At 37.5% G+C, this 144,179-nt stretch overlaps 2 long non-coding RNA genes across 2 annotated transcripts; both read right to left on the bottom strand.

Annotated features, from left to right (window-relative positions):
* Positions 1–35,792: 35,792 nt before the first annotated feature.
* On the bottom strand, positions 35,793–97,131 carry LOC123575105 (uncharacterized). Its single transcript, XR_006700234.2, has 4 exons — positions 95,377–97,131; positions 71,904–72,032; positions 71,564–71,759; positions 35,793–36,083 (listed from the first exon to the last, which is right to left on the bottom strand). It is a non-coding gene; the product is annotated as an uncharacterized lncRNA (long non-coding RNA).
* An 18,531-nt stretch (positions 97,132–115,662) lies between these two features.
* LOC141407500 (uncharacterized) lies at positions 115,663–143,156 on the bottom strand. The gene is made up of 3 exons (XR_012416878.1): positions 142,920–143,156; positions 128,535–128,727; positions 115,663–116,237 (listed from the first exon to the last, which is right to left on the bottom strand). It is a non-coding gene; the product is annotated as an uncharacterized lncRNA (long non-coding RNA).
* Between the last annotated feature and the right edge of the window lie 1,023 nt (positions 143,157–144,179).

Below are 144,179 nucleotides of genomic sequence, written 5' to 3'. Positions count from 1 at the left end.
TGTATTTATCCTATTTTCTTTTCTTTTTTTTTTTTCTTTAGATGAAGTCTCATTCTGTTGCTCAGGCTGGAGTACAGTGGCATGATGTCAGCTCACTGCAACCTCTGCCTCCCAGGTTCAAGCAATTCTCTGCCTCAGCCTCCCAAGTAGCTGGGATTATGGGTGCCTGCCACCATGCCTTTTCTTTCCCCTCCCCCGCCGACCTTTTTTTTTTTTTTAAGAGACCGGGTTTCATCATCTTGGTCAGGCTGGTCTTGAACTCCTGACCTCATGATCCATCCTCCTTGGCCTCCCAAAGTGCTGGGATTACACGTGTGAGCCACCACGCCTGGCCTATCCTATTTTCTAATAACAATGTTGATAAGACGAGATTCAGGGGTGTTTTCAGAGATCAGTTTTCAACATGACCCCCATTTATTAATTAAAAGGCTAAGTGTTAATAGAAAGATCATTTGTAAATTATGAATTCATTAGAATCCAGTGTTTCTAAATTGCAATAATTTGTGATAAGTTATAATTTGTAGCTATTAAGGAAAGTCCAAATATTTGCTGAGCACCTACCATGTGCCAACTCCTTTTTACATGTTGGGGATATACAGTTAACTGAATACGCTAAAATACCTGCTCTGAAGGAGCTTTTTATTTAATGTGGGTGAGGGGACAGTCCATAAATAAATGAATTACAGTTTTAGCCTGTCAGATTGTGCTACGTATGGAAATAATAAAGCAAGAGAGGAGAAGAGGTGTCAGGGTGTAGTGAATGATTACAATTTAAAAAAAGAATGGATAGTAAAATCCTCCGTGAGAAGAAAGGAAAGATCTGAAGGAAATAAAGAGATATGAGGACAGAATGTTCCAGACATAGGGAACAGCAAGGCAGAGAGAAGAGTGCAGTGACCAGAAAGGAGGGAAGAATAACAGAAAAGGAGGAGGTCTGGGACAGTGAAATACATGGGTGGGAAGCAATCCTGTTGAGCTATTGCAATAGGGCCCGTTTTAATGATTTTGACTTTTATCTTAATGGAGATAAGAAATGTTGGAGAACATTAACGATAAAATCATTCAAATTATGTTTTTAAAGATTTGTTTTTGGTTACTGTGTTTGACAATAAGTTGTAGGAAGATGAAGGCAGAAACTGAAAATCACCTTGAAGACCACTGTGACAATGATCATCACTTGAAACAGAATGGTGACAGTGTACGCGTTTATAGGAGATCAGATTCTGGATACATTTTGGAGGTAGCAATCAGGATTCTCTAGCAGATTCTATGTGCATATTAAAAAAAGAAAAATGAGCCAAGAAGCCAAGGTGATTTTTCTTTTCTTTTCTTTTCTTTCTTTTCTTTTCTTTTCTCTTTTGCCTGTGAACCTAGAATGATTGAGATGCTATATGACAAAATGGGAAAGACCACAGGAAATTTAGGTTTAGAAGGAAAAGCAAAAGTGTAATTTTAGGTACATGAAGTTTGAGGTTACTATTAAACTTTTCAATACTGGTATCTATAAGTAATAGAACATGAGAATACACAAGTCCACAATTCAGAGGTGAGAACCATAAAGATACAAACTTGAGTCATCAGAGTAGGATTAATAAGATCACCAAGTGTAGGTAAAAAGTAGTCACCCAAAATCTGAAAATTCGAATAAGTCTAATATTAGAAGTTAAGGAAATGAAGAGGAATCAGCTTAGGAGGCTGAGAAATAAGAGTCAATGGGAAGGGAAACACTGGGAGAGAGTCGTGTGCAGGAAGCCACGTGAAGAAAGGTTTCCCAGGGGAAGGGAGTAATTAAGTTGGTCAAATACCACTAAGTCAGATTGAGGACTGGAGCTCTTGTTAAGAGTAGATGGGGTGAGATATTGGGGATGGAAGTCTGACTGATGTATATGCAGGAAGAAGAATGAAAGTGAAAGAATTGTAGAAAATTTAGCCAACTCTTCTGGGCAGTTTCAGTTTATGGGAAAAGGGTGGTAGCTGAAGGGGTTGAAAAGAGAAGAATTGTTATGAAGATAGGAGAAAAATAATATGCTTATATATTAATAAAAAGTATGCAGAGAAGAGGGAGTAAATGATGATCATGAGAGAGGGGAGAATTTAGTCACAGCACCGATGCCCTCTAGTTAAAAAGAGGGGATGACATTCAGTGCACACTTGTTCAAAATGTGAGAAGCTAGCACATCAGCCATTTGGAGATGCCACAGTGGGATTAGACACAGTAGCAGGTAAGTATCTTGTGTTCAACACATATAGGCCCTTCACAGATGAATCAATGGTGGTCAGATATTATAATATATTTTATCCCCTTCAAAAGTTACTTTTGGATGAAAGCTGCACTAACTATTATGTACTTGCACATGATTATATTGCATTATACACTCATAAAAATAATTTTAGATTGTGTTAAAATTACTTTTTATTATTGATTTAAGGATGATATAATTAAAAAGACCTAAGCAATACTAGGTCCATTGAAAGAGAGTGTCAAGACTGAAGCTTAGTGGGGACTTCTGAGACATATGGGTGGATTAAAGGAGTTAAGGTTTGTGGGAGCCTCAGACAATTTATTAGTTTTCTATTGATGCATAACCAAGCGTAGAGGTTTAAAATCACACAGATATATTATTTTATAGTTTCCAGGGTTAGGAGTCCAAACACTTGTTAGCTGAGTCTTCTGCTCATGTTTTCACTAGACTGAAATCAAGGTTCTGACCAAGGCTGGAATTCTCATGTGAGGCTCAGGATCTTTTTCCAAGCAGCTGTTAGCAGAATTCACTTCCTTGAAGCCCTGTGACTGATATCATTGTTTTCTTGCTCGTTCTTAGCCAGAGGCTTCTCTCAGCTCCTGAGGCCACCCACTACATCATGCCACATGGACCTCACAGGTAGTTAAAGCATGGCTATTTGTTTTCTTCCAGGCCAACAGGAACACGTTATCCTGACATACCACCTTCTTTAAAAAAAAACTGTATTCTTTAAATTTTGTGGGTACACAGTAGGTGTATATATTTATGAGGTACATGAGATGTTTTGATACAGGCGTGCAATGTGAAATAATCACATCATGGAGAACAGGCTATCCATCCCCTCAAGCATCTATCCTTTGTGTTACGAACAATCCAATTACACTCTTTTAGTTACTTAAAAATGTACAATTAAGTTGTTATTGACTATAGTCTCCCTGTTGTGCCATCAAACAGTATGTATTATTCATTCTTTCTATGTTTTGAATGCATTAACCATCCCCACCTCACCTCACCCCCGACCAAGTCCTCCACCACCCTTTGCAGCCTCTGGTAACCATCCTTCTACTCCACATCACCTTCTTTTAACGGGCCTTCTGATCAGGTCAGTCTCACCCAGAATAATCTCTTTGAATTAACTCAGGTCACCTGATTAGCAGCAAATCACAGGAATAATATCCTCTCATAGTCATCGGTTCCTCACTCACTCAAGGGGAGAGGATTCCACAAGGTGTGTACAAAAGGGATGAGAATGTTAGGGCTATCTTAGAATCCTGCCCACTGCAGGCAGTACATTTCTAAACAGAAACAGACGTAAGCTCCCCTCACCACTCTTGGCTTTTGGATATTTCTGAAAGGAAAGGGAATTGAAGATAGAGCTTCAGGACCCGTATTATGTGGTGGGCAAGTCTTTAGTTATAGAAAGAGACTTATTGTCTGAGGATGGCCTATAGGTCTGTGAAAGGAGAAACTGCTGTTCTTTGTAATTATTGTTCTATTCTCAGTCATCCACAGACCTCAACTTCATTATGTAATCAAAATGCTGCGATTAGATGCAACTGATGCAATATTTCACGTTAGTATTTATTGGTTTTGTTTGTGATTTTGCATAGCAATAGGAGTAGAGATTAATAAGCTTTCATTTATACATGTACTGTGCCAGGGTCTTGGACAGGTGGGAAGGACTGGTGCTGAGAATGGTATTAGGTAGAAAGTCAGAAAGCCATTCTTCAGATGCCTAGAGTGAACCAGGAAAGAGGAAGCTAGCTAAGCTGGGAAGTCTATCTATATGGTAGGAGGAGAGGATCCTAGGTCAGAATGATGGCAGAATGGGGAAGCAAATGCAATTATTTTCAATTGTGTGCTCATAGAACCTCAATCAGAGAGTTCAACATTTCCAAATTTGCACGTATTATCTGGCTGCACATCAATGATAACCACAAACAGAGAAATATCATATGAAATATCAATCAGCTTATGATTAAATATACCTCAGAATGGGCAAAGAAATTTCCATCTGAACTCTGTAATACCTAGGGCTGTAAAAGCATTGGATTACTTGGGAAGTGAAAAATGTCCAAGTATCTATGGCTCTCTTTGTAAAAAATAATTATTAACTTTTCAGAAATGTTGCAAACTCAAACTGGTTTTTAAACACAGTCATTTTTAAAACTTAAGATGTATAAGCTTAAAATAAAATAATTTACATTAAAGTCAAAGGTAATAAATGTTTGAAACTCATTACTTCCTAATTATTTCATTACATTTTATTATTACCTATGGTGTTGAGTTTATTTATGTCAGTTGTATCTCTAGAATGGAAATACTATGTAACAGTGCATTACTGTGCATCTCATCCCAACTCTGAGTACAGTAATGTCACATTGGTGGCTTGATCTTGGCCATGGAGTATTTCCAACACCAAAATCAACAAACACAACAAATAGGAAGTTGACTTCCTATTGGAAGCTTCCTAGTGGAAACTGAAAAAGGTTTCAGTTTAACTAAAATAATTATATAAGGGTTAGAAATTGTTTAACAGTACAGCACATCAAATGTAATGACCATACATTTGTTGGGAAATTTCTAGTAGATTGGGAAGAAACTCTATTTGTCAAATCATAGTTGAACTGCAACCATAGCTTGGCTTCAAATACAAAATTCTAATGAGATCAATAAAGGTATTCTTTGGGAATCAATGGCTATATGACATATAGCTTAAAAATTGTTACATAATTTTATTATTATTTGTAAATGTGTTATACATCCTTCATATCAGTAAAACCAATAATAAATGTGTATGCATATATGTATACATACAACTCTATGTATACAGATGCGTATTCATTTCCAAACTCCTTTGGGAATCAGATTGTTTAACATTTCCCAGGACACCAGTAGCTCTAGGTCAAAGATACAACTCAGTGTGTTTCATGGTGGTGCCCACTAGACAACAGCCGGGCATAAAACACATGGGTTTGGGTCCTGGCTTAGCCACTGATGTATGAGATTTGGAAAGTCACTTCGCTTCCTAATTTCAGGTTTCCCTTCTGCAAAATAAAGATAGCAGTTTCTGATACACCTGCCTGATAGGATTGCTGTGGGAAACAGGTAAAGTAATGGATGTAAATTTCCTTTGAAAAATTGTGTTGGACAGGATTACCAAAGTCTTTGTGCTTGTGGAATTTATATCTCTGTGCATTCAGTGAAGATTCCTGGGGCATGTCAACTTGACACAATCTCATAGGTCGCCTGGCCCAAGTCCTTTGCTTTACAAGTAATGAGAGAAGACCACAGAATTGAACTACTGAGTTTTTGTGAGTATTGTCATGAGGTGTTGATATGGTTTGGCTGTGTCCCGCCCAAATCTCATTTTGAACTGTACCTCCCATAATTCCCACATGCGGTGGGAGGGACCTGGTGGGAGATAATTGAATCATGGGGGCAGTTTCCCACATGCTGTTCTCATGGTAGTGAATAAGTCTCAGGAGATCTGATGGTTTTATAAGGGGAAACCCATTTCACTTGATTCTCATTCTCTCTTGCCTGCCGCTGTGTAACATGTGCCTTTCACCTTCTGCGTAATTGTAAGGCCTCCCCAGCCACGTGGAACTGTGAATTAAACTTTCCTTTATAAATTACCCAGTCTTGGTTATATCTTTATTAGCAACATGAGAACAGACTAATACTGGTGTGTATATATCTAATATGACATTTTTCCATTCTTAGCCTCAGTAATTTCCAGGGCCAATTCAATAATATAGGAAAAATAGGAGAAAACAACATATTTCATCATATTATTCAACATATATACCAAGCAACTGTAGCCCGATGCATCGCAGGCTGGGTGATCTGTTTAGCCAGGAGAACATTTAAGGAATAATTCCACTAACACATCTTCTTGAAAGTTAGGGAATAGGGTTGCTCTTTCAGGATCCTTGACATAGAAAGATTTACTATTCAGATTATAAGAAATAATGTGTGGAAGAGTTATTTGATTCAAAGTAAATATCTCTTCCCAACTTCAGTCTGAATATTAAAATCCCTTTCAATATTATGATCCAGAACTCATAGTGATTTATCTTGTCTTATTTGAAAGATTTCTTCTTTCTTTGCCTTTGCCTTGTAAAAGTCTATACTCATTTATAGTTTCGCAAGTAGACATCAGTTCTTAGGTATACAATAATTCAGTGCATTCCTGATAGGGAAGAAGTCTCCATCGACCAGCTGATGTACATTGTATGGTCTTGTACCACATATGTCCTGAATTTTCCTGCAATCTCTTTAAACATCCAGACTATAAGCCTAATCGATCTAAATGAAAAATAGACACATGAATCTATACCTCAAAAGCCTGCATTATCTACTGGTGAGCACTGACTGATGGAGTGAATTACATATGTGCAAATATGTATCAGATAACTGATGATGTTGAAGAACTCACTGCTTTTTCACGATCCCTTTCAGCTATTAGGCAAAAACTGAATTCCTACTGGGGACTTCCTTCTCCACAAAGCAATGAGCTCTTCTGATGCTTATTCTAGTAGGTGAAACTGTCTATCTGTCTGTCTGTCTGTCTTGTCATAAATTCTGTTAGGTATTATTAAAAGGTGATTTTCATAAGATGTCCATGTTTTAAAGAAGGATTGCTGCACAATCTTCCTGAAATAAAAACCAGATACAGTGTGTAATTTCCCACTTACTTTCTTTAGCTTGTTTGGAGCTAAGAGTCTAGTCATTGCATTAACATGCTGGTAGCTGATTGCACTTCAGGCTTTCTCCTCTAATGATTTCAGGTAATATAGAGGTAGAAGAGAATATGATTAATGACACAGAATCATTTCAGCACTTCAGAGTTTATTAATCAAGTGTGTGATACACTAGGGCTCTAACTGGAATGCCAAATTGCAGGTGCCCATGTGCCATTTCCAAATGAATCTTAACACATGTAAATCTGCTGTATGTGAAGATGTAATTATAAAATGACTATGGAATGGCTCAGGGCCAATTTGAGGCCTGCCCATTGGCTGTCAGAGTTTATTCCTGATTCACTTTGATTTTACTCACCACTGGAGAACAGGGAAAGAGCTATTCCACGTTCAAGTTCCTATAAAGCCTCTCATTTTGTTTTTCCTCTATAACCTAGGTCATGAGGGATGGCTGGTGTTCAAACCAAACCAAATGCAAAAAAAAAGCAGTGAAGCCAATTGAAAATCAGACAAGAGGATATGAATATGATTAAGTAGTTTGCCTTCTTTCTGATAGAACTAGCCTGGCCATGCTCATTTCAGTAACAAAGAGTCATAAATCAATGACAGTGCCATCATTCATGACCAAAAGATTCCCATATAAAAAGAGACCTTCTCAGGGGATTTCCCTATCAGTCTCCTACCCAAGCTATTTTTAATTTATTTAATTCTGTGGTAATCAAGGTAGATAAACTCAGATCCTTTGTTATCTTATGGCCCAGAGAAGCAATTTCACATTTCTGTTGATTTTCCCAGTTGTAGGGAGTGAAAATGTCATCCCTTGGGAAAGCTCAAGTCTTCATGAATCTGGTGTCATCCAACCTAGAGTCATTGCCCATTTTATTTGAGGGGAAACCAAGTTAAAGAATGCTCAGACTTACAAGTAAAAATCAAGTTTCACCCTATCTTTAAACAACATATTTGCCAGGTTTCTGAAATCAATAGAATTTTATTTTCTTCTTTTTGTTTCCGCTGGTAGGGATGTAGCAAATTTCTATGCTGATATTTAGGTTCAAAAAAATAAAGTAAACCTAAAGTTCTGACCTAAGCCTAAACCTGACATTCATAATAAAACTGTGCCATCAATTCACATCATTTGCAGAACTACATTATTAATGACAACAGACTTTGATGCCTCAGCCATGAATAGTTTTAAAACTAAAACATTAGTTGTCACCACATCATGCTCTGCCTGTAGATACACTTAGTTTCTTTGGTGAGAACTGGTTATTAGGAAAACACTTGCCTCTGTAGTTGACCGTGACGTGTCTGATCTTCCATCACATACGGCATTAGAAGAGTTCCTGCGGAGCCTCGGAATATGGGTTGATGCTCAGGGTTTCAACTCCGTATGTAGGTTGAGAGTGTCCAAATAGGTGACAACTTAACAAAGCAAAGGTAAAAATCATGAAAATCACCCATTTATTTACAATGTAAAAAGAACTTGCTTTTTTAAAGACGTTAGCATCCTTCCTTTGTAGCAGTCCCATTTCCTAAGAACCCCAGGAAACCATTTTCTTCTCAAGCTGTTACAAAAGGACATTTAGTGATCTCTATCTGTACAAGTCCTTAAGCAAGAAAAAAATCTAGGCCAGTTCTAAAGGGTTTGCCATCTAGTTTCCATTGAACTTTCAGATACAGCCAAATGGTGAGATTGAGCTTTTTCGCCAGAGTGTTTTCAATCTCATTTGTAAACAGATCCCTGATGACTCCATAAATCCTTTAAAATAGTGGTATTCCAAATTATTTTTATTATAAATTTCTTATTGCAAAAAAAAGTGCACAGGTGTGTATATATCTACACACGTTTATTTGTAAGTGATATAAATGCACTGTTGAATATGTATATTAAATAAGCTATAAAAGAAAAGTAATAGAATGAGATCAAAGGTATATATAAATAGATATTTTAGAGTTTCTCTCCGGTAACATGGTATTACAGATGCCATCAAGCATAGACCTTGGGTGATGGTGCTGCACACGGAGACCACGGAACAGACTCCAATGTAGCTGCTAATTTTAGGCAGATAGCGCTTCTACACTGCGAGTAAGCCAAGGCCACTGAAAGAGACACATTCCTTTCCGGTCCTGTTGGGTTTGTTAATTTAAGATTCTGACTGTCATTCTCTGTATGTACTTAATTTCCTGAATATACTTTTCTTTCACAGTAACTCTCTTTCCTCACTGTTCTTCCTCCCTCTGTTAATATTCAAATGCAGACATTGAGAGACCCTTTGCTTGAAAAACCAAGTTATGCTTAGCCTCTGTAGCTCTGTACCAGGAGGCTTGGGGACAGCGTTTCATTTGTGATGGGTTTAACAATATAAATGTTCTTTTAATTCATATTGCACTCCTGTAGGAGGTGAGAAAAAGGACCGTATGCAACATCTGCCTGAGTTTCCCTGCTGAACAGCACAAGCAGCTGTTGCAGCAGGTCTGGAAGAACTGCTTCTGAAAGAAAGTGCTGTGAACAGTATTTCCACAGCTCCTCAGAGACAATGGAGGTGGTATGCTGGAATCAGTGATTTTATAGCTGAATTATACAGTTTTTCTCTTCTGTTGCTTGCTAGCGTGTAACTTACATTTGACGCTTTCACCAACATGTGGCCCGAGGCCAGAAAATAAAATGCAAATCAGCCAATGTGATTGCTTTACATTACCTGAACATGTTTATTTTTAGGACACTCTCGATAGGTACAAAGCTCCATGCTAAATTATACACTTAATTTGACTGATAAAAATATTAAATAGAAGTAACCCCCCAAATGTGTGATGGCACTTAACCTATATTAATAAAATTTGTGCCTAATAAAACAGGCACAAATTTTCTCATAAATAAGAAGTGGAAAAACTACTTTAGCAGAAATATAACTTGATGGGTTCTTTCAAATAAAAATTTCAAAACTTTAACAGAGGCATCACATGAGTTTGAGGATAAGAAATAAAGAGAACAAAATTGCTCTAAAGAAGAAAATGAAGGCTATATGGCTTTGCTGCTGAAAGAGAAATGGCAAAGACGGAGGAGGAAAAGAGGTCCGAAGATGAGGTCCAAAGGCTGAAGGTCTCTTAGAAATGGCCAGGGAGCCTGTTGTTTAACTTTAAAAAAAGTTTTTTTTAAGGAATTGACATTGTTTAAAGCAGACCCCTCCATCTGCTAAAATCATAAACAAAGTCTGATACAAACAAAACATTTTATGTGAATGTGTTCTGATGTAAAAGTGTGATGAAAGGATAGAAAACGTGGTAAGTTCACATCAGGGATAATAAGATATTAGAAGGAAAGCACAGGCAACAAAGGACATTAGGACAATCATCATGCAACTAAAATTTAGAGTTAATAGATGCTCAGGGCTACTGGTGACCATGAAAGCAGAGGCACTGAATTTTTTTTTTCAGAACTGGATATTAATCCTTCCAAAAATGGACTGGAATTTGAGACAATGGGGGTGGTAAATCATAGAACATCATAAAAAGAGATTGATCCCAATAGATTTCTGGGTTTCAAATATTTGCCAATGTCCACCCAAATCAAGGCAGTCAATATTCTAGTTTGCTTCATTTTAGATAGGCGATACCAATCAATTTGTTTTAAAACAAGTGCACTGCACAGGCATCTACACGAACTGAGGAACTTTTATATTAGAGAAAGCAGAGCACTGGGGAGACTCAAAACAATGTCATCTGAAAAGTGGTTACTGGAATCCTAGCATTAAGAAGAAATGCAGAAAAGCAAGTTAACTGACTTTAAATAGTTGAAAACCTATCATGGACAAGAGGGAGTAGATGATTTCTGTAGGTGTGAGATGGTTAGATTTTGTGTCCCCCCCCAAATCTCATCTCGAATTGTAATCCCCATGATCCCCATGTGTCAAGGGAGAGGCCAGGTGTAGGTCACTGAATGGTGGGGAGAGTTTTCCCCATGCTGTTCTCATGATAGTGAGTGAGTTCTCAGGAGATCTGATGGTTTTATAAAGGATGCTTTCCCTCTTCATTTGGCACTTCTTCCTGCCACCCTGTGAAGAAGGTGTCTGGCTTCCCCTTCACCTTCCACCATGACTGTAAGCTTCCTGAGGCCTCCCCAGCCATGCTGAACTGTCAGTCAATTAAATGTCTTTCCTTTATAAATTACCCAGTTTTGGGCAGTTCTTTATAGCAGTATGAAAACAGACTAATACAAGTGTCATGCCTGAATGATAGAAATAAGATAATATGTAAACAAAAAGTGATGTCATTTCAATATAATGAAAATTCCCTAATAGCCAAATAGCTTTGGCTGTTCCCTAGATATAAGAAATTTTCCCAAGAGGCAGTGATATAGTTGTCAATGGTGTCATTTAGGCAGACGTTGAAGAATAGAGAGCTTTGCTTTGGGGATTGTTTACCATTTTTTTCCAAACAAAACTGGAAGTTTAATATGTAAAATTGATAAGTAGAGCTACACACCGGAGGATCTCAGGGCTCTGCTGGTTTATCCTCCATATCTCTGCACCCTTTCTTTCTGCCATATGTTTACATGTCATGGAGGTTTCTAAGAAGGGTCAGTCAAGGGCAGTTCAAATACCACTAGTGTAGCTTTTGGTTAATCTTCTGATCTTTTCCATGGATCAACAAGTGGCAATGTCATCTTCCTCTCCACCCTGTTTTGCTTCACCCATAACCCAAGTGCTGCCAGTTTCCTGCTTCTGTGGATAACACTGATAAGATCTGGATCTGCTCATTGAGAATCCATTAATTTTATTCAACTTCATTCACATACTCCTCTCCTCTGGCCCCTTTCCCAGTTCGAAGTGAGAAAAGTGGATGCATGGGTGATTATATTTAAATCTCTGGTGTCTTGCTGAAATGTGTTTCAAAATGATACCACCACAGGTTTCCCATGTTTAAATGTGTGTTTACTTAACTGTTTAAATTTTAGACTTTTCCAAGTGGGTTCAGAACAGCTTAATCACATAAGGTATACTATAATCCTGTGAGGTAGAAACTATTTTCTTTCCCAGTTCACTGAGAAAACAGTAGATGTAGATGTTCAAGAAACTTAAGCTATCTAAAATATTATGGAATTAATAAGTAATTATGCCTGGTCATGAGCCTAGAATTCCTGATTTTATCTGTCAATATTTTACTGTCCTGGCAAAACACAACGCGGTCTCTAAAACATCTTCTTCCTTGGCCTACCTCATTTTCATTTAAACAGCCATCCTCGCTTTTGGAAAGAAAGAAGAATAAATCTTCAAGTCAGGTGTAAGTTGAGCCCTGTAATAAACAACTCAAAGCTACACAAACCATAAAGTCTGCCTTTTGGGGGCTGATTGGACCAATCTTGACATGGGAAAGACAAAGACCAATAAAGATTCAGCCTGAGGTTTATTCTTCAAGCCATTTCTCTGCTTCAGAATTGGAGGCTGGTAGAATAAGTTTTGAAGAGTCAACTGCAGAGCCCACAAAAGAGGACATGTGTTCATGTGGAGAAATAATTGTCAGAATGAGACAGAGCAGATCAAAGCCCATTGTTGCTCCACAAGCATGAAGTCATGCCATCTTCTCATTGTACTTCTCCAATCTTACGCCAACTTCACAGGGGAGGCCGACATGTATAGGGGTGTTCTTCCAGACACCCAGAATTGATAGCAACCACTACAGGCATTTTTTTTTTTTGAGACGGAGTCTGGCTCTGTCACCAGGCTGGAGTACAGTGGCGCAATCTCGGCTCACTGCAACCTCTGACTCCCACAACAGGCATCTTTTTAGAGAGGTGTCTGAATTCTCTGGGGGAAGTCAGCACAGTTGAAGAGTATACAGAAGCAACTGTGAAAAATGAAGAAAATAACATTTGTGAGAATGCAGAAATTCTTCAATTTTCTCTCTTTTTGAGCCAGAGCGACAAATTTGAACAGATTGAAGCACAAATAAATGTTTTTTGCTGTTAATTCACACCCAGGCTTTATGTTAAGATGTGTATAGTGGGGAAGTAGGTGAGTCTAAATTCATTTCTGCTCTTTTTGATGGTCTCATCTACCAAAGAAGATCTCTACTGACCTCATCCTCACTTCCATTTTCAGGTGCTAAGAAGATTCATGTTTGTAAAAGCAGGATGAGCCCCTGCTGGGAAAATAACCTTTTAAAAAGAATGGATCATATTAACTCTTGGCTGACACTTCCTTATGTTTTTTTAGAGCTAGGGAAGCCACTTTTAAAATTCGAGTTGTATTATCCTAAGATTCTGAAGCCTCTTATAAGCTATTCCTCTGATTGACTTGAATCCTCTACTTGGCCTCAGTTATCGAGGTAGCAGTGAGCTTCATGATCCAATCTCAAATATTACAGTGGATAGAGTATAGGTTGTGCGTGTGCTGACAACACATTGATTTTTGAAAGAAATGCCTTTTAATAGAAGGAAAAGTTAATGCAATATTTTACCAAATGAATGTTAAACTCTCCTAAAAAGTGGTTAGAAAATGAAAGTCGATTCAAGATGCTTTGGTTCAATGGTTTTCAAACTGTTTTTCTCATGGTCCTGAGTTTCCTTGAAAATGCCTTTGGGACATCTTCAGATGTAAAGAAAGGGGTTAAGAGGTCAGGAATTCTTATCCTATTTCAAAACAAATAAATTCATTTTTACCCGTCTATAGATGTGAGTCTTTTTGAAATATTTCAATGGGCAAGAAAGTTTCAAAGTTTAAAAAAGTTAGAAAAGCACCAATATGCCTAAATTCCTCAATGATAACTTCATAAAGGACTAAAGGGAATGTAACACATTTTCTTTGTCATCATTGCCTCTCTGGTGCAAAACCTTTAATAGCTCTGTAGTGCCTAATTAATTAGGTTCAAGTTCCCAATTAAAGTATTAAAGCTCTGCATTAATTTGTTGACTTTATCTAACATATTCTCTTATCCTATATTCCAACCAGTTGGACTCTTGTTCCAAGACAACTCTCTCTCTCACCCACATTCCTGTCTTTACTAATACTATTTCCTCAGCTTGTAAGAGCTCCCAGGTAACCTGTCTCTTACCTGTCAATGTCTTGCTCTTCATTTACTCCCAGTCTGTATGCCAGCGTTTCTTTATCACACCTGTCTGCATCTTTCAGCAAGCTACATTCCATCCTTCCACCGAACCTCTCAGCACTTTTGACATCTTCGATGATACCTCATATTCTGTCTTATTAATGTTTTCTCTTACTTGTTCTATTTTTGGGGGTACTCATTTATAAAGAAAGAACGTTAGTTTCTGCTTCACTGTGTGTCTTCCAGAGCCTCACACACAGTTGGTGCTCAGCCAATTTAGGTTGAAATTAAAAGATAATATTGGCCTCCGTAGTCATGTGGGTTTGAATTTGTCTTTTATCATTGAGAAAATTTAATATTTCCAGATTATGCAGCCACTTATCAGTCTTCTTAATAGGATAAACGTTCTCTTTCTGCATTCAGTGGAATTGCAATTCTACTCATAGAGGAAGCAGAAATAATCATTATCTATAAATATGCACTTATCTCCTACTATTCTGAGCAACCCTCACTGTTCTGAACACACTGGCCTCATTGCTAATTTGTGAACACAAACATACAGAATTTATTTTTTCCTCAGAGTCTTTGCAATTTTCCTCTCTGTGTGGCTTGTTGTTTACCCTCAGTTCAGCCAAAGCACTGCTCTCACAAGGCAGCCTCAAAGAGGCCTTTTCTAATCCCTTATCTTAAAGGGCGCTTCATTATACTCTATCCCCACTACCCTGGTTTATTTTACTTAACATCATGTGATATCATACGTTATATTGATTCATCTATCTGGCTAGAACTTACGTTCCATGAAGGCAGGAACTCAGTCTTGTTCACTGACATAACTCCAGCTCTGAAATAATATCTGGCATAAAAGAAGGACTCGGTATATATTTATTAAGTAAATGAAGATCTAAAGAAATTAGTACATGAAGGCCATCCGAGGGACAGTGTGTGATTTCTCAGAAAGAACACTGGATTGCAAAGTAGATTTCTGAAATCCACTGCCTGCTCTACTCTTAACTAAAAAGTGGACTGAGTTTATCACCTAATGCTCTAATTTCAATATTTTTTCGTTCTTTACTAATTGATACTTGACTAAGAAGGCAAAATTTTTTAAATTAAACTTTCTATGATTTTGTTTGTTTGTTTGTTTTGAGATGGAGTCTTGCTCTGTCACCCAGGCTGGAATGCAGTGACATGATCTCGGCTTACTACAACCTCCGCCTCCTGGGTTCAAGCGATTCTCCTGCCTCAGCCTCCCAAGTAGCTGGGACTACAGGCATGCGCCACCACACCCAGCTCATTTTTGTATTTTTAGTAGAGACAGGGTTTCACCATGTTGTCCAGGTTGGTCTCGAACTCCTGACCTCAGGTGATCTGCCTCCCCTGGCCTTTCTATGATTTTTAAACCAGTTGCTTCTTCTTCTGTTAGATTCATGGAATCTCCTTATACATTGAAGACTTGTAGGCTGCCGGCACACACTGGGGGAAGTCAGCTTTCAGAAAGAATTGTGACATAGACAAGAAGTGACCAGAATTCACCCTGGAGCTGTTGATATGTGTAAGGCAGCTTAATGAAATGACAGCTCTTGTTTTGTAAAGCAGCTAATGGACTTGACAAGAATCACAGTTTTCATGCAAGGGCAGTAGCAACCCAAATAATGAGTCTTTAACTCACTCACTAGGACTGTCATATCCTCAAAATGCGTTTCTTAGGAGCTGTATTGGGCCAAATGCTTGATAAATTCAATAATCTTTTTACCAAGTGCCAGCTTACTTAGTGAGGCACTAAGTACTTCATGGGCACTAAGCAGTGCCCGGTTTATGATCTCGCTGGATTATATTAGTTGTACTTAAGCAATTAGACATCGGGAAATTGTTCTAAAAAAGTGAGACAGAATGGGGAAATAGAACTAATTGACTGCTCTTCTAGACTTAAATGGGGCAACAAACCTGAGATGCAAAGCTAATTACAAAATTCATTTAAGTGTAACAAATGAAGGCCTGAAAGACTAAACTATTAATTAAGGGCAAGAACATTAAAATGAAAAAGATGACCATTTAGCCTTAATCCAATGATGCATGTCTCTTGCCAAGTAAATTGGCAATAGGATTTGGGGATGGAGACCTTGCTAGAACTCTCAGGTACTAACACAAGACTAGAGCAGGAGGCGTGAAGCCAAGAGTCCAACTTTCAGTGGCTTCTTGACTTCCTGGCTGGTTCTCAGCATCAGGAATTTCTGGCTATGCAAGTTAGTACTGGCCCATAGGTCAAGGACTTATAAAAAAGCAGACATCAAGCAAGGCAGAATTAAATACAAACTGGAATCAAGACTCAGAGCTGAAACTCTCCATTATTAGGCTTCCCGAGCATCATTCCTAGTCAGGACCACTTCAAAGTATGGTTTCTAAATAAGGCAACCCGTACTGCCCACCTCTCTTTCCTATGCGTGGAGACTGTCACTCAGGCACATATTGTTCTGCTGCTTTGTATTTCATCTTCTTGACACCCACAGATATCATACATCCTCTAAGAAGGGCAGAGTTGCCTACTATGGTGTCTTAACTACTCTCCTACAACTACTGACTGCTCTTTCACTCTTTTTCTACAGTATAAGCTCACCGTGATTATGTACCCCTCTACCATTTGCTTAAGGGATTGCTCTTTGTTAGGTGATGGTAAGAAATTAATATGCAGATATTAGTCCTTGTAATCTGTGGTTAATATGTCATCTTTCCAAAAGGACACAAAATATTAATACAAATAACATCAAACACATATGGAACTTTTTAACGAGGGAAATTTGAAGACTATTCATTCTAGAAACTTTCTTTTATCAATGAGCAGCCTGAAGCCCAAGAATCTGGCTATTCTGACCTTTGCGAGACAGTGCTATTTCCAGTAATCCATACTGATACCTTGCTAAGACATCATGTTAGAATGTTAGACTTTTAAAGTGTTAGATTTTTAGACTTACTGGTAGGTTTGAGGGAAGAACAAGCATTTTAGTGACCCATGGGTCACACCTGTATGGCTCTGTTTACCTGTGGGTAAGAACAACCCTGTTGGTAGCAGGAGGATAAGATATTGGCATTTATAAATGATTGCAAGCATAGTCTTCTTAATGATATAATATGCCTCAAGCTACACCAGATATACAACAGGGAAGCAACCTGCTGGAAAAAAAAGAAGCATGGTTTGGGGGATCAGCCAGCCCTGAGTTTTTGAATAGCAATTTACCCTCCTTTCACCTCAGTTTCTTTATTTACAGAGATAATAATACTAACATTTTAGTGATAGTGTAAGAATTAAATTAATTATTACATATACACACACATCCAGACACATATGGATATTTGACAAAGATTCTGGCATGTAATAAGAAGTCAAAAAAGAAGTTAATAATTTTTAAATTTTTATGAAAATACAAAGGGAGTGCTTTCTTACTTACTGTAAAGACCAAATTGCCTGAATTGTGACCAAGCTATAAGTAGTGGTCTTTTCCTAATCACACATATCCACCATGAGAAAATAATAATACTCTGCAAAAAGGGATCCAATTTGGACCTGCCAGAAAACATAACACTTGGAACGATGCCTACCCCAAATTAGGTGCCCTTTCCACTACACACACACACACACACACACACACACACACACACACACACACGTCGAAAGTTTATTTTTAAGTCCTGAAATAATGTAACCTGGAGAGAAGCATAGCATCCCACTTCTCCCCAACTACCTGCAAGGGTGACCAGACTCCAGCAGACCCTCCAGAATGATTCTGCAAGAAGCTGCCCTCCTGCCTCTCTCAGCTGCGTGGCTAGCTGATCTCTCTTCTGCCAGTTAGCATCTGGGAGGTTCTCTGGAAACAGGCCCTCAACAGGATGACATGTTTTCATGAGGGCCAGACCTCAGGTTTTAGGACAGGCCATAGTTTCCTTTACTGTTACTATAATTTGATTCCCCACAACACAATTCTACAAGGATATGTGGGTATTAATGATTTCACCCAAGGACTGGGATAATTTGGGTGAACTGCAACCAAGGAGAAAAATTCAAACTGTGTGCCTGCTATTCTTTATCCATAATTCTGGAAAAGCAACTAAGAAGCTGATCCCTTGATGGGATGTTCTTCTGTGGACACTCATTTTCTTAACCTCATTCCCTCACCTTAGGGTTTGAACTATTCCATTTTCACACTGCTGATAAAGACATATGCAAGACTAGGCAATTTACAAAAGAAAGAGGTTTAATATACTTACAGTTCCACATGGCTGGGGAAATTACAATCATGGCAGAAGGCAAGGAGGAGCAAGTCACATCTTACATGGATGGCAGCAGGCAAAGAGAGAGAGCTTGTGCAGGGAAATTCCCGTTTTTAAAACCATCAGATCTCGTGAGACTTATTCACTATCATGAGAATAGCAGGGGAAATACCTGCCCCCCATGATTCCGTTATCTCCCACTGGGTCCCTTCCACAACATATGGGAACTATAGGAACTACAAGATGAGATTTGGGTGGGTACACGGAGCCAAACCATATTATCAGGGTTCCTTTCTCTTTCTGAGATCATTTCATTCTTCTAATCTGTACTGTGTAAATTGATGCCTGTCTTCTGGGAACACTATCCACTATCTGGAGGGTAGCAGTGGGTTCCATAGGCCTGGGCCAGTAAGTCAAGGTAGCGAACAGGCGGAAATAAGGCTGTGTCAGCTTTGTCACAGCTGGTCATTGATACCTCAAGCCTCAAGCATAGCTCAGAGGAGGACTTTGCCCTCTTAAACAGCACAGCTATTCTAGGCATGACCCAGAAATGCTGAGTGTGAGCCTTCTTTGAGATCTCTCTCTCTGTGTGAGTTTCAGTCACACAAATTCATACTCTTAATTTTCTAGTGACTAACTGTTAAATCAAATGCAAATACACACAAATACAAACATGCACAATTTCCTGTAATAAATAGTAATTATCAGTGAGAGTGAAGCACAAACCAATAAAAGTGAAAAGAATATATGTCTTTCTGTCTCATATGTTTTAAGACGTCTCTCTACAGAATGGTTTGAATATTTCACATACTCTTGCACAAATATTTGTCTTCTGCTTTCAAATTTTGCCCTATGGGGTCTTTGTGGCTTATTTCTCTTCATGGACACTACCATGGATATAAAAGTCCTGATAGAAGATTTTGAATTATTCCTCAATAGGATTCTATGAAGTTATTTACCAAAGACACCTATGTCTCTCAATTGCTATTTTGGATGGGGGTAGGAGAATTTGTTCTTTTCCATTAAGGCCATATATTTTTATTTTTATTTTTATTTTTATTTTTATTTTTATTTTTTTTTTTTTGAGACGGAGTCTCGCTCTGCCGCCCAGGCTGGAGTGCAGTGGCCGGATCTCAGCTCACTGCAAGCTCCGCCTCCCGGGTTCACGCCATTCTCCTGCCTCAGCCTCCCGAGTAGCTGGGACTACAGGCGCCCGCCACCGTGCCCGGCTAGTTTTTTGTATTTTTTTAGTAGAGACGGGGTTTCACCGTGTTAGCCAGGATGGTCTCGATCTCCTGACCTCGTGATCCGCCCGTCTCGGCCTCCCAAAGTGCTGGGATTACAGGCTTGAGCCACCGCGCCCGGCCTGGCCATATATTTTTAAAAAGTCGGTTTCCTATTAGAAAACCACCATTATATGGTCTTTATTTAAAATTGACAAACAAAAGTTGTATATATTTATGTTGTAAAACATGATGTTTTTATTTATGTAATACAGCATGAAATGGCTAAATTGAGATAATTAACATATGCATTCCCTTACATACTTATTTTTCTGTGGTGACAACACTTAAAATCTACTTTCTTAGCAATCTCCCTGGGTTGACTTTTTCTTATAGGCTCTTCCCTAGAAAATTGCCTTTTCCAGATTTAGTTTAAACTCACTCAGATCCCTATATGAAAATCTCTCTCTTTCTTTTAAATGTTATTGATGTACACATTGGAATAAGCTGACATAGAAAATAAAACAAATAGCCTTTGTTGCATAATGGGCCAAGCTTTTAGGCAAAGACTGAAAGGAATAAAGGGATTTTCTGGGTTCTTTAAAATTGGTCCCACAATATGTAGCCTGGTGCTCAAATGCCTTCCAAATCCCTTTTGAGTGCTTTTTAATCCCTGCTAAAATGGAGCAACAAATCAAGGCATTGTACATCTTCTTCCATGCACACATCTGTCTGGCACATAACACCAGACATCCTAGGTACTGAGTCAGAGGTATGATAGGACAGACGTCTGAACAGGCAGTAAGGACAGTGGGGAAAAAAAAAGTGTAGCCTGACACTTACGTTTTAGACTTAAAACACCGATGTCTGCGGTTAACAAGATGCATGGTTGTGTAGATCAAGGGCGAGAATGCTTTCCAATTCACTTAAACATCTATTTCCACAACATACATAATTGAATTACATATCTGATTAAATCAGAAAATGGAAAAATCTTTGGATAAACAGCACCCTGTGCTGACTACGTTAATGTGAGAGCACTTGCTACCTCACTGCCAGCTTTAATATGGCAATTAGTGCCGGCAAAACTCTATTTGCTTATAGACCTAATTAGAGATCAAGAGAGTGTCTCACTTTTGATAATTGCATGGCTGTGGCCCATCTATCAGCCATTGTTAAATTGTTGTTATATTAATGTGAAGCTTATAATCACTGCTGTTCCAAATTGAATAAAATGTTCTTGCCAATTCTCCAATGCAATTAATTTACATAAAAGCCTCTGGAACCAAAATTAAAATGATATACATCTTTGCAAAGGCTTCAGTTAAAACAAAGCTAAGTAATAAGGAGCTCATACATCTTTTTCTCGTGCATTTTTATGTTTACTGAAGTTAATGGCCAAACAATCATTAAAATGTGCCTAAAACTAATTAAAATTGTTGTGCTCATACCTCATTTACTATGTACTCTAATTTATTATTCAAGGCATTAATATTTTAAACTCCCTATTCCAGAGTCCAGGGAGATTCCATTGAGTGGAACAGGAGGTCAGCATTTCCCCCGTCCTTTTAGGAATCTGCATATGAATCACATAAATCTTGCTGAGGCATTTGATTTTGGCTCAGAAAAACTGATGGCATAGGTAGACTTGTCTTCTTTGTTCCTTCTGCCTAAACTAAACAAATAAAATAAAACACAGTCATGCATCCTCAGAAGAGCCTTACAAGGTTGCAAGCAAGGAATATTACATGATAGATGCCACATATATTTCAACTTAAAGATAGGGAAACAAAAATGTGGTCTATGCTATGTGCTAGCATCTGCTCATTAAGACTGGCAGAGGCAGATATACCAGTGTGGGAAGTCTCAGGGCCATTAGAGTTTCATCATAAAGATACAACTGATGCAACCATGTATAGCAGAGCCAGGTAAGATTATTTGGTCTGTGTGTCTGACATTAGAAGTCATATTAATAATGGAATATGTTCTCTGTTAATGTTATATTATTAGTCTAGTTGTGTTACTCAATTACCAATATGTACCATTTATTAAGAGAGTACTCTGAAGTAGTGTCCCTTACATAATTTATCTAATTTAATCTATACAACTATCTTTGTTGCCATTTTAATGTTTCATGAGAAACCAAAGCTGAGAATTATTAAGTAGCTTGTCCAAGGTCACATACTGTACATGACAGAGAAGGAAGTTAAGTCACATGGATGTTTCTAAAGTCCATGATCTTTCTTTCAAACCCTACTGACCATTCTAAATCATTTTAATTCTCCTGGGCTTGATAGGTAACTAATTTTCTCTCACACATCTCCTATACAATTCACCCTCACAGACTTTGTTTTCCATTGCTTTCTTATTATCTCTTTACCACTATATCACTGTAATACAGACTTTAAAACCAGTATCTTGGCTAAATCAAACACAAATAGAAATCTTCTGCTATGAAACTAGCTGCTAGGAACCTTAACCTGTTAAAAGCAGCATATTGGTAAATCCTTCATTGAAACTGAGGCAAGTTCTACTTCTCAATGGACTGAGGAATATATATTTCAGACTAAAACTTTAGGTAAAAGAGAATACTGACAAGTTTGGCAAAATGGAGTACAGAATGTGCATTTTTCTTGAAACTTATACATGATTTTTGATTTTTTGAATTTTCTGCTGTGTGAATGTGAACAAATCAGTCCTTCTTAGGACCTATTTTTATCATCTGTGAAAAGATGATGCTGGACAGGAAATTCAAAAAGCATCTTTGCAGCTCTGTTACCTATAATTTTATTTGGAAGAACTGAAACCTAGACAATGATTATAACTTGGAACTCATCAAGTTGAAAAAAGAATCATAGATGGGCTCTGGAATTTAGTTCAAAAGAAAACTGGAAACTGAAAATTTGGGAACTAATTTAAGTCATGTATTCAGTTTTTTAAAATGTCTTTAGGAACAATAATTTTGCCAAAGAAAAGTTGTCTATCTGTATGTGTGTGCATGCATACACATGTGCGTAATCCAAGTATATTAGATAGCTGTGGTAGAAATCGAGGTGGGGTGGGGCCGTGGATGTGAAAAGGCTATGGGAATGTCATGGCCTTAACTACCCCCTTTATCTCTTTAGGCCACACAACTTAAGTAGTTTAATTTCATAATGAGGTGTGGGGCAACTAAAGTAATGGAAATACACAAATCTTCTTGAGGAGTTCTCTGTAGGTTTAGGTTGCCAAAAAATGAAAGAAATGAAAGAAATGAAAATAATAATGAAAAAATTAGGGAGAAATACATACAAGTTATATAATACTATAAAAGAGCCAAACCTAACATGCATCAGGACTAAAAATATCATCCACTTTACATGCAGTACTCAGGGTGGGATAATAAGAGAGGACTCATTGCTGGTGGAGAATGGGCACTTTGCTGGAATGCAGAGTGTTCAGAGAGGAGAGAGATGACTTCCAGCTGTGGTGAATCTCTGACAGGAATCAGAATAAAGCCAAGAACACCTGTGGTTGAAAAGGCATTGGAAAACTACAACAGAAAATGTAACTTTTTTTGAAGAGATGGGAAGGGTGCAAGAGCTTTGGCTTTGCAGAGATTTAGGAAAAAGATGAAAGATGTTCCTGGCAAAGAAAAAAGCTGCCAAACTAAGGAAGGGAAAGAAAAAGGTGCAATGTGTATCTGGGAACAGCATGTCTATCTTTTTCTGGAGCAAAGGGTAAAGAGTAGAAAGTACATTTATTTTTTATTTCTTTTTTTTTTTTTTTTTTTTTTTTTTTTTTTTTTGAGACGGAGTCTCGCTCTGTCTCCCAGGCTGGAGTGCAGTGGCCGGATCTCAGCTCACTGCAAGCTCCGCCTCCCGGGTTTAGGCCAGGATGGTCTCGATCTCCTGACCTAGTGATCCGCCCGTCTCGGCCTCCCAAAGTGCTGGGATTACAGGCTTGAGCCACCGCGCCCGGCCTTTTTTTTTTTTTGAGAGAGAGTCTTGCTCTGTTACCCACGCTGGAGGGCAGTGACAGGATCTCAGCTCACTGCCATCTCTGCCTCCGAGCTCAAGCAATTCTCATGCATCAGCCTCCCAGTAGTTAGGATTACAGGCAACCACCACCACACGCTGCTAACTTTTGTATTTTTAGTAGATAAGGGGTTTTGCCAAGTTTGAGACCAGGTTGGTCTCAAACTCCTGCCCTCAAGTGATCCACCCACCTGGGCCTCCCAAAGTGCTGGGATTACAGGCATGAGCCACCATGCCTGGTAGAAAGTATATTTATTTATTTGACAGTTAGTTATTGAATATTCACAATGTGCTAGACTCTATTCTAGGTTCTAGGGTATAGAAGTGGACACCACAGACAAAAACTCTTGTCCTGAGTCTACTGAGTTGCCAGACACTACACAAGATCTACAGTTTGAAATACATATTATAGGAGAAGATTATAAAAAAAAAAAAAATAGAAACAACAACAAAAAAAAACAGAAACAAAATGTTGGGAGAAAAGTTGACTAGGAAGGTGACTTTCGAATCAAAACCTGAGCTATTCATATATTAATAGATGTGTGAGTGAAAATCATCCTAATCTGAATAAAAAAAAGGAAAAAAAAAAAAGCCAATGCAGAAGCCCAAAAGTGGAAGCAAGCCTGGAATAGGAGGGTAATAAGACCGGACAGTAAATGAGTGCAGCAAGGTAACCAGAGGCCAGTTCATGGAGGACCTTGTGGAAGAGAGGGACTTTTACTCTGAGACCATTAGGAAGCCATTGGAGGGGCTGGGTGCGGTGGCTCATGCCTGTAATCCCAGCACTCTGGGAGGCTGAGATGGACCAACCACTTGAGGTCAGGAGTTCAAGACCAGCCTGGTCAACACGGCAAAACCCTGTCACTACAAAAAATACAAAATTAGCTGGATGTGGTAGTGTATGTCTGTAGTCTCAGCTACTCAGGAGGCTGAGGCATGAGGATTGCTTGAACCTGGGAGGCAGAGGTTGCATTGAGCCGAGATTGCGCCATTGCACTCCATCCTGTGCAACAGAGCAAGACTTCATCTCAAAAAAAAAAAAAAAAAAAAAAAAAAAGAAAAGAAAAAAGAAGGAAGCCATTGGAGGGGTGGGACAAGAAGAGGAGACTGATTAGATTTGTATTTTTAAATGATCAGCCTATCTACTCTGTTGAGAACAGGTAGAAAGAGACAAGCATAGAGGTAGAGAGATCAGCTGATCCACACACGATTTTCCTCTTTTGCAGGGTTTTTTTTTTTGTAAGATGAAAAATAAAAGCATTTTTCTATTGTGATAAGAATCCTCTAGTCAAAGTAAGATTGGAATGAGAAGATAAAATCAATCATGAAGATATTAAGCATTAGGCTGATAAGTTCGAGTCTTGTCTCATAGGCAAAAAGGAGACACTGAAGTTGCAATAATACGTTTAAAATTGAACTCCAGAAAGATTAATATAACAGTTGACTGAAGAAAAAGCAACACATAAAACTAGTATTGTTAAAAATGCAGACAAGAGGGAATCATGCCCTAAGTTAGAGTCAAAGTGGATGTGCTGAGAGGGAAGGTAATTTTAATAATGGTACAAAATAACGGAATCAAGCACACACAGCAACAAATATTGCAGGTCAGGTGTGAAGGGGTGTGAAGAGTCCAAGTGAAGCATAAACTTTTACCTATGACTGACTAACAGAATAGGAATAGTATTTATTGAAATGGGGAAATGAGGAAGGAGTGCTGAGTAGACTGGTTTAACTGATTGAGACAGTCAGATGTTACTGTGTTCACTTGATAACCACATGGAACATTCCAAAGGCAGTGGAAAATAATCACTGTTTGAAGAGAATTAACTTAAGAAGACTCTCAGGCTGCTCAGAATTTTTGTAAATTATAAAAGGTTACTAAACTCAATTAAAATAAAAATACAGCCAACGTTTTGGGGCTCATTTCCTTTTAATGTGATTTTGAAGGCAGTGAGTGATGAGTATGAACAAACATTTATGCAAAAACTCCTTTATAATTTCTTCACAAGCAAATTTCTCATTCAAAACATAAAATAATATTTTCTTAAGGTATATTTCATTCAAGAAGTAAAAAGTATTATGCACTAATTGGACACATAGGAGAATGTATATTTTGATGTTTCCATTCCAATCGATACAGTTTGTTTCATGGTATCTATGATACCAAAAAGTCACTGCCAAAAATGAGAGAGTAATAATCAACAATATCTGAAACCTGGAGCATTCAAAAATAACAGGTGCAAATAATTACAAACAATCACTATTCTTGTATGACACTCCCAACTGTTTTCACTGCAGCCCTAGTGTCCACACCTGCTCTATGATTCTTGTCTGCCTTTAATACTATCTTGCCTGGACTTTGGTGTCGGTTCTGTTTTCTAGATAGCTGACTTTCCAAAATGTCCCACGCCCTCACCCCAGCTTTACACTTAGCTCTTCAGTCCTATCCTCAGCACTGAGCATTTCTCACCCTCTACCCCAAATGAGTTTTCTCTTAGTCATTCCTAGCCTAGGACTGAAAGCTTGTTTCATTGTTTAACTGAATAGCGACCTAGATAGGACATATTTTCTAATTTATTTTTTAGGTTTATTTTTTCTTTGTATAAATTTAGGGGTTACAAGTGCTGTTTTGTCCCATGGATGTATTGTGCAGCGGTGAAGTTTGAGCTGTTAGTGTAAGCATCTCCTGAATAATGTATATTGCACCAACTAGGTAATTTCTCATCCCTCATCCCCACCACCGTCCCATTCTTCAGAGTCTCCAACGTCTATTTTTCCACACTCTGTGTCCATGTATACACATTATTTAGCTCCCACTTATAAGTGAGAACACGTGGCTTTTGACTTTCTGTTTCTAAGTTATTTCGCTGAAAATACCTGAACTCACCTGATCTCGTCTAGATAGCACATATTTTAACAACTCAGGAAAAGCTTCTAATATAGCTGTCAGCAACCTTGACGTGAGAACACATGAATTGTGTCTCTTGGATCCCAAGTCATGGGAGACACAAAGGAGGAAAAATGGAAGAAGAGGAGCAGAGAGAATGAAATTAAAAAATGAAACATAGAAAGAAGCAGAGAAGAGAGAGGGTAAATTTACTCTGGTCCAAGTACTTGTGCCACAGGTCATAATATCACAAATGCCAACCAAGGATTGATGCCAATCCATAATTAATTTTTCAAATGTGTGTGGCATGAGAAAACGAGGTCAATTTAATGAATTTTTCATAATTAAAATTTGTTCAATAGATAGCTGCCATTTATTCTGAGAGTATATCCTTCCTCTTTTGTATTAAAATGTTCTATAAAAATTATAAAACTAGTAACACTGCTTGCTATTTTAAAATCATAGTGAAAATAAAAGTGGATAACTATATGTATGTCTGTATGTATACGTATGTGCAGTTTATATTCTTGTGCTCTGAGAAAAAAAAAATTAGCGACAACTGTTGTAAATTAATTTACTTTGTACCAACATATCTCAACTGATAAGTGTGGGTAGGGGCTTCCTGGAGTAACTAAAAGAAGTCATCAACATAGCCTTGGTGTATGTATACGTCAGTGAGTTCTTAGCAACCACTGTTGTGTTTACTTTAGCCAAAGAAAACAGAAATAAAGCAAGCTAAATATCTTCAAAAGGTAAACAATAAAGATTGGCAAGCATCATAAAAGAGCTATCATCACCTCAGCTACTCCAACATCTATAAATCTGTGCATCAGCCTAGCCACTAATCCTTAACCCCATAGAGAAATGGCTTCATATGAGTTCAGTATATTTTCCTTTACACATTTCTACTAACGCGCCTGTTCAACTGTGTAGCTGACTTTGTCTTGTTCGAACTGATCCCGAATGTTTCCTATGGCCGAAACAGTTCTTACTGGGCTGCCTCCTGTGTATAACTCTCATTTTTTCTTCTCTTTCTATTTACCTCTCTAGGCAGGAGCTTTTAGGGAGCTGAATTTTGTTTGCCTAAGTGTGACTGACCAGTTAATGTACCACTGGACCTCCTAATGTTCACTCATTTTCTTCTACTGCCTCTAAATCATTATTCTGAAAAAGATTTGCTGTCTCTTCCCTCTCTTGTAATAGTCTTATCCAAGAAGACAGCAGCTTCAGTGCTCAAAGTGTCAGCCCCACAGTTCAATAACATGGATCAACTTCTATTCTAGCTCAATCTTCCTTAGCTATATAAATACAAATGAAAAAGAAATGCATCCACTTCTCCTTAACATGCTCACTTCTGACCTTTCATGTTTTCACAAGAAATCAACATTTGCAGAGGCAACAGTACAAAAGGAAAATATACGGAGGAAAGAGAGAAAGTACAGTCTAGTATTTTCACCCTGCCAGAGAAGTATATTTACTCATAGCAACAGCTGACCTTTCTCAGGAAGGACAACTTTGGGCAGGTGGCGTTCCTGTTAATCATGAATTATCATTCTGCTCCTTGCTTCTGGGCTTGCTCTCCTCACAAACACCCTGTCTATGTAAGAAATCAAGAGACTCAGAGATAACAGAGGAACACAAGGGCATGCCAAATTCTCTTAGAATCATTGAACACTAGCTCTGGAAAAGCATTTAGAGGCCACTCAGTGTATACCCCATGTTTTATAACTGTATTCATTTCATAACAAGCATTAATTGAGAACCATTCCTTGTGTGTATTGGGGTTGGGGACCTACCACTAAATGTAAAGATGGGAATGGGAATGATTAGACAAAAAAGAAAATTATTCTTTTGTAGGAATACCAGCTAGAGAGGTCAAGAGATTTAGCTCAAGTGATACTGTGTTTAGTGGTTGTAATATATGAGGTGTCCTGACCTCTAGTATTATACATCTCTCATCCTTCTTTCTAAAAGACATATTTGTGGCTGGGCGCAGTGGATCATGCCTGTAATCCCAGCACTTTGGGAGGCCAAGGTGACTGGATCACACGAAGTCCAGAGTTCAAGATCAGCCTGGCCAACATGGTGAAACCCGTCTCTACTAAAAATACAAAAATTAGCCAGGCATGGTGGCAGGCACCTCTAATCCCAGCTACTTGGGAGGCTGAGGCAGGAGAATTGCTTGAACGTGGGAGGCTGAGGTTGCAGTGAGCCGAGATTGCGCCACTGCACTCCAGCCTGGGTGACAAGAGTAAAACTCCATCAAAAAAAAAAAGGCATATTTGTTTATCTGTGCCAATTCCAAGGTTATTGATAGAGTTTAGATCTGTGTCACCACCCAAATCTCATGTCAAATTGTAATCCCCAGTGTTGGAGAAGAGGCCTGGTGGGAGGTGATTGGATCATTGGGGCAGATTTACCCCTTGGTCATATTTTAGTGATAGTGAGTGAGTGCTCATGAGATCTGGTTGTTTAAAAGTGTGCAGCACCTCCCCTCCACTCCAACTCCTGCTCCAGCTGTGTAAGGCATGCCTGCTTCCCCTTCACCTTCCACCATGATTGAGTTTCCTGACGCCTCCCCAGAAGCCAGGCAGATGCCAGCAACATGCTCCCTGTAGAGCCTATGGAACAATGAGCCAATTATAAGTTATCCAGTCTCAGATATTTCTTTATAGCAATGTGATAATGGACTCACACAGAAAATTGATACTGAGGAGTCAAGTATTGCTATAAAGATACCTGAAAATGTGGAAGCAGCTTTGGAACAGGCAGAAGTTGGAAGAGTTTGGAGGGCTTAGAAGAAAATGGGAAGATGAAGGAAAGTTTGGTACTTCCTAGAGACTGGTGAAATGTTTGTGAACAAACTTCTGATAATGATATGCACAGTGTAGTTCAGGATGATAAAATCTCAGGTGGAGATGAGGAACTTATTGGGAACTGGAACAAAGGTCATTTTTGTTACACCCTCGCAAAGAGCTTGGTTGTACTGTACCCCTGCCCTAGGGATCTGTGGAACTTTGAACTTGAGAGAGATGATTTAGGGTATCTGGCAGAGGAAACATTTAAGCAGCAGAACATTCAAGATTTGTCCTGGCTGCTTGTAACAACCTGTGCTCATATGTGTGAGCAAAGAAATGACCTGCAACTGAAACTTACATTTAACAGGAAAGCAGAGAATAAAAGCTTGGAAAATTTGCAGCCTGGCCATGTGCTGGAAAAGAAAAGCCCATTTTCAGGGGAAAATTCAAGCTGCCTGCAAAAATGTGTATAACTAAAAGGAAGGCAAGTGCTGATACCCAAGACAATGGGGAAAAACCTCAAAGGCATTTTCAGAGACTCTCCCAGTAGCCCTTCTCATCACAGGCCCAGAGGCTTAGGAGGACAGCATGGTTTCCTGGGCAAGACCCAGGGTCTCACTGCCCTGCACAACCTCAGGACACTGCCTCCTGCATCCTAGCTGTTCTAGCTCTAGCTGTGGCTAGAAGAGGTCTAGGTACAGCTTGGGTCACTGCTTCAGAGGGTGCAAGCTGTAAGCATTGGCAGCTTCCACGTTGCGTTAAGCTTGCAGGTGCACAAAATGCAAGAGTTGAGCTTGGGAGCCTCTGTCTAGATTTCAGAAGATGTACGAAAAAACCTGGATGTCCACGCAGAAGCCTGCTGTAGAGGTACAGCCCACAAGGAGAACCTCTACTAGGGCAGTGTGGAGGGGAAATGTGGCATTGGAGCACCCAAACAAAGTCCCCACTGGGGTACTGCCTAATGGAGCTGTGAGAAGAGGGCTACCATTCTCCAGATCCTAGAATGGTAGATACACTGACAGCTTGCACTAAGCACCTGGAAAAGCCACAGGCACTCATTGTCAGCTCTTGAGAGCAGTCATGGGATCTAGGCCCCGCAGAGCCACAGAGGCAGAGCTTCCCAAGTCCTTGGAGCCCACCCTATGTACCAATGTGCCCTGGATGTGAAACAGGTCAAAGGAGATTATTTTTGAGCCTTAAGATTTAGTGACTGCCTTGCTAAATTTCAGATTTTCACAGAGTCTGTAGCTCCTTGCTTTTGGCTGATTTCTCCCTTCTGGAATGGGAATATTTACCCAATGCCTATACTCCCATTGTATCCTGGAAGTAACTAACTTGTTTTTGATATTACAGGTTTACAGGCAAGGGACTAGCCTTATCTCAGGAGATGCTGGACTGTGGACTTTTGAGTTAAACCTGGAGTGAGTTAAGACTTGGAGAACTGTTGGCAAGACATGACTATTTTAGAATGTGAGAAGGACATGAGATTTGGGAGGGGCCAAGGGCAAAATAATATGGGTTGGATCTTTGTCCCCACCCAAATCTCATGTGGAATTGTAATCTCCAATGTCAGAGGAGGGACCTGGTGGGAAGTGATTGGATTATGGGGGTGGATTTCCCCTTTGGTCCTGTTCTCCTGATAGTGAGTGGGTGTTCATGAGATCTGGTTGTGTAAAAGTGTGTATGCCTCCCCCACCCTACTTTTTCCTGCTCTTGCCGTGTAAGACATGCCTAATTCCGCTTTGCCTTCCACCATGATTGAATGTTTCCTGAGGCATCCCCAGAGGCCAAGCAGATCTCAGCATCATGCTTCCTGTACAGCCTGTGTAACCGTGAGACAATTGTATTTTCTTTATAAATTGCCCACTCTCAGATATTTCTTTATAGCAATGCAAGAACAGACTAATACTGATACTCCTCTTATCTTCCTACTGAATTCTCACTACTTTACCCTTAGTTTGCTAATTATAATAAAAGGAAAATGATGTCCATGTGCCTGAGCCTTGAAACATAATGTATGCTTCATAAGAGCAGAAACCATGTGGCTTTCATCCTTGAGCCCACCCCTGGTTAGTGGACTGCCTTGAATACCACACATAAGTATAATAGTCCCACTTTATCCATAATTTTGCAGTCCAAAAACATTAAGATATTTTAAGACTGCAGTCCAAAAACATTAAGATCTTTTGAGAGAAAGAGGGAACACATTCGCATAACTTTTATTACAGTATATGGTTAAGAATGTTCTATTTTATTATTAGTTATTGTTGTTAGTCTCTTACTGTGCCTAATTTAGAAATTAAACTTTATCATAGATATGTATGTATAGGAAAAACATAGTGTGCATAGGGTGGGTTCATACTATCTGAGGTTTCAGGCATCCACTGGGGGTCTTGAAACATATCCTGTAGATAAGAAAAAACTATTGTATATTTCTTGTTAAATTTGCATATGTTTCCCCTGGGTATAGATACAGCTATAACCTATGCTGATGAAAGAGTATGTGTGGAAGAAGTAGGCATCAGGAAAATGTGTAATGATCAAAAATTGGTCTACCATTCTCAGTGATTTCATGGCTCAGTGATTTGTAAGTCTTTGAAAAGGTTACAGTCGAGTCATTACACAACAATAAAAGATGGTCTTTTTCAAACTTGCTTGATTCTTGTCTGACTTGTAACTTTTAACCAACTAGGAATGAAACTAATGATTTGCATAGTTTCTCAAGCCCTGTTAGAAAGTAAACAGTGCTTAGGAATCACTGTCATTTCAGTTTCACAGATTATAGGACTTTTTCCATACCATTTGCCATTCATTGTTGCAGGCCGAAAGAGTGAGGGTGTGATCAACTCAGTATATCACTGGAGGCCATATGAGTAAACAGCAAACTATTCTCATAAATGCAGGATGTTAGCAAGCTGACAACTGCATCTGCCACCCAGAAGGAATGCTGAGGGCAGTCACACCCCAACTATAGTGTTTCTGGTACTTACGCACATCTGAAGCCTGTTAGCAATAATGTGAACCTGTGATCAATCAAGCAGCTGACCAATCGTTACCTCCTCCTCCCTGCTGTTTCTACCCAATAAGTATGAAGGGTTATGGAAGCTCAGGGCTGCCCTTGCTCACTAGAAGCAGGGAGCGCTCTTCTTCCCCATGTTACCCTTCCTTTAAAACAGTTACTTTTAAGTTTTCATTTCTGCATTCATCCTCCTTCGTTCAGTCCCATGGTAACCATGGCAAACCATGGCAATTTATGACACCGACAGATAAAAAGATAATTTTAGGTCCCTTATTATAAACATACTACAAACATATTTTATATCATGTGCTTAAGGTATGTTAAAATATAGCAAAGACAACTGACTGGAGATAATCAGAAATATTTGAGAACATGAATATGGTTGTCTTCATATACAAAAATTATATTTAATTTTAAGATGGTTTTGCATCATAAAGAGTTTTGTGAACGCCTAATAAATCATTTCATTGTCTATAAATGAGAAAATTACAGTTTAGAGAATTTGCTAGGGTCTTTACCACAAATCAAACTAGTTTTCAGAAAGCACAAATTGGCAATAAAAAACAGAATAACATACTAAAATTTTTAAAAATACAAAATTTAGAGGTTTGTTTTTTGTACAGAAAGCAAAGAACAGATTATAAATAAAACCCTGAGGATGAGATTTTGATATTCAAAACTTAAACCAACACTATCTGCTTATTGTGGCAGGTAAATAGGAACTAGGTATAGCAGAATTTTGCTGTTTTAAGCCACATCAAATGGATTCGTCTCTTTTTCCTTTGTAATAGCATCCAACTTTTAATTTAAATACCCATATTCCCTATGAAATCTATGTACCTCAGGACTAAATAACTTTGGTATTTCTACATTCCTAGTTCATAGATGTTCATACAACCTAAGTTGGTTCAATGAAATAGAAATCCAAGTCTTCTGTGGAAATGTTTTCTCTTCCCTTTGGGCTACAACAAGGGAGCAAGTTCTCCCAAGATCCCCTGTAGCCATTTTCAGATCACTATAGGGGAAGGCTGATGAGAATGTTATCAACTCCTGGGAACAGAATTAAACTTGTAGAAAGAAAAAATAAGTTCTGGTCAAGTTTGTGGGGAAGCCACATGAAGCTCTGACTAAAGCAAGACTTAATTCTTCAGTTTTGAGGTATGTGAATCCATAAAACTTTGATTATATTCAACTGAGACTTATTTCCTAATTCTTGCCAAAGTATCACTCTCAATACTTGGGTCATCAAAATCTGGCCCTTGGTATATATAGAATTCAGTTTTGTCCAAATGTACCCAGAAATGATCAAATTCCTGGAGAATATCTCATCCTAACTAAATCAACGAAAAACAGAATAAATGTACTAGAGTAATAAATGTGAGCTAGAATCACAATTAATTATTTTTCAATAATAAATTGCTGAAAAAAGTGAGTTTTCATTCATTCAGTAATCACATTTTCTCCCTGTCTGAAATCTAGATGAGAAGCCGACTTTTATCCAGGAATGTACATGATGATCTTGAATTTTAAATAATGGCAATAATTTGTATTATTTTAGTGATGCATGTTCTGAAGTATATGTAGAATATGAATTCTGGTGTATATTAACCACTATTACATGAAGAAAGGTATTTCCAAGGTGAAACTGACTTGATAAATTTTAGGTTAAATAATTTAAAGTGCTTTTACTACAGGACTTCTAAGATCCTTTACTAAGTTAACATGCTTTTTAAATATCAAGAGAAACATACATTATAGATTATGCAGATTCCACTTTCCTTCTCCTGTGGAAAAATTATAGCTATAACTATGTATGGTTTTTCTTATCATTTTAACTCTTATTTTCAACTATGTTCTGAGTCCAATAACTCTAACCAGTTCTACTACTTATACCATGGGTCACATCAACACCATTTCTCACTTGGATTATTGCAATAGCCTGGGTTTACTCTCTTACCCTTGACCTCAAATTATTTATTCGCCATTAAAAATCAGTGTGATCCTTTCTAAACTGAAGTCAGATTATGTCGCCTACATAAAATTACCCAATGGTGTTTCATAATACAGTAAAATTTAGAATTGTACCATGATCTAAAAAAACCCTTCCCCTGATCAGCCCTCTGGCCCTGTGTCTTCATCTCTTGACTTTCTCTCTTACTCATTTTGTTCCAGCATGCACCTCCTTGCTGTTCCTCACACAGGCACATGCCATCCTTGAAGCCTTCACGTTTACCTTTGTCAAATGCCCTCTGCCTACCTAGGTAGACTCCTGACCTGTGCTCTCAATTTATTCTCATCTCTCCTCAGAGAGATCCTGCCCAATCCAACCCATCAAAAACAACATCACCACATCACTTGCTGTCTCCTGACCCTGTTTTGTCTCCAAAGCACTTTTCTCTACCTGATATTATACACTTATTGGTGTATTTATTTTGTGTTACCTCCACTAAAATGCAAATTCCATCAGGGCAGGGACTTGGTTTGATTTGACCAAATCCCTGCTACAACAGTACCTTTTTACAGAATAAGCACAAGATAAATGTTTTTTGAATGAATGGAAAGGCAGAAAGTGTGCTCCTCAGAATATGAGAAAAAAGTAACAAATTCTTCTTCTCTCTAGGTACCATGCTGACCACTCTTTATCAACAAAATTTAACAGAGTATTTCTTGAGAGTTTCTTCTTGCTGATTACAACTATATTCCAATCATGTTTTTCTTGATTAAACATTTTCTTTTCCCTAAGGCATCTTTACTTTTACAGGTTAATTTTAGAATGGGTTATTTTGCAGAAATATAATCTCACTCACTGCATAATAATTTTTAAAAATAATTTTATTTTTTAGCTTTTCTTTCTTTTTTTTTTTTTTTTGTGAGACAGAGTCTTGCTCTGTTGCACAGATTGGAGTGCAGTGGCATGATCTCGGCTCATTGCAACCTCTGCCTCTCAGGTTCAAGAGATTCTCAGGCCTCAGCCTCCTGAGTAGCTGGGATTACAGGCATGCACCACCACACCCGACTAATTTTTGTATTTTCAGTAGAGATGGGGTTTCACTATGTTGGTCAGGCTGGTCTCAATCTCCTGACCTCGTGATCTGCCTGGATCAGCCTCCCAAAGTGCTGGGATTACAGGCGTGAGCCACTGTGCCTGGACTGTTTACCATAATTTTAAGTAATGTTAGGGCTACTTTGCCGATAATTTCATTATAGATCATGCCTATCTACTAGAAACTTTTTTTTTTCACTAGAAACATTTTTTAAATCTTTTATATACTCTTAGCTTAGCTAGTTCATAGGCAGTAGTTACCTTCTGTGACATAGAGCTTTGTAATGAAAACCGGTATTTTACTGGGTGGAATTGGAGTCATGCTCTACCTTACATGTGCTATTTAAACTCTTTACATCTAGGATTTTTCATCGGTAATTTAGCGATAATAAAAATAATTTATCTTACAGTTCTATTAGAAGGACTAAATGAAGTAGACCACTCAAAGTGCTTAGTATAGCCCTCAATATGTGATAAACACTCAAATGTTAACAGTTTCACTATTAGTACCACTATCGAGCCTGAGTATTATGCACCAATTAGTCTCTGAGGCAAAGCATGGATCCTAACATAAATGAACTAAACATACACCAATAGTAAAAACCCACAGATAAAAACTGGTGTAAAAAAGTAATGATAAAAATATTGAAAGTGATGGTATTTTCCACATATATAAGATGTTCTATTTTACAAAAGGCCATCTTCCAAAGACAGCACTGGGGCATAGGGATTAAGCATGAAGACGGAGATCACTCACCCAAGTTCAAATCTGAGTCCTAGGGCTTTTCATCTATGTGACCTTAGACAGTTTCTTCACCTCTTTGTGTTCTAGTTCTTTCCTCTACAAAATGAAAAAGAAAGCGTCTGTATCATCAGATTGTTGTGAAACTTAAATGAGTTACTCCTCATAAGGCATTTACTATAGGGCCAACAATATATTAAATACTCAAAAGTTAGCTCTTACTGACTTTCACAACAGTTCTTTTAAATACCTAAGAAAAATACTATAATCCTTATTTTACAGAAAAAGGAACTAATAGTTAGGTGCTTTAACCAAAATCCTAGGACTTATTTTGTGATGGTGCTGTAACTAGGATATAAACTTTCAAACTCTTCAACTAGTAATATTAACACAGTAAGATTGTCTTCTCCATTTATGTGAAAAGAAAAACTTATAGAACATAGATAATACATGCAGACAACGTATTTAAGAGACATTATGAAGGGAGGTATCTTAATCTATTTGAGTTGCTGTAACAAAATACCTTAGGCTGGGTAATTGAAGATAATAGAAATTTATTTCTTACAATTCTGGAAGCCAGGAAATCCAAGACCAAGCTCCTACTGTCTGCTTTCAAGATGACACCTCTTGCTGTATCCTCATGAGGAAGGCAGAAGGGGCAAAAAAGGCCAGATTCCCTCAAGCCCTTTTATAAGGGCACTAATCCCAGTCAGGAGGGTGGAGCCTCACGACCTAATCACCTCCTAAAATCCCCATGTCTTAACACTATTGCATTGGGGATTAAATTTCAACATGAATTTGGAGGGACACGAACATTCAGACCATAGGAGTAGGTTTTCACCAACATGGACCAGTGTTTCATACTTTTTTTTTATATGCTGAGTCTCGCTCTGTCACCCAGGCTGGAGTGCAGTGGTGCTATCTTGACTTACTGCAACCTCTGCTTCCTGAGTTCAAGTGATTCTTCTGTCTCCACCCCACTAATAGCTGGGATTACAGGTGCATGCCACCACGCCCAACTAATTTTTGTATTTTTAGTAGAAATGGAGTTTCACCATGTTGGCTGGGCTGGTTTCAAATTCTTGACCTCAAGTGATCCACTAGCCTCGGCCTCCCAAAGTGCTGGGATTACAGGCACGAGTCACCACTCCTGGCCCATACCTTTTATTAAGATAATAAAATACTTCTACACTTGTTAATAAATAGCCACCACCCCTAGCCCTTTGGGTCTCATCTTTCAAGTCCCCCCACCACCCACCCAACATCAATGCCTGTGCTGATCTGCTCCTCGGCTTAGCAGCCCCTGAACCCCCTACATTTAGCATATGAAGAATGAATGTCTACTATAGTGGCCTAAGGTTGCTGTTTGCTGACCTTCCTCTTCCGATTATTTGATGCAAGTATAACTCCTGTGTTTAATATTGTTAAAATTTCTTCTGGAGGCTAAAAACCTCACAGAAATATGATGAGGATCAAAGGAAGTTGTGTTTATGATAGTGACATTAAGCTAGAATTTGCTGCATATGAAATCATCTTTCTTGATCTATGCAAAGCACAGGGCCACATGCCTATGACACAAATCTGAACATCCCCAAAGGGTATCCTAGGATGAACTCTCCTTGTCTTTATATTACAATACCAATTGGATATTTTTAGAAATTAGAATAAAATCCCAGTCAACAATTCTTGTCAATATCATCTATCTGTCTATCATCTATTTATCCATTTAGTCAGTTTCATTTTCTGCCAAAGTTTTCAGTAAGAAAGCAGCTTTGCGATGTTGCAGGAAACAAATGCCTCCGTGAAAGAGAAGGTGAGGGGAGGGTGGTTTCAAGTTACAAATAATGAGTTAAAGCCAGGGGTGGTGGGCCCCTATAGTCCCAGCTACTCTGGATGGTGAAGCAGGAGGATTGCTTGACCCCAGAAGTTCAAGACCAGCCTGGGCAAAATAGGAACACCCCCATCTCAAAAAAAAAAAAAAAAGAGTGGAGAAAATAAATAATGAGTTTAATGAGTTAACGCCAGGTGTTTCCAAGAGCCGGAATGCAAGTTCCATCAGATATAGTTTAATTCAATAGACTTGGTTTTGAGAAGAGTTTCCTTACCTCAGGAATCATAATGTGAAATTGCCTAAGTTACATTTCTAGGCATTGTTTTTTCAATAGATGAAAACAAACACTTTTTTTTAGGAAAAAAAGAGTGTCCTTTAAAAATATAAAAAGCATTCCATAGATACTCGAATTATTTTTTGCTGAAGCTCCAAATTTTGTGCTTATTTATATTTCTAATTTTATCTCCCATTTTTACATATTTAACCACATGCCATCTTTGCCTGTCTAAGGAATAGAGTAAAAATTCGGAAAAAAATTATAGTAATGTGGGAAAACATATATTTCTTGTAACTAAGAAAATAGGTCACTTAAAATGTAATTCCATATGCAATGTACTAGGGGCATTTTGGATTTTAGTTGTAATGTGTGTACTTGCACTTCATCTATACCCATTAAAGTTTATTTACATTTAACCATTACTGCTTTAAAAATAATTGTTACTCTACTTTAAAAGGAAAACAACATAAACAGTTTGGAAACTGTCTTTTGTCATAATTGTAAAGGTATTAGTGTGAGTAGCTGTGCTTCAAAAAGGAATAAGAAAATAGAAAAGAGATCAAAATGATAGTGAGGAATGGATAAGAAAATTTGTATTTGCATAAAGGTACCCACCTAAATATAGCTTTTGACAGCCTTCTGTATTACATCTCTTCATTCATACAGAATAAAATGCATTTGTTTTAGGTCATGCTGATATAATACTACCATCACTAGCTCAACAGGAGACATTATTAGGAAATTTCCATATACATATAACTGGTTTTATTCCATTTATCGAATTAACTACAGTCATGCATCACTTAAAGACAGTAATACATTCCAAAAAATGCATCATTAGGCCATTTTGTCCTTGTGCAAATGTCCTAGAATGTACTCACACAAACCTAGATGGTACAGCTTACTACGTACCTAGGCCGTATGCGATAGCCTATTGCTCCTAGGCTACAAACTTATGTAGTATGTTACTGTACGGAATGCTGTAGGCAATGGTAACACGATGGTATCTCTGTATCTAAACACAGAAAAGGTACAACGAAAATACGGTGTACAAGATCTTTTAAAATGCATATAGGTGAGTCGATTAGTGAGTGCTGAGTGAATGTGAAGGCCTAGGACATGACTGTACACTGCTGTAGACTGTATAAACACTGTCCACCTTGGCTACACAACATTTATTTAAAAATAAAGAAAGTGTGCTACAATGTTATGACAGTTACTATGTCACTAGATGGTAAGAATTTTTCAGCTCCATTATAATTTTATGGGGCCACTGCCATCTATGTGGCACATGGCTGTGGTTGCTTTAGCATTATGTAGCCAAAAGCTTCATGGCACAGAAATATAGACATAATTTGTATGTTGCGTTAGTGGTGCTTGATGTTAAGTAGCAAAGAGAAAATGTAAAAACTTGCAATCCTATACATACCTAATTATCAGTCCATCAATTGCAGAATCTGTTTCTTCCAGCTTAAAAAGGAATGAAGGCACTATTATCAGGAACCAGCAGGCATCTATTTACACTATCCAGAGAGACTACACTGAAGTCCATGCATGCTGTATGCTGTTTACAGTCCTTTGGGGAAATGATTAGTGGAGCAAATAGCTCTACTGACCTGCTGAAAGCATTATCCATTATCACCTAAGGCTGTCTTACAATGACAAAATATGAAAACATCAGAACAACCTCTTTAGAAAACAAACAGGTATCACAGCATAATGTGGTCAACAGGTAAATAGCACAATAAACTCTAATCATACAGTCTCATCTCTTCCCTTCTTAGAGTCATTTGAAAGAGAAACAAGAGAAAAGCCACCCCTGGTGTTTGTAGATGACACCCCAATATTTGCAAATATCATGCTGCTAAATGCATGCTAAGCGTCTTTAGAGGCCAGTGTGTTTGCAAACTCACTTTCTTCCTGGACTATGACTTCACGGTAGGGTGTGCAATTTTCATACACAATACAGGATTCATTGGAACCATAATTTAGACGATTTTCAATATGGGGCCTAGTGTTACCTGTCTTGGATAATTTCTTTTTAAATCCCACTCTTTGAGTAATTCATCCATGTTTCCCTTTCTTCTTGAGTAAATGTAAAAGTTAGAATAAAGCATATTATCTCCCCATCCACCTCAATCCTATCAATCTTGCCACCCGCTACAATCACTTTTCACACTACCCTGCATGAACCAGAGAAACAGCCATTAAACCACTACCAAATACTAGAAGCAAAGGCTGCTCCAGCCCACAGCTGAACTTAATAAAACCGTTAATGTCAGAGCCTGCCGGCTAGCTTCCCAGGAACACCACTTGCTCAAAATCCGTCCATTCCAGCCATGCATGTGGCATTTCATCCCTCTCCCCATGCAGAACCATGCCATCTGCTGTGAGGCACAGATATTCCACATGCCAGGTGACATTTTCCTTTAAATTACCTTTTTTTAAAATTTACTAGGAAGTATACTCAACAGGCAAAGAGCAAGAAGAGATTTGAGTTCTACGTAGGCTTGTTTTCTCCAATTTCTTGATATCTATCATATTCTGGCTCTGCATTTGGATGGTTGGTGAGTTATTTATGGGCAGCCTTCCTTGGAAATAAGTTTGTTTATATGTAGTAAAAACCTTGAGCTCTGGCAATCCAATAAACCATGGGTTAACTGTGGAGTTGAATTAAAAAAAAAAAAAAAAGGAAGAGGAAAGAGTCATTAAATCAATAATACTGAGGTCTGATGCAACTGCGCGAAGTCAATAACATCATAAACTTTTATACTGACTTCAGCATGAGAACATGCTATTATCTGTGGCAAGTGATGGCAGAAGCATTTAGATCTGATACATTTGATGTAACAAAAAAAGAGATGGGGAGGCTATGAAGATGTTTTATACTTTTGCCCATTTTGGATAAGGTTAAAATCTACACACATAGACAGCAATGCATTTAAAGTAATCAGAGACTGTGGTGGGGTTAAAGGAAAATTTTGAAAGAGTCCATTGGAGAAAATTCCTTACCTTCACATCCAATCAAATTACAGATATAAATATATGTTTCTCTTTAGGAATACATGTATATATCTTAAGCTGTAGGTTTGGAGTGTCAGTCTATAAAAGAGATGTAAACTACAAGATTCACATGTGTGGTCACAGTGGCCCTTTTGCAAGATTTTCCCCATAAGAGGAAGCATATTCCATTTAGGAACTAGGACCTGTGTTAAAAGCCAGATCAGTTATTAGTATGATTCACTGTATTCACTGTATTTGGTGATAACCTAAGACTACTTTAGTGACTATTATTTGGGCTATTTATGAATACTGGTAGTGGGGATACCTTGACAAATTTAGTTTGAAGTATGTGCAATGAGCAAAACATTCAAGCCTAAACACAATCAGAATTAATTTTCCCCATTTATAATTACTCAGTCAATTGTTTACACATACACAAATTATTTCACAGTTTACTACCCCTGGAATTGACTAATAAATAATAGATTTATATTTAATAGGTTCTTAATTACCTTCCTCCATTTGCTGTGTCCTTTTATTCACTATTAATTTCCTCCTTGACTTCATGCATTCAAATATCTATCCCCATCATGTCACTGAAACTCACCCTAAAGCTATTGATGACCTCCCCCTGACTGAACTCTCTAATGTTCACTTTGGCAAACAGATTGATTCCTTGAAAACATCAATCTGTTTGTGTCAATTCTTACTGACTCCTACTATCTTCTGTCCTGCTTCTCCCAGCCTTGACAAAACACTTAACCAGTGATGTTTTATGATCCTCGCCTCTGGTCTCTCCAAACACCTTCTTCTGCCCTCACCCCAGAATCTCTCCCACTCAGCAATCCAGATCTCTGACTTTCCCTGTTTTCTCATATTTGTCATGGCCCATATGTCCATATTATTTCTTTTCTGGATGTTCCTTTTTTTCCTTCAGAAAACGTACTCTCATGATACCTGTTACTTCTCATTTGTAGCATTTATTACAATTCCCATTTTATACTAATTATTTGATTATTGAGGAAACCTGTTCTTTTGGACTAGCATGTAAGCTTCCTGGAGACATGAGAAATGGTGTTTCTTGTACTTTGACTCTTTAGCCTCTGGCCCTCTGCTTGGCACATACTGGGCACATAACAGAAATCTGCTCCATGAATGGATGATGACATATCATTTCAGCTACGATCCTGCTGGACGCTTATACTACTGACCCGTAAGTACAAGGAAGGTTAGAACATAGGCTTGAACACAGGATCCACAAAATTAACGATGAATTCCCTCATAAACTATATATTGTGCTTTTTCTTAAAAAGAGGTTAACAAGACAGTTATGATCATTGTCTTCAAGGAATTTACATTATAATGTAATAATGGGTGAAAAAAAGCAAGTAAAGAAAAACTGAACAAAATTACAGACTGTGATAAGTGCTAAAAAGGAATATACATAAGGATTGGCATAAGGGAAAACAAAAAAAGGAAGGTCCCTCAGGTGGTCAGCAAAAGCATCTCTGAAAAGAGAAAGCTGAGACACCTAGAAGAAAAAGAAATGAGCTGTACAGAGAATGAAGTATAAGAACCTATCAGGCAGAGATGGAAGCATGTTCAAAGGCTCTAATGCCAGCATTGGCATGGTATTTTCCAGAAATAGAAGTTTAGTGAACCAAGCATAGAGTGCCACAGTATGAGAGAGAAGGGAGTTAAGGTTCTGCAGATCAACATAAGGTGTTTTGAATTTATTTTAAATGCAGTGATGGTCATTGAACAGTTTTAAACGCGAGTACCATACTCTGGTTGACATGTGAACAAGATCACTGTTGGTTCTGTATAAAGAATGGATCAGACTGGGCGAGAGTGGAAGGAAACAAGCCCACTAGGAGGATTAGGGACTTGTAGAAATAACATGGCATGGAAGAGGACGTGGCAGTGCAGATGGACTGATACGGGCAGATTTGAAATATATTTTGGGCCGGTGCGGTGGCTTACACCTGTAATCCCAGCACTCTGGGAGGCCGAGGCGGGTGTATCACGAGGTTGGGAGATCAAGAACATCCTGGCCAACAAGGTGAAACCCCATCTCTACTAAAGTACAAAAAATTAGCCAGGCGTGGTGGCATGCGCCTGTAGTCCCAGCTACTCAGGAGGCTGAGGCAGGGGAATCACCTGAGACTGGGAGGCAGAGGTTACAGTGAACTGAGATTGCACCACTGCACTCCAGCCTAGGTGAAAGAATGAGACTCCATCTAAAAATAAATAAATAAATATATATATATATATATATATAGAGAGAGAGAGAGAGAGAGAGAGAGAGAGAGAGAGGGAGAGAGAAAGAAGGTAGAAATTTAAAAGACTTGCTAAAAACTATGGATGTTGAAGGAGACAAAACAATCCAGGATGACTCCAGGTTTGGAGCTTAAACACCTGGGAAGATGATGGGATTTACTAAGATGGAAGGCCTGGTGGAGGGAAGAGGGAGAATGAGAGGACAAACCAGCTGGGCATTTGGGGCTCAGTCTTTTTTGATCAAAGCATTCTGCCTTTCTTTTCATGTATATTTCTACAAAACCATCTAGTTAGAATTACAGATATCTGTTTTTCTTGTATTTGTTATTGAAAAATAGGATTTTGCCTTTCTCAATAATGTCTAATATGTCAATAGAGCCTAAATCTAATGTAAACCCTCGATTAGGTAAATACTTTCAACTTACAAGACCAGTGTCTGCCCTAAGTCTGCAGATACCCACAGAAAACAACATCATGGTAGCAGATTCACCGGAGTAAAGAATCAGTAGGAAAACTGGTGGAGTAAAGGACTGGAGGTGTCCTCCACTCATTAAAAACAATAAAGTCCGTTTAGCAATGAAGCAGAGAAGCGAGCTCCAACTGATCAAAGCTTGTAGCATTAGAAGAGAGTCCAAAATGCTCTATAGGATAAACAGAGGCTGTGATAGCACCTAGTCAATATAATTCAATTAAGGAAAATGGGCTCCAACAGTGAAACAGCACATGAACATCGTCGGTGCAAATTTTTAAAAAGATAAAATCAATGACAAAATGAGAAGTCTAGAAATGCAGTGCCCCATGTAATAATGTCAGGAAAACCCCCGTCTGAAAAGTGCAAAATAAAGCCATCACCACCTCCACAGCTTTTGCTTGCAACACAACAGGGCAGACACAGGAGACAACAGACAGGACGAGGAGGGAAACTGCCCTTTTTCTAATGCCTTCTCACGCTCTCCAGCCAAAATAAGCACCTGTGGGTAATTAACTAAATACCAACCATGGCATATACATTTGAAACCATTGGTCCTTTAAGACCAATAGTTCTCAATTTTTATAAGACACAACCCTTTTTAAAGGTGATGACATTAGAAATTCTCTCTTTAGGAAAAACGTACTTAGAATGACAAACATTTACTTACATACCATTTCAGAGTGTTCACAGCACTCTCTCTCCCCCCAGTCTTAGAGTCTCAGGATTTTAGGGGTTACAGATTAAGAACATCTCTTGTTTTGGTGTAAATGAAAGTGGTCTCATAATAAAAGCCTGTTTTGTGGAACAGTCCAGTAACAATCTGTAGGTCTCTTTGCTGCCTGGTCAGCAGCTGAAACAGGCATTCCTATCCCCACCCTTTTGGGCTGTAAATGTCAAGTTGTTTTCTCAGCTCCCTTTCCGCCTCTGGGGCTCCCAATATTTCAAGAGCTTTTGATGTTACTGCAAATGGAGTTTGGTCTCAAAAACCATAGTGCCACCTGTTCCAAGTACAATAATAATAAACATTTATCACACACTTCCTACAGTCAGAAATTTTCACAACAACCTGTGAGATAAGGCCCACTATTAGCTCCATCTTAACATTTGAAGAAACTTCAATAAAGAAACTTTCCTGGTATTAACCATTTAATTTTCACCTCGGAACACGGAAGACTATAATTTTCAGTATCCTTGTATCCAGATCAGGCCATATTTCTGGTTATACCCAACAAAATGTGAATGGAAATAACATTCACCTCTTTTCCCCTTACACCCCAAATGTTCTGAGAGATCATCTATGGTTTGCTACACACTGATGCCCAGATAAATGTAGGGATTCAGGAGAACATCCAGGGGATAGCAGACATCATTACACAGAAGGGGCATGGATCTCTTAGTCACCTTCTGGAGTAAGGCCCCCAGGATAGCTGAGGAACATCTGAACTGAATTTCATGATAGCTAGAAATACATGCACTGTGTTGTGTTAAGCCACTAAAATTGTAAGGTAGTTTGTTACAGTGTGCATTAGCAGCCCTGATTAAGGTAACTGTTCTTGATTATTTGAGAGAGTGGGTTTGAAACCCAGGCCTTCTCACTCCAAAACACTCAAGTTTAAATGCCACACTACACAGCTCCCATCCAGCTGCTTGGCATGTATGTTTTCAATAAAGATACAATAATTGGTTAGTTGCTTGAAAACCATAGTTTTTATGGGGAGCAAAAAAGGGCCAGAGCCAGGGAATTTGTTAGTACAGAAAAAGTAGCAGCATATCTGGGGAAAGTGACTTAGGAAAGAATAAAGAAGGTTTTGAGAGTGTTTGCCCAGCCCTTGTCTTGTGATGCTCTGGCTATAACATCCCTCTCATCGTCACCCAGAAAACAGCAAACAAAACAACTTGAAAGCTTGAAAAAAAAAAATCACAATCATTTTTATAGAATGGGTCTCTGAACCTTTAGGATAAAAAGAGCTTTCTGTGGGAATTAAGATAATTACTGAAGGAAGATTGACAGAAATCGTTTCACCAGCATGAGTGAAATCTGGAGCCGTGTTAATGAGAACTGGGACATGGGAAGATAGGAAAGGAAATCTTGATGGTATGCAAGAGAAATAAGTGGCTATCACTTCAGATGGAATACTATTAGGTCCTGGAGTTAACTCCTCCTCTTCCAGGAGAAAAAAAAAAAAAGAAGAAGAAGAAGAAGAAAAAAAAATAGAATTTGGCTTGAATAAAAAGAAAGAGAAAAAAAATGGAGTATCTGGGATTGAACTGTACTCTGTATCCGGGGAAACAGAAAATGAACAGACGGTCATAAAAATGGAGAGATTTACAAATATGGAAAAAAACAAAGAATTTTGTGACTATAAAAGTGGATCAAGTTGGCACTTCATACCGAAAGATGCTATGAGAGAATGATGCAACAAGAGCAGTTGGCAGTGGAAAGAATGGTAGATAACCTCTTTGTTAATATTAATAGTTTATGTGTAGTTCCAGACAACTAAACGATTTCTGATTTTCCAATTCAATTTCTAGATTATACTGTTAGAATGATTTCTTTGTAGATTAGTTCACAAGGGAATTCGGCAATGACATTATGGCATCTTCTTTGCTGAGGAAGTGAAGCAATTTGTACGAACAATGGGCTATTCTTACGTTGGAAATGGATAGACACAGGAGAAGAAAGACCAGCAAGCATGCAGGACTCTCTTCTGCCATCACCCTCTGCTCCAAGTTAGGCTTGGGAAGTGAAGAAATGGCATCTTGTATTCCTTATTGTCTCTTTTTTCAAAGAAGGATTTCTTATGAAATTATAGGTGTCAAAAGACCACCGATAACTCACTTATAAAGATATCACTTCTCTCCAATTAAATCTATCAGTTAAAAGCAATTCCCATCAAAATGAAATGACTTTTGTTTCTGGTGTTTGTATTCATCTTGACAAGCTAATTTTAAAATCTATATGGAAATACATATAAATGCATTTTGCCTTCTCTCCAGGATATAAAACAAATCTACAAACCAATACAAAAACAGACACATTGCAGAAAAAAAAAAATGGGCAAGAGACTAAAACTGGCATTCCCAAAAGTGATTTTCCAAATTACCATTACATATTTGAACTGCTTAACATCAATAATCACAAAAATTGTTAATTAAAAACAAAACGAGAAAATACTACACATTGTCTAATACTAAGGTGTTGTTGAAAATGTTAAAGAACTGAACCTCTTATATGGTTCTGGTAGGAATGGAATGTATGTAATCTCAAAAAAATGTATAGCATTATCTACTAAATTTGGACATATACATATCCTATGAACAGAATATTCGCATATGTAATTTGCACAAAATATAATCAATTTATACCTGTTGCTCTGGTATAATGATGAATAATACCTTATTTTATTCTCAAAGTGTACTGGTTTGAATGATAAATTTTATTCTACCAATAACTTAGCTATTTTACAATTAGGCATGTACTCAATAGGAATGTATATGCACATGGTACAAAAAATCAGGGACAATAACTATTTTTTAAACAGCAGTACTATTTTTTAAATAAATTTCATTGTGTATATTTGAGGTTTACAACATGATGTTATGCGGTATGTGTTGATAGTAAAATAGTTGCTATGGTGAAGAAGATCAACATATCTATCATTCACATAGTTTTTCATGACAAATGCAACTAAAATCAACCTGTTTAATGAAAATTCCTAATATAATACAATTTTATTAACTTGAGTCATCACATAGAGCAGCAGCACTATTCTCAACAGACATTACTAGAAACAGCCCTACTGTCCATTACAATAAAATGAAAAAGTAACTTGTGGTAAGTTAATTCAACAGAACTTAATATAGCCATAAAGTGAACAAATTACATCTACATATACAGTATAGTTGTGCAGTGATAATTTTTATAGTGATAATACAATTACCTGTCAATTTATATTTTACTCACTCCTCTGTATGAGTATTCTTACTTCAATTTAAAAGCTTAATTTCTCATCCTGACTGCATATATGCATTTTTTCAACATTGCCATAGTGTCTCCAGATATGAAGCAGAGAGAAGAAACATACAAAAAATCCTCCCCAGTTGGGTTCTCCTGGGTTTCTCCTAAGTGGACTTCATGACTGTTATAAAGTCAGGTTTTTCCTGAAGCACCAACTCCAATTCAGTGACTTTGAATGTTTGGGGTTCTGTATTGAAAAGAATTGGAAGTCTTTGTACAACAATAACAACAACACAAAATATTATAACAAATAATGATACCTGCCATGAGAATCAGAGGGGAGAGGCAATGAGTACAATGTATTCGTTATCCCAGATAAAAAAACACTCTAAAAGTCTCCATAATTTCAATAAAGGGAAAAACCATATTTATAATTAAGAAATTCACTTGACTTGTGGAGGCAAAAGGAGAGGTTTGCATGAGGCTATACTGACTCCTGGGAGTGATACTGGAAATAGAATTAAGAGGAATGAGCAGGAGAGAAGAAACAAAGATCATAATGCTGCATCAAACTCCTTCTGCCTGAGCTTACTACAAAGTCTTAGAGTAAAAGATCTGATTTCTGTGTCCTTAATTGTTTTAGAGTAAGACTACGTTTATACAAATTCCTAAATAGCTCAAAGTCTTCTGTTTTCTCATAATTTTGGATAATATCATCTATCTTAAATAACCATACACTTCAGCCTTTGGCATATAGATGACTGGGCATCCTGTGGAATTATTACACTTTAGAAAAACAAATATACACTTCATATGAAAAATCTTTAAAGCAATCTCACAAAAGTAGGAGAGTTTTCTCCAAAGATATTTGTCACTTTCTAAAACATGACCTAGGCTTCAGCATCAGGGAATTGCAGATAGAATGACTGGGAACCTAAATAGGCAGACTTCCCCGGAAGATGGATGCTGCATCAGAGCCCTCATGTTGCAAAGCTTTGTTCCTCCTGTGAATTGGGTCACCTCCCAAGATACATATGGGACAAACTAAACTCATAAAGAGAGTGTAGTGATCCCAGATGAGTCATGTAACTTGACCATCAATAGTTCCTGTCCGGAAGAAATCTTTCTCAATTCAAGTGATATAGGTTAAGGTAAAGCCATCTATTTACCACTAAAAGGACTACCAAGCAATTAAGGAAGCGGCTCCTATGAATAAAAGTCAGTAGAAACAACAAATAATGTATTTAGACCCCCAAACACTTCAAATATTGAGATTATAAGACACAGATATATGTAGTCATATATGTAAATTATATGCAGAAATGAATAATGAAATGTCAAAGATTAGTTTTGCAGTAAGAAGCTATCAGTAATCAATAGACAGATGAGAGAAATATAAAAAGACAGCTAGAGATACAAACTATAGCTCTTCGAATAAAAAATCATAATGGACCAATTTAACAGCAGATTTAACAAACCTGAAGATGAATCCAATAAAATGATACAGAATGTAGTATACTGAGGCAAGATTAAATGTTTGAAATATGCATAAAATACTGAAAACATATAAAATACATGTAAATTGAGTTAAAAAAATAAAGAATGTAGGCAGAGTATGTGTAGATATAATGGATGAAAGTTTTTCAGACTAAGTAAAATTGTATCTCTCAATCACAAATCCACTTATCCAAGAATCATAGTACACATTAGTCATGATAAATGAAAAGAAATTCCCATATAAACCTGTTGTAGTGAAACTGCAGGACATCAAAGATCAGAGAAATAAAACATAAAGGAATCAGAGAGAAACAAACAGATTTTCTAAAAGCAACAAAAATTAGAATAACAGCAGAAATGGAAACAACCACAATAGAAGCTGGTAAACAATGGAGTAAAATGCACAAATTGCTTTACATAATTTTTTTTCTAAAAAACAAATTACGAATGCAGGAAACTATCATTAAAAACAAAAGCAAAGTTTTCGTCACAATCAGAAAGGTAGGGAATTCTACAGGACCAACAATCCCTCAAGCTAATTACTTGACCTGGAATACTGCTACTGAAACATTCAATATTCTCCGGCCTTGCACTTATCACTGAGACACCTAAACAGCAAGAAAATGGCTTTTACTTCACTTTTGGAATATAAATCTTAAATAACTGTATCTGATTACTGGAATCCAAAATCACATCATAAAGCCTAACTACAAGGGAACCAGCAAATTAAAAGTGGATGGCATAGATAGATGTGTGCACAGTCTCACCAGCTTTTTGATCTAAATATGAGAACATTGATTGCCAAAGATTGCAATACTAAGACCTGGCATGGGGATGTCTGGTTAAATCAAAATGACTGTATTACTTGAACCCTGTGAAACTACAGACCCTCTCTACCAAAATTTGCTAAGTCTCCTCGTACGAGAGAGCATGGAGAGCAAAAAAGATGGAAAGAAAACAACGTGGCTGGCATGCAGGAAATGAGAAACATAGTGTGAGGAAATTTCACAATAGAGGGCTGGGTCTTCAACACAAAGGACCTGAAAAGTTAGAGTAAGAAATTTGTTCTTTATCCAAAGAGCAAAGGAAGTCCATTTAGACTTTGTCATAGAGTGCTCATACAACATTTGAACGACATCACTGTGAGTTCAAACATGGAAAACAGATTATCGCAGAGGCAGCTACTCTCATGGTGGACTAATTCAGTGGTTGTGCTTGAGAGTCATTACTGGAGACGCTGACCAGATTCTACTCCTTCACCCCTCCACAGATACCAGAAGCACCTGTTTCTTTTATTAAATCTCCTTCTGCTTAAAAAATTATACGTGGTTTCAGTTTCTTACAATTAAAATCCAACAAATCACACACACACACACACACACACACACACACTAGATGTAGTTGATGCAAACACATCATCAAGGATGGAATCTGGTATTGATTATCTCACCTCCTCGGGTTTCAAGGAAATGAGTTCCAGATGTCATTAGAAAACAGGATATTGGTGATCCAAGGGACACATCAACAAAAATGTTATAAAATTGTTTCCTGTGGTACTAACACCTGCAAGGAAGTGCCTATGAAAGGACGAACTTTAGCATATCAAAGAGTGGCTGCTATAGAATGTTATGTGGGAATACATGAAAAAAATATACTGTTCTGTACATTGAAAGAAATAAAATTATAAGCAATATTTTGAAATTCTTAGCTCAAGCCACAGTCAGTAGGCCAAAAAACCATAGAAGACATTCTCTCTAAAGGTTAATATAGCCAAAAATTTAGTTCAAAATCTGATCAGGGATGTTGTTTAATTACAGCATAAGTTGAATTCACAATCTCAATAGCTCTTTTATCTAAATACAAAAGCATTAATTGCCAAAGACTGTAATTCTAAGACTTGGCTTGGGGATATTTCATTAAATTCAGGTGACTCTGGATCATTTGAGCCCTATGAAGCTGCAGACTCTAAGGAGTACTTTTCGTCAGCAGAATTAGCCTGCATCTATCTTTCCTGAGTCATTTGAAGACCTTAAAACAAACGTGAAGCAAGAGCATGCTAATTGTCCCAAATCTCCACTGACATCAACTCTCTTTGCTTCAAGATGTCGACATAGATATGTAACTCAAGCCATGTCTCTCATTGGAAAACATCTGACAGGTCTTCAAAAGTCAGAACAGAAAGAGTATTTTTCATTGTTTTAAGTCACTCATTCATTTGTGTTATTACTGGGTGCTTATGATGTGCCAGGCAGTGTTCTAAATACTTGGGAGAGAGTAGTAAACAAGATGAACACAAATTTAGCTCTCATTGTAGAGAATGAATGAAATGAGGAAATGAGCAGACCATATGAAGATCTGGAGGAAGAACATCCTGGCAGATGAGGGAGCACTTGCAAAAGTCTCGAGGTGGAAATTAACTTGGTCCTATTGGGAAGACCAACATATCTCAGGCAGAATCAATCAGGTTAAGTGTAGTAGGAGATAGAATTAAAGAAGTATGCAAGACTCCAGGCAATATAAGACTTTGTGGACCAAAGCAAAGACTGGATTCTGTGTAAGCATAATATGACAACAATATTTGAGAGAATCTCATAAGTAGAGTAATAATGCACCGCATTGGACTCTTTATATGTCAATAAATAAAAGAAAACCCAATTCAACATGCTTAACTGTGAAGGTTGATTTCTTCACAATACTAAATACTCCAAAAGTTGTTCAATCAGGTGGAGTTTGATCAAGGGTTTAAAAGATATAATTAAAATTCCATTTTCCTAGTTATATTTCTGCACTGATTACCTATTAGTCTCATTCTCAGTTAAGTTTTTCTTACTGTTAAAAAAAAAATTGGGGCAGGGGTGTAAATCCAGAGCTCTACCATTCACCAGGTATATCCAGTAGAAAGAGAATGTCATGTGTTTATAACTGTAATGAGAAAGGAATTTTTCCTAACCTAGAAGACTTATAAAATACCTCACTGTATATCACTGGCTCTGGTGGTTTTAAATGTCCATCTCAGTATACTGAAGAATGGGCTATGATTACATAAGCCAGAGCCCATTTTTAGAGTGGGAAGATGAGTTAGGAAAAACTACCTGGCTAAGAATAGAGAAATGATTAATTTCTAAACAGTAAATTAGGATATTTTTATTGGGAAAAAAGGTTCTCCCAAAAGTGAATATTATGGAGGACATCAGCAAATTTCTACCACCATGAATTCTGCAGTAATCGATTGCATTCATATGTTAAGGCTGCCATAGAAAATACCACTGACTGGGTGGCTTCAACAACAGAAATTTATTTCTTGAGTACTGAAATCTGAGATCAAAATGTCAGCAGCACTGGCTTCTTTTGAGTCTTCTCTTTTAGACTTGTAGATGCCTGTCTTCTTCCTGTCTTCACATCATCTTTCCTTTCCTCAGTACCTGTATGTGTCCATATTTCTTCTTTTTATAAGGATACCAGTTATTGGATTGGGGCCCACAACAGTGACCTCCTTTTTAATGCAATTACTTCTTTAAAGATTCTAACTCCAATTACAGTTACATTCCAAAGTACTGGGCATTAGAACTTCAACACATAAATCTGAGGAAGCAACATTCAGCCCATAACACCAATAATATAGATATAGATAAAGATGATATAGATATATTTGTGCCTACTTTATGAACTAGTATAAACAGATTCAAGAATCTCTTATGGATTCCTACAGCCCAGATGTTTTTAAAAAATCAGGGCTAGTCTATTAGAGGATTGGAATCAACCTATGGGTCTTAGCAGAAGCAGTACTCATTTCAGTACTGCTAGTATCTGTGGGTGAAAATAGCTACATGGACCTGAGCAGCAGTTTAATCCTGTGAGCACACGGGAAGGTAAATCAGGGAGACACTGACCTGGAAAAATGGCCCTTGGCTGTCACCATGAGTTCGTTCTACATAAAACGAAAAACACATTTAAGTAACACCCCATAGAGCAGTGATTTTTGACCCTGATTGCATACACCGGAATGTCTAAACCCTAGCCCAGAATTTCCAGGAGTGACGTTTAGCCATTAGTATCTTTTATGAGCACTCCAGGTAATTCTAATATGTGGCCATGGTTGTGAAACATTGCCATGGAGATAATATAATGAAATATCTGAAGAATATCTTTTCTGAAGACTGGAGAAGAAGAAATAGCTCTTAATTTCCATCACTGTCCTAACTAGCAATCTGGTTCAATTTATCTCTGAGTCTAGGGTTTCAATCATACTACACATTGGTGCTACTGCAACCAATAATAACCAGTGAGTCCCCTCCCCCAGCAATTAGTTTCTGGGGTTTCTAAAATATTTATAAAGTAGGTGCCATTTCTTGTTGTTATACATAATATAATATTTGCCCTAAAGGAATTTATATTCCAAAATGGATAAATTTAGAAATAGGCTCAAAAACTCCAGGGAAGTATTTTCATTATTTATTAGAATTGCAAAATTTTATTTTTCTCCAAATAGCTGAAAGCAAGTTACTCTATTTTCTTGCTGAGATGGACAAACCATCCTGGATAACTGATTTAGAGTGACCTATTTTCATTTAGAATATACCTGCATTTCTTGCTTTTCTTTTTTCTTTCTTTCCTTCCTTTCTTTTTTTTTTTTTTCCCCAGGATTGCTTAAACATCCTTTAATTGAGTTTAAGAAACAGTACTTTGAACAATGACTCAACTTCTATGGCTGTGAACTCCTCAAGCATTAGAAATGAGATTCCGGATATTCTAGAATACAGATTCAAAGCTGACTGGTGGTTGAAATGCTACAAATACATCCACATGGAATGCAGCATTTGTATTGATGTTACCTTGAAGGCAATGCTGCTTCATCTGTCTCCCCTGAGAGTCTGGCACTGGGATAGCACATATCTTTTATCTAGTTTGTAATCTTGGAGCACAATAAGCATTACCACTATTCTATTCCATTGCAAGGAAGAAGTTAAAAACATCTAGAAGATCTTTCTCTGCCCTGCTTTAAATAGAAGCTTATTTTGGCTTATTTAGCTGAAACTTCTTTTACCAACCAAAATGTAACCTCCTTTTGGAAAGGGCTATGTGTTTTTTGGTCACCACTGTAACCTCAGTACCTAGTATTTTATGAGTCATATAGAGGTTTCCATGTAAATTTCAGTTGAATGGCCACTTAAACATGAGGGAAGTTTACACATAAATAACTCATATACTTCAACTAGCTCATATTGCTTGCTTTGTGAAAGGACCATGTGTGTCTTGCTCTGCGATTATAGCCCTCCATAACCAAAAATGTATGAGCCACATAAAAGATTCCACATAGATTTTATTTGGATATTTACTTAAATATGGGGGCAGTTTAATATGCATGTTAACATACACTTTGAGGAAATTAATGCCCTTAATTACAGATTCAGAAATTGCCTCCATCCCCAAAACTACAGTTAGGCTTATCATGAAGAATGAAGATATTCATCAAAAGAAAAATTAAAAATGAACCCTGATAAAAGAAACAGCCCTACCAAGGCATGAATTCAAGAAAGCAGTGGCACTATCTGGGGCACATAAGAGACCACAGCTTGAGCATGAGACTGGAAAGAAAGGCAACGACTGATGTATTTGGGATGGACTAGGAATATTAGACTGTATTCTTCAGATTAACCAATGAAGGATTTTTAAATTTGTTACTACTAAGATTACACTTGGATTTTAGAATGATCTCTCTCAGGATGCGAAAATTGAAAGGAATCACTGAAACTGGACATAGGAAGACTCTATTGTAAACCTTACCCAATTTATAATTTATTCCTCATCATAAAAATTGACCCTCTTGCCCAGAAAAAGCCAGTGCTCTGACTTTTTTAATATGTTGGTGAAGACTAGCTCAACAAATAGTGTTGAATGTCAGAGTTCCAATAGAAACTCAGATCTATTTGACTCCAAACACCATGTTTCTACTCCATTCCAGTGCTGCTCTGAAATTTATGAGGCAGATAAAGACTGGAAATATTAATTTGGAAGTAGTCTAGCTATGGGTAATAGTCAAAGCCATAAGAGCAAAAAGAGTTCTCACAGGAGAGTCTGCATAGTGACATTAGTAATTATTAGTTACTGGTAAGACCAAAATGTTTGTGACATTGACCTCCTCAGCTTTTCCTGGTCTCCCACATTTCAGTATTCTTTTGTCTCTCTTAACCAGTTCTCACTGTAGCTAGATTAATTTCTCTAAAGCGCATCCCAAATCATGCCACATATTGCTTAAGCATCCATTTATCCAACAGGTATTTGAACATCCATTTTAGTCCTATATAAAGAGAAAAGCCAAAATCTCTGCCCTTAAGGAGGTCACAGTGAATTAGGGGAAAACTTTTAAATAAGTGGGCAATTTGATAACAGAATGTTCAAAATAGAGGTATGTACAGCAGTCTATGGCATTCTATGGCAGCACAGAGTGGAAATGACTAAACTACACTGACTTTGTAAGAGTGGACATCCAAAAGAAGGATGCTCTATGAGCTCTTTTTAGAAAGAAACGAAGGACACAGATAAAAATGGTATCCTGGAGCCTTTTTGTTCAGAGAGGACTTTATTGCAACTGAGAAAATATGATGCTTTTAAGATACTTTAAGAAGCTGGGAGATTAGGTGGAGATAAATGAAATGAGCTGTGGAAGAAATCAGCTGACAGAACATGAATGGCCTTGTGCGCTTAGCTCAGGAGTTTGGATTTTATCCTGAAAGAAATCAGAAACTGTGTAGAAAGGTATATAGCAGAGTAATTGGAGCAGATTTACAATTTGGAAAACCATTCTCACCTTGATGGGTAGACAAATATTAGATTAGTCTGGGAGCAAAGATATCAGTTAGGAGTCTACAGAAATAGTTTAAGTAGAACCTGATAATTAATTATTGCTCCAAATGAATTCCTCAGCCTAACATTTAATTCATCCCACATTTTGGCTCTAACCTTCCTTCCCTATCTTCTGTCATATCCTTTCCAATAGGCTATGCTTCCATCAAAAACTATCTGGCTATTTTAAAAGCACTATCCTCCTATTCCTGTGTTTTTAACACCAGACCTTGGTTTCGACCATCTTTTATGGCCTAGCACACTGTGCAGCAGGTGGTGGATGCTCAATAGAAGTTGAGAGGATGGAAGGTTTCAAGATGGCCGAATAGGAACAGCTCCAGTCTACAGCTCCCAGTGTGAATGATGCAGAAGATGGGTGATTTCTGCATTTCCAACTGTGGTACTGGGTTCATCTCACTGGGGCTTGTCGGACAGTGGGTGCAGGACAGGGTAGATAAAACCCTTTCCTAGTCAAGGGAAGCCATGACAAACGGCACCTGGAAAATCGGGTCACTCCCACCCTAATACTATGCTTTTCCAATGGTCTTAGCAAACAGCACACCAGGAGGTTATATCCTGCGCCTGGCTCAGAGGGTTCCATGCACACGGAGCCTTGCTCACTGCTAGCAGAGCAGTCTGAGATCTAACTGCAAGGTGGCAGTGAGGCTGGAGGAGGGGCGCCTGCCATTGCTGAGGCTTGAGTAGGTAAAGAAAGCAACAGGGAAGCTCGAACTGGGTGGAGCCCACCTCAGCTTAAGGAGGCCTGCCTGCCTCTGTAGACTCCACCTCTGGGGGCAGGGCATAGCTGAACAAAAGGCAGCAGAAACTTCTGCAGACTTAAATGTCCCTGTCTGGCAGTTTTCAAGAGAGTAGTGGTTCTCCCAGCATGGAGTTTGAGATCTGAGAATGGACAGACTGCCTCCTCAAGTGGGTTCCTGACCCCCGAGTAGCCTAACTGGGAGGCACCTCCCAGTAGGGGCCAAATGACACCTCATACAGCCAGGTGCCCCTCTGAGACGAAGCTTCCAGAGGAACAATCAGGCAGCAACATTTACCGTTCTGCAATATTTGCAGTTCTGCAGCCTCCACTGGTGATACCCAGGCAAACAGGGTCTAGAGTGGACCTCCAGCAAACTCCAGCAGACCTGTGGCTGAGAGTTCTGGCTGTTAGAAGGAAAACTAACAAACAGAAAGGACATCCACACCAAAACCCCATCTGTACGTTACCATCATCAAAGACCAAAGGTGGATAAAACCACAAAGATGTGGAGAAACCAGAGCAGAAAAGCTGAAAATTCTACAAATCAGAGAGCCTCTTCTCTTCCAAAGGAATGCAGCTCCTCGCCAGCAATGGAACAAAGCTGGATGGAGAATGACTATGACGAGTTGAGAGAAGAAGACTTCAGAATATTGGTAATAACAAACGAAAGGAAGATGTTCAAATCCATCGCAAAGAAGCTAAAAACCTTGAAAAAAGATTGGATGAATGGAAAACTAGAATAAAGAGAATAGAGAAGACCTTAAGTGACCTGATGGAGCTGAAAACTATGGCACAAGAACTAAGTGACCCATGCACAAGCTTCATAGACAATTCAGTCAACTGGAAGAAAGGGTAAAGTGATTGAAGATCAAATGAATGAAATGAAGCAAGAATAGAAGTTTAGAGAAAAAAGAGTAAAAAGAAATGAAGAAAGCCTCCAAGAAATATGGACTATGTGAAAAGACCAAATCTATGTCTGATTGGTGTACCTGAAAGTGATGGGGAGAATGGAACCAAGTTGGAAAACACTCTGCAGGATATTATCCAGGAGAACTTCCCTAACCTAGCAAGGCAGGCCAACATTCCAATTCAGGAAATACAGAGAATGCCACAAAGATACTCCTCGAGAAGAGCAACTCCAAGAAACATAATTGTCAGATTCACCAAAGTGGAAATGAAGGAAAAAATGTTAAGGGCAACCAGAGAGAAAGGTCAGGTTACCCACAAAGGGAAGCCCATCAGACTAACAGCAGATCTCTCGGCAGAAACTCTACAAGCCACAAGAGAGTGGGGGCCAATATTCAACATTCTTAAAGAAAAGGATTTTAAACCCAGAATTTCATATCCAGCCAAACGAAGATTCATAAGTGAAGGAGAAATAAAATCCTTTACAAACAAGGAAATGCTAAGAGATTTGTCACCACCAGGCCTGCCTTACAAGAGCTCCTAAAGGAAGCACTAAACATGGATGTGATTGACTGGTACCAGCCACTGCAAAAACATGCCAAATTTTAAAGACCATCAATGCTAGGAAGAAACTGCATCAACTAACAAGGAAAATAACCAGCTAACATCATAATGACAGGAACAAATTCACACATAACAATATTAACCTTCAATGTAAATGGGCTAAATGCTCCAATTAAAAGACACAGACTGGCAATTGGATAAAGATTCAAGACCCATCAGTGTGCTGTATTCAGGAGAACCATCTCACATGCAGAGACACACATACGCTCAAAATAAAGGGATAGAGGAAGATCTACCAAGCAAATGGAAAAAAACAAAACAAACAACAACAACAACAAAAAAAGGGGGTTGCAATCCTAGTCTCTGATAAAACAGACTGTAAACCAACAAAGATAAGAAGAGACAAAGGTGACCATTACATAGTGGTAAAAGGATCAATTAAACAAGATAGAGCTAACTATCCTAAATATATATGCACCCAATACAGGAGTACCCAGATTCAAACAGTAAGTCTTTAGAGATCTACAAAGAGACTTAGACTCCCACACAATAATAATGGGAGACTTTAACACCCCATTGTTAACATTAGACAGATCCACAAGACAGAAACTTAACAAGGATACCCAGGAATTGAACTCAGCTCTGCATCAACTGGACCTAATAGACATCTACAGAACTCTCCACCCCAAATCAACAGAATATACATTCTTCTCAGTACCACATCACACTTTTTCAAAAACTGACCACATAGTTGTAAGTAAAGCACTCCTCAGCAAATGTAAAAGAACAAAATTATAACAAACTGTCTCTCAGACCACAGTGCAATCAAACTAGAACTCAGGACTAAGAAACTCACTAAAAACCACTCAACTACATGGAAACTGAACAACCGGCTCCTGAATGACCACTGGATACATAACGAAATGAAGGCAGAAATAAAGATGTTCTTTGAAACCAATGAGAACAAAGACACAACATACCAGAATCTCTGGGACACATTTAAAGCAGTGTGTAGAGGGAAATTTATAGCACTAAATGTCCACAAGAGAAAGCAGGAAAGATCTAAAATTGACACCCTAAAATTGCAATTGAAAGAACTAGAGAAGCAAGAGCAAACACATTCAAAAGCTAGCAGAAGGCAAGAAATAACTAAGATCAGAGCAGAACTGAAGGAGATAGAGACACAAAAACCTTTCAAAAAATCAGTGAATCCAGGAGCTGGTTATTTGAAAAGATCAACAAAATTGATAGACTACTAGCAAGACTAATAAAGAAGAAAAGAGAGAAGAATCAAACAGATGCCATAAAAAATGATAAAGGGGATATCACCACTGATCCCACAGAGATACAAACTACCATCAGAGAATGCTATAAACACCTTATGCAAATGAACTAGAAAATCCAGAAGAAACGGATAAATTCCTGGACACATACACCCTCCCAAGACTAAACCAGGATGAAGTTGAATCTCTGAATAGACCAATAACAGGCTCTGAAATTGAGGCAATAATTAATAGCCTACCAACCAAAAAATGTCCAGGATCAGACGGATTCATAGCCAAATTCTACTAGAGGTACAAAGAGGAGTTGGTACCATTCTTTCTGAAACTATTCTAATCAATAGAAAAGAGGGAATCCTCCCTAACTCATTTTATGAGACCAGCATCATCCTGATACCAAAGCCCGGCAGAGATACAACAAAATAAAGAGAATTTTAGACCAATATCCCTGACGAACATTGATGCAAAAATCCTCAGTAAAATACTGGCAAGATGAATCCAGCAGCACATCAAAAAGCTTATCCACCATGATCAAGTGGGCTTCATCCCTGGGATTCAAGGCTGGTTCAACATTCGCAAATCAATAAACGTAATCCAGCATATAAACAGAGCCAAAGACAAAAACCACATGATTATCTTAACAGATGCAGAAAAGTCCTCTGACAAAATTCAACAGCCTTTCATGCTGAAAACTCTCAATACATTCGGTATCAATGGAACATATCTCAAAATAATAAGAGCTATTTCTGACAAACCCACAGTCAATATCATACTGAATGGGCAAAAATGGGAAGCATTCCCTTTGAAAACTGGCACAAGACAGGGATGCACTCTCTCACCACTCCTATTCAACATAGTGTTGGAAGTTCTGGCCAGGGCAGTCAGGCAGGAGAAAGAAATAACGAGTATTCAATTAGAAAAAGAGGAAGTCAAATTGTTCCTCTTTACAGATGACATGATTGTATATTTAGAATACCCCATTCTCTCAGCCCAAAATCTTCTTAAGCTGATAAGCAACTTAAGCAAAGTCTCAGGATACAAAATCAATGTGCAAAAATCACAAGCATTCCTATATACCAATAACAGACAGACAGCCAAATCATGAGTGAACTCCCATTCACAATTGCTTCAAAGAGAATAAAATACCTAGCAATCCAACTTAAAATGGATATGAAGGATTGGACCTCTTCAAGGAGAAATACAAACGAAATAAAACAGGACACAAACAAATGAAAGAACATTCCATGCTCATGGATAGGCAGAATCAATATCATGAAAATGGCCATACTGCCCAAGATAATTTATAGATTCAATGCCATCCCCATCAAGCTACCAATGACTTTCTTCACAGAATTGGAAAAAACTTCTTTCAAGTTCATATGGAACCAAAAAAGAGCCCACATTGCCAAGACAATCCTAAGTCAAAAGAACAAAGCTGGAGACATCATGCTACCTGACTTCAAACTATACTACAAGGCTACAGTAACCAAAACAGCATGGTACTGGTACCAAAACAGAGATATAGACCAATGGAACAGAACAGAGCCTTCAGAAATAATACCACACATCTACAACCATCTGATCTTTGACAAACCTGAGAGAAACAAGAAATGGGGAAAGGATTCCCTATTTAATAAATAGTGCTGGGAAAACTGGCTAGCCATATGTAGAAAGCTGAAACTGGATCCCTTCCTTACATCTTATACAAAAACTAATGCAAGATGGATTAAAGACTTAAATGTCAGACCTAAAACTATGAAAACCCTAGAAGAAAACCTAGGCAATACCATTCAGGACATAGGCATGGGCAACAACTTCATGTCTAAAGCACCAAAAGCATCAACAACAAAAGCCAAAATTGAGAAATGGGATCTAATTAAACTAAAGAGCTTCTGCACAGCAAAAGAAACTACCATCAGAGTGAACAGGCAACCTACAGAATGGGAGAAAATTTATGCAATCTACCTATCTGACAAAGGGCTAATATCCAGAATCTACAACGAACTTAAACAAATTTACAAGTAAAAATCAAACAACCCCATCAAAAAGTGGGCAAAGGATATGAACAGACACTTCTCAAAAGAAGATGTTTAAGCAGCCAACAGACACATGAAAAAATGCTCATCATCACTGGCCATCAGAGAAATGCAAATCAAAACCACAGTGAGATACCATCTCACACCAGTTAGAATGGTGATCATTAAAAAGTCAGGAAACAACAGGTGCTGGAGAGGATGTGGAGAAACTGAAACACTTTTACACTGTTGGTGGGACTGTACACTTGTTCAACCATTGTGGAAGACAATGTGATTCCTCAAGGATCTGGAACTAGAAATACCATTTTGCCCAGTCATCCCATAACTGGGTATATACGCAAAGGATTATAAGTCATGCTGCTATAAAGACACATGGACACGCATGTTTATTGTGGCAATACTCACAATAGCAAAGACTTGGAACCAACCCAAATGTCCATCAATGATAGACTGGATTAAGAAACTGCGGCAAATATACATGATGGAATACTATGCAGCCATAAAAAGGATGAGTTCATGTCCTTTGTAGGGACATGGATGAAGCTGGAAACCATCATTCTGAGCAAACTATCACAAGGACAGAAAACCAAACACCGCATGTTCTCACTCACAGGTGGGAATTGAACAATGAGAACAGCTGGACACAGGATGGGGAACATCACACACCAGGGCCTGTTGTATGGTGGGGGGAGGGGAGAGGGATAGCATTAGGAGATATATCTAAGGTAAATGACGAGTTAATGGGTGCAGCACACCAACATGGCACATGTATACATATGTAACAAACCTGCACGTTGTGCACATGTACCCTAGAACTCAAGGTATAATGAAAAAAAAAAAAAAACAGACGATTAGTAAAGAGCAGATACTTTAAAGAAATGGTTTCAGAAATTTCATAGCCAAAGTAATGTCTTAACTTGAATTCTTGTGCAAATCTTTCAAAATACAAAAGCTAAAATAGTTTGAAAATTGAATTCCTAAGTTTAACCTTTTAAAATTAATCTCGAGCTAGTGGTACTTTAGTCACTACTGGACAGATACATTCCTTTACCTCGTATAATTGAAATGTCAAAAATGGGCCGGGTGCAGTGGCTGACACCTGTAATCCTAGTACTTTGGGAAGCTGAGACGGGTGAATTGCTTGAGTTCAGGAGTTCGAGACCAGCCTGGGCAACATGGCAAAACCCTGTCTCTGCTAAAATTACAAAAATTAGCCAAGTGTGGTGGTACACACCTGTCATCACAGCTACTTGAGAGGTTGAGTGGGAGGATGGCTTGAGCTTGGGAGGCAGAGGCAGCATTGAGTCCAGATCACACCACTGCACTCCAGCCTAGGCAACAGAGCAAGACACTGTCTCAAAAAAAAAGGAAAAAAAGTATCATAAATGATAGCAATTCTGGTTAAATGTCATAAGTAAATTAATGAAGTATGACTGCATTTCAATTTCAACACATCAAATTCCCATTGATTGAACTCAGACTCTTCTTAGCTCTTGCTTTTATAAGCATATTATTTTCAAATTTCCTGTTAGATACCAACCTGATGTAGAAATCCACAGCAATTAATGCAGTTGTTTGGTCTTTTAAAATGTTATTTGGTATCCAAGGAAGTTAACAGAAATTTTAAAATATGGGTTCAAGTGCAAAAATTGTCTTGAGGAAATGGTTTAGAAATATGTTTTATGCCAAAAGGTAAAATTAAATAAATTTTAAAAAAAATGAACCACACTTTATATGGTGCAGAAAGTATAGTGTAGCTAATAAAATGAGGGTGTCATATACCTACTATAATATTGTATAAATCATGAATTATACAACAGACAAAAATGAGAAGCTGCAAAGGAATCAAACCTATATGGAAATAAATACAACATACAAGCAAAGTAGCAATCATGTTTGCTCTGCTAATAAAATGTGCATCACAGGGGGCTTCTTATAAAATAATGGAATATGTTCGTAGTAATTATTATTTTAGAATTTCAATGTAACTATGAAATAGTTGGTAATTAACAAGTAACTAGTGCTGGAAGTTCTCTGGAAGATAAAGCAGTGGCTCATAAAATACCTATACACCTTGAATGGATCTCTTAGAATGGAAGAAAAAAATAAAATGTAATAAGCACTTTTTGGATTGAATATAGCAGAGTTTTCTTGTAGGGGAGGGGTTCCTCTATCAGAATTCTTGATAACTGAAAAAAAAAAATCTAGTGCTTTGCTTTGGTTTTTTATGCCTATGCATCTGTTTATATTATTGGTTATAAAGGATGGAAGCATGCATTGGAAATTTTAAGATCATTTTTATTCTGAAAAAATCAGGCTGCATTCATTTGATCTTTTATCTGTCATTATTGAATGTCCATTTGCAAGGAAAATTGTTTTATGTGATGAATAGTTTGACTTATATTTGTGTCTCACTTCTTGTCCTTAGAATCTTTAACAAACCATGCAATGAATTTACTTTATATGAAACCATGTGCCCTACTGCTTGACATCATAAACTCTTACATCCTTCATTTCTCCCTACATCCCACCACTGCTTCATGGCCCAACCATCCTGGTCGACCAAACACTCAACTTTAGGGTTGAATATTAAAAATAATTTGTTCAGAATATTTTTTAAATGGAGGCATTTAGCTGGAATCTGGAGAAGGCAGGAGCTTGCAACCCTCCTGCACTCCACTCATGGGCCTATCCCTGATGGGCCATATAGCTCAGCCAAATCTTGTCTCCATGATTTCCCTTGTGGTGAGAGTATTTCAACAGCTTCTAAAAGAATCAATGCACCACTTATGTGACTCACTTTTCACCTTTATTAATCTGTCCCACAAGTAAGGGCAGGGTGAGGCTGAAGGAACTTATTACATTTATTGGTCAGAATTAAATTATTCACTCAGACTTTTAAAGAGGCCACAATACTTTGTGATCCATGATGACCACAGCAGCATTGCCCCAAGCTAAGTGGAGTCAGATTTCAACTTTTAAAAAGTATTAACTAGTTGTCAGAGAAAAAGGCAGAAAAGGCACTTTATCCTGAGGGCTTCTTGGAAACACAGAGTTTATTCTCTCAGATCTGAGCACTTCTTAGGCTTAAGATTCTATTATGACCAATTTTATAACAAACGTGATGAGGTGCTGAGAAGAAAGCATATTCTGTTGATTTGGGGTGGAGAGTTCTGTAGATGTCTATTAGGTCCACTTTGTCCAGAGCTGAGTTCAAGTCCTGAATATCCTTGTTAATTTTCTGTCTCATTGATCCATCTAATATTGACAGTGGGGTGTTAAAGTCTCCTACTATTATTGTGTGGGAGTCTAAGTCTCTTTGTAGGTCTGTAAGAACTTGCTTTATGAATCTGGGTGCTAAATATATATATATATATAAAATATATGTTATATATATAATAAATATATATAGTTATTATAGTTAGCTATTCTTGCTGCATTGTTCCCTTTACCATTATGCAATGACCTTCTTTGTCTCTTTTGATCTTTGTTGGCTTAAAGTCTGTTTTTTCAGAGATTAGGATTGCAACTACTGTTTTTTCTTTTTTTTTTTTTTTTTTTTTTTTTTTGCTTTCCATTTGCTTAGTAAAGATTCCTCCATCCTTTTATTTTGAGTCTGTGTGTGTCTTTGCACATCTGATGGGTCTCCTGAATACAGCACACTGATGGGTCTTGAATCTTAATCCAATTTGCCAGTTTGTGTCTTTTAATTGGAGCATTTAGCCCATTTACATTGAAGGTTAATATTGTTATGTGTGAATTTGATCCTGTCATTATGATGCTAGCCGGTTGTTTTGCCCTTTAGTTAATGCAGTTTCTTCATAATGTCGATGTTCTTTACAGTTTGGTATGTTTTTGCAGTGGCTGGTACCAGTTGATCCTTTCCATGTTTAGTGAGTTCTTCAGCAGCTCTTGTAAGGCAGGTCTGGTGGTAACAAAATCCCTCAGCGTTTGCTTGTCTTTAAAGGCTTTTATTTCTCCTTCACTTATGAATCTTCGTTTGGCTTGATATGAAATTCTGAGTTGAACGTTCTTTTCTTTAAGAATGTTGAATATTGGCCCTCACTCTCTTGTGGCTTATAGGGTTTCGGCAGAGAGATCCTCTGTTAGCCTGATGGGCTTCCCTTTGTGGGTACCTGACCTTTCTCTCTGGCTGTCCTTAACATTTTTTCCTTCATTTCAATCTTGGTGAATCTGACAATTATGTGTCTTGGGGTTGCTCTTCTTGAGGAGTATCTTTGTGGTGTTCTCTGTATTTCCTGAATTTGAATGTCGGCCTCTCTTGGTAGGTTGGGGAAGTTCTCCTGGATAATATCCTGGAGAGTGTTTTCCAACTTGGTCCATCACTCATGGACATTACCATGTCCCCCACAACAGGACTGAGTTTATTTCCAGGCATCCGGTGAGCAGGGTTGAGAACTTGCCCCAGGCCACAAGCCTTCCGTGATAAAGCAAGCCAACTCATGGTTCCTGGGCTGTCCCAGGGAGCCTGCAACAGCAATCCACCTCCTTCAAAGTGAATAATTGAGGAAAACTTCCCTGGCCTTGCTAGAGATCTAGACATCCAAACATAAGAATCTCAAAGAACACCTGGGAGATTAATCACAAAAGATTATCACCTAGGCACATAGTCATCAGATTATCCAAAGCCAAGATGAAGGAAAGAATCTTAACAGCTGTGAGGCAAAAGCATTGGGTAACCTATAAAGGAAAACCTATAGGATTAACAGCAGTTTTCTCAGCAGAAACCCTACAAGCTAGAAGGGATTAGGGTCCTATCTTTAGATTATTTAAACAAAACAAGTATCAGTCAGGAATTTTGTATCTAGCAAAACCAAGCTTCATAAATGAAAGAAAGATACAGTCTTTTTTCAGACAAACAAATGCTGAGAGAATTTGCCACTAAGCCAGCACTACAAGAACTGCTAAAGGAGCTCTACATCTTGAAACAAATTTTCAAAATAAACCGAAATTAAAACATCTTAAAGCATAAATCTCACAGGACCTTTAAAACAATAACACAGTGGGGAAAAAAATAGGTATTCAGGCAACAAATAGCACAATGAATAGAATAGTGTCTCACATCTCAATACTAATGTTGAATGCAAATGGCCTAAATGCTCCACTTAAAAGATACAGAATGACAGAATGGATAAGAATTAACCAACCAAGGATCTACTGTCTTCAAGAGACTCACCTGACACATAAGGACTCACATGAACTTAACGTAAAGGGTTGGAAAAAGACATTCCATTGAAATGGAAATCAAAAGTGAGCAGGAGCAGCCATTCTTACATCATACAAAACAAACTTTAAACCAGCAGCAGTTAAAAAAGACAAAGAGGGACATTATATAATGATAAAAGGACTAGTCCAACAGGAAAATATCACAGTCCTCTATATATATATATATATGCACACAATACTGGAGCTCCCAAATTTATAGAACAATTACTACTAGACCTAAGAAATAAGATAGACCGCAACACATAATAATGGGGGAATTCAATACTCCACTGACAACACTAAACAGGTCATCAAGACAGAAAGTCAACATAGAAACAACGGACTTAAAACTATACCCTAGAACAAATGGACTTAGTAGATATTTACACAAGATTCTACCCAACAACTGCAGGATATACTTTCTATTCATCAGCCCATGAAACATTCTCCATGATAGACCATAAGATAGGCCACAAAAAAAGTCTCAACAAATTTAAGAAAATCAAAATTATATCAAGTACTCTCTCAGACCACAATAGAATAAAAGTGGAAATCCACTCTAAAAGGAACACTCAAAACCCTGCAAATACATGGAAATTAAGTAACCTGCTCCTGAATGATTGTTGGATTAACAAGAAAATCAAGATGGAAATTAAGGCCAGGCACAGTGGCTCACATCTGTAATCCTAGCACTTTGGGAGGCTGAAGCCAGCAGATCACCTGAGGTCAGGAGTTCAAGACAAGCCTGACCAACATGGTAAAACCCTGTCTCTAGTAAAAATATAAAAATTAGCTGGGTGTGGTGGTACACACCTGTAGTTTCAGCTACTCAGGAAACTGAGGCAGGACAATCGCTTGAACCCAGGAGAAGAAAGTTGCAATGAGCCGAGATTGTGCCACTGCACTCCAGCCTAGATGACAGTACAAAACTTCGACTCGAAAAAAAAAAAAAAAAGATGGAAATTAAAACATTCTTTGGACTGAATGATAATAATGACACAACCTATTGAAACCTCTGGGATATAGCAAAGGTGGTGCTAATAGGAAAGTTCATAGCATTAAATACCTACATCAAAAAGTCTGAAAGAGCACAAATAGACAATTTAAGGTCACACCTCATGGAACTGGAGAGATAAGAACACCACAAACCCAAACCCAACAGAAGAAAGGAAATAACAAAGATCACAGGAGAAATAAATGAAACTGAAACAAACAAACAAAAAACTACAAAAGATAAGTGAAACAAAAAGCTGGTTCTTTGAAAAGATGAATAAAATTGATAGACCATTAGTGAGACTAACCAAAAAAATAGAGACATGATCCAGATAAGCTCAATTAGAAATGAAATGGGAGATATTACAACTAATACCACAAAAATAAAAAAGGTCAATCAAGGCTACTGTGAACACCTTTACACACATAAACTAGAAAACCTAGAGGAGAAGGATACATTTCTGGAAATGTACAACCCTCCTAGATTAAAACAGGAAGAAACAGAAACTCTAAACCAGTAACAAGCAGTGAGGTTCAAATGGTAATTTAAAAGTTACCAACAGCAAAAAAAAAAAAAAAAAAAAAAAAAAAAAAAAAAAAATGCCTGTGACTAGATGGATTCACAGCCAAATTCTATTAGGCATTCAAAGGAGAATTGGTAACAATACTATTGACACTATTCCAAAAGATGGAGAAAGAGGGAATCCTCCCTAAACCATTCTATTAAGCCAGTATCACCCTAATACCAAAACCAAGAAAAGACATAACAAAAAGTGAAAGCTACAGACCAATATCCCTAATGAACACAGATGCAAAAATTCTCAACATAATACTAGCTAACCAAAACCAACAGCATATCAAAAAGATAATCCACCACAATCAAGTGGGTTTCATACCAGGGATGCAGGGGTAGTTTAGCATACGCAAGTCAATAAATGTGATACACCACATAAACAGAATTAAAAACAAAAATCACATGATCATCTCAGTAGATGCAGAAAAAGCATTTGACAAAATTCAGCATCCCTTAATGATTAAAACCCTCAGCAAAACCAGCATAGAAGGGATTAACTTAAAGTAACCTACAACCAACATTATACTGAATAGGGAATAATTGAAAGCATTCTCAGCAACAGCTGGAACAAGACAAGGGTGCCCACTTTCACCACTTCTACTCAACATAATACTGGACTTCCTAGCCAGAGCAATCAGACAAGCGAAAGAAATAAAGGGCATCTAAATCAGTAAAGAGGAAGTCAAACTGTTGCTGTTTGCTGATGATATGACTGTATACCTAGAAAACCCTATAGACTCCTCCAAAAAGCTCCAAGAACTGGTAAATGAATTCAGCAAAGTGTGAGGATACAAAATTAATGTACACAAATTAGTAGCTTTGCTATAGACCAACAGCAACCAAGCAACTAATCAAATCAAGAACACAACCACTTTTACAATAGCTATAAAAATTAAATTAAATTAAATTCTTAGGAATATACTTAACCAACAAAGTGAAAGACCTCTACAAGGAAAACTACAAACACTGCCGAAAGAAATCACTGACAATACAAACAAATGGAAACACATCCCATGCTGATGGATGGGTAGAATCAATACTGTAAAAATGGTCATACTGCCAAAAGCAATTTAAAATTCATTGCAATTCCAATAAAAAATACCACCATCATTCCTCACAGAACTAGAAAAAGCAATTCTAAAATTCATATGGAAACAGAAATGAGCCCACATAGCCAAAGCAAGACTAAACAAAAAGAACAAATCTGGAGACACCACATTACCCAATTTCAAACTATACTATAAGGCCAGAGTAACCAAAACAGCATGGTATTGGTATAAAAATAGGTGCATAGGCTAATGGAACAGAACAGAGAACACAGAAATAAACCCAAATACTTATGGCCAACTAATCTTCGACAAAGCAGACAAAAAGATAAAGTGGGGAAAAGACACCCTATTCCTCAAAAGGTGCTGGGACAATTGGCAAACCATATGTAGGAGAATGAAACTGGATCCTCATCTCTCACCTTATACAAAAATCAACTCAAGATAGATCAAAAAATTAAATCCAAGAACTGAAACCACAGAAATTCTAGAAGACATTGGAAAAATCCTTCTAGATATTGACTTAGGCAAAGACTTCATAACTAAGAGCCCAAAAGCAAATGCAACAAAAACAAAGATAAATAGATGAGACTTAATTAATCTAAACAGCTTCTGCACAGCAAAAGAAATACTCAGCAGGATAAATAAACAAGCCACAGAGTGGGAGAAAAATCTTCACAATCTATATATCCAACAAAGGCCTAATATCCAGAATCTACAAGGAAGTCAGACAAATCAGCAAGAAAAAAAAAAAAAAGCGAACAATCGATTGAAAAGTGAGCTAAGGTCATGAATAGACGATTCTCAAAAGAAGATATACAAATGGCCGAGAAACATATGAAACAATGCTCAACATCACTAATGATCAGGAAAATGCAAATTAAAACCACAATGCATATCACCTTACTTCTGCAAGAATAGCCATGATCAAAAAATGTAGAAATAATAGATGTTGGTGGGGATGTGGGGAAAAGGGAACACTTTTACACTGCTAGTGGGAATGTAAATTAATACGACCACTGTGGAAAACAGTGTGGAGATTCTTCAAAATTAAAAGTATATTTACCATTTAATCCAGCAATCCTGCTCCTAGGTATCTACCCAGAGGGAAGGAAATCATTATATATATATATATATTTTTTTTTTTTTTTTTTTTGAGACGGAGTCTCGCTCTGTCACCCGGGCTGGAGTGCAGTGGCCGGATCTCAGCTCACTGCAAGCTCCGCCTCCTGGGTTCACGCCATTCTCCTGCCTCAGCCTCCCGAGTAGCTGGGACTACAGGCGCCCGCCACCTCGCCCGGCTAGCTTTTTGTATTTTTTAGTAGAGACGGGGTTTCACCGTGTTAGCCAGGATGGTCTCGATCTCCTGACCTTGTGATCCGCCCGTCTCAGCCTCCCAAAGTGCTGGGATTACAGGCTTGAGCGGAAATCATTATATTAAAACAATACTTGCAGACACATGTTTATAGCAGCACAATTTGCAATTCCAAAAATATGGAACCAGTCCAAATGCCCATCAATCAATGAGTGGATAAAGAAAATGTATATATATATACACACACACATATATATTATATATATTTTATATGTATATATATATATATGAGTAGTATCCCATGAGATACTACTCAGCCATATAAAGGAACAAAATACAGCAACCTGGATGGAATTGGAGACTGTTATTCTAAATGAAGTGACTTAGGAATGGAAAATCAAACATTTTATGTTCTCACAAGTGGGAACTAAGCTATGAGGACACAAAGGCACAAGAATCATACAATGTACTTTGGAGACTCTGGGAAAAGGATGAGAGTGGGGTGAGTGATAAAAGACTGCACATTGGATACGGATGATGGGTGCACCAAAATATCGGAAATCACTACTAAATGACTTACTTATGTAAGCAAACACCAGCTGTTCCCCAAAAACCTATTGAAATAATAATAATAATAATAAAAGATTAGTGTTGTAATATGTTCCTCTGAAAAGAGAACCTCTTTAGACTTTGGAGTCCAGGGGTCCTGGTGACTAACCTTAGAGCTCTAGAAGATGAAGCCAAAGGTGACAATAGAAGATGAAATAAGCCACAGGTGTTCCAGCTGTGTCTTGGCAAACAGCCACATGAGGAAACATGCTGAGAGGGTTGGTCTTATTGTGGCCAACCTTCCAGCTTGTCTAGAACTATCCTGGTTTCAGCACTGATGGTTCAGCATCCCAGGGAATTCTTCTCTGGAAAGCAAAAGTCCTGGAATTCAGTCATCAGTGCAAAAGTTTCAGGGATAAACGGAAAACCCCACTAAATATTCCAAAACATAGCAGGTCTGAAAGGAACACTGTTTTTAGTATCAAATGACTAAAACATAGATTGCTCACCTGCTGGAGTTGCTGTCACGGATTTGTCCTCTTACTGCTGATGTTGGCAACTGTGTTTTGTGGTTTAGCACGGTAGATAGCCATTGTTCCATCACTCCAAGTGACTTAAATGTGACCTAAATGTGCAACCTAAGCAAATTGTAATCATGAGCATTAACAATCTGTGAATAAACTGTTCCGTTTTTCATCAAGATGATGCCAGTTTAATTTTGAACATTCTAAATATGATGACCATGTTTTCTAAGAATTCGGGTAATCAAAATGAGAATGGTGACAATATTGATGCTAGACATCGCCACAAAAAGAAGGCTAAATAGCTGTGCTGATTCAGTGACAGGTGACATGATTAGGAAATAAAATAACCAAAACAGAGCATTCTGCACAATATGTCAAAAATAATTTGGGATTGGGCACAATGAAGAAAGAGATATATCAGTCCATATCGACATGGAATCTCACAAATTAGGTATAAGATAGGAAAGCACTGCTAAATCAATACCTTTTTCTTTTTTTTAATATCACCAATGCTCCTCTTGAAAATAATCAGGCATCAATGAATTTGGACCTGCCAGGAAATGTGCACATACACTGCCCCATCGCTCTCTTGATTATTCTATGAAACTGAGTAAACTTATAGTTCCTGATTCAAATATTGCAACTAAAATGTGGACAAACAAAAGTGGAAATTTCGATAACATATGTGTTAGTCTTTTACAGCCTCTATACAGGTCATCTATCTGCATATTCAGTAGACAGTGCAAATGTAAATTGTGGCAAATTCCATTTTGACAAATTCCATTCAGTCTGTGATTTCTTATGCAAGACATAAAAATATCTTAGCTGCTAATATCCTGCACATTTTATACCCAATAACGTTACAAGGAGGTGTGATCCATTGAGTTGAAATATAGCGCTTTCATACTGAAGTTTGGGTCACTTTCAGTTTCTTCAAAATGTGTAGAAACACTTACTGACATTTTGTTTTACAGAAGTGGAAGGATACAGCCACGTAGGCACAATTCTGCAAGATGGCTGTGATCGTTGTAGGCCATGAAAAAGATATTAAAATGCTGTCCCTCCATAAAATCATATTTTCAAGGAGTGCAGCAAAAAAAATGACTATCTCTAATATGGGAATACATGGAGGATGAGAATAAAGAAAAGAACTGTAGTAAAACAAACATTTTTGTATTGTTTTCCCAAAGCTATTTAGTAATTTTTCCTCCTATTTTAGAGGCAGGATCTTGCTATGTTGTCTAGGCTGGACTTAAACTCTTGGGCAGAAGGGAGCCTCCACCTCACCTCCCAAGTAGCGGGGACTACAGATGTGCACCACTGTGCCAGGCCTAGGTTTTTATTTGGTAATCCTTGATGGGACAAAAGGAGAAAGTTGAAGTGATTGTCTTGGTGGTGTTCAATGTTAAGTGTAGGTTGAGACAAAAACTTTTACTGGAATGAAATGACTCTTTTGGTTGAAAATAAGATTGTCTCAGAACTTAAGAAATGTCACTAGAAAAGGGCAGCCAAGTTAAATAAGACTTTCTCAATTTCTTTGCTAAAACTCTAACTTATTTGGAATTCAACTTTGACTTCACAAGTTCAAATGACCTCTGTGCTTTAAAACCATATTCTCTGACAAAGAAAGGTGTAACTTATGATGACATCCAATATGTTTTTAAATGATGACATTGTAGATGTAGATACACTACATAGTAAATTTAAAGATGCAAAGGGTTTGATTGACAAACAGCTGCCTACCAAAATAAGTCTCTCAATAAAAAGTAAATTCAGTTTTGGAGAGGTGTAAGCTAATTTCTACAAGTTTAAAAATCTGCTGCTTGCAGTAAGTAAAATCTCAAGTATTCCATATTCAGACATTTTTGTTTAAAAGATATTTGACTTGATGTTCAGTTCACATTGAACTGACACTAGGAATGAGTGCAAGGTGGGCTTAATGAAAACAGATGTGCAAGTCAAAGTGAATTGTACAACACTTAACTACATTAAGTTTTACCGATACATGAAAGAACAATATTCTAAAGGCTGCAGGAAATTCAAATAAGAACTATTAGGAAAGTAAACAGAAAAAAAATAAAAATATGTATGGCACAAAAAATATGTAGTTTTAAAATCAAATATAGGTAACATTTTTTAATTAGTCATATTAATGAGTTTTTGTTCTCTTAAAATATCTTACATTTATAGGCTTTAGAAAATAACATAAATAGCCTTCCAATTTATGTACCCAAGTAACAGCTTTGTAAGAATTTAAAAATAAACCACTATACCACAGAACAAAAAGAAGCATTATTAAATACTGCTGTTTTTCATATACATTATTCAATTAGTTCTACTATTAACTATTTATAATTGTCATAATTATGTAACAGAAAAGTAAATAATACAGAATACTATAAATTTTATTTTAATACCTGTTCTGTATACATTTGTGATAAGGTCATAAAATATATTGTTTGGTCTGGCTATATCCCAGGTTGGCTTTCTGAAAATTTGGTCACCCTAGTTGGTAGAGAAATAAAAACTGGGTTTAAGAAGGAGAAAGTGTATCAGTCAGTTTTTACAATGTTAGCAAACAACCCCAAACATATCAGTGGCTTAGAACAACAAAGCTTTACCTCATGCATTCCTTGTTGTATTTTCGATGCATTTCTGTTACTATTTGTCTTCAGTCTGGAAATGGGGCTGAAGGAACAGCCCCTACCTGGGCAAAGCTCATCTGATTGTGGCAGGAAGACAAAGCTTTCCTTAGATGTAGCATGCACCCTTTCTACTGACATTTTATTGACCAAGTGAGTCACAGTGCAATGTGTTAGGGATGTGTTATCCTCCTAAAGGATGCAAGAGAGAGTGCTCCAGAAAAGTAATATGATTTCCTAAGCTCCTTTCTTGGTCACAATTAGTTATTTCCCTTCATTTGCTCCCATAATACACTTAACCCCTTTCCTAAGGAAAGATAGTGTCTACCACCAATTGGAGGTAGTTCTGCTGCTTGTGTTTATTTTTAGACTGAGACTGAAAAAGAAGATCCTATATGGGCCATGACACTTTTGTAATGGAGAGAAAAGGAATAATGATGAAACAATGGCTTTTAAATATCCTGCTCAGTCATGACATGCGCCATCTGTTCACATTTTATTGGCCAGCACAAGTCACTGTCACCACTCCTGATATCAGTGGGTGGGGCGTTACTATCTCCTTACCAAGTATGGCAGCAGAAATTTGGAAATAATAGTCAATTGCCCCAAAAGAGAAAAAAGAGATGTCAAGGCAGAAAGAAAGTGTTTAAAATAGAGTGGAAGACAGAACATAGTGTGATTCTAGGAGTCACAGGAGCCACTGCCCCTTTTATCAGGTGTCTGAAGCTTTGGTTTCACATGGAAAAAGGATTGATATATTCCCCTGTACATTTAGAATGAAGTTTCTGTCCAAATATCCCAACATTATAGCAACAGACAAACCTCCAATCATTATTGTTTGTATGGTACCTGAAATTCATAAGTGACTTTTCTTCCAACAATTGAATAGGTATTCATAACTATTATTTCATTTATTCTTCCAAGTTTTTGTAAAATAATATGTGGAGGTGGTTGATAAATTCTACCATTCTTTTTTTTTTTTTAATTTATTTATTATTATTATACTTTAAGTTGTAGGGTACATGTGCATAACGTGCAGGTTTGTTACATATGTATACTTGTGCCATGTTGGTGTGCTGCACCCATCAACTCGTCATTTACATCAGGTATAACTCCCAATGCAATCCCTCCCCCTTCCCCCCTCCCCATGATAGGCCCCGGTGTGTGATGTTCCCCTTCCTGAGTCCAAGTGATCTCATTGTTCAGTTCCCACCTATGAGTGAGAACATGCGGTGTTTGGTTTTCTGTTCTTGTGATAGTTTGCTAAGAATGATGGTTTCCAGCTGCATCCATGTCCCTACAAAGGACATAAACTCATCCTTTTTGATGGCTGCATAGTATTCCATGGTGTATATGTGCCACATTTTCTTAATCCAATCTCTCACTGATGGACATTTGGGTTGATTCCAAGTCTTTGCTATTGTGAATAGTGCTGCAATAAACATACGTGTGCATGTGTCTTTATAGCAGCATAATTTATAATCCTTTGGGGACATACCCAGTAATGGGATGGCTGGGTCATATGGTACATCTAGTTCTAGATCCTTGAGGAATCGCCATACTGTTTTCCATAATGGTTGAACTAGTTTACAATCCCACCAACAGTGTAAAAGTGTTCCTATTTCTCCACATCCTCTCCAGCACCTGTTGTTTCCTGACTTTTTAATGATCGCCATTCTAACTGGTGTGAGATGGTACCTCATTGTGGTTTTCATTTGCATTTCTCTGATGGCCAGTGATGATGAGCATTTTTTCATGTGTCTGTTGGCTGTATGAATGTCTTCTTTTGAGAAATGTCTGTTCATATCCTTTGCCTACTTTTTGATGGGGTTGTTTGTTTTTTTCTTGTAAATTTGTTTGAGTTCTTTGTAGGTTCTGGATATTAGCCCTTTGTCAGATGAGTAGCTTGCAAAAATTTTCTCCCATTCTGTAGGTTGCCTGTTCACTCTAATGGTAGTTTCTTTTGCTGTGCAGAAGCTCTTTAGTTTAATGAGATCCCATTTGTCAATTTTGGCTTTTGCTGCCGTTGCTTTTGGTGTTTTAGACATGAAGTCTTTGCCCATGCCTATGTCCTGAATGGTACTACCTAGGTTTTCCTCTAGGATTTTTATGGTATTAGGTCTAACATTTAAGTCTCTAATCCATCTTGAATTAATTTTCGTATAAGGAGTAAGGAAAGGATCCAGTTTCAGCTTTATACATATGGCTAGCCAATTTTCCCAGCACGATTTATTAAATAGGGAATCCTTTCCCCATTTCTTGTTTCTCTCAGGTTTGTCAAAGATCAGATGGCTGTAGATGTGTGGTATTATTTCTGAGGACTCTGTTCTGTTCCATTGGTCTATATCTCTGTTTTGGTACCAGTACCATGCTGTTTTGGTTACTGTAGCCTTGTAGTATAGTTTGAAGTCAGGTAGCGTGATGTCTCCAGCTTTGTTCTTTTGACTTAGGATTGTCTTGGAGATGCGGGCTCTTTTTTGGTTCCATATGAACTTTAAAGCAGTTTTTTCCAATTCTGTGAAGAAACTCATTGGTAGCTTGATGGGGATGGCATTGAATCTATAAATTACCTTGGGCAGTATGGCCATTTTCACGATATTGATTCTTCCTATCCATGAGCATGGCATGTTCTTCCATTTGTTTGTGTCCTCTTTTACTTCACTGAGCAGTGGTTTGTAGTTCTCCTTGAAGAGGTCCTTTACATCCCTTGTAAGTTGGATTCCTAGGTATTTTATTCTTTTTGAAGCAATTGTGAATGGAAGTTCATTCCTGATTTGGCTCTCTGTTTGTCTGTTACTGGTGTATAAGAATGCTTGTGATTTTTGCACATTAATTTTGTATCCTGAGACTTTGCTGAAGTTGCTTATCAGCTTAAGGAGATTTTGGACTGAGACAATGGGGTTTTCTAAATATACAATCATGTCATCTGCAAACAGGGACAATTTGACTTCTTCTTTTCCTAACTGAATACCCTTGATTTCTTTCTCTTGCCTAATTGCACTAGCCAGAACTTCCAACACTATGTTGAATATGAGTGGTGAGAGAGGGCATCCCTGTCTTGTGCCAGTTTTCAAAGGGAATTTTTCCAGTTTTTGCCCATTCAGTATGATATTGGCTGTGGGTTTGTCATAAATAGCTCTTATTATTTTGAGGTACGTTCCATCAATACCAAATTTATTGAGCGTTTTTAGCATGAAGGGCTGTTGAATTTTGTCAAAAGCCTTTTCTGCATCTATTGAGATAATCATGTGGTTCTTGTCTTTGGTTCTGTTTGTATGCTGGATTATGTTTATTGATTTGCGAATGTTGAACCAGCCTTGCATCCCAGGGATGAAGCCCACTTGATCATGGTGGATAAGCTTTTTGATGTGTTGCTGAATCCGGTTTGCCAGTATTTTATTGAGGATTTTTGCATCGGTGTTCATCAGGGATATTGGTCTAAAATTCTCTTTTTTTGTTGTGTCTCTGCCAGGCTTTGGTATCAGGATGATGTTGGCCTCATAAAATGAGTTAGGGAGGATTCCCTCTTTTTCTATTGATTGGAATAGTTTCAGAAGGAATGGTACCAACTCCTCCTTGTACCTCTGGTAGAATTCAGCTGTGAATCCATCTGGTCCTGGACTTTTTTTGGTTGGTAGGCTATTAATTATTGCCTCAATTTCAGAGCCTGCTATTGGTCTATTCAGGGATTCAACTTCTTCCTGGTTTAGTCTTGGAAGAGTGTAAGTGTCCAGGAAATTATCCATTTCTTCTAGATTTTCCAGTTTATTTGCATAGAGGTGTTTATAGTATTCCCTGATGGTAGTTTGTATTTCTGTGGGGTCGGTGGTGATATCCCCTTTATCATTTTTAATTGCGTCAATTTGATTCTTCTCTCTTTTCTTCTTTATTAGTCTTGCTAGTGGTCTGTCAATTTTGTTGATCTTTTCAAAAAACCAATTCCTGGATTCATTGATTTTTTGGAGAGTTTTTTGTGTCTCTATCTCCTTCAGTTCTGCTCTGATCTTAGTTATTTCTTGCCTTCTGCTAGTTTTCGAATGTGTTTGCTCTTGCTTCTCTAGTTCTTTTAATTGCGATGTTAGAGTGTCAATTTTAGATCTTTCCTGCTTTCTCTTGTGGGCATTTAGTGCTATAAATTTCCCTCTACACACTGCTTTAAATGTGTCCCAGAGATTCTGGTATGTTGTATCTTTGTTCTCATTGGTTTCAAAGAACATCTTTATTTCTGCCTTCATTTCGTTATGTACCCAGTAGTCATTCAGGAGCAGGTTGTTCAGTTTCCATGTAGTTGAGCGGTTATGATTGAGTTTCTTAGTCCTGAGTTCTAGTTTGATTGCACTGTGGTCTGAGAGACAGTTTGTTATAATTTCTGTTCTTGTACATTTGCTGAGGAGTGCTTTACTTCCAATTACGTGGTCGATTTTGGAGTAAGTACCATGTGGTGCTGAGAAGAATGTATATTCTGTTGATTTGGGGTGGAGAGTTCTATAGATGTCTATTAGGTCTGCTTGCTGCAGAGATGAGTTCAATTCCCGGATATCCTTGTTAACTTTCTGTCTCGTTGATCTGTCTAATGTTGACAGTGGAGTGTTGAAGTCTCCCATTATTATTGTATGGGAGTCTAAGTCTCTTTGTAAGTCTCTAAGGACTTGCTTTATGAATCTGGGTGCTCCTGTATTGGGTGCATATATATTTAGGATAGTTAGCTCTTCCTGTTGAATTGATCCCTTTACCATTATGTAATGGCCTTCTTTGTCTCTTTTGATCGTTGATGGTTTAAAGTCTGTTTTATCAGAGACTAGTATTGCAACCCCCGCTTTTTTTGTTCTCCATTTGCTTGGTAAATCTTCCTCCATCCCTTTATTTTGAGCCTATGTATGTCTCTGCGTGTGAGATGGGTCTCCTGAATACAGCAGACTGATGGGTCTTGACTCTTGATCCAGTTTGTCAGTCTGTGTCTTTTAATTGGAGCATTTAGTCCATTTACATTTAAGGTTAAGATTGTTATGTGTGAACTTGATCCTGCCATTATGATATTAACTGGTTATTTTGCTCGTTAGTTGATGCAGTTTCTTCCTAGCCTCGATGGTCTTTACATTTTGGCATGTTTTTGCAATGGCTGGTACCGGTTGTTCCTTTCCGTGTTTAGTGCTTCCTTCAGGGTCTCTTGTAAGGCAGGCCTAGTGGTGACAAAATCTCTAAGCATTTGCTTATCTGTAAAGGATTTTATTTCTCCTTCACTTATGAATCTTAGTTTGGCTGGATATGAAATTCTGGGTTTAAAATTCTTTTCTTTAAGAATGTTGAATATTGGCCCCCACTCTCTTCTGGCTTGGAGAGTTTCTGCCGAGAGATCTGCTGTTAATCTGATGGGCTTCCTTTTATGGGTAACCCGACCTTTCTCTCTGGCTGCCCTTAAGATTTTTTCCTTCATTTCAACTTTGGTGAATCTGGCAATTATGTGTCTTGGAGTTGCTCTTCTCGAGGAGTATCTTTGTGGCGTTCTCTGTATTTCCTGGATTTTAATGTTGGCCTGCCCTACTAGGTTGGGGAAGTTCTCCTGGATGATATCCTGAAGAGTGTTTTCCAACTTGGTTCCATTTTCCCCCTCACTTTCAGGCACCCCAATCAGACGTAGATTTGGTCTTTTTACATAATCCCATACTTCTTGCAGGCTTTGTTCATTTCTTTTTCTTCTTTTTTCTTTTGGTTTCTCTTCTCGCTTCATTTCATTCATTTGATCCTCAATCGCAGATACTCTTTCTTCCAGTTGATCGAGTCGGTTACTGAAGCTTGTGCATTTGTCACGTATTTCTCGTGTCATGGTTTTCATCTCTTTCATTTCGTTTATGACCTTCTCTGCATTAATTACTCTAGCCATCAATTCTTCCACTTTTTTTTCAAGATTTTTAGTTTCTTTGCGCTGGGTACGTAATACCTCCTTTAGCTCTGAGAAATTTGATGGACTGAAGCCTTCTTCTCTCATCTCGTCAAAGTCATTCTCCGTCCAGCTTTGATCCGTTGCTGGCGATGAGCTGCGCTCCTTTGCCGGGGGAGATGCGCTCTTATTTTTTGAATTTCCAGCTTTTCTGCCCTGCTTTTTCCCCATCTTTGCGGTTTTATCTGCCTCTGGTCTTTGATGATGGTGATGTACTGATGGGGTTTTGGTGTAGGTGTCCTTCCTGTTTGATAGTTTTCCTTCTAACAGTCAGGACCCTCAGCTGTAGGTCTGTTGGAGATTGCTTGAGGTCCACTCCAGACCCTGTTTGCCTGGGTATCAGCAGCAGAGGCTGCAGAAGATAGAATATTTCTGAACAGCGAGTGTACCTGTCTGATTCTTGCTTTGGAAGCTTCCTCTCAGGGGTGTACTCCACCCTGTGAGGTGTGGGGTGTCAGACTGCCCCTAATGGGGGATGTCTCCCAGTTAGGCTGCTCAGGGGTCAGGGACCCACTTGAGCAGGCAGTCTGTCCCTTCTCAGATCTCAACCTCCGTGTTGGGAGATCCACTGCTCTCTTCAAAGCTGTCAGACAGAGTCGTTTGCGTCTGCAGAGGTTTCAGCTGCGTTTGTTATTGCCCTGTCCCCAGAGGTGGAGTCTACAGAGACAGGCAGGTTTCCTTGAGCTGCTGTGAGCTCCACCCAGTTCGAGCTTCCCAGCAGCTTTGTTTACCTACTTAAGCCTCAGCAATGGCGGGCGCCCCTCCCCCAGCCTCGCTGCTGCCTTGCCGGTAGATCACAGACTGCTGTGCTAGCAATGAGGGAGGCTCCGTGGGTGTGGGACCCTCCCGGCCAGGTGTGGGATATGATCTCCTGGTGTGCCTGTTTGCTTAAAGCGCAGTATTGGGGTGGGAGTTACCCGATTTTCCAGGTGTTGTGTGTCTCAGTTCCCCTGGCTAGGAAAAGGGATTCCCTTCCCCCTTGCGCTTCCCAGGTGAGGCGATGCCTCGCCCTGCTTCAGCTCTCGCTGGTCGGGCTGCAGCAGCTGACCAGCACCGATCGTCCGGCACTCCCCAGTGGGATGAACCCAGTACCTCAGTTGAAAATGCAGAAATCACCGGTCTTCTGTGTCGCTCGCGCTGGGAGTTGGAGACTGGAGCTGTTCCTATTCGGCCATCTTGCTCCGCCCCCCCAGTTCTACCATTCTTAATTAAAAAAAAAAAAAAAAAACGAAACTTTAAGAATAAGAAGATACCTCTTAAGCAAGGTAGAGAACACATCCTTTAAGTCCACAGTGAACACAGCAATGAAGATTAAGCATTAGAAGCTTTTCCATAGATAGAATAAACTACTTGAATGAACCAGGGATGTAATACTACCTCTGTTATTAATATTTTCCAAAAATTTTCCACAATATACTAAAACCTAAAATAAGATGTGAAATAAGTATTTGACACAAGATTTTTTTTTGTTGTTTTTTTTTGTTTTTTTTTTTTTTGAGACGGAGTCTCGCTCTGTCGCCCAGGCTGGAGTGCAGTGGCCGGATCTCAGCTCACTGCAAGCTCCGCCTCCTGGGTTCACGCCATTCTCCTGCCTCAGCCTCCCGAGTAGCTGGGACTACAGGTGCCCGCCACCTCGCCCAGCTAGTTTTTGTATTTTTTTTAGTAGAGACGGGGTTTCACCGTGTTAGCCAGGATGGTCTCGATCTCCTGACCTCGTGATCGCCCGTCTCGGCCTCCCAAAGTGCTGGGATTACAGGCTTGAGCCACCACGCCCGGCCGACACAAGATTTAAATTAAATATTAGAAAGACAAAGCTCATATGATAGGCTATACAAGATAAATACATAAAAATCAATGGTTTCTTATATACCTACAGTTAGGAGATGTAATAGGAAAATAATGTTCCATTTTCAAAGGCATCATAAGCTATAAGGAGAGACTGAACATTAAATGTGTTGCCAAATGGAACTGAATTTGTATCCCAGCTCCGCCACTTACTGTGCATGTCTATTACCAAATTGCTTAGCTCTCTACATTTCAATTTATCTTACTTGGAAAACATGGATAACAATAGTACTTATTGAGATAAGATTGTTGCAGAGAGTAAATAATAACTGAAAATTTTAGAGAGTTTGCTATATGTGCAGTAATTTTTTTAATTTGCATGTTATTTTAGTTAATCAAAGATTAATTAGTCTTAAACATTGACTCCATGAGGTAGATAACCTTATTAACTCTGTTTTTTCCAGATAAGTAATGATATCACAAAATCCCAGGTAGCTTGCAGTGTCACTCAGCTACTAAAGGCAGTGATGAAATTTGAACCCAAGCTGTTTGACTCCAGAGCCCACACTCCTAACAACTGCATATATTCATTAATATTTATTGATGGGTTGTTAAGTGCTTGGGATGCATTAATGAATAAATAAAAATGTGTGACCTCATGGAGGTTATACTCCAGCCAGAAGTACATAAATAATAAATAGATTATACAGCATGCCAGGAGTCAAAAGTGCTGTGCCAAAAAAATTTAAAAATTAAGTGCCAGGAGTTGTAAAATCAGCCTCGTTGAGAAGGTGATGAACAAAGATGTGGAAGATAGGAGGGAACTGGCCAAACCGATATCCGGGGAAACATATTCTACGCAAACAGGACAACCAGATCAAAGGCTCTAAGCAGAATCAAACATAGGCAGAATTCACAAGGATACATGGAGCCAGAGTGGACTGAACAAACAGAAGGGTAGTTGAAGAGGAAACCGCAAATGAGGAGAAACTAGTTCATATAGAACATTTGTGAGCTTCCCTTTGTGTAATATTTTGGCTTTTACTCTAAGTTAAACGGAGAGTCACTGCAGTGTTTTGAAAAGGAATGACAAAATCTAACTTACATTTAAATTGTCACTCTGGCTGCTGTGCTGAGAATGGGTTGTAGGGGAACAAGAGTAGGGTCAGGGGGACCTGCTGGGAGCTATTGCAGTAATCCAGGAAATAAGTTATTGTATTATACTACCAAGGTAGTAGTAGTAAGAGAGGTTGTGAGACATAGTCACATCCTGTATATAGAAATGGATCCAAGGTTAAGATGGGTTACGTGTGAAATATGAGAAAAATGGAGTAGTCAACGATGTCAAGTTTTTGACCGAACTGTAAAGATGGAGTTACCATTCCCTGATGTATGAAAACTGCAGGAGGGACATATTTGGTAAAAAAAAAAAAAAAAAAAAAAAAAAAAAAGACCAGGATTTTTTTCTTACCAAAAATGGACACGTTTCTTACCAAATATGAACACGTTGAATATGAGCTGTCTCTTCACTGTCCATGTAAAGATGTGGAATTGGCAGCTGCATATACGAATGAAGAGTTTAGGAAGGAAGTCTGTACTAGAGATATAAAACCAAGAGGCTGGAGGAGAATAAGAAGAAGGCAAGTATAAATAAAGAGACAAGGACCAAGGACTCAGTCCTGGAGTGCTCCATTAGAAAGTTTGAAAAAAAGAGGATCCAGCAGAGAAGACTGAGAAGCAGCAGTCAGCGAAGTCATAGGAAAACCAAAAATCCTGGAAGCAAAGTGAAGAAAGTGAATCAAAGAGAAGGAAGACAATTGTGATAAATGCTAGCAGGTCAAATGCTTCTGATAAGTCAAATTAAATGGAAATTGATCATTAACTACCAGGTTTAGCAACAAGTGGGTTATTAGAGATCCCAATTGTAATATTTAGTAGCGGGACAAATGCCTAAAGTGGCTTTAATACAGAATAGGGTGAATTTTACAGTATGTGAATTATATCTCAATGAGAGAGGAAGAATATTATGGGAGGAGAGAAATTAGGGAAAGCATCTCAACCAAGGAGTTTTACAGCAAAAGTGGGCAAATGAACAGTGACGCTTGCAAGAAGGTAAAGTCAAAGATTTGAAAATGTTTATTATTTTTCATTTTTTTGTGTAAGATGAAAGTATGTTTTTGTTGATGAGTATAATGAAGAGTAAATATTTGATTTAAAAAAGACAATGTGGGAAACATGTCTGCAACAATGCCCTCAAGTAGGGAAGAGAGATGGGATTTGAAAAGCAAGTATTGATGTTGACTGTAGATGAGAGCACAGACATTTTAGGTTCGGTATATGGGTGTAGATGCTTCTACATGGGTAGATGTGGTCATGGGAATCTATGGCACACCTCTTCTGTTTACTTCAATTTTTCAGTGAAGTTAAGAGACAAAAATCTCTGAAACTGAAGAAGGCAGATGGGGCTCTTGGGTATTTTGAAAAGAGTGGCGAAGGGGTGAAATAGTCACCTAAAATAAGTAGAGAAATAAATGGACTGGGATGTATATCTGATTGCCTGGTGTCATCTAAGACCCAACTGAGGTCTACGTATCACACTACAGGATAAATATGCAAAGCCCTAAGTCAAGTGCCTGCACAGGGTAAACATTCAGTATATGTTAACGTGTCATTTGTTCTTTATTCCTTTGGGCATTAAGCATGTATTATTTATTGCACATTATCCATCCACTAGGCACATTCTTGAATATTGAGCATGCAGCACAAATGAGAAAAGAAAATCTCTTCCCTTATGAACTTCGCATTCTAGAGGGAGGAGTTAAAACTGAAAACACGCAAAATAACAAATGACAACAGACTGTAAGAAGTCCTGTGAAGGAAAACATTAGGAACGCAGTCTGTGTTATCGAAAAAGTCGTCTCTTTGGAAGTGAAACTTGCATTGAAAAGTAAATAAATAGAAATGGGCAGCCCAATAAATTTTGGGAAAAGTGTATCTCAAAAGGGAAAACAAGTCAAATGCTCTGAATCTGAAAGCAAGCTAAGGAAACTTGGGAGCCCTGGTAAAAGAGTTTGGATGTTTTCTCATTGCAGAGGGAAGTTCTTGGAGGGTCGGTTGTAAGCGCTAATCATCGTCAAAGCTGTTTGGGGAATGAATGATGGACCCACAAAATGGGTAGCAAAGAGGACAGTTAGGAAGCTCTACAATGATCTAGTTAAGGAAGGAAAGAGTTAGGACCAGGATGACATCAACGGAGATGACAAGAAGTTGTGGGACCCCATGCATATTATATTTTGGAGGGCATGCTAAGGTATTGAGAGTATGAGAGAGTGTATATGAAAAAAAAAAAAAGTCTAACCCTTAGAATAGTTGACCTCAGAAAGATGCTGATGCAATTAACTAAGATAAGCAAAGAAGGATAACAGCAGACTTGGGAAAGGGCAGAGCACAAGTGACATTTACACGTTTTATGGATGTGTTGGTTTTCAGATACCTAATGGACCTCCAAGTATTAAGGTGATGCAAAAGTAATTGTAGTATTTGCCATTAAAAGTAACTTTTAATGGTAATAAACTTTACTTTAAAAGTTTAAAAGATACTTTTAATAACTTTACTTTTAAAGTAAAGCTTATTACCATTAAAAGTTACTTTTAATGGCAAATACCGTAATTACTTTTGCATCAACCTAATGGAAATGCTGAGGAGCCCACTGGATACTAAGTCTGCAATCCAAACTAAAGATAGTTTAGTATAGTTTTAGATAGGACTAAAGATAAAGATTTGTGAATAGAATTTTCAGATTTATCAAATAATAAAAAAGACATTCAGTTATATTTGAATTCAGATAATCAATGAGTATTTTTAGTAGAAGTATCTCATGTAATATTTGGAACATACTTATACTAAAAAAAAAAGTTTTATATTTGAAATGTAAATCTAGCTGGGCATCCTATATCTAATCTGGCAATTCTACTATGAGTCCAGTATGTATTTGTTTACTATCTTTATACATTATTTTGTTATTTGTCTTGAAACAGCTTCAAAATAAATATATAGGACTAATATATACAGAAATGTTTTAAAAAGAAAAACAGACACTGATATTTTAAAATCTTAAAACTTAAAAGGATTCAAAGAAATTAAAATTTTTTAAAAGATACGTTTTTGCCCATAGAATTGTTAAAGTTATCAGAAAATATTATGGATTACCATCAAGGAATTTATGAAATGGAAACTTGTATACACTATTAGTATAACCAAATTAAAAGTTTCTAGGAGCAATTTGGCAATATGTATCAAAATTAGTTAAGAAATGTCACAGATTCCAGGAGGGTCTACCTCAAACCAAAATTGTCTCTGATGTAAAAGGACTTGACTTGATACCATTATTCAACGTTGGGGTGCAAATATCAACGTTTGCCCTGGAAAGGGCAATACATCAATTGTTATCAGTTGTAATTACTTGCTCAGATTAAAACCATTCTTCAGGACAACGAGTTAGTAGCAACATCCCATAGATTAAGCACATGATAGATAAACTATAATAGAGGAAACAGCTCTGGGAATAGTTTGGAAAGAAAATCCTGCTCAGAGTTGAGGAAATGCTTTGTAACTAGGGAAGTATAATGAGAGCCAGGACACCCAGTGGTGTGGGCTAGCAACTAGGGGGAAAAATAATGGGTCGAAAACTGCTTAAAGTAGATGACACCCCAAGTTTGTCTTTTGATCATCCCACTTTGAAAAAAAAAACTATGAAGAAAATGTATTGCAAGAGAAGATGGTATGACTGAGAAAAGGCATCCAGCCCAATGAACAGAGATCACAAACGTGATCCAGAAAAGATTGTCCATCTCCATCCCCTCTGGATTTTGCAAGCCTGGTCTCAGTACCAAGCATAAAATAAAGAAAACACAGGTTGTGCAGATGTTAAATAGCACTTACTAGCAGATGCAGTCAAGGAAAGGACCCAGGGGAGAACTCACACAGGAACTCATGCTCTCACATTTGTTAATATGATAAATGAGTTTGGGGCACCAGTTTCTTCTTTTTCCCTTCACACTCCTCAATACTTCCAGAACTTCCTAATTGCTTCTGTTCCTTCAATCTTTCTAATGATAACAGCATTAACTCAGGCTCACTTTTATTTTGGGCCAACTTATCATCATTATACCATATGGAATTAATTAAAATGTAGCCAGGAAAGGCTGCTGTGAACGACAGAGGCAGGGTTTGATTCTAAAAACCTGTGGGAATCATCAGTGAGCCATGAAGAACAGCCAGCCAGCCAGCCAGGCTGTGCCAGAGCCCTGGCTGATATTTCAAATGCTATTTGTAAGGGAGGGGATGGGGTACTTGGGGAAGGGGACAGTGAAGACAGAGGAAATGCTGTTAAGGAAGTGAGATAACAGGTTTTACGGTTTTAAAAACAAGCTGGGGCTGTTCAAGTTGGGAGCATCATTTGGTGTAATTGCATATGTCCAGAATTTAATATCTCTAGAGAGATTTAGCTTGAGTTGCGACTTCTCACGTTTAATGAAGCGAAACTCTCTCAGGCCACTGGAAGACATATCTAAGGATGAAAACCAATAATTTACGGCTTTAGTGACCTTATTACAGTGTACTTTGTGCTTGGCTGCTCTTCTCTCTTATGTGGGCCATTATCAAAGACTTCCTGGAATATTGGCCATTAGCTACATGCAGACCAAGGGGCTTTGTCTTCAAGGGCTGGGAGGGGTGGGGGAATGAGAAAGATATTGAATATTTTATCTTAACTCCTAGTTAAAATCAAAATAGCAACATGCTTTTTGAAACGCTAATATGCATGTGAATGCTGGTGATGAGGAGAAGTCTCCAATAACAAACAAGCCGTGGAGCAAAGGCTTCTAAAAGATGAGCTAATTACAGCGACAGCCCAAATAACAATGAATATTCCCCACTAGCTGATGAATAGCTCCTGATTTTAAGATGCCTAACCTACATCTGTGCTATGGAGATGGAAATAACAACAGGATAGAAAACACCATCAGATTTGCCAGATGCCAGTGGCTCACGGTGGGAAGACGAGGAGTTCAGGTTGGATAGGCCTTATTGCTAGGAAATTAACTCCACTTCAACACATGTGCATGCCTGCCCATATTCACTCAACAAATAGATGGAGTCCCTACCGTGTGCAGGCAAAACTCTAGCCCAGGAGTCAGCAAACATTCTCTAGAAGGGGTCAGGTAATACATATTTTAGGATTTGTGAGCCACACATGGTTTCTATCACGCCTTCTTCTTTAGTATTTTTTTAGCAAACCTTTAAGAATGTTAAACTATTGTTGGTTTGAGAGGTCATGCAAAAACCAACTGCAAGCTATGCTGTGCTGACCTTTGGTCCAGGCACTTGACCAAAACAAAGCAACACAAAATCATCTTGCCGTCAAGGAGCCTTGGGGAGGGAATGAACCAGAGAGCCCACAATTAATATAGTAAGAAACACATTAAAAGATTATTAAAGCTGGGACAAAAAGAAAAGAAATGTAGATCTGGGCAAGATGGGAGAATAGCATTAAAGAAAAGAAATGTTTATAAGAAAAATACTTTCTCTGATTTGAGCTTTTATGATTTGAAATTATGATGAAGATAGTACCGTCTGGGTTTGGATTTTAGTGCTTCAGGAAAGCAATATGGTAATAGAAATCTCAGAGATTTAAGAATCAACACACTTGAGTTTAAATAATAATTCTGCCACTTAAGACTTGTATTGTAATCAAGCATCCAAACCTTGAAATGCATTTTAAAACTTGATTTCCTTTCTTGTGTTCAGCCTTGAAACATACTCTGAAACTCTGTTTCTACCTTTTCCCACCAGGCACTTCTGTGAACAGTGCTCGCTTACCCAATTATGTGCATGCTGAGAAATTTTAAAACAAACCAGGCCGAGAGAGCTGTTGTAGGCCAAAAGAGTGAGGGTCGCGATCAACTCTGTATACCACTGGAGGCTCTATGAGTAAACAGCAAACTGTTCTCATAAATACAGACTATTGGCAAAATGACAAGCTGCGTCTGCCGCCCAGAAGGAATGCTCAGGACAGTCACGCCCCAAGTGCAGTGTTTCTTGTAATTAGGCACATCTGAAGCCTCTTAGCAATAATGTGACCCTGTGATCAATTAAGCAGCTGACCAATGGTTATCTCCTGCTCCCTGCTCTTTCTACCCAATAAATACAAAGGGCTATAGAGACTCAAGTGGCTGCCCTTGCTCACTAGGGTCTGGGAGCCCTCTTCTTCTCCTAATGGCCCCTTCCTTTAAAATAGTTACTTTTAAGTTTTCATTTCTGCTTTCGTCCTCCTGTGTTCAGTCCTGTAGTAACCGTGGCCAACTGCTGGAGAGATCCAGCTGCAGAATCCTCCTGCTTAGGGGGAGTTACAGTTAGCCCCCCACCACTGGGCCGAAGTCAGGATGATGCCAACTGAACCCCTGGATGGGCAATTACTCAAGATAACACTGGAAAAAGACACACAGACCTGCATCCCCTTGCCCCACTCCTGCATGTTTCACACATCTTTTCCTTTTTAAACAAGCCCTTTGCTCAGTCCCCAAAGTGGGAGTGGCCTTTGGACCATTCTCCAACTGCTAGCATTTGAATAAAGTTGCTTTCCTTTTCTCACACCTTGCTTTCTCAGGCTTTGACCTCTGAGCAGCAAGCAGCCAGACTTAAGTCAGTTACACTATGGCCACAAGAATATCCAACCTGGTTGGATTTTCATTTCCTCATCTGAAAATGAGATACTTATGCATGTTCTTCCTTTCTGCAAGTTTGCTGTGAAGCTCAATTTGAAGACAGATTTTTGTGGCATTCTCATGAGAGCTACAGCTACTAGGAAGGCAGTTATTTGGGGTGTTTGTTTGTTTTGCTCATGGATACTATAAACATGGATGGTCAGCTTGAAACAAATGATATCAATACGATTTTATGTTTCTAGGATAAAGGCAAGGGCAGAAGGAAAGGGCAGTCTGTGTGTGAATGGAAAAGTCATCCTCCCATATGAAGTAATTTGACAGACAAAATTCAAAAGTCCCATTTAACATAAACTAGTTTATTACAAGGACTATTAAAGTGTCTGCAATTCTGAGTGTTCGTTTCTCTCTCTTGACTAAGTTAAATCTTGTGTCATCATGAAGGCTTCCATAAATATGAAGAATTTGGCTAGTGATGGTTAATGCTTATGTTATAATCTGTTCTAGAATGCAATTGATTTCTTAATTAAACCAGGGATAGCCTCCTGGATGAAGATTTATCCAAAGCATGAAACACTGGATTAGAAGACAGATGTTCAGGGACATCTGATAGAGTATTTGCACACTTGGGCATAAGAATTACCAGATAGCTAGGTGTTGTGGCTTGTACTCATTATCCCAATACTTTAGAAGGCCAATGTGGGAGAATTGCTTGAGGCCAGGAGTTGTAGACCAGCTGTGGCAACATAGTGAGACCCCATCTCTTTATCTCATAAAAAATTGAAAAATTAGCCAGGAGTTGTGGTGCATGCCTGTAGTCCCAGCTACTCAGGAGGCTGAGGTGGGAAGATCTCTTGAGCCTAGGAGTTCTAGGCTGCCGTGAGCTGTGATCCCACCACTGCATTCCAGCCTGAGGGACAGAGCAAGACTCTATCTCTAAAGGAAAAAATAAAAACACCAAAGCACAAAGCAGAAATCTAAGCAACCTGGGAAGGCAGAAGTTCTTGATTAGCAATTGAGGCTGGAAGATGAACATCAAAAGGAAGGCATATAGACCCCAAATATGGCTTTAGCCATTTTACTTTTTTAATAAAGGACAATCCTGGGACTGTAACAGAAAGTAATGGACAAATTGAAGAAAAACCTGCCTTAGGATTCATGGAATTTCTTTAACTCCTTAATCATTCAAGTACACTTGAAGCTAAAACATAAACAGACACTATGTCCTATTCCTTCCACTTAGCAGGTACAACAGTTTCCCCAGGCGGGATCTGGTACTATTGTCCTGAAATACTAACAAAGCTATATTCTAAAAGATAAAATGTTTTGAAGTCATTTGAACTGATCAGGAGCCTCTATAATGGATTCGTCAGTATATTTGAAAAGGAGCCGGCCGGGCGCGGTGGCTCAAGCCTGTAATCCCAGCACTTTGGGAGGCCGAGACGGGCGAATCACGAGGTCAGGAGATCGAGACCATCCTGGCTAACACGGTGAAACCCCGTCTCTACTAAAAAATACAAAAACTAGCCGGGCGAGGTGGCGGGCGCCTGTAGTCCCAGCTACTCGGGAGGCTGAGGCAGGAGAATGGCGTAAACCCGGGAGGCGGAGCTTGCAGTGAGCTGAGATCCGGCCACTGCACTCCAGCCTGGACGACAGAGCCAGACTCCGTCTCAAAAAAAAAAAAAAAAAAAAAAAAAAAAAAAGGAGCCAATGGTACCGCAAAATGTATAAATGGTGAGTACACCTGATAAAATGCCGGCACCTGAAGTGGGCTCCATGATGTAGAACATGTTAAAAGGAACAGCTTCCTGAAAGAGTATTTAAAAAATGCATACCTGTGGGTGGACACCATGCCTCTAATCATGCCTGTTATCACAGTCGACAGTCATGCCTGTAATCACAGTGCTTTGGGAGGATAAGGAGAGAGGATCTCTTGAGACCAGGAGTTCGAGACCTGCCTGGGCAACATAGTGAGAACCTGTGTCTGAAAAATCAATAAAAATTTAAAAATTAACTGGGCATGGTGGCATGTGCCTGTAGTCCTGGCTATTAGGGAGGCTGAGGTGGGAGGGTCAGTAGAGCCCAGGAACTTCAGGCTGCAGTAAGCTGTGATTATGCCACTGCACTCCAGTCTTAGTGACAGACAAAGACCCTGTCTCAAAAAATGTATATTTAAAAAAAAAAAAAATGAAAAAAGGCAAAGCTGAGACTGAGCCCATAATTAATCTATTTAAAAAATATTTTCTTTGTAATTAATCAAAAAAGATCCCTCTCCCCTACACACGCACACACACACACATAGTGAGAAATATAGATGCCTATGTAAGTGCGATCATTTTGTAAAAGCAATGAAAAGTAAGTCTTACTCTCAGAGACGTTCTCTGACAACCTGGTACAAAACTATTCCCCTCAACTCAGCCTGAGGCCAATTCATTTTAAAGATTTCTTCCTATATACTTAAAGAACCACTGCCACACTCTGGCAAGCGCTACCAAATGTACTTTTTTTAAAACTTCAAACTCCATTTAACTGGCATTTGCCTATGTTTCCTCTCTTGTCATCACTGATTAGCAGGATATTTATATGTAAACAGAAGCTGTCTCAGTTCTAATCAGCCTGCCCATTGCCTCTGCCTCTGATGACTCACTCACGATGCACCAGCACCATGAATGTTTTCTGCAGTTTCCAAGGTCTGTGATGTCCACAGTTGTCAAGCTGACTTATCTGGAGAGGGTGCTGGTAAAGGACAGGTCCTGGACCTCATCTTCCAAGTTAGCCAGCAAGCTATGGCACAGGGTGATGGACTTTATTGTGTTTGAAATCACCAATATATATAAAAAAGAGCAATTCGAATCCAGTTTTTAGTGCCAGCACATAAAAGAAGCTCAATAATATTTAGAAGAAGCTCAATAATAATATAGAAGCTACATATAGCAGCTAGCACATAGAAGAAGCTCAATAATATTTATTAAATAAATATTAAATGAGTTACTTGCAGATATGGCAACTGAAGTTTAGCAAGGCTAACTAATATGGTGTCGGATAACAATATAGATCTGAGCATTTCTGTTCCTACCCAACCTGTATTACAAACTCTATATTGTGAAAGATTGCAGTTTTACAAAGCAAAATGGGTTTGTTAAATACATTGAATTGCCATGTTTTAGATATCAGAGATGTAAAACTGCCAAATAAATCTGAATAAAGTGATCAGCATTACCACTTGGGATTGATACACTTTCAATCGAAACAAGAAATCTGAGATTTAGTTGGCCTGTGCATCATGGCATTGTAACCACCTGACAGGTCCTTCCTGTCCACTGTATAGTCAAAAGCAATTCATGAGACCATGGCATTGCAGTAAAGAAAGAGCTTAATTGACATGAGGCCACCCACACTTTAAAAAGGTGGCTGAGTTTTGGGGAAGGGCTATTAACATTGAAACTATAAACTGAATGTCTCCCAAAGTTGGCTTGGCACAATCTTAAGAATAATTAAAGGCAGTTTGAAGGCTAAAGGCAAGAGCGGTGTTGGTAAGATCAGATCTTTCCTACTGCCATAATGGTCTAACTATTACAATTTTTTCCAAAGGCAATTTCAACCTTAGAATATTTAAAATAAGGAAAAGTGCTTACAAGCCTTACTTGCTACATATGTCCGGAGAACTTGGATGGGGGCTCAATACCTAAAGAGAATTCCTATCAATCTCTCAATTATCATTAGGAACAAAGACCTCAGTGGATGCCCAGCATCAGGGTGAGGTTACAGCGTCATCTGTGTATATCAGGGAACCCTAGAGTAAAATGTCAGGATGAGTCAGAAGATCTAAATTTCTAATTTTGATTTGACTGCTAACTACCAAGTAAACTTAGGCAGATCATTTTGCAGCTCTGATTGTTTATCTTCAGTTTTCTCATATGGCTATGCAGCGTACTATATAAAGTCATGTCTATAAAATTATTTTTAAGCTATAAAAATTCTACATTAACTTAGGTGCTGTAAAATAATACCATTAGTAAAGAACTGGGAAAAAGACTACATTACATTTCAAACTTTGTCTATCACACTTGCTAATTTTGTCTGCTAGAAAAATAAGTACTCAAAGGGAGAAGATCAGTGGCATTGAAACCTTCCTCAATGCAAAGAAGTCATCAGCATAAACATTTCATCAACCATGTATAACTGGTAATGGAAAAACTGATAATGTTGATTGATTTCCAATTTGAAAAGGACAAACATATTTGATTGTCATTACATTTGATAGCCTCTGGTGAAAGGTACTATAAAATATTGATTATCCTTTCCATAAGGAGGCTTAATTCCAGCTCTGGCAGCTGAAGGATAGAGAAGGGGAGAATTTGATTAATAAATATTTCTTGAGGGTCCATCATGTGGGTGACATCTAGGCAGGATGGGAAAAATGCATACACAGAAAAACACGACACATTGTGTATCCCCCAAATAAGTTGGGAGGAAAAAAAAGTCTGATTGAGAAAATGCATCACCTTTGATTTTAAATAATTTCTTAGTTTCCCAGATGTGTAGAAAGCATTCCAATGTCCCCTTCCACCTAGGTTCAATTTCTGATTGAAAAATGCCAATACTCAGCCAGGCATGGTGGCTCATGCCTGTAATCCCAACACTTTGGGAGGCCAAGGCAGGCGGATGGCTTGAGGTCAGGAATTTAAGACCAATTCGGCCAACATAATGAGAGCCTGTCTCTATAAAAACAATATTTAAAAATTAGCTAGGTGTGATGGCACTGATATGGAAGATAGATATTATTTAGGCAGATAGTAAGGGCAACAGAGTCCTTGGCAGAATTTCCCCTCTAACAAAAAGCAGCTCCAAAATCATTTCTTTTCTAACAAAGAGTAGCCTGAAAAACTGAGTTGCAGACATAGTTAAGCAAGCTGGAAGTTTGCATGGGTGAATACCAGCAGCTGTACCAGTAGAAACGGGCTACCTGAGGGCCAGGTATGTTCAACATGGAGGCTCCATCTTTTCTTTTCTTCGTCACCTCATATACAATAAAGAAACAGGAAACATGGTGCCAACCAGGCCATGAACTTATCTGCATAATAAAAGATTAGGGTGAGGCTTACCGGTAATTTGCGCCCTATGCAAATGGGGCACGTGGTCCAAGCAATCTTTCATGCCCTATGTAAATCAGACACTTTCTCCTCAAACTCATGTATAAAACTCACTGCATTTCATAACAGAACTGGCAACCCATTTCTCTGGGACCCCTCTCTGTAGCAAGAGAGCTTTTCTCTTTCTTTCACCTTTTAAACTTCCACTCTTAACCTCACTCTGTTGTGTCTGCATGCTAGTTTTCCATAGCCATGAGACAATGAATCTCGGGTACTTACCCCAGACAAACGATGCCACTTCAGCACGTGCCTATAGTCCCAACTACTCAGGAGGCTAAGGCAGGAGGATTCCTTGAGCCCAGGAGTTTGAGGCTGCAGTGAGCTATGGATCCCACCATTGCTTCTAGCCTGGGTGACAGAGAAAAGTCCTGTCTCAAAAAACAGACAAAACAAAAGTGAATACTCTCCATTCAGATTGGGATTCACAACAATTTCTCCCTGCTCCCAGCCCTCTATTCAACCGTATCACACAATCTAGTTGACATTAGCTCCTGATCGCTTCTTGAAAGTGGGCATTCCTTTCATCTACAAAGCCTTAGGTAAGACCTTCATTGTTTATAATAGCCTCTGGGCTATTATATTTTATATTATATTTTATTTATCTTCCATGTAGATTTATTTTTAAATGACTTGTGATGGAATTAATTTTCTAACATAATTTTCGTCAGGTCAATTTTCTACTCATAGCTATAAATGGTGCCTCATCACCTGAAGGATGAGATAGAAACAATGCTTGCGAAGTAAGGCTTTGCCTCAAGTGGTTTTCTGCTGCCTCTCTAGCCAAGCCACTATTCCCTGTCTTGTTTCTGTACTCTGGTAATAACTAACTAAACGAGGGCCTCTCAGTAACTAGGTGAGAATTTGATAGGCTTTTCCCAAGTGTATTTGCTTATAAATCCACACTGGAACTTATGTCCAACTGAACCATATACAACTTCAAAATACACATAATGTGGATTTTTTAAACTTTTTAAATTTATTTTTTAAAATTTCCACAGATGCTTCTGAATATACACACAATTATATACATATGCATACAGACACATATATAGTGTGCGTGTGTGTTTCTGTGTTTGTGTGTGTGTATACACACATAATGGATTTGCAAACTTTTGTAATTTTCTTGTATGTGTCCATCCTCATGCTTTTTCTTACTATGTTTTGAATATTGTCACTACTTTTGTCCATACATGATATAGTGAGGTTAATAATGCTCATATGCATTTTTTAAAAGCTTAAGTTCTTCCTCCACTTAAAATGCAAAAAGTTGAGAGTCAGACTTGAGAAAAAGCCAGATAAACTACCAAATCACAACTCTTCTAAAATACACTGGAAGGCTGAAGTTACAGGGCAACCAAGTATTCTGAAATCTAAGAACAACAGAACGCCTAACACAAAAACATAACGGTGCTTCCATAGATGGTTACTGGTAATGGCCTTTAAAAATGAGGTTTGTGCCCACTTTTTCAGTGAAGACTCTACTTATTTGTTAGCTCATTGCTAGCATTTCAGCTCTTTGATTAAAGCAATGTATACTTATGTTAAAATAGAAATAGTTGGCCACATGCGGTAGCTTATGCCTGTAATCTCAGCACTTTGGGAGGCTGAGGTGGGCAGATCACTTGAGGTCAGGAGTTCAAGACCAGCCTGGGCAACACAATGAAACCCCATCTCTACCAAAAAAAAAAAAAGAAAAAAAAAATAGCTGGGCATGGTGCTGCGAGCCTCTAATCCCCGCTCCCTGGGAGGCTGAGGCAGGAGAATCTCTTGAACCTGGGAGGCAAAGGTTGCAGTGAGCTGAGATCATGCCACTACATTCCAGATTGGGTGACAGAATGAGACTCCAGCTCAAAAAAAAAAAAAAAAGAAAAAGAAAAAAGAAATGGTTAATTCAATGCATTCAAGAACAAAACAACTAATGCAAAGAAAGAAGCAATAGAACCAGAGAACTGTGGAGCTCCAGTAAATGTATGTCCTTTCTGAAGGCTTTTATTGCTATGTACCATGTAGGAATGCAAGCCAAGTATTGCCCATTCTCTCAAGACAAGCTCAAAATTCCTTATTGTTGTGTAAAATCTTCCATTTTCAAACTATAACAACTACTTACCTCTTTTTTAAGCCCTATGGGGATAAAACTCTTCTCTCTTTCACAGATTGCTTCTCTTGCTTAAAAGAACGATTAAACCAGGGATGACAATTAAGAGTGAAGTTGCACACTGCACAGTACATTTTCCCCCATAAAGATGTGTAAATCTGGCCGGGCGCAATATCTCAGACTTGTAATCCCAGCACTTTGGGAGGCTGAGGAGGGGGGATCACAAAGTCAGGAGTTCAAGACCAGCCTGGCCAATATGGTGAATTATAGAGACAAGGTCTCTACTAAAAACACAAAAATTAGCCGGGCATGATGGCGGGCACGTGTAGTCCCAGCTACTTGGGAGGCTGAGGCAGGAGAATCGCTTGAATCCAGGAGGCAGAGGTTGCAGTGAGCCAAAGATCACCCCACTGCATTCCAGCCTGGGTGACAGAGCAAGGCTCAATCTCAAAAAAAAAAAAAAAAAAAAAAAAAAAGTGTAAATCTAATATGTATAATCAAATCAAGTTCTAAGTGCATCAGACATATTTGTGATTCAAATAAACCCCATAATAAGTTATTTTGTCTTATAGAAAACTGCTCCCAAATTTGGTTTGATACATTTTAGAAACAGTAGAAAGTGATTATAGGAATAGAAAAAACAAGAGCAATGGAATTATACATACTTGCCTTCATATACCGGTTCTACCAGACATGAATTGTGTAAACATGGTCTTCTATATCTCTGCTTCTACCTTATATATTTTTGTGAAGATTAAATAAAATAATATTTGATATCATTTTCATAAAAATTAAATAATATATATGAGGATTTAATACTGACCTTTTTTCTTTTTCTTGCTCAAATTCCTTTCCAAGGAGCCTGAGGAATCATGCCTTACAAACCATCAAATGCCCTTAAACAGGTATTTTCTGATCCAGTACATTGTGGCTTACTTTCCAACCTAACTCTGGTATGGCCTTACATGACAGGTAACAGACCCCCTTATCTTAACTTAAGCATTCCTTTCTACTTTAGACAAAGCTTAACTCTTTCAACCAATTACCAATTGAAGAATCCCTAAACTCTGTCTATGACTTGTAAGCCTCCACTTCAAAATGTTCTGCCTTTTTGGGTCAAACCAATGTATACTTTCTATGTATTGATTTATGATTTTACTTGCAATTTCTGTCACCCTGGAATGTGTAAAACCAAACTCTTCCCAGAACACGCTGGGCACACCATCTCAGGACCTCTTGAGACTGTTTCCCGGAGGCCATGGGCACTTACATTTGCTAAGAATAAATCTCTTCCAATGTTTTGACAGAATTTGGTTTTTCTCTCATCATATGCGAGACATTTAGCAAAAATGTTTAATTAAAAGTAGATATTACTCTTATAAAGTAGTGCCAATCTGTGGTTTCAACAAGGAATGTTTCACATAAACATTAATAAGTTTCAATTATAGGGAGATTTCAGCATGAGAGAAAAGACAACTCTTAGGTGTATGGTTACCATTCTTAGGTACCTAAAAATGTATGAGGCTGACAATTTATTTCCATTTGAGTCTAGTCCTTAAGCTTGATGATCTTGAAGCCATGGGAAGATTGTCAGAGTTTAGTCAGACGTAACAAATATCTTTGATCTAAATAAAGGTTATTAACTACCACAAAGGCTCAATGCTGTCTCAAGAGACATTTAAGAGATAGGCGATTTTGTCATGTAGGGATTAGGTGCCAACTGACCAGGATCAGGACAGACAGGCTAGTTTCACTCCCATGAATTCTTCCTTCTGCTGATTGACTGACTGCTCTATGATTTGTGCAAAAACACCTGGCACTTTTGTGACTTCACCTTGCTTCTCAGCAGCAAATAGGGAATAATAATGTCCTCCCTCTTCTAACCTCATAGGAATTATGAAAGGGAGGACAAGACTTGAAATGACTTCATGAGAAGCCCCAGAGCACTTTGGAGATGGGTACCTTGGCAACACTGCACCATGTCATCCAAGTTTAATGTTAGCATTGACTCACAGAATTCTGACTACTGTTATTTAAAACTTAGCCTGTAGCACTAAAGCAACTACTCAGTCACATGTAAAACCTCTTTTCTTAACTTTTAAAGATACCAGAGCCAAGATTTTTTTCTTTTTAATTTACGCCTTTATAGATTGTCTTGACTGTATTTACCTAGCAATGTGTGTACATTTAGGGTCATAAAATACATTCACAGCTTTGTAAAATGCCCTTATAAGATAGACACACATTCGTCTGAGTAAATATAACTAAAGTCAGCTGATAAAAGGAAAAGAACAGCTTAGTATTTCTAAAATAAGAAGTAAATATCAGACTTCTGTATACTTATAGGATGGGAAGAAATCATGAAAGAATGTACTACAAGCCAGACAAGCTACAAAAATAATAGATTATTGAAACCTGTAAGCAAGTTGTGGATGCAAAGACACCCAAATGAGCCAAATCGCAGAGATAATTTTCTTCCTAGGAAAAAGAGACCATCTACTGATAGTTTTATACCTGGAGAAGCAGCAGAAAGAAGGTGAACCACCCTAGGGGAGGCAATGGAAAAACAACTATGATTGGTTAGTGTGACAGATTGAATCTCGCAGAGGCCCAGGTACAAAGTAAGTTTGTATCTATGCATCTATTTTATTTAGGCTTTCAGTGAGTGCACAGGGGTGAAATGCTGAGTTTGAGGTTGTGGCAAGAGAGCTGAAAGTAATTCTTCAGTGGTACTTCAGGTTTTTATTGAAACTCTTGCAGCAACCTGGGAAAAGCTGGGTGCAGGGCAGTGAGTAGAAAGTCTCCTAGATGCAAAAAGCCAAGGGAAGGATTTGAAAGCAATGAGAATTCCCCAGCAACTCAAAAAGTGTGCAACTAGGCTCTAAAACAAGTGATCTCCCATCTATAAAGTGCTAAAATAATTCTATATCCAGTGAAAATATATTTTAAAAATAAAAACATATTCAAATAACAATCACTGACAGATTTGTCTCTAGTAGATTTGTCTCTTATAACTACGATGATACATTCTTTAAGTGAGTTTTGGGAAAGGTAGAAAACGTGTGAATGAGTGGAAAAATGCCATCAAAAAAAGTAAACTATTAAAAGGAAGAAAATAAAAATTCTGTAAATGAAAATCAAAATGACAATGTCTCCTCATGTGCTTAAAGTACACTGAACCCAGCAGAGGAAAGAATTAACTCAAGAAAAGGTCAGTAGAAATTAAATAAACTAATACATAAAAAGAAAAAAAATGAAACAAAATAGAGCATCTGAAATCAGTGGGACGATATTAAATGTCTAGTTTATGTATATTTTGTGCATCAGAAAGAGAGAAAAGAAAAAAATGGAGCAATAGCAATGTTGACAATTTCTCACAGTATTGAAAGGAATAAATCCACAAATTAAGATAAGTGAATGAAACAGAACAAGTACAAAGAAAAAAACACGTTGGCACATCATAGTCAAGCTGCAGAAAACCAAAGATAAAAAGAAACTTGAAAAAAGGCAGTAAGACAGAAAGGACATATTACACAGAGGGAACAAAGACAGATGTGATTCTTGTTTCCTTTCTGGATGTAGTAAAGAACAGAAGAAAAATAAATGACATCTCTAAAGTGCTAAAAAATTCTAATCTCAAACTCTATATCCAGTGAAAATACCTTTTAAAAATGAAAACATATTCAAATGACAATCACTGACAGATTTGTCTCTAGTAGACCTGTACTACAAGAAATGCTAAAATAAGACCTCCAGGCCCAAGGAAGTAATAACAGATGGAAGTCTGAATCTGTGGAAAGTAGTGAAGAGAACTAGTAAATATAAGGCATATTCTTCTTCTCTCTATCCTCTATCTATCTATCTATCCATCCATAGATACTTTTACATAGAGAAGTATCTATGGATAGATAGATAGATATCTTAGGTAAATACATACATACATATATACATACATACATGGGTTGGCGCAGAAGTAATTGTGATTTTGCCATTAAAAGTAATGGTAAAATTGCAATTATTTTTGCACCAACCTAATAGATACTTATATTTATATTCTCAAATTTCTTTAAAAAGCCAATGACTGTTTAAAGTAAAAATAATAACATGTCATATTGTTTGCATATACACAGAAATTACATATAAGGAAAAAAATGTGTAAATGGCTGAGAAGTTTATGCTACAGAAGAGATAAAATGGAATAATGCATAAATCCATGAAAATGGATAAATAAAACAAAATGGAATTTGTTTCACTAAAAAAGTGAAAGGAAAGGTGTCATTGACAAAGAACAGATGGGACAAATATGAAACAAATATGAAGATGGTAGACAATTTTAACTGTTTCAAAAACTACATTAATATTAAGGTAGCTCCAATTAAAAGTCAGAGATTGACAGACTGAACCAAAAAAGTAATACCCAATTTTATGCTATCTGTAGTAAGCACACTTTATGAAGACACAGATAGAAAACAATACAGTGAAAAAACATGTACAATGAGTGTACTAAGTTTAACAACTCAAGACAGAAAATACTACCAGAGATAAAGAGAGGCAGTCCATAATGATAAAAGGGAATATTCATCAAGAAGACATAGAAATCATAATTATTATGCATGTTTTCTAAATAAAAAGCAAAACTGATGAAGGTAAAGAGAAAGATAGGCAAAGTCATAATTTTACAAAGAGATCTTAATATGACTCTTCCTGTAATTGATAAAACAAGGAGAGGCCAGGTGCGGTGGCTCACACCTATAATCCTAGCACTTTGGGAGGCTGAGGCTGTCAGATTGCTTAAGCCCAGGAGCTCAAGACTAGTCTGGACAACATGGTGAAACCCTTCTCTACAAAAACAAAAAACAAAAAAACAAACAAACAAACAAACAAAAACAGCCAGACATAGTGGTGCATGCCTGTAGTCCCAGTTACTTCAAAAGTTGAAGTGGGAGGATAGTTTGAGCCCAAGAGGTTGAGGTTTCAGTGAGCCATGATTGTGCCACTATACTCCAGCCTGGGCAATAGAGTAAGACCTCGTCTCAAAAACAAACAAACAAAAAGGACAAATAGACATACAAAAATATAAGTAAAACTATAGAGATTTGAACAACGCCAATTAGATCTAATTGATATTTATAGAAGGCCACTCGCATTGACTTCAGAATAATCATTGTTTTTAGTGTCTGTGGAACCATAACAAAGCATATGGCGTAAAAAAACTAGACATAAAAAAGTCTCAATATTTTTCAAAGAATAATTATTATACAGAGAATATTCTCAGGAGACAATAAAATTAAATTTGAAATCAATACCATAAAGTATGTATAAAATTTCCAAATACTTGGAAGTTAATCAAAATACTTCTAATCCATGAATCAAAAGTCACAACAAAAATTGATATGTTTTGAATGGAATAACAGTGAAAGCATAACATATCAAAATTCATAGAAAATAGCGAAAGAAGCCCTTAGAAGAAAATTTATACCTTTAACTGTATATATTAGAAAAGAAGAAAGGTATAAAATCATTGAAATATTAACCTCTATCAGATATATGGTTTGTAAATATTTTCTCCCATTTTGAAGATTATGTCTTCATTCTGTTGATTGCTCAATTTGTTGGACAGGAGCTTTTAAATTTGGTATAATCCTATTTGTCTAATTTTGCATTTGTTGCCTGTGCTTTTGGAGTGATATCCAAAAAAAAATCACTGCCCAGACCAATGTCATGGATCCTTTCCCCTATGTTTTCTCTTTTAGTCCAACCACTCCTCCTCCTCAAAAAAAGATAAATAAACAGCAAATTAAAAGCACAGTAGAAATGAAAATAATGTGAGTAGGAGTCATTGAAATAAAACATACAGACAACAGAGAAAATCTACATAGTAAAAATTGATTCTTTGAACAGATTAATAATACTAACAAACCCCAACATCACTGATCAAAAAAAGAGAGAGAAAACAAAAAGTAAATATATTGGGAATGAAAGAAGATATGTCACACAATGTTCCGTAATTGTGAAACCCATGAAGATATTATAAATAATTTCATGTAAATAAATTTGACAACTTAAATAAAATAAACAAGTATCTTAGAAAACTTAACAAACCAAATTTAAAACAAAATAAAATGAAAATCTTAAATAACACCATATCAATTAAAGAAATTAACATTTTAATAAAGAAAATAGTAAATGTCTTCACTGGTTGAATTTCAACAAATCTTTAAGTAAACAAAACAAATACTATACAAATTCATGTAAGTAATATTAAAGATATAGTTCCTGATAATTTGATAAACCATATATAATTCTAATACCACTAAAAGAAAAGCATTGCAGATCAATATTCCTCATTAAATGAGAAAAAAAATAAAATCCAGCAATTCATGAAAAGCTAATACATTGTGATCAATGCAATTTATCCCAGGAATGCTTATTTGGTTTAATATTTGAAAATCAATCAATGTAAATCACCACACTAAAAAAATAAAGGAGAATGTGATTTTCAGAAATGATGCAGAAAAAAAGACATTTTTTTACTAAATTTGACTAAATTCTATTACCATTCATGACAAAGACTCTCAGCCAAGTAAAAACAGAAGAAAATATTTTTAAACTTAAAAGTGTACATCAGAAAAACTCATGGTTAATATCATAATCAATGGGGAAACAATCAACAATCTTTTTTTAAGATTGAGAACATGACAAGGATGTGTCCTCTATTTCTGTTTAACATTCATTGTACTGCAGATCTTAGCCAGTGCAGTAAGACAAGTTAAGAAATAAATGTCATACAGATTGAAAATTAAGTGAAATTATCTGTATTCTTATATGAAATTATTGTGTACATGCAAAAATTATGGAATTTAATTATAAAAACATCTCCTGGCACTGATTAGAAAATTGAGCAAGTAAATAGGATATAAAAGAAATGTTAAATAAAATTGTATTTCTGTGTAATGGCAACACAATTAGAAGTGAAGTTTAGAAAATAATACAGTTTGTAATGTAATCAAAGAACATTAAACATATTAAAATAAATACAATAAAATGTCTATGATATCTATACTGGACACTGTAAAACCTTTCTAAAAGAGAAAAAAGTCCTATATAAGTAAAAAATGTATTATTTTGTATATTAAAAGACTCAATATAGTTCTCCTCAAAATAATATTTAGGTTCAATGCAATCCTAATCAAAATTCTAGATTAACCAGTATAAATTTGAAAAATAATAGGGGTGGAGGATTTTTACTACCCAATTCCACAACCAACTATAAAGCAAAAGTAATCAAAACAGTGTGGAATTAGCATAATTTCATTATTTTGTCTACTTATTACACATAGACATCAAAGGAAGACAGTAGAGAGTTTAGATAGGCCCACTTATATTATCAGTTGATTCTAACCAAAGTACCAAATCAGTTCAGTGAGAACAAGATCTTTTGTTCAATAAATATGTAGTTCTAGAATACTGGGATATTCAGATGTAAAACAAAGGACTTAAAAATTATTTTACTCATAAAGTTAATTTTCAATGGACCAGAGACCTACACATAAGAGCTAGAACCACAAACTTTCTAGGGGAAAACAAAGGAGAATACCTTTGTGACTTTATGCTGGAGAAATATGCTTGTGTTAAATCACAAAATACTAACACAAAAGAAAAAAGTAGTAAGTTGGACTTCTCCAAAATTAAGAATTTCTGCTCACCAAAAGACATTGTTGAGAAAAATGAATCAGACAGCCATAGAATAGAAGAAATTACTGGCAATACATGTATCTGGCAAATGACTATGTCCAGAATATGTAAATAACTCCTACAAATTAACAATGAAAAGGCATATAACTCAATTTAAAATGGGCAACAATCTTAGTCACTTCAATACAGAAATATAGGAATATTTCTTGTATTTCTGAAACAATGATAAACACTTAGTTTATCATTAATAAACAGATGAGAACATGAACAACTGTTCAACATAATTAATCATCGGGGACATAAAAATTAAACCTACAATAAAATACAATTGCATACATAAGAATGGCTACAATCAAAGAGAGTGACAATACTAAATTTTGGCCAAAATGTGAAATAAACAGGAAATCTCATCAGCTCTCATTGTTAGTACGAGTGTAATATCACACTATCACTTTTGAAAATTGTTCAGCAGCTTCTTATACACAAATAGATACCATATGACCCAGCGATTGAACTCTTAGGTAAATACAAGAAATAAAAACATATGTTTTATACATGAACATCTTGTATGTGAATATTTATGGCAACTTTATTCATAGTAGCCTGATTTTCAAGTGTAAACAATTGAAATGCCCACTGATAAAGAAACAGATTGACAGATTGCTATGTGATCATAGAATGAAATACAACTAAGTGATAAAATGGAACATAACTTCTTATATACACAACATGAATTAATCTCTGAAAATGTCATGTTGAGAAACCAAATACAAACACAAACATACCGTATGAATCTGTTTATATAATGACCACAAACAGGCAAACCAAACTATGGTGAAGTCAGAGTGAGATTGTCTCTGGCGGAAGAAATTGCTGGCAATACACGTATCTGGCAAATGACTTGGCAGGGAGGAGAGATGGGGAAGGACAAATATTAGGAAAATAAACTAAAAAGGGAGCAAAAACGGTTCTTCTCAGAGGATGAAAATATTCCACATCTTGTCAATGTAGTTTTGTGATGGGTGTATACTTCATGGGCATACAGAGTTGTCAAAATCATCAAACTGAACAATTCATATCTATGCATGTTATGGTAAGGAAATCATATCTCAATAAATATAAACAAATAAACATGGAAAAAAAAGGATTAGTGTTTAAATTGAAGAAATTCGGGAGTAGTGATAGCCTCAGATAATATCATTCATACCACCCCGTGGAAAAGTGAACTCTCACATATAAACATTCATCTGCTCTGTGGGAGGCTTGCAGTGGAGAGCATATTGTATAGACAGCCTTGCTAGCGGCTGTGTTTATTTTCAGTTTAAAACAATGAGACAATAACAGGCTGTGAATTTGAGATGAGAATTATTGTGAGAAGGTCTGTTAGGTGTATGAGAAATGGCAGGCAGAATGGGCTTCAGAAAAGAGCAGCCTGAATGTCTCCTTCTCAAGTGGCTAAGCTAATGAGGGGACAGGAATCAGGTGGTCTTTTGTGAATATAGCCGTTCACATAATCCTCAGGTTCAAGCATCATCCTTTTAACAAGCTTAAACAGCACTTGAGGCAAGTTTAATCTACAAGGTAAAGAAAAACCTCCCTGGGACATACATCCAATTCCCTTTATGGAGTTCTAAACTCCCAATGGTAATCATAGCATGAAAAGAACGGCTCTTATAGTCATCACTATTTTATCTTCACAGCAGCATAAGTAATATATTCCTTCAATTACTAGTTGGACCACTTTACAATTTGGGGAAGAGTTAAGAATCAAAGTATTTTGTAAATCTAAACAAATCAAGCAATTAATAAACTATGGCCTATTTGCTGTGTAATACTCTGTGGTCAAACAAAATAATTGATCTATAATTTGGAAAAGTAACACTGAACCTTTCCTCCATGTTTTATGGAGAGGAAATCATCCACTTTAACCAATGATCAACTATACCGCTTTAAAAATTTTAAGTGCTCAGATACTCTTATTCCAGTTTCCAAATCTCTGAGGAATGCAGAGAGAGTTCTAACCTCCCTGAACTTTGGTTTTTCCCACTCATAAATGAAGGTAAATGGCTCTCCCAGCTCACAGAGCAAACCGTGAAGCCATAATCCACACTACCTCCTAAAATGATGCCTCTATTATTGATATCATTTTATCTTTATGTCTGTCTCCTGACAGGTCCCTCCTGGGTAGGGTGCAACATAGACTCTTAACACCAAGGTTAGTAAAGACATGGTGATCATGGCCCTTCTGTTATCTCATTAAAAACCATATATAGAGCCAGGCACAATGGCTCAAGCCTATAATCCCAGCACTTTGAGAGGCTGAGGTGGGCAGATCATGGGTTTGAGACCAGCCTGGAATTAGCTGGGTGCAGTGGCACACGCCTGTAATCCCAGCTATTCGGGAGGCTGAGGCAGGAAAATTGCTTGAACCTGGAAGGCAGAGTTCACAGTGAATGGAGATCATGCCATTGCACTCCAGCCTGGGTGACAGAGCAAGACTCTGTCTCAAAAAATAAAAATAAAATAAAACACATATACGGGCAGAGATCTAAAGGAAGAGGCATACTGATATTTTAGACAATTCCCCCAAAAGAATATATATATATATATTATATATATTATTATATATTATATATATTATATATATATGGGAAAATATAATAATATATATATTATTATTATATATATATATGGGAAAAGAAGATGACTGAAAGGAGTATAACTTGCTGAATGAGCTGTAGAACTTACTTCCAGGAAAAGGAGTCACCCACATAACTGTTTAGGTGGCATTAGCAGCCAATGCTGGTGTCATTCATCTCATGTTCATTTCAATATTGCCTTTGCTCATGCTCTTCTGGGTGAATATAGTATCTTAACTCCTATTGCTAGTTACATCTTTGAATCTATTTAGGATTTTTCTTACGAAATCCTTCAGGGTATGCATCTATAAAAAAGTCATGAAGGATTCAAGAGATCTGCAATTTCTTGCACAGCAAGGCTGGTTAGGACCTAAGGCAAAATCAGTGAGGGCAGAGAAGTGTATGGTAAGAAGCGGGCACACAGCTATTTTGATAGGATGCATCCAGGTGAGACATCCAGCACAGGACCGTGGGCAACCAGAGTCAGTACAAAGGGGTACATATCTGTAGTAGTAGAAACTGTAAGGAAAAATCCATGAAAAGCAGAGAGCCAGGAAGGCCACCCAAGAAGAAAATTCCAGGTAAAGGACCAGTCTTCAAAGCATTAATCCTACAGATATATTTTGTTTGTTTGTTTGTTTTGTTTTATTTAGTTTTGTTTTGTTTTTGTTTTGAGACAGTGTCTTACTCTGTCTCCCAGGCTGAAGTACAGGGGCATGATCTCGGCTCACTGTAACCTCCGCTTTTCAGGTTCAAGAGTTTTTCCTGCCTCAGCCTCCCAAGCAGCTGAGATTGCAGGCATGTACCACCATGCCTGGCAAATTTTTGTATTTTTAGTAGAGATGGAGTTTTGTCATGTTGGTTAGGCTGGTCTCAAACTCCTGACCTCAAGTAATCTGCCCGTCTCAGCCTCCCAAAGTGCTGGCATTACAGGCATGAGCCACTGTGCCCTGTTACAAATATTTTTTAAGACAACATCATTTGCTAGACTTAGTCATAAGTGCTGGGGAAGTAATTGTAAAGAAAACCAACATGAGTCAGAAATAGGTGCATTTGCTGGGCACAGTGGTGCACGCCTATAGTCCCGGCTATTTGAGGGTGAGGCAGGAAGGATCACTGGACCCCAGGAGGTCAAGGCCAGCCTGGGGAAAGTAAGACAATGCCATCTCTAAAGTAAATACACAAATAGAATAAAAATAAAAATACTCCCAGGCATGGTGGCTCACGCCTGTAATCCCAGCACTTTGGGAGGCCAAGGCAGGTGGATCACCTGTGGTCAGGAGTTCGACAACAGGCTGACCAACATGGTGAAACCTTGTCTCTACTAAAAATACAGAAAAAAAAAAAAAGTAGCCGGGTGGGATGGCAGGCACCTATAATCCCAGCTACTTGGGAGACTGAGGCAGGAGAATTGCTTGAACCCGGGAGGTGGAGGTTGCAGTGAGCTGAGATCGTGCCACTGTGCTCCAGCCTGGGTGACAGAGCCAGACTCTGTTTCAAACAAACAAACAAACAAACAAACAAACAAAAGACTCTGATCCCCTCTCCCCAACAATAACCACATTTGGTTCCATAATTTCGAGAGAACTAGACATGTGGGGAGTGTGGAAAAATTGTAGAAACATGGAGATGGAAGATTTTATAATGTTTGCTTTTTTTCTTTGCTCTGCTGTTTCTTATATTTTGGTCTGATTAGTTAAGTTTTACTTTCAGGAGCTCTGAATGACTATTGGAGTTCTATTTTGAAAATTTGTTATCACCTGTCCCTAATTTCAAAACACTATCAGGGTATTTATTTATGAATCATAAAGCATTAATTCTATGGTGTTTTCTTCAGTGATTTTCCTTAGTGGTACCTGGGATTGATTCTTTCCTGCTGCTCTGTTGCGTGCTTGATGCTGTTGTACCCACCTCACATCTGGAGGTCCCATCTCATTAGATGCTACAGCTCTGTGTTCAGAGAGTTGGCATTACTATGATTGGAACATTATTTATTCCTATTAAACAAAAGGTGGTTTTATGTAAGTGTTAAAACATTATTGCTTTTTGACTCCCTGGATCCATCAAATACCAGCTTGTGCTGTATGGCCTGGCAGGGAGTAATTATACGTTAGCATTCAGTCTTGATCTACACAGAAAATGAAACTAGTATTGGTTTGTCTTTAAATGTTAGAAACGTGCTTGTTTCTGATGGCTGTTCTTTCCCAGAGCACCAGATAGGAGGAAGTAAACAGACAGCTTTCCTAAATCCTGTGCATGGGAGGAAGGTGGAAAAAGACTGTCAGGAGCCTAAGCCTCACTCTCCATCTCTGAGACAGTAGGTCAGGAAAGAGAAACTTGGGGGCTTTACAAAGGCTTTGAGAAAAATCTAAGAAAAAAGATGCTGAATTAATATCAGTAAGATATGGCCAGAGAGAAGTGGAAGCAGGTCTGTCCATAATTCCCAGAGAAGCAAACCGGTCAGCTGCTTCTGAACCAAAGAATATCCCTAAAAGGGGTGAGGGCAGACTTTTACCTCCATTTTTGCCTGGATTTTTCATTTATTAAATGCAATTCTAAAACCCAGCAATTTCTCATGGTATTTTTGTTATTTACGTGTGGTCACATAATTGTCATGAATAAAGAATGTTGTAATGAATAACTATCACAAGCAACCTCAGTGTAGTAAACTCAGGAAACTTGGATCCTAGTCTTGCCACTGAATGACCAGTGTGGCATTAGCTTGGTGTTTCTAAATATGTTCCCCGCCAGCAGTATCAAATGCAAATTCTCAGTCCCTAGACCTATAGCATCAGCAACTAGGGGTAGGATCCAGAACTCTTTGTATTACAAGCACCCCAGATATTGGGCTTAATATAAAATTTGAGGACCATTGTTTTAAGCAATAGAAGTTTTCTGTGACTCAGTTTCCTCATCTACAAAAAAAGAAGATGTACTAGATGATATCTTTAGGTATCTCTTACTCTAATACATATTGATTGTGCAACATTTTAAACCATGTAAAGTATCTTTATTGCTTTATGTCCCTGGTACCTAGTAGGGGCTCAAAAAATAAGATGATTATATTGCCCACCCTAACCTAAAAATATCACAGCCTAATGTGGAAATACTCTAACATATTATGATCCATCTATATGAATTGGATCTACCACGTAGAATTGTGCTCAGAGGCAGAAATAAATTGGTCTATCCAGAAGGGGCAAGAAAGTATCATAAAGGAAGTGTACGTTTCACGTGCTCCTAAGAATAACTTCATATTCATTACAGTTTAAGAAAGTTGAGGAATGCAGAAAATACAAAGGAATTAAGGTATGGGAAAGCATTTTGGAGTATTGAAAAGAGTATATGGTAATGCAAAAATAACCTAAGATTTTCATCTAGCAGTTTATTAGATTGTATATATTTCCCAGACTTCTATACCCAATATAAATTTGCAACCCAAATTTAGATACATTTTTAAAAATCACATTTTTCCCCTTTAAAGCAAATCCTATTTGACTCCAATTTCCATTCTGAAAAACTGGCAAACGACTCGGTAACCTGATTCCTATACCATCTGCCCTCTTCCCCAAGGGATGGGCAAAGGTTTGAGAGATAGCGAACCAAATTGAGAATTCTAAAAAGACTGAGGTCCATATCATTTCTTTCAAGTCTGATGGTTCTGTGGTTTCTCTGCCTCCCTAGACGAGAAAGATATTTGCCAGGACTGGGAGCCCCGGTGCCTAAATGTCATTCTCCCTCAGATACCAGGGAATGGCCAGGAAGTAGGTTGTCTATATCCTATGATCTAGGGTTGTATAAACCTCTCATTGTTGGGAGGCTGCCATGGATGAATCACTTGAGGTCAGGAGTTCAAGACCAGCCTGGCCAACATAGTGAAACCCTGTTTCTACCAAAAAAAAAAATAGCCGGGTGTGGTGGCATGTGTCTGTCGTCCCAGCCACTTGGGAGGCTGAGGCAGGAGAATCACTTGAACTCAGGAGGTGGAGGCTGCAGTGAGCCGAGATTGTGCCACTGCACTCCAGCCTGGGCTACAGGGCGAGATTCTGTCTCAAAAAAAAAAAAGGTCTCTACTTCATTGAAAACGAAAGAATTCTCTCTTTTGCTGCCTTTTAAATTACTTACCTCTCTCTGGGGCTTCCCCCTACATAATTTCAAATGCTGATGAGAGGTTGTCTGTGAGAAGCTTCTGTCAAGGCTAGCTTTTAAAAAATGATAAGAGGAAAAAAATATCAGGAACAAAATACAAATTAATGCATCATATTCTGAAAAATAAAATCAGTAGCATGAATTTCTTCTTGATATTTGGAGTGTATCATTGTATTCCACAAAATAAAATCAAGATAGGGTCACGTATCCCAAAGTACTGTTATTTTCATAATTCAAAGAGGGTTCTATGAGATAGAATTTTTTATCCTATCAGTTCGTGGCTTAGAAATAAATAAAAATGTTTTGCTGGTAAATGCCCCACAATTGAACGAATCTAACCAAATTCAAATATTTGCTAAGGCACTAGAAACTAAAGTATATCAAGCAATAAGTGGCTAAGTTTTCTCCTGACATCAGTAGAATCTAAACCATACTTCTGGGGCTCAGACTAATTTTCTGAGAATTTAGAGAGATTCTTGGCAAGGTAGAATCTTTTTTCAAAATAGAATGATTTTGAAAGGTCTATTTTGAAAAAATATTTTGAAAGGTCTGCTGTGTATGATGTTTATACAATTTGTGAAAGAGAAGTACATGTTGTTAGTCATGAATTATGTGACTTAGTGGCTTAGTAAGCACTAAACCCTCACATTCAGGCTGTGTCATATTCCCTAGTCCATCTCTGGTAGAAACTTTAGAAGGGCTAAACATTTAATTAACTGTAGTATTGCAACAACCAGTGAATTTTTTCTCCCAATTTTTTAGTTTTTTTATGTGTAGCTTCCCTCACTGCTCACACCCCCCTCCCCACGCCCCAGGAAATTAGTCCTAAGTAAAGACATGACAGTTTACAAAGGAGCAATGTATTTGCTCAGAGAATCTTCCGATGTTTCTCTGAAGTATCACTGTAACTCAGAGCTCTCTGATTTCTTATCACCATTTGAATACATTTCTCCTGGCTTCTTTTTCTTTTTTTTTAAGTGATATTTTCTTCAGTTTTTAAAGCAGCCATACATATTGATTATAGAATATTGAGAAAATTCAGAAAAGTAGACACAAACACATCACATACAAAAATTGCCCATAATTATAATTTTATGTCTCAGAATTAACTACTACTCACATTTCGATGTTTGTTCTCCAAAACTTTTTTCTATATATATGCACACACACATGAACACTCACACAAAATTACCCATTTTGATCATCACATACTTACCTAGACTCAATCATTGTTAAAATTACCAATAGATTTTAATACAATAATACACCTCTACATGCATACACATACATACACTTTACCAATTGGAAACATATTCAAGATATTAAATTGCTACTTAGATTTTCTCATTTACAACATATGAACATTTTCTAAGTCCTTAAGATTTTTCTGAAGTTAAATAATATAAAGAGAATGCAATTTATTTAATCTCCTGTTGTCTTCAGTATTTTACAAGTGTTAATATCATTGTGTTTCACTATTATTATCGCTCTAATTATCTTAAAGATAACTCATTGCACACATCTAGTTTATTCCTTAGGATAAATACAGAAGTGGATTGCTGAATTAAAGCTATGCACATTTTAAATGCATTTGAATAGCAGTGCCCTCCAAGTAGGATTTATCAATATATTTTCCTAAGAAATATTAATATCATTTTTTCTAACTCTCACAAACAGTGTTGTTTTTTAATCTTTTTTTACTCTTCTATTATAGATAGTTGAAAATTAATATAATTGATGCTTAAATTGCATTTAAAGAATTACTAGTGAGATTGAGCTTTTTGTCAAAATTTTTCTTTGGTGACACGTATTTCTTCTTGATGAATTGGCTCTTTATAGCTGATCAGTTTGACCCACTGTTCCTTTAATTTTTATGGTTGATTTTATTTGAGTCAATCAATACAAAATATCAGCATCAACAAATACAGCTCTATAAGACATGGCGGTTAAGGCACCACCTAGGAGCTTATTTTCTATCTGTGGATGAGGAACCTGGAACTCCTCTGGCTACTTAATATTATAAGTGGATGAAAAAACATATTTTAAAATTTCTAGTAGAGAAAATGTTATTTAGGCATTCCATGCTAATGCCTTAAATTGGGTAAATTTCCTTATATTTATTTTAGCTGTGTATAGCCACGTAATCTCTTCTACAGAATAGAAGCAAATCTGACCTAGAAACTCTTGGAAAATGCTACCAGAAATCCAAATTCCTAAATTCTGTTTATGTCAATCTATTCCTTTAACATTTTCAGATTACTTTTATGCCTCCTTTACTTTTTGAAAGCACGTGCTCATAGATATATTTTACCAAAAAGAAAGGGAGGAAAAGAAGTGCAAATGATTGATTTTCCCCTTTTACTAGGCTTCTGCTATTTCTTATTCCTGAATTATGGTGCAATTTTGCCATGAGAAGTGATATTTGGTCCCGCTTTCTCCTGGATTTCTTTGTCACAAGACTACAGTATCAAATATTTAAGATCCTGTATATTCCATGAATAATAGCAGAGTCGATGAGATACAATGACCTTTTCAGTATTCTGTATTGTGACTAGCTATAGTCAATCCATTCATTTTGGTCTTTATGGCCTCCCTGAGCTTGAGAGTAAAGAGTGAAATGGCCATCCGAATCAAAATATGATGTGCCAAAAGGTCAAAATAGTAAAGTACACTAGTATATTTCATAGAATATATTAAGGTATTAAAATCCTAATATCTTGCCCTGGTGCCAGAATCTATAATGGGAAAAGAAAATGGCAGTTTAGGAATTTGCCCTTGTGAGAACTGGAACAAGTCCAAATGGGTAATGACTATTTCTCATCTTAATTAGAGTGAAATTTTATTTCCCATATTCAAAAGTCTATATACAGTGCTACATTTTTTTTTAAGTATATGTGTTGGAGATTTGTTGACACATGTAATCTCACCGCTGAAGGTGAGAGAACTTGTCTCCTCCATAGCTCCTGCCATCTGGTACATCATTTTCTACAGTTTCCCACATCTTTCTAATTTCACCTTGCTCTTTAAAAGATGTGTATGTGTTTATATGTGTACCTGAAGGTAGATATAGAGAGTTAAGCAGATGGGAGGATAGAAAAATTAATGACACCATTGCCTTTCTTAACTGTTTTATGTGCTTTTCTAACATGATAAAAAGCTTAAACTTAATTTTACCAATAATACTCTGATACTTTGCCTAAGGTTAGAATACTAGCTCAAGGATATTGTTCTTACATCTCTTCTCTCCTAATCTTTTGTGAGAAATCACAGTATATTTTTATCTAGGAGTATTTCAACCAAAAATGATGTCAAGAGTTGAGTCAAAGCCACAATGGTTTCAGGAAAAAAATGCCTTTCTAACTCTATGTTATAAAATTAAGTCAGAAAATAACTTTCTACAGGGTCCATGCTACCAACTTTATTGGATCAGAAAACTTTGGGCAGCTAGAATTTTTGTGAAATTTTCCCCTCAACACAATGAAAAAAAAAAAAATTTTTTTTAAATTGATGAGAAGAAATATACGTGACTATTTTAAAGATCTTTATAGAATAAAATATTCACAAATTGAATACCTCAGGAAGGCTGGAAAGAGACTTTCAAAATAATAATTTATTAAGGAAAAACACTAAACGTTTCTTATCAGGACTCAATATTGTTTTAAATAATCTACAATTAAGGAATTACACAGTTTCACATTTAATTTTCAAATTCTATCAACTTTGATGTTACTCAAGGAAATATGAATCTAAAGTAATATTATGGAGAGGAATAAATAAATAATTTTTATACCTTTAATATAAAATGTTTTTATTAATAATTTTTACATCCATAGCTACTTTTCTTATGTACATGCATACAAACAAAAAAATAGGAATCTTCAGGTTAACATCATCAAGACTATGAACTTTCTCTTTGATCCCATTTTAGGATTATTTTGATGACTAGCAAGCATTGATTACCACTAATGACAAAATTAAATTACCCAGCTGGCCTAAGATTTCTCAGCTTCTCTTTGGATTATCTTCTGACTCTCAGTTGTATGGTTAATTACCTCATTTTCTACTGTCATCTTTGTTGCAAATTGCTTGTTCCCTTGCAAATTGTGAAAAGAAAAAGGAAGAGGAAAAAGGATTTTTCAGGTTTGTTTTTTGTTTGTTTGTTTGTTTTGTTTTGTTTTTTTTACTTTCCTTAACACATAGTTTAATCTGCATGGAAACCCCATATGCTTTCACAGTTAGCCTTTTTTTTTTCTTTCTTTTCTTTCTTTTTTTTTTTTTTTTTTTTTAGAATAAATGTGCTATATTACCTAACAATGAAGTGACAATGACCATGGCAAAAATAAAACAGAGAAATAAATATAAAATCCACATGCATAAGCACACACTCCACATCACCAAAAAAGAATAAAGGAGTTTAAAATAACTGACCAGTTTCTCAAACATGCCTCCAAAACAGAGTCCTCCTGGATCATGGTATTACTTTATATCATTTATTTTGCACACTGCGGAAATAAGATAATAAACATTTTTCAGATAACTGATGAATACTCTTGATTACCACAGTTAAAAACAGTCATCTTTTATCAAATAGTTTTAAAAATTGACTTCAGTTTTCTATTCTTTAAGCAAATTATTCTGTAAATAACGACTTTTATTTAAAAATTGGAATAGTCACTGTGAACATGCAGTGAGGCAGCAATACCTTTGGGACTATTTAAAAATGGCCTTTGAGTACTGTGTTTTGAAGTTCTCATCCATGAGATATAAAGATATAGCATCTTTTTTTCTGTCTAAACTCACTTCCTCAGCTATACGTGATGGTTCACACTTGTAATGCTGGCAATATGAAAGGCTGCAGCAGGAAGATTACTTGAGGCTGGGAGTTACAGACCAGCCTAAGAAACATAGCAAGATTGTCTCTACAAAAAAATATCAGACGATTTAGCCAGGCATGGTGGTGTGCATCTGTAGTCCCAGGAACGCTTAGGTGGAAGCATCTCTTGAGTACCAGGAGTTTGAGATTTCGGTGAGCTATAATTGTGCTACTGCCCTCCAACCTGGGGAGCAGAGCAAGACCTTGGCTCAAAAATAAATTAATTAATTAATTAATTAATTAATTAAAATTATACGCACTTCCTCTGGAGGAAGTTCTCTTTTGCCACATGGTAGCTGCTGTCCTCCCATCTTCTTTACTTCTTAGGTCTTGTTGCCCTTCTACTGGTTTAGTTTCTGAACTACAGATTTGAAAAGAATTACTGTACAGGCCAAACATGTAGGCAGGCTAATAATTTAGTGTTTCCTAAAATATGTTCTTTAAATATTTATCCAATATTTATTAAGATAGTAGCCTGAATGTTGCCTTAGGGAAGGACAGAGAAGAAAGATGGCTGATAGCAGGGCTGACCCTTTCTTCTACTGTTCTAACCTGTGCACTTTGTCCCCCAATTTTTGTACCTCATTCAGCTCTTCTTTTACTTTTTTTTCTAAAAAAGTGTGTGAATTAAACATCTAAATTTCTACTACCTGTATTTAATAATTGATAACCTTTTGCCATACTTGCATCATCTATTTTACTTGCTGATGTAGCTTAAATTACAGACACTAGGTCATGTCAGTCCTATGTATCTCAATATGAATCTTCATAAAATAAAGAAATGTTCTCATGTAAATACAGAATTATTGTTATATCTAAGATAATTAAAATATATTTTAATGCCCTCTGACAACCTGAATTTAATGAGACCTGGCTTCCTTGGATAGTAACATAGAGATGGAGTAGCCATTGTTATGCAATCTGCTTTCTGGAGAATTACTCTCACGCTAAGGTCAACCCAGACCTCCTGAAGGCGTCTCTTTACCACACAGAGGGCTTTTCTTAAGAGAATATGAGATTCTGTCCATTGTGTTACATCCCCAATATTATTTAGAGTAGCAGCAACCATTTAGCTGTCCATCTATTTCATTGTCATTCCAAGCCTGGAAGGTCTTAAAGAAAATGCCCTAATTTTGATCTGGGATAGAAAAAGAACCATCAGAACTCGACACCACAATTGGAGTTCAGGGGACTAAGAAATGAATCAGGGCCAAGACATACTTTGTGATCAAGCTTGCAAAGTGGAAAGAAAGCCAAAACATTTAACATCTGTGAAACTGACTCTCGCACATGACATTCCAAGCTTTATAATTCTGCTGCTTAAATAAGCCACAATAGGAATCTTAGATTTTTGGTCAAAATGAATTTAGCATCCTCTATGATTTGTGCAGCTTGCTATACCATTCTACCTCTTCGGCAGTAGTAACAGTGTTTTTATTGAAGTTGAAACTGTGTGCACCAAATGCTAACTGGAGGTATTAAAACAGTCATGAATCAAGGCTAAGACAGATCATATCTTCAGGGCTCTGTGCCCTTAGATGTGTGGTTAGAATGAAAATTGCAGTTCTTATACACATTTGTTCCCCAAGGGAACATGAATTTGGAAGAGCAGAAGCTGCCACAAAGACTCATGAGTAGAAGATAAAATGTCCTTTTTCATCTACAAGACAAAATTTGATGTTCACAGCAAAGAGGAGCTTCTTCATGGGGGATTTCCAAGCATTTGTGATGATGATACTGAAGTCTATATTTTAATGATGGCAAACAGATGATATTTCTTTGGAAATTAAATGCTTCGCAGTGGTGAGCCCCAACTACAGAGTAACCTTGTCTGCTAAGTGATTAGTGGAAAAGAAATTGTGGGAGGAGGAGATACTGTATCTGGATGGCAGAATATTGAACATAATTTACAGCCTGACAGTGCAGAAAGCCACATGAATGACCAATATAATGAGGATGCATGCCTTTATGAACATTTTTCTCATCAAGAAAGTCAAAATGAAAACAACGTTGAATACTATTCTATAGAAATTCAAACAGAATTAGCATTGCCCTCATTGGGTTCAAACTTTGGCCTTGGAGCTTACTAATTGGGTAATATTGGGTACTAAAACTCAACCTCTTCAACTGTAAAATAGGGAATCTACCCCCAAAAAGTGATTGTGAGGATTAATTAATTAAATATAAGACAAATTATTTAAAAATACATATTAGCCTTTATCCATGTGGTTTATTTAGGGGAGAGGGATCTGGTTGACATTTTGTAATTATACAAACATCCAAATGCCTTACTGTGGTAGCCTCTAACTTGACCCCAGCCCAGTGGTCCTCACCTCCTGGTGTTCATGGCCCTGTATCCCCATTCCAAAATGAATGAGGTCAACCTATATAACCACTAGTGTATTTTAGAAACTATTATATATCACTTATATGGCTAGATCACAAAAGACATTATGGCTTCTCTCTTGATCTCTCTTGGAACACTGTGAGGAAGGCCAAGTGTCATGTTGTGAGGACATTCAAGCACCCCTGTGGAGGGAATGATATGGCAAGAACCGAAGTCTCCTGACAATAGCCAACAAAAAAACTGAAGCATCCTGCCAACCTCCTTGTGAGTAAGCCATCTTGGAATTAAATTCTTCTATCTCATTCACACCTTTAGATGACTATAACCCTAGTCCAATTTCTTGGGTACAATCTCATGAAAGAATCTTCTCCAGAGCTATACAACTAAGCCACTCCTGAATCCTTGACTCACAGGAATTGCAAAATAATAAATGTTTGTTGCTTTGAACCACTAAGATGGAGTAATTTGTTAAACAGGAATATGTAACTAATACACCTCCCATCTTAAGCTAGGCTAGAAGTGAAAAGATCTATGTAATCTTGGTAATGCAATCAGCAATGTGTATCAAGGTAGTTTCATGTTGATTGAATCCCAGTGTAAGGAAAGGTTTGCAATTAATACATGACAATACTCAGTCAGGATATAAACTAGCTAATTTAAAGACTGTGATAGGAAGTAGGATGATTGAGAACTAGGAGAGTAGAGGGATTGAAAAAATTTGAAGCTGCAAAGGTGCTATGATCTGAATGTTTATGTCCCCCCAGTATTCATATGTTGAAATCCTCACCCCCAAACTGATTATGTTAGGAGGTGTGGCTTTGGGGTGGTGATGAGGTAATGAGGGTACAGCCCTCATGAATGGGATTAGTGCCCTTATAAAGGAGCTCCCAGAGAGATGTCTTGCTCCTTCTGTCATGTGAGGTCACAGTGAGATGGCAGTTGTCTGTGAGAACGTGGGCCCTCACTACACACCAAATCTTCTGGCGCTTTGCTTGTAGACTTCCCTGCCTCCAGAATTGTGAAAAATAAGTTATGTTTTTATAATCTTTAGGCTTTTATGAAGTCTATGATCTTTCATTAGAGGAGCCAAGAGTCTTGCAGGCAAGAATGCAGAAAACAATCTGGCAAGTAGGAATTCTAATAAGGTAAGGTACATGTTTTACCTTTCTGTATATTAGAGGCAATAATGTGACATCTCAGCCAGCCACAACTCACTGCAGGCCAAAATCATCCATATGAGAATATTTGGTGAGATTCTTTCAGACAAAGAATAATCCAGGGTTTGCCTGTAGTTTGGTGATGTGACAAATCCTCATTGACTATTGCCTCTTTTGGGATATGTTCTGCAGTTCTAAAACTCTGGCTGGCATCAGGAATGTGGCTAAACTCACCACTAATATTGAAAAAAGACAGCCCTTTCTTACTTTCAGAGAATCTTCCATATCTCATTACTCCATGAGGTGAAAGACCTTAATACCCATTATTTATCTATGAGCCAAGAAAGCTGGATGGTAGTTTCTTTTGCTGTGCAGAAGCTCTTTAGCTTAATTAGATCCCATTTGTCTATTTTGGTTTTTGTTGCCGTTGCTTTTGGTGTTTTAGTCATGAAGTCCTTGCCCATGTCTATGTCCTGAAAGGTATTGCCTAGGTTTTCTTCTAGGGTTTCTATGGTTTTAGGTCTAACATTTAACTCTTTAATCCATCTTGAATTAGTTTCTGTATAAGGTGTAAGGAAGGGATCCAATTTCAGCTTTTACATATGGCTAGCCAGTTTTCCCAGCACCATTTTTTAAACAGAATTCTTTCCCATTTCTTGTTTTTGTCAGGTTTGTCAAAGATCAGATGGTTGTAGATGTGTGATGGTATTTCTGAGGCCTCTGTTCTGTTCCATTATTCTACATATCCATCTGACATAAGGTTAATATCCAGAATCTACAAAGAACTTAAACAAATTTACAAGAAAAAAAACAACAACTCCATCAAAAAGTGGGCAAAGAATATGAACAGACACTTCTCAAAAGAAGACATTTATGCAGCCAACAGACACATGAAAAAATGCTCATCATCACTGGTCATTAGGGAAATGCAAATCAAAACCACAATGAGATACCATCTCACACCAGTTAGAATGGCGATTATTAAGAAGTTAGGAAACAACAGGTGCTGGAGAGGATGTGGAGAAATAGGAATGCTTTTACACTGTTGGTGGGACTGTAAACTAGTTCAACCATTGTGGAAGACAGTCTGGCAATTCCTCAAGGATCTAGAACTAGAAATAACATTTGACCAAGCCGTCGCATCCCATTACTGGGTATATACCCAAAGGATTATAAATCATGCTACTATAAAGACACATGCACACGTATGTTTATTGCAGCACTATTCACAATAGCAAAGACTTGGAATCAACCCAAATGTCCATCAGTGATAGACTGGATTAAGAAAATGTGCCACATATACAGCATGGAATACTATGCAGCCATTAAAAAAGGATGAGTTCATGTCCTTTGCAGGGACATGGATGCAGCTGGAAACCATCATTCTGAGCAAACTATCACAAGGACAGAAAACCAAACACCACATGTTCTCACTTGTAGGTGGGAATTGAATAATGAGAACACCTGGACACAGGGCAGGGAACATCACACCCCGGGGACTGTTGTGGAGTGAGGGGCAGGGGGAGGGATAGCATTAGGAGAAATATCTGATATAAATAATGAGTTAATGGGTGCAGCAAACCAAAGGGCACATATATACCTATGTAACAAAGCTGTATGTTGTGCACATGTAACCTAGAACTTAAAGTATAATAATAAAAAAAAAGTTATTTGTATATTTTGAATACTAGTCATTTATCAGATATATGTTTTGCAACAATTTTCCTTCAGTCTGTAGCTTGTCTTTTCATTCTCTTAGAGTGACTTTTAAAAATTTTTAATGAAGACTAACTTACTATTTTTTCTTTCATAGATTGTGCTTTTGATGTTGTACCAAAAAAGACATCATTGCCAAATCTAAAGACACCTAGATAACAAAGGAGATCTTTCCCCGTAGAAATGTTATAGTTTTGTGTTCTACATTTAGGTCTATGATCAATTTTGAGTTAACTTTGTGAAATGTGTAAAATTTGTATCTAGATTTTTTTTTACTCGTGGGTGTCCAGTTGTTCCAGTACCATTTGTTGAAAAAATTACTATTTTCCCATTGAATTACCTTTGTTCCTTGTCAAACACCAGTTGACTACATGTGTATGAATCTATTTCTGGGTTCTATATTCTGTTCCATTGATGTATTTGGCTATTCTTTCACCAAAACCTTACTCCCTTGATTACTGTGGCTTCATAGCAAATCCTGTAGTTGGGCAATATCAGCCCTTCATCTTTGTTCTTCTCCACAACAATGTTGTAATGGCTATTCTGGCTCCTTGCCTTTCCATATAAGTTTTAGAATCAGGCTGCTAAAATCCACACAACAATTGAAACCATATGGAAAATAAGAGGTAATAAAATCAGAAATCTAATAAATCTAAAATATTTCCAAGTTAAAAACAACACAAAACAATGCACTGGAATTTTGATTAGAATTGTATTGAACCTAGAAATCAAATTTGGAATAATGAATGTTTATAATATTGAGGTTTTTTAACCATCTTCAAGAAATATCTTCATGTATATGCATTTTTTCTTGCATTGGAATTTTGTAGCTTTTCTCCTATAGATCTCATACATTTTTAGACATGTATCAAAGTATTTCACTTTTATGGGTATTAATGTAATGGTATTGTGTTTTTAATTTCAAATCTCACTTGTTTGTTGCTGATCTATAGGAAAGTGATTGACTATTGTATATTAATCTTGTATCCTGCAACCTTACTATAGTTGCTAATTAGTTCTAGGAGAATTTTTTTTTGTTCCTTTTGTCTATTTTTCAGATTTTCTACATAGACAATTATGACATCTGTGAAAAAAGTTTTATTTTTTTCTCCTCAATGAGTACATCTTTTGTTTCTTTTCCTTGTCTTAATGTATTAGATAGGACATTTAATATGATGTTGAAAGGGAATAGTGGGTGGAGGAATTGCTGCCTTTTTCCTGATTCTAATTGAAAATCTAGTTTCTCACTATTAAATACGATGTTGTCTGTAGGTGCTTAGTACATGTTCTTTATTAATTTGAGCAAGATTCCCTCTATTCCTAGTTTGCTGAGAGATTGATCATGAATGGATAGTGAATTTTGTTAAATGCTTTTTCTGCATCTAATGATGTAGTCATATTTGTGTTCTTTAGACTGTTGATGCAATAAATTACATTGATTTTTTAAAAAGTTGAACCAGCCTTCCATACCTGGATAAATATCACTTGTTCATGGGAGATAATTATTTTTATACATTTTTTTCTTCAATATGCTAATATTTTGTTGAGGTTTTTGCATCTGTGTTCATGAGAGAGATTAGTCTCTGCTTTTCCTTTCTTGCAATGTATTTGTTTGTTTTTTATGATGATAATACATCCACCTAAGCCCCAGGTTGTGGCCACAGGCAGGGTAGCCTGTTTTCAGGGTGCTTGTCATGCACTGCTCATCCTGCTGCTGGGTGTAATGGGATTGCTGCCAATGGCTCATGTTTTGGCCCTGGCAGCAGCAACCAGCAAAAGTGGCAGCTGTGAGTGGGGAATGTCAATGGCAGGGGGTATTCCCTGCAGGGCAGGATGCAGTCTGGTGGGGGACAGGGTTCTCAAAGTGGCATCTTGTTGTAGCTGCTTAGGACTCAGTGGTATATGAGACTCATCATAAGCACCTCTGGAGCAATGTAGTCATATGGTCTCCAGGCAGCTTCCTATGTTAGTCTCAGAGACTGTGAGGGTCAAGGGGCTTTCCTTTGGCTAAAATGGCAGGAATTCATGGTGGGAAAGTGGACTGCTGGGAATCCTTCACTTACTCTTTCCTTGCATTGGGATCCTCTCCAGGCTGCCAGCTGATCCTGGCTAAAGAGGCCACCTCTCCTTCCTTCCCTTAAGTGGTTTTGTCACTTCTCTGTTGAATTTCAGTGTTCTCTCTTAGAGGATCTATTTGTGAAGTGTGATTACTTGCTATTTTGGTTCTTCTCTGAGTAGGAGGTGAGTACCAGATGCCTCTAGTCAGTCATCTTGAAGAAACTGGACATGATGTACTGGGGGAATAAATGGAAGTAAATACACCTTTAAGGGTGAGATCTTGTGTTTTTGTGGCTAGGAATTAGGCTGTGTCACTTCTTGCTATAGCTATATGGGTCAGAAGCGAAGATTTCTTCTGGTATCCTTTTTCTTGTTTCCTCTGTCGTCTTTGGGTTTCCCTAAAGACTTCTCCTTGAGTAAGATCTGAGATGTGCAGTTCATTCAGGTGTATTCCTCTGTTATTTATACAGCAGCCCTATTGATGTGGTGATAAGGTTTAGGGGTAAAGGAAGAATTCTAAGGTCCTGTTACTATGCCTTATTCCTTTTGTAAGCCTCTAACTTTGGGCTACAGCCTTCAAAAGTACTCTTCAGTCTCTCCCCGCCCCTTAAATGAGGCAGTAATGCTAGAATAGTTTGGATTTGTGTATTTCCCTTCCCCTATGATGGAAGCTGGAGTGAGCTGCAGTTCAGTATTTTCTTTCTCTTTGGTTGGTTAGACTAGTAAACTCCATTTGGGGTTAGACTCAGGAAAAATACTTTCCTTTAAGGGAAGTTCATGTTAAAAAGAGCATAATGTTCTGAGCATATTTCAGATGGCTACTTTCCCTTCTTCATGCCAGAAGCACACAGGAGGTTTTCTTTGTTCTTTTTTTGTGAAAACCTGGTAGATTCCTGGAGGAAAGACTCACAAAAGTATGAGGGTCTCACTAAGACAGGGCCCCTGTGGATTTTTTTGTAGCTCTCAAGCTTATCCACAGTAAGCCTCAAGCTAGTCCTCAATTATAGTTAAATGTTTCTATCTCTGTACTGGCTCAAGTGATGCAGTCTGCTCCTAGGCTTCTGCCCCAGTAAGCTGTGATTCTCTGTATTCACCTCTCTTTCTCTATAGTTGGGGAAGAAGCAGTTTGCCCATTGACTTCTTTGATGGTGCTAACAGGAATTAGTCATTATTTTCAGTTCGGGCTTTTTTGTTGTGAGAATGGTAGTGATGGCTCTGAGCTCTTTACATTCCAGACTTGAAGTCCTGAATTGTTTTTAACTGATCTGTGGAGGGAAGCTGTACCTCCCGCAGGGACTTTATGCAAAGAGAAGCTAGTTTTAGCCAGGGTTCTACAGTTGAGCCCATGGTGACTGCGACTTGAGTAAGAAAGATAGATTTCAGCATGTATTAAAGACCAAACGCTGAACAACTGAGGTTTATACATGGCATCAGAAGTTCATATTCTGAAACCAGGTGAAGAATGAGATAGGGACCAAAGTCTGAGCTTTGTCAGGTCCTGTATATCTCAGAGGTGGCACTAAATTAGGAGTTTTCCTGGGGTTATACCAAAAGGAAATCATTACCAAGTCATCCTTGGGTAAAGAAAATGTATAGAAAATGTTCCAAGACATAAAATTAAAAGATTTTGGTGCATATATAAGTTGTCCAATCATATATTGACCTAGGAGAGCAGAAGAATAAACTGATAGCTAGGAAGGGAATGGCCAAAGTCAATATGAGTGGAGAAGTGTGCTAGAGTGGTTCTACAAATAATTCTGTAAACATAGCCTGTCTCCCTCAATACCCTCTCATGTACTGCTCAGTCTGTTCCAAAGGATCTTGGTTATAGCCACTAAAGAACAAGTGGTGGTGTCATCTGTCACATTTCAAGAGAAATCTGAAAGGCTGCTCACCCTCCCACTTCAAAACACTCTTCTCATTTGTAATACAGTCTAAAATTCTACCTGTAGAAAGTTCTTAAGATTTCCTCTTACTGTGACACTCTGTAAAACATGAATACTTCTGAGAGGACCAAAACATTTATTTTTACCATATTTCTATCATGTATCAAAACACTATTCATAAGAGGAACTAGATTATGATAACTGGGTACTTGGGGAGGGAGAGGAAGAGAAGGAAAAAAAGAGTATTGAAAGCTGCTGATGCCTTACAACTCAGGAAAGGTGAATGACAATTTGATTTATTTTAAATTTTGTATATGGGTGAAAATGTAGGTATATAAATACACATTATCTGGAAGTGATTTCATCAATCTCAGAATATCATATCATTTTATTTGAACCTGTTATACAATAAATAGGATAGTTGTCCTCTACTGTCCATGAGGAATATGTTCCAAGATCCCCTATGGATACCTGAAGCCATAGAAGGTGAATCCAAGTTCCTTTTTTGATAAGATGGGGGGGCAGGTACTTTACTTGCAAATGTCTATTGCATATTATACCTATGTTTTGTTAGCCATAATACATCTTAAACTTTTAGAGTTCAAAAGTTGTATCTCATAGATTATGATTGAAGGGAAAAATTCATCAGTCACTTACACACTTATTTAGGCATTTTTTTAATGCAAGATATGTAAAGTGCTAGATCAGATATATGAAAGTAACCGTTAATATTTCATGGTAACGATTCATTTGTAGATGACTGCTGTAGGAGCTAAACCCTTTCATATACAGAAGATTTAAAGAAACTAAGTACAGAACCACAACTAAAACAAAGTAGACTCAAGGACCATATGTGCACCATAAAATCGGAAAATTCCCTTAGCAGTTCTTTATGGTCCCCGTTAGGTACTTATTCAAAGGCAGATTCAGGACAAGAGGGAAATAGTAAAAGAGCCTCAATACTGCACAGCAGTTTGCTAAATTTCACCAGGTCTCTTGCTGATAATGAATCTCATACGTGTTACTTTGTAAGTGGAGTTGACTGAAATTAGAGAATGGATAAGCAAAAACACTCTGTGGCTCTTGGAACTTTGGAGATTCAAAAGCAATTCACCTGCTAATGTGTTGCTGATTTGTAAGGAAAATAGTATCTCATTTTTCTTTATCAGTTTTAGTTTTAACCAAACACAGGGCAATAAATTGAGCACCACATAAGGTTTAATACCTGCCCCATATGCCAGTATTAAAGTGGTATCCTTGTAGTTTTGTGTTTGTAAACACAGTTATATGAGAAAACATTGCCTTTAATTTAAGTAAACAATTAAGATATTGACACAGTTGTCATTATAACAACAGAAAACATAATATGGCTCTGTGTGTCTCTTCTCTTCTTCTCTCTCCCAACAACATTGAGGTTTATTGTATAAAAATAAGATTATAATAGATAGACCTAAATCTGTCAGTACTCAGAGACTTAGATTTCTGACACAGTAACACGTTTGCATTGGCTTCTAACACAGAGTAAAAGTAAATTGTATATGATAGATAGGTAGATAGGTAGATATGTAGGTAGATAGATACATAGATGATAGCTAGGTAGTTAGCTTAATTTGTAGATGATGATCATGATGAAAATAGATGATAAAGATAGACAGATGAGAGATCGATAGATAGATAGATAGATAGATAGATAGATAGATAGATAGACAGAAGCAAAGCAAGTCCCTCTCTCTCTACCCCACAATAGCAATATCTTTGAACAACAAGATACTCTTTGTTATTTGAACTCTTTGAACAACTATCTCCTTTACGTGAATGAGAACCATATGAAGAAAGTATCTTGTAGATATTTTTCTTGGGGTGGCTCATTTTTAACTCAGGACTCTTTGGTTCTCACAATATTAACTAACATTACCACTGCCATCACCATTACCATAACATAGCACTATCATTTCACTGTCTTCTACACTTGCCTGAAGAAAAAAAAAAAATCTTGGTTATTGTTAAAAGCATAAATTCTGCTCATCAAACAGAATCGGCTAAATCAGACTTCCTCAGGGTAAATACTTTATAATCTTCATGTTTGACAGAAACCCCAGGCAATTCTTATTATTAGGAAAGATTGAGAAATAATGATTAATTGTTTCATTTTATTTGAAATGTATCTGAGCAACCATCTGAACTAGGAGTTATGAGATAGACGATATTCCAATTATTACAAATGAGAAAATTGACACTCAGAGACATGTAATACCATGGTGAAGGTCACACAGCTAAAAAGTGGCAGAGCTAGATCTTAAACCCACATATTCTGGCTCCAATTTTTTTTTTTTTTTTTTTTTTTGAGACAGGGTCTCACTTTATCGATGCAGGCTAGAGTACAGTGGCACAATTTCGGCTCACTGCAGCCTCGACCTCTTGGGCTCAAATGATGCTCCCACCTCATCCTCCCGAGCAGCTGGAACTACAGGCATGCACCAGCACACCTGGCTAATTTTTGTATTTTTCTAGAGATGGGGTCTCACTGTTTCCCAGGCTGGTCTCGAACTTCTGAGCTCAAGCGATGTGCCTGCCTCAGCCTCCCAAAGTGCTAGGATTACAGGTGTGAGGCACCACAGCTAGCCTCTGGCTTCATTTTTTTTTTAATACTTCTCCACCAAATGCTGAACCACTTGCTACACTGCTAATCACATGGAAGCTACTCAAGATAAAGGCTCTGGAAAAAATTGCAAAGTAAAACATAACCTTCTCTCATTACTCACTGAGGGTCTATACTATCCACTGGTTCTCCTGTTCCTTGCGCAGAAGATTCCTGGAAACCTCTGACAAGCTGAAGCATTCCATTACAATCTCCTACTAGGATGACTCTGTTTCCTCTGGAAGGGCCCAGGCTCCAATGCTTTCTTCCCTTGTCCAGCCTCCTCTTTCCTCTGCACTCATTCTTCCAGGCAGAGGCTGAAATGTAAGAAGCAAAAATCACTAGTGTTTAATGAACTAAAACTAGAAAACTGGACTCTCTCTGTGGCCTGAGGCAAAACATTCTTTGTGTTGCCCATGTGAATTACTTAATCTGATCAGAGACTCTACAGCTACAAGAATTTAGGAGTCAAATCCCTTATTTTAGAGGAAAGGAAACTAAAATGCTGAAAGGTAATTTAGTAATTCAAATGGAACTGTAAATCTAAAATGTGTAAGGTAATATGTATGAGCATATACTGTCTTTCTTTGTCCCTCTTGTAAGTTGAGCCGTCCTTTGCCTAACCCACACTGACCACAAAACAGTTCATTCTCTTTTTTGATACCACTTCTCCAGGCCAAACATTTCCCTGAATACTTAATATACATTATTTCACTGAACTTCAAAACAACCTTTCAAACAAAATGATTTACATGTTAGAAACTTATTACTTTTTGGCAAAAACAAGAATAGGATCAAGACAAGATTCAAATTTAGATATTTTTAAATTGCAAAACGTGCCCCTCCTCCCCTTCTCAAATAGTGGTTACTTCTCAATCTCCACTTTTCTTATTTTTTAATAAATGTTATTGTTTATATTTAAGATATGCAACATGTTACAGGATACATATAGATAGTAAAAAGGCTAGTAGAGTGAAGCAAATTAACATATCCATCATCTCACAGTTATTCATTATTGCTTGTTTTGTGGCAAGAGCAGCCAAAATCTACTCATTTAGCATGAATCTCACATACAGTACAATTTTATTACCTTGTTGTATAGTGCCCGTGTTGTACATTAGATCTCTAGACTTGTTCATCATGCACATTTGCTGCTTTATATCCTCTGACCTATACTTTCCCCTTTACTCCCCAAGCATCACCCCTGGTAATCATTGTTTTATTCTCTGTCTCTGTATATTTGACTTTTTAAAAGATTCATCATATAAGTGGTATCATGTAGTATTTGTCATTCTGTGTCTGACTTGTTTCACTTAGCATAATGTCCTCCAGGCTTATCCATGTTGTGACAAATGGCAGGATCCCATTCTTTTTTAGAGCTGTATAATATTCCATTGTATATACATAACACAGTTTCTTTATCCAATCATCCACTGATGAACACTTAGGTTATTTTCACTTTTCAAAATACAAAATGCTTCTAAAAATAGTTCAAATAAGTATATGCTAGAAAACAATGCTCTTGTGTACAAAGCTAAATAATAATTAATAGTAAAGGTAATAGATGAAGGGTAACAGATCCATGATGCAAAGAAGGCTCGGTGGCCTGGAACAATTAACCAAAATCAACCAAATGAAACGTTAACCTACCACACATGTCTGAATTTAGGTGTAGAGCAGATGCACAGATACTGGATAAAAAATGCTAATGGTCAAGGCACAGTGGCTCGTGCCTATAATCCCAGCACTTTGGGAGGCCAAGGAAGAAGGACTGCTTGAGGCCAGAAGTTAGAGACCAGATTGGGCAATAAAGTGAGACCCTGTTTCTATAAAAAATAAAAAGTAATTAGCCAGGTGTGATGGGGTGCCACTGTAGTCCCAGCTACTCAGGAAGCTGAGGTGAGAGGATAGCTTGAGGCCAAGAGTTTGAGGTTGCAGTGAATCATAAACACACCACTTTACTTCAGCCTGGGTGAAAGAGCCAGATGCTATCTCAAAAACAAAACAAAAACATCCTAATGTGATTGTTCAGCTGTCAAAAAGTATTAAATTCATTCATAGACTTGCATGCTGGGGAATATTCAGATGGACTTATCTTAAAAGTTCAACAAAATGCAAATAGTATTAACATGGAGCTGTGAAAGAAAATTTCAAAAAATGCAGCTAGTGAAGTAAGAATGAAACCAGGAGGGCATGGTGTCCTGGAAGCAAAAGAAAAATATATTTCAAGATGGATGGAATTATCAATAACCTTAAATACTGTAGATGGCACTAGCAAGATGATGGAGAACTATTAGCCATAGGAAGATATAGATTAACGGTGAGCTTGTTAAGAACTATTTACATACAGTTAGGGGGTCCAATGTCTAATTGGAATGGGTGGAAAACCAAATGCAAGGTGAGTATATGGAGACTACAAACATAAGAAACTACTTTCATGATTTTTTTTTCCATGAATAGGATCAGAGAAATAGGACTCTAACTGCAAGGTTATATAAGGGTAAGAAAAAATATTTTTAAAAATGTTTTGAAAAAAGCAGGAAAGAGTGGAAATGTGGTGATTCAGGACAGAAAGTGTTTAATTGCAGAAATTAAATTCTTAAGGTACTAATGGTGGATTAAATTTGTGGCAAAAGCTAACTTGGTCTTAAGTAGGAACATCGTTTTTACTATAATGAGAGAAAATAAGGGAAACTATAATAAGGGAACTGATACAGTAGGGTAGTCGAATTTTTGGTGCAGTTGAAGTAATTCTCTTCTAATTCTGTTTATTGTATGCAAGGCCATCAGCTCAAACATTATGTGGCTGTGGATACTAAAGATTTGACAAAAAGACATGCAATTGTTACTTTAGAAAGTGACTAAGTGCATTTAATAGGAACGTTTAGCAGAACTGTCTTAATATGGAGACTGCTTTTGATACAGTGGACATAAATGTAAAGTAAGTCCTATCAGTAACTCTTCTCTAAATATCGAGATACTTGTTAATAAATACAAAATAAAATGGCAGTTGAGCTTAATCAAGGTTCTGGATATTCCAGGTGAATAGAATTCCAGGAGAGAGAAAACAGAGAATTCACAAGGTCTGTAAGGGATCACATAGCTGGACTAAAGAATCGGGCGTTCTATTGAAAGTTAGGACTGGGAGTGATTGACCAATAGTGAAAAAGTGTTAAGACAAATGGAATACAAATTTTCATGCTTTTTGAGGATTGTCGGAAGAAAAATATTGAAGTAAATAAGCTAAAAGAAGAAAAGTTGATAATTAAAGATTGAAATATTTGAAACTAACATTTTGGGAGTAGTATAGTTATAGGTAATGACAAGATCATTCCTGGACGGTCAAGAGAGATAGGATGAAAATGTTGGAAACAATCATTTAAAGGTTCTAAGAATGTAGGAGGTGGATGTATCATCAGTATGCATGAGGAAATCTTAAAAAAAGTCATAGATGTGGAGAGAGAGACAAGAGCTAAGTATCCTACGAGAGAAAGAGGTAAACACGGTGTCTATAGATGGCAGTAATGGAAGTGGGAGCTAAGAAAGTCTGATGGTTGAACCTGACAAAAAGCTAGTGTTTTAAAGGAGGAAGGGAAAGAAATGGTTCTCAAGTTCTCTCATTTCTCAAGAAATGGTTCTCTGTATTCCCAACACAGAATAGAAAAGACACATGAGTTATAGGGAGTGTAGAAGAAAAAACAGGTCTCCATTCAAGGGGTTATAGAGATGTATTTTCAGTGCAGCCACATTTCAGTTAAGCAAGAAGATAAAGTGATCATTCAAAGAAGGGGTTGAGAACAGAATGGAGTATGCTTGTGACAGTGATTCCAAAAGGTACTGAAGGATTTGAAAAAGGTGGAGCATTGGGAGCTAAGATCCGATCACTAAATGTAAACAATTGTAGGGGGATAATCATTGGTATTACGCTGTATGGTATTGAAACTTGGATTTTTGTTGATATCCAAGGATACAAGCACAGTGGATTAATTCTAGAAATCAGAAAAGGGATAGAATACCCTAAAGCAGCTGTTCGTGGCCCTTGGGGAAGGGTCAATGCAGCAAAACATGGAATAACTAGAGACTGAGAATTCAGTTTTGTCCCTGAGTAAAGAAGCTGACTCGCAAAAGCTCAGAGGTGATTGGATGACACAATTTCACGTGAGAAATATATGAAAGATGTGAAGGTTCTAACTGACTATCAGATCAATAAAAGCTGAAAACATGACTCCACTAAAGAAAACAATGTATTCTTTCATTGTGTCAATAAAAATTCACTGCCCTGCCAAAGTGAATATACCCACTGGCTGATGTAACGTATCCAGCACACTAAGGATAATTCTGGGCTTTATTCTTAAAGAATAACATTGCTAAGTGAGAGTCAATCTACAGATCCCTAACATGTGGTGGAAATCAGGAAGTTGTCAAGACACGTAGAAAGAGAAACAGGTCGTCAGTGCCATTTTATCAATAAGTAGAAAGTACTTCCACAAATATAGGCATCTGGACCCTTCGGGATATCTTAGGACCCTTTAAGCATATAAAGGACCAATTGCTTGGGAAATCTGATCTCTCCTTTTAAAATGATCTTAATAAAAATGTAACCTGTGCTATGTTTCAGAATAATCTAGGAAGGTTATTAAAAAGTGTATGCTCCTGGGTCCTTTGTCAAACCCATCCAATCACACTGAGAATGCATCCAGAAATCTGTATGTTTCAACATGCACAGGGAATCTCAGATCATTAATGGACTAATGGGAGGCATTTGAAAGGTGGTCAGTTTGGTGCCCCGTGCCATGTTGGACAAGAGCTAGGCTTATCTTGGCTCACTGAAATATCTCAGGGCCCAAATCATGCCTGGCACATAGTGCGTACTCAAACATTTGGTGAATTAATGACTGAAGAAATGAATGATTTCTCTAATATCCATTAAGCCCTCTATCCTCTCAACTACAACTCAGGATATTGCTATCAATTAAACACTTCTGTTTCTCAGCCTTTACCCAGACACTTCCTCACCAAATTTACCTGTTCCAAAATCTTTCTATGATTGAGCTCCTGCCAATTTAATCTTCTTCTAATTCACTCTTACCTTTAAATTCTGACCCTCGTGTTATAAGCTAACTAATAAGTAAGGGTGAACCCTTTCATTCAATTATCAACTTTGATGCTTGGTTAGGACAGTCTCACCTGGCCTGATAAGTCCTCAGAGCTTCAATCAATCCCATCACGGTTAAACACGGCCATGTCAATACCACTTCCGGCAGAGCTAGAAATATGATTTGCCAAGGCTTAATGTGGTCATTCATTTCAAATAGCTGAAGGACAAATCCATGAAAAAGAAAATAGAGTTATTCTGAGTTTTTCTAAGAGAGATTTAAGATTAGCAGGAATAAGTTATAGAGAGAAGATTTTGATCCAAAATAAAGGACAATCTAAAATTAATCTTTCTACTATGACATCAATTGCCCAAAAGCAGTCAGCTCCCTTTTACTAAGATAATTCAAATCAAAGCAAAATAATTTATCTGGAATAGAATCATAAAACTTGAAAGAATTTTAGATATCAATTCAATATACTACTTCAACCTCCATTCTATAAGTGAAATCTAAGGTCCAGAAAAACTGAGACCTATCTAAATTCATAGACCTTATTAAAACCAGCCCGGGCAAGCTTATAATCCCAGCACTTTGGGAGGCCAAAGTGGGTGGATCACCTGAGGTCAGACGTTCAAAACTAGCCTGGCCAACATGGCAAAACTGCGTCTCTACTAAAAACAGAAAACGAGTTGGGTGTGGTGGCGCATGCCTATAATCCCAGCTACTTGGGAGATTGAGGCAGGAGAATTGCTTGAACCTGGGAGGCAGAGGTTGCAGAGAGCCAAGATTGTGCCCTGCACTCCAGCCTGGGCAACAAGAGTGAAACTCCATCTTAAAATAAAATAAAATAAAGCCAGTTGTAGGAACATAGCCTGCCCTGAGGGCTTTGTCCATATATCTACTCAAATTGTAGAAGTAATACCTGCTTTGATTTATATGACTCCAAATGTCTTGTCTAAATTCTAGGACTTAGGACTCTGTATTTTGAACTTATCTTTTTTCCTTCTTTTTTGCTTATATCCAGAATTTTATAGTTAATTAATTTTTCATGGAAATGAAGTGAATCATGACTCTTGATTTGCGTATTTGCAAATTGAAGAAAAAAAATCAAAAACAAATCTGCCTGAAAACAGTATATGACAACCTGTTATTTACTGAAAAAAGGTATCTCTCTTTCTTTTTTTTAAGGTGAAATAAATTAAATGGCATCCACCGTCTTGTTGTGTGGAACATGATCCTCCCCTTGGGCTTGAGAATACGACTTTTTCAATGGTAGAAAGAGGAAATAACATTTACGGAATGTCTGCTTGCTAGGTGCTTCATATATGTAATCACATCTAATTTCATTTAATCCACACAATATCTCTGTGAAATGGTTATTATAGACATTTTACAGATGAGGAAATTGGATTTTAAAATGGTTTAGTGCCATGCTGAAAGCACTATAGTTAGTATATGGTAGAACAAGATGTGAAATTAGATCTTAGGGGAACAACTGTTCTGATTAGCCCAGGACTGAGGAGTTTCCTAGGACATGAGACTTACAGTGTTAAACTTGGAAAAGTCAGGCAAACTGAGATAACTGCTCACCTTGGTTAGTCCTAAATCCAGAGAAAAGTGAAGAAAGTTCTCTCCTAAGATCACCAAATGACAGTGACACAATTTTTTTTTTGGTGGGGAGAGGTGAGGGTGTAGTTTTGATGTGACATGTTAAGACATACAGATTTCAGGATCCATTCTCTGTGATTTTGATTGAATAGGTCTGGCATGAGACTCCAGAACACATACTGTTAATATCTTCCTAAATTATTCTGACACACATAGATCATAGGTCACATTTTTAGAAAGCGTTTCTAAGAAAGAGAGACTTCCCAAGGAGTCTCTCTTGTATACTCTTACAGGGTCCCACTACATCCAGAGGAGCCTGGCACCTGTATCTGCTGGCATCATTAGTAACATCTGATCTAAAGATAATCATCGTTCTGGAGGCCTCTGTTCACATGTATTTGGCAGGAACTGGATAACTCGTCTTTTCCTTAATAGAAGATCCAAAGCCATTTTACAGCCTTTGCAGCCAAAGACCATGACTTAGGGACACCAGACAAGCATTGTCACCATTACTCAGGCATTGGAATGATCTCATTAACCCAGTAGTTCTCAAACTCCAGGTGTATAAGAAGCACATGGGGATCGGTTCAACGTGGACATTCTTGTACTCTATATTCTAAGAGTCTGATTTAATTGCGCTGAAGTAAAATTCAAGAATACGCAATTTACACATCCTTTTCTCCCCGCCAGGTGACTTGGCTATCTTCTTGATTCTTTACCTGTGTTAAAATTACATTCATTCTTTGCTTATTGTGTACCCAACACAATATTAAACCCTGGCTTGTGGAGGGATATTTGGAAAATACTAAATTGTATTAAAACAAATCATAAACTACTTAAATAATTTTTAACTTAGAGGGCAATATATTCGATCATACAATTGCCTTTTGTTTATTTATTCTCTTTTTTGGTGACAAAATATCCATTTTGAAACTGTCTCAAAATAAAAGCATCTGCATGGGGAAAAATTACATTAGACATTTTGCTGATTTCTTCTCTTTGTCATTCATATTTCAGTGCTAATTTTCTAAAGTCTCTTACACAGAACAGTTTTAAATTCCATACAAGGCAAATTGGGCAAATTCCATTTCAGAACTGCAGTTGTGTTGACACACAGTAATCTTATTAGCAATAAAAGGATATTACCTATAATTGAATAGCTCTGCAATTAGCAAATTTCAGAGCCAGGGAACACCATCATTCTTCAGTTTTACATTTGTTTTTACCCACACCAGGAAATGTCTGAACTACCAACAAAACTATTAGCATGTTCTTGCTCTACTAAATGAAAAAATAACTTAATAAAAAACTGTTTCACCCGGAATAAATATTAACTACAGTTCATGCAGATAAGCTTAATTTAGCAATTAGGATTGTGTTGTACTCTTACTCTGACAAATAAAGTCTGCATTTATTTTATGCAACATAACATCTATTTCACCCCTAAATCTAATCGGGCACAATTCTGTGTTGACAATAAGGGCCCAGTTTCCATTTATTTAAACAAATATATCTGTGTGAAAAATAATTATTCATCTAGGCAAGTTATATTTGGTGTTTTCATGACAGCTGTATAATTGGGTCATTCTAATGTTATAATGCATGCACACACACACACACACACACACACACATACCCACACAATTTCTTTAAAAATGGATTTAGGTACGTTCTAGGGCTCAACATCACCCATGGAACAAATTACATTAAAATTACAATTAACTTCCGCTCAACTGTCAGCAGAAATCGATGTTGCTGTGTACATATTGCCTCTTCCTCACTTTTATTAAGCCCCTTTCAATTACGAGGGAGCATAAATTGGAAGGATGTTGCTATGTCATCTACAGTATTAAAATGTACGAGGAACATTGACCCTAGCCTCTAGAGATTATGTGAAAAGCCATTTATATGCACAGCTGTACAAATTGCCTGAGTTTAATGCTAAATTCCGTGGAAAATCATCTTTGCTGCTCTGCATCTGAGGAAGGACAAGGTTTAAATATTTAATGTGTTCCCTTACCAGACAAGCCCAGTCAGCAGTGAATTAGTGAACCGGTCAGTACAGAGAGCTCTTTTTGGGAGTGACAGGTTTTGCCTTTAAATGCAGTAAATGACCTGAGTTCACACTTAGCTGAAAACAGTAGCCAAGAGAAAAGCAAGCTGGGTTCATGCACATTGGCTTTGCTAGTGCTGTCTTCCATCACATGATTCTCAGACTGATTCTGGGGGCCCTGTCTGTAGCCTAGTCTTCAGATTGGTCACAACAGTGTCCCTTTCCTCCTTTCACCTATCTGACATTTCTTCATGTATATGGACTGATCTGGAAAACATTGTTTTGGGCATATGACTGAAAGAGCATCACCACTTCATGTTGTATGTGTGTGGTGGTGGGGAGGGGAGCAAAATCAACCTGTTCACTAACGGAAGCCTTATTTCAGAGTGTGGCTGTGAGGGTAACTGCCATCGTTAAAATCCCACGTGATTATGTACCAGCTGACTCTGTTAATTTACTTATCTTCATATCACTCAGCTTTCTCATCTGTAACAATTAAGAAAATTTCTTTTTATTTTCAAAAAATGAAGATTATAACATTTCCACAGGAATTTTTTAGGGTAAGAGACTTAGTAAGTGAAATATATTATTTATTTTGAAACTTAGCAATTTTCCAAAGTGACTATAACTTGAGTTGTGACTTATTTTTAAAATAGCACATGCAATCTTCTTTACAGTGAGCAGAAACCTGTCTCCTCATTACCTCACCTTACCCAGGTAACTTATTGTACCTTTTGCCTTATTGAGACTCTCAAGAGACAGAATTAGTTGCCCAAGAGCTAGTGAGATTTTTGTCATAGCTGATGTTCAAACGGAAGCTGGTAGCAATGTTGTAGAGAGCATTCAAGCTTTGAAAGTACAGTTACATCAAGACAACTCTCAACTGGAAGGTTAGAGGAGACAAAAATGGCAGTAAACTGGGGAGTGTGAAAGTCCAAGTCAGGTGTCAGAATCACTAGGGAACATTTTCAAAATGTTCGTCTTGAGGGATAAGGAGAAGGGTAAAGGAGTCAGAAATTTCTCCTAAACTAGCCCTCTTCCCCAACCCTGCTTTGAAAATTACTAGGTCAATGGTACCCAAACCTGGCTGATCACTTGAATCATTCAGGTTGAGTGACATCTTGAGTCAGAACTGGAGATATTTGTCTAGACTGAAGAGTCTCAGCCCTGCAGCATTGCAGTCAGCTGGAGAGGGGGCTTTCAAAAACACTGATGGTTATGCCTCCCCCAATATTAGTACATGAAGATGCATCTCCCAAAAGGTAAATACAAAGAGAATAGTAATAATAATATCAGTTCTCACTAGTCTACTGAGTAAGTTCATCCAGCCCTAAACAGCCACAGTGGCAGTGATTTGGGAAGTTTAATTAATTTGAGTAAGTTTACATGGCAGATTAAAGGCCGAAGTACAACTCAAATCCAGTTCTTCACACTCTTGAGTTGGTTATGTTTTTACTTTATCATCATCAGATAGTTTTCCAGGTTCTTTGGTGCCCAATCCTGTTTGCACTAACAAACGATGCTCCTTTCCTTAAAAGCATTCCACAACAAAGATTAGCTATCAGTAGTAGCTTTAAGTCAATTTTTAACTTCTAATACCTTCAGACCTGAGACTCTTTAAGTTTGCTTTTGTTTACAAATTATAGTTGTGAAGGACTGGTGACTAGTTGGAGTCTAGTGAACCTCTCAAGAGCTACAATGCTTTGATTAACCTTATAGTAATTTCATATGCAATCATTCTTAATGCAAAGAAAATTAACAGGCCGGGCGCGGTGGCTCAAGCCTGTAATCCCAGCACTTTGGGAGGCCGAGACGGGCGGATCACGAGGTCAGGAGATCGAGAGACCATCCCGGCTAACACGGTGAAACCCCGTCTCTACTAAAACATACAAAAAAACTAGCCGGGCGAGGTGGCGGGCGCCTGTAGTCCCAGCTACTCGGGAGGCTGAGGCAGGAGAATGGCGTAAACCCGGGAGGCGGAGCTTGCAGTGAGCTGAGATCCGGCCACTGCACTCCAGCCTGGGTGACAGAGCAAGACTCCGTCTCAAAAAAAAAAAAAAAAAAAAAGAAAATTAACATACCAGTTGTTGTTGTTTTTTTTAAAAAAAAAGGCAACATGGCCGCTAACTCAAAAACAAACAAATCACATTTCTTTTTTTAAATATAAAGGGTAATGAGAATTGTTTATATTTCACTTTTTAAAATAATTTCATATTTTATTTTAGATTTGGGGGTACATGTGCATGTTTGTTTCATGGGTATGTTGTGTGATACAGAATTTTAATATCTAGAGTGCTAAAATTGAGTTTGACATTTCTAAATTTCTTGCATCGACAATTAAAGTCGTTGTCATGCTTAAAAATATATCCAACTTCCACTTTTAGGAAGATGGCATAGGCATACTTTTCCTCATTCCTCCCACTAAAATCTTTGTTTTTTGATAAAACAAACAAAGAAGACTCTGAAAGATAAGGAAGAGAAGGAAGACTGGCTAGGGACTCAAGGCCTGAATTTACCCCATGGTAAATTATCTGGATTTTTTTTTTTTTATTATTTTCGTCTCATGTATCCCAACTTGAAGGTAAAGAAGTCAGCAAGCAGGAAACATCAAAAGGCAAAGATCAAAAAAGACATGCACAAAAGCCTAATCTCTCTAGCCAAAGGCACAGAAAAGGGGCAGCCTAGCAAGACAATAAACTGCTCTACTCTAGCCAAATAGCACAGAATACAAAACTGTAGCCCTAGTCACACCCACACCAGGAAAGGTCAAATAGGAAGTCTAGAATTTCACCGTCACCAGATTATAACAAGGCACCCAAATGTTGCCCCTGCCTTGTTGTGAGTTTGTATCAGAAAAGTAAAATAGACAGCTGAGACCTTGATCCTTGCTAGATTGTAACAAGGGCCCACGACTGCAGTGTCAGTGGAGACCCTGCAGGGAGCCTGAACTTCTTCCTTCAGGTGGTGGTAACAAGATGACCCTTATGTCTCTTCTCAGGTGTCTCATAGAGAGAGGGTCTCACCACTCCCAGTGGTCAGGAGACCATTCCTCCCCATGATCTCAATGGAGGCCACGTAGGGAGCAGTAGTTATGTGCTTATACCCTCAGAAAGCTACCAATGGAGGGTTAGAAGAGGGCCAGGACACTCAGTGAAGAGAAGTACCTTCTCAGGTGTCAACAGAGGCTGATTGGCAGACATAGAATTCTACCTCTACATGGAGGTGAACTTCCCTTTCCTCTGGTAGAGCAACAGCAGTGGAAGCCAGATAAAACAGAAGCTTTAAAGAGATTCGAGTCTCATAACACAACAACAGTAACAAAATGGCCAGATTTCAACTAAAAATAACTCATCATGCCAAGAACCAGGAGTATCTCAAACTGAATAATAATAATAATAATAATGATAGTAATGCCATATTAGATTTCTAGGGCTGCGATAACAAATACCAAGACCTTCAAAACTTCCTCCTCTATGTAAGCAATGAAAACACTGATAAACTAAAACAGCATTTTTAGAACTCTGGAAAGCAACCAATAGCTTACAATAACAGTGAAAATCGGCAGCTTGCCAATCACTGAAAGGGGCAGAGCAGTATTGGAGTTCTTTCAATGCCTCATTTCCAGAGATTGCTATTATTATACTCATTTGATGATTCCTTGGAAGACTCCATTCACAAAACTTTCTTTGTTTAACCTAAGTCATAATTCACGAGTGTAAAAAGCCTTTCTGTTAGTATGTTTGTCAAAAATAATCACAGAAAATTATTTAACATTGCAGCTGCCTGAAGCGCTGAGTAAAAATGGACAAATAATAGGCTAATGAAAGAGTTCAAAAGAAGAAATCTTGAAAATGAGTTGTCTATAGGGGTCTTTGAAAAGCTATGGCATATTCCTGGGAATCCAGAAATCCATGTTCATGTGTAGGGTCATATAGCACAATCAGGACACACTAGAGAAGAATCCAAGCTTTCACATCTAGCTAAACTTGAGTTTCTGTGTAAGCAGTAAGCGTAATGCAGACTTGTATAATATCTGGTTAGGTATTAAAGACATGTGACAACACACATTTCAGCAGAGTGAGACTTACTGGCTTCAGCCATTGTAAGAATTTCCATTGAATCACTAAGACTTTAGTGATTACATATGACAAAGAAACTGCAGAAATAGTTTAGAAAAGTTACCAAATAAACAACATACAGCAACATCAACACACACTGGGGGAACAAGGGGAAGTAAGGAGAACCTGACTTCCAGTAATTACCTTTATATTATTTTAAATGTATAATTTTCAATAAAAAAATTATGAGACATATAAAGAAACAAGAAAGTGCAGCCAGTACACACGGAGGGGGCAGGTTATCAATGGTAACTGTGCCTTATGGAGACCAGACATTGACATTTTAAAAATTCATTGACTAAATTTTTCTCCAGTCCAGACATACTAGACAAAAATGTTAAATGAACTATTTAAGTATGTTCAAGAACTAATGAAAACTATGTTGAAGGAACCAATGAAATGTGTGATTATGATGCCTCACCAAATAGAGAATATGAATAAAGACAGAAGAAAGACCCAAATAAAAATTCTGGAGTTTAAATGTCTAATGATTTCTATTAAAAATGTATTAGAGGTGCTCAGAGAAGATTTAAATAGTAGAAGAATGAGTGAGCAAACTTAAAGATTGATGAATTAAAGTTATCTAGTCTGAGGAACAGAAAGAAAAAATGAATGAAGAAAAATGAACACAACTTCAGAGACCTGGGGGACCTTAGGTACGGCAACATGGGCATAATTAGAGTCCCAGACGGAGAGAGTGAACTAGTATAATGAATATTAGAGGAAATAATCACCACAACTTCCCAAATTTGATTTTAAAAACCTCAATTTATACATTAAGTAGGTTCAGCAAATCCAGATAGGATAAGCTTAAAGAGATCCATACCTGGATACATTATAGTCAAATTGTCAAAGACAAAGAGAACCATAAAAGTGGCAAGAGAAGTGACACATTTTATTTAGGCAATCCACAATAAGATCAGTGCCTGATTTCTCATCAGATACCATAAGGGCCAGTAAGCAGTTGGATGATACATTCAAGGGTGCTAAAATAGAGATCATCAACCAGTAATTTTATAGCCAGAACAATTATTCTTTAAAAGTAAATACTAAGACATTATCAGATACTCAGACAATAACAGAGAAATTTTTGATAGAATACTAAGTCAACAGGAAATACTAAAGCGAGTTTTCCAGGTTGAAAGAAATGTATACCAGACAATAATGAGAATAAACATGAAGAAATACAAAACTATTAAAGATACCTACTAGGTAAATATAAAAGACATTATAAAGTTCTTTTTTTAGTCTGTTTTTCCTCCTGTCTAATTTAAACAACAACCATTAAAATCTGTTTTGATGGGCACACAATGTATACAGATCTGATTTTTATGAAAATAGCACCAAAGGATGGGAACAAAACAGGAAGATACATATATAGGCTTTTTATACCACTGAATTTTTGTTTGTTTTAATCCAAACTAGATTGTTATAAATTAGGATATTCATTGTAATCCCAGAGCAAATCAATCACTAAGATTATAACTGTAAAACACATAGTAAAATAAATGATAAGGAAATGAGTGGTAAGCTATAATGTATCTATTTAACATGCAAAAATTTTAAGAGAACAAAGAAACAAAAAAGACATAAGCCATATAGAAAACAAACAGTAAGGCAGACATGACTCTTACCTTGCAAGTCATTATAATAAATGTAAGTGAAGTCGCCGGGCGCGGTGGCTCACGCCTGTAATCCCAGGACTTTGGGAGGCCGAGGCAGGCGGATCACAAGGTCAGGAGATCGAGACCATCCTGGTAAACACGGTGAAACCTCGTCTCTACTAGAAATACAAAAAAGTAGCCGGGCGCGGTGGCGGGCGCCTGTAGTCCCAGCTACTCAGGAGGCTGAGGCAGGAGAATGGCGGGAACCCGGGGGGCGGAGCTTGCCGTGAGCCGAGATCGCGCCACTGCACTCCAGCCAGGGGGACAGAGCGAGACTCCGTTTCAAAAAAAAAAAAAATAAAAATAAATAAATAAATAAATAAATGTAAGTGAATTGAACACTCCATAATGTAATGTACAGTTTGGGAGAAGAGACTTTTTAAAAATCATCCAACTATGTGGTGTCTACATTAGAGACACTTTAGATTCAAAGACACAAATGGATTGAAAGTAAAAGGAGATAAATTATATGCCATATGAACAGTAACAAAAACATGCTGGAATGAGTGTATTAATATGAGACAAAATAGATATTAAAACAAAAATTGTTATACAGACAAAGGAGAATATTTTATAATAATAAAGGATTAATCCATTAAGAAGATACAATAATTATAAACATATAGGAAACTGATAACAGAGGCTGAAAATATACCAAGTATGAGCTGAAAGAACTGAATAGAGAAATAGAGAATTCTATAATAGTACTTCTAGACTGCAATACTTCACTTTGAATAATAGAAAAACTAGCAGGAAAATCAATGAGACAATAAAAGATATGAACAATACTATAAAACAACTAGAACTAACAAATATCTATGAAACACTACACTCAACAACAGGAGAATATACATTCCTCTCAAGTGCTATCACATTCTCTAGAATAGATCATATGTTAGGCCATAAAACATATCTCAAGAAAACTTAAAATATTAAAATCATGCAAAGTATGTTCTCTGAGAACCCTGAAATAAAATTAAATGTCAATAAGAAATAGAAATATGTAAATTAAGCAACACAGAATAAAACAACCAATGAGTCAAAGAATAAATCACAAGGGAAATTAGGAAATACTTTGAGATAAATGAAAACAAAAACATAAACTATATTAATTTATGTAATACAGGTAAATGATGCATAGAAAAAACATTATCATTTTAAACACCTATATTAAAAGAAACAAGAAAAATCTCAACTCAAAAGCCCAACATCCCACCCTAAGAAACTAGA

This window comes from Macaca fascicularis, chromosome 8 (assembly GCF_037993035.2).
Source record: "Macaca fascicularis isolate 582-1 chromosome 8, T2T-MFA8v1.1".
In the NCBI taxonomy this organism is placed as follows: Eukaryota; Metazoa; Chordata; class Mammalia; order Primates; family Cercopithecidae; genus Macaca; species Macaca fascicularis.
The sequence above is the reverse complement of the archived record's forward strand: the minus strand, read 5'-3'. Positions and strand labels throughout refer to the sequence as shown.